The sequence below is a fragment of the Eutrigla gurnardus genome, assembly GCF_963514095.1.
Source record: "Eutrigla gurnardus genome assembly, chromosome: 11".
In the NCBI taxonomy this organism is placed as follows: domain Eukaryota; kingdom Metazoa; phylum Chordata; class Actinopteri; order Perciformes; family Triglidae; genus Eutrigla; species Eutrigla gurnardus.
This window is the reverse complement of record NC_139925.1, coordinates 13,474,802-13,583,803: the sequence shown is the minus strand read 5'-3', so window position 1 is coordinate 13,583,803 and position 109,002 is coordinate 13,474,802. Positions and strand designations below refer to the sequence as shown.

General features: G+C 42.8%; 2 protein-coding genes across 3 annotated transcripts; both read right to left on the bottom strand.

Moving 5' to 3' along the window:
* Positions 1-2,767: 2,767 nt before the first annotated feature.
* On the bottom strand, positions 2,768-15,058 carry LOC311020944 (coiled-coil domain-containing protein 6-like). Its single transcript, XM_084021226.1, is given in 10 exon segments — positions 2,768-4,048; positions 4,050-4,150; positions 5,760-5,881; positions 7,460-7,560; positions 8,551-8,707; positions 10,421-10,581; positions 10,960-11,063; positions 11,641-11,769; positions 13,487-13,636; positions 14,767-15,058. Coding segments are annotated over 10 exon segments (1,374 nt in total). The 5' UTR covers positions 15,022-15,058; the 3' UTR covers positions 2,768-3,954.
* A 697-nt stretch (positions 15,059-15,755) lies between these two features.
* Positions 15,756-104,596, bottom strand: LOC311020546 (ankyrin-3-like). Of its 2 annotated transcripts, XM_084020634.1 has the most exons (51): positions 104,112-104,590; positions 74,264-74,365; positions 73,875-73,973; positions 71,870-71,968; positions 71,126-71,224; positions 69,489-69,674; positions 68,947-68,970; positions 67,196-67,294; positions 65,721-65,819; positions 65,167-65,265; positions 64,413-64,610; positions 63,885-63,983; positions 63,647-63,745; positions 63,437-63,535; positions 63,129-63,326; positions 61,505-61,603; positions 59,318-59,416; positions 57,647-57,844; positions 57,351-57,449; positions 56,516-56,614; positions 56,260-56,358; positions 56,030-56,125; positions 54,570-54,642; positions 54,310-54,366; positions 50,066-50,189; positions 48,611-48,622; positions 46,356-46,443; positions 45,490-45,540; positions 44,794-44,903; positions 43,902-43,934; positions 42,764-42,988; positions 42,386-42,540; positions 42,085-42,296; positions 41,687-41,894; positions 41,215-41,311; positions 39,773-40,001; positions 39,520-39,645; positions 39,060-39,182; positions 38,501-38,527; positions 36,470-36,551; positions 28,008-35,261; positions 27,027-27,101; positions 26,686-26,817; positions 26,134-26,277; positions 22,339-23,779; positions 21,995-22,157; positions 21,615-21,692; positions 21,178-21,261; positions 20,934-21,047; positions 19,503-19,591; positions 15,756-17,778 (listed from the first exon to the last, which is right to left on the bottom strand). In XM_084020634.1, exons 1-50 carry the CDS (start codon positions 104,232-104,234, stop codon positions 19,520-19,522), a joined length of 14,100 nt encoding a protein of 4,699 aa, XP_083876760.1. In that variant the 5' UTR covers positions 104,235-104,590; the 3' UTR covers positions 15,756-17,778; positions 19,503-19,519. The 2 variants fall into 2 exon arrangements, with proteins under 2 accessions (XP_083876760.1, XP_083876761.1); XM_084020635.1 differs by lacking the exons at positions 15,756-17,778; positions 19,503-19,591; positions 20,934-21,047; ... (3 more) ...; positions 22,339-23,779; positions 48,611-48,622 and adding an exon at positions 23,843-25,215 and having other exon boundaries at positions 29,448-35,261; positions 46,356-46,458; positions 104,112-104,596.
* Positions 104,597-109,002: the final 4,406 nt, after the last annotated feature.

Below are 109,002 nucleotides of genomic sequence, written 5' to 3'. Positions count from 1 at the left end.
CAGATCAGAGGTCAGACTGCTTTTCACACTGAATGCAACTAGAATTCTTTGGGAACTTTGATGCTTTTTCCCATAGCTGAAGTCTGCTGCCAGGAAGGGTCTTACAGAAAAGATTTAGGCTCCATAATCCCCTTCTGCCTGAAACATTAAGTGGAAAAAGAACAAATGAGGCACAGTCAATTGTACTCCACACTAGCATTACATTGACACGTTGTCCCAGACCAGTTCCAACCAGATATAGTGCATGTGGGGGACAGTGTGTCGGAATCTGAGGGAGGGTGGGGAGTGGATTACAGAGCGCTGATGGTACACTGCTAACACAATCAATGATGGTGCTGCACACACACACACACACACACACACACACACACACACACACACACACACACACACACACACACACACACACACACACACACACACACACACACACACAGACATCTCATCTACATTTATTGACCGGCACACAAACAAAATCAAATCAATTCACCATCTCCAGACTGAGATGGTAGAGAGCGAGTACAGGCCTAAAGACTCATAATTTGGATCCGCGCCCTCTTTGTCATAGTCATCCTGATATTACAACATCGAGCAAGGGTGAGAGACACTGGTGACCTAAATCATTATTGGCCAATATCTAAGCTGGCTAAAATCCAAGACTTAAGAGTAAACTCGCAACTTTATTCCTTCCTGGAGGTCAATAATGTTCTCCTTTCAACTTCAAGACCCAGAAAGAATAAAGTTGCTTGTTAATAAATTAAACTTTTATTTATTGTAAGTCAATCAGATTTGTCAATATTGATCCATCCATCATCACCCGCTTGGCCTGTATGGGGGGGGGGGGGGGGGGATTCCGGGTTCACCCTAGACGGGTCGCTGGACGTTGGGGATTTTGGTACCCTAAGAAGATAACCTTTTTTGCACATTTTTCTCTCCTGTTACTGGAAAGTACTATTTTTTCTACCAAAATGTAAGTGATTCGTGTTTCCAATAAGAATGTTAGATTACTACCTGAATTAGAAATAGTGTTTCTTTTGATATAAATATGAGTTTTAGCATGCTGGCAAACATGCAGCATCACTATAGTACCTGGTTTACGGTTACGGCTGCACCAGAACAATGTGTCTAATATCAAATGCCCGCAGCACACCGCAGGTTAGAGATATGGACAACATGACAACACAGATTAAGGGTAAATTCCATTATATTTTAATTTGACGTTTAAAAATGTCTGTCATATGACTCATCTGCGGCCCATTGATAAACCCATAAACACACATTTCCCACCACTTTCATATAAGCTGACCTGATATTCTTTTCTCTTTCTCCAGCACTTTTCTGACACCTGAGAAGCAGCAGCCTGCTGTTCTGTTCCGTAAGAGGCTTGGCAGCTGTAATAATACAGAGCAACCCTGCAGTCTGGATAAATGTTGGTTTCGGCCGCCCAGCTCCATAGAGCTGCAGAGGTCAGAGGTCACCTTAGCACCCAGCAAGGCCTCCCTGAGCCTCCAGTGCAGATTCCTGCTTGGATTAGTTCGGGTTGCCGAATTCAGCAGCAAGAGAGAGCACCTCAACATGGTAGAAAAACACAAAATACACTGAAGTTGTATCAGAGCGCTCAGCAAGTCTTTGGACAAAGATTCATGTGACACTGATGACGGGGTGTATATTATGATTCTGGCGAGTTTGAACCGACCGTATGTGTGAATGAGCTACAGTTACCTGCAGAGACATAATGGAAGCCTAATGCGTTGCGTGTTGCTGTCATCTTTGCCCCGTTCTCCTCCCACCACAGGTTATTGCACCCACATCACAAAAGGTTTACCTTGTTAAATGATCCTGGAATGATTGATACGGAAAACACTCCTCTGGTCTTCGGCCAGTTAGATCTGGTTAAAGCTCACTAGGAAAGGGAAGTTACTTACTGGCAGTGAGTGGAGCAGCTGTGTCTCATCACATGATGCCGCGGTGCAGAAAATCAACACCAGGAGAGAACCGATGCCGTTTCAGTTGTGTTTTTCAGAGTGTCTGTCTTGATCAGCCCAGACTGAAATAAAGGATTGCTTTACATGAACTAGCACAGATGACAGGCAGGTTTTTGTTCAGCATGTCCAGTGAATTATATATTTCATTTGAATGTTGCATTGTCGTTGCAGCATCCTGAAAAGCACCGTCACTGTGCCCAGCATGGTGGTGGTGTAGAATCCAATTATAAAACATGTTGCTAACCAGATATTTACTCAAAGTGCTTCTTTGAGCTAAATGCTGATGATTAGAAGGTATAAAGTTGATTATTTAATCATTTTATTTTTAAGAATTAGCATCAAGAAACATTAACTGATGGGAATGTAATTAGCCAATGTGTTTTTTTATACAGTTCATCCTCCTGGGACCATTTAATAACTTTCAAACATGTCATTTCAATGAAGCAGTCATTCAATGTCAACCTGAGGGTGGCACGAGGATAAAACGTCAGGGGTGACTAAGGTAATGGTAGTTTATTCTCACGGGGCCTTGAAAATTGTTAACAGATTTTATGGCAATCTATAATTTCAGTCTGAAAATGAGGTCAAAAAAAGATGACAAAACTAAAATCTGACCAGTGTTTAGGCCGTTACAATCTGCCAAATGCAGTGTGTGCATCAAACGGCAGTTTCCCGTCAGGGTGAAAAAATCATGATTAAGAACAGACCGCTTGTTATTTGCTCTCAGTTCTCACATTACAATTGAGAAGCAAATACTAGCGATAAAACGGACAATGAAAAACAGGTCGTCATCTCAAGAGCTTTAATCATACATAGAAATTTAGTTCAACAGTACCATTCCCTTTAGAATGTTTTAGCAGTATGTATATTTAGTGTAAAGAGCATTGTTTTTTTTTCCTTTTTCTGATGAGGAATATCCACACAGATGATAGAAGCTTTCAGAAATACACCAGAGAGAGAGAGAGAGAGAGAGAGAGAGAGAGGGGGGAGAGAGAGAGAGAGAGAGAGAGAGAGAGAGAGAGAGAGAGAGAGAGGGAGAAAGAGAGAGAGGGAGAGAGAGAGAGAGAGAAAGAGAAAGAGAGAGAGACTGAGTACATGACTAAGTGGTAACACCTCAGACTACATTTTTAAACACCTCATAAGGCGACATTTATCTGTGGTTTATGTACCAGTGTCCTTCCTCCTTGATGCTTTTTTTTCCTTTTCATTTTAACCAAAGAGCAGCAAAGCCTTGAATGCTTCCAGAAACTAAAATAACTGTGGCACAAGCTCGGTTTGATCAATGCCCTATAATGGAGAATGTCCAAGCAGTCTTCTATGACACCTCTCGCTGACCTAATCGAAGCTGCGTTAAGCTTGGGGTCGGGGTGACTCGTTCACACTGCTGCAGAGACAAAGGGGGTGGGGTGAGCCGAGTGGAGTACATTACTGCAATCAAGTGTCATATTATAGGCATGATAAGAATCGACCACATCCACCTATCAGTTCGTCCATTTCTCTAGCCATACATCCCTCCATTGATCCAAACATCCAACCTATCGGAAAACACACCACCATGAAACATACTTTATGTGCTGTTTGTGCTATCTCAGAAGCGCCACAACATCAAATTCCAACCAGCTAAAGTCCCAAGCAAAGAAGAAAAAAAAAAAAAAATACATGTACAAGACAGAATGTGGAACAGATAATAGGCCTACAAATCCCAGAAGTGATTATTTTTCAGTCCTTCCATTCCTTTTAAGAGTAGTTAAGTAACGCCACGTGTTGATTTGGCAGGCGGTGAGCTTCACTGAGCCGCCGTCTTGTTTCTTTTTCCCTCTAAGACTTTTGAAGCTGCTTCTTTTGTGGAGTTGGTAAGGAGTTAGAAACTTGACTTCCAGAGCTGGTAATGATGGAAGCTGCTTGTTGCGGTAGCGTCGTGGCATTCAGTGGGCGCGCTCACGCATGAAGACAGAGACTGCGTGTTGCGTTAAGGCTGGGAAGGAGGCGGCTGTGCGGCGTGCTGCGACATAGCTGCCGGGGAGGACATGGACTGGACCATGGGCTGAGCTGGTGGGGGGTAGCGGAGGCTGAGCCTGCAGGGCCCCTGAGTGCGTGTTGGGGGAGGGTGGGGGTGTTGGACGTTTGAATTTGTCAGGGCTGTTGCTTCTTCGCGGAGAGGGCCTCTGTTTAAGAGATGGAGAGAAAGGAAATAATACATAAATAAGCCTCATCTTGTAATGCAACAACACTGCAGAATTAAGAAGCAAGTTTAGCAATTTGTGGGAAAAACCGTGGTGTTTTGAGGAAGTCAGTCCAACCATTCATGTGAACATATTTTTCAATCAACGTTTTTATTTCATTTTCGGAAGATACAGCAAGAAGGTATGCTTGAATAACGGAGTATAAAAAAAGAGTTAGTTGTAGCAGTTATTTTTGTTCAACATTGTTTCCAGGGCTACAAACCACTAAAACTGAGCTTATGAGTGGCCACTTGTCTCAGTCATGGTTCCCACACTGAGCTATTGGTCTATTGGTCATGACCAGACAGTTGCAATACCAGAGAAATTAAGGGGGGGGGGGGGGGGGGGGTCCGAGGTTCTGATCTCCCACGGACTCCTGCCTCCTGGGTGGGCTAAGTGGTGATGGGAAAGATGTGGTGTGTACCATCCACATAGATCAAGACAAGGAAAAGATGCAAAATAGCAAAGCAGAAGAAAACAAGAGTTGGCGTAACACTGCATGGGACAATGGTAAGGTATGGTAAGGTATGGAAGGAATAGACTGCAAATGAAAGGGATTAAAGCATATAACATAATTATTTAATCATTAAATACATTCTTTCAGCAGCCTGCATATGAATATCACCATCGGTAACATTATGAATGCTGCTACTGACCTGACCAGCACTTAATTGTAAGGTTTAATTGCAGCTTTTAAGTGGTCGAAACCAACAACTCTCAGACTAACGGCAGCTAACTCCTTTAAGTTTTATTTTACTGATAACTGAATCAAAACACCTTATCTCATATATTTGTTCATTCACATATCTTTTATATTTTTATTACGATTTTAACCCGGGGTTATCGTCCATTAACCCAATGTGACACAGTTGATGTGTCAGTCATAACTGAAAATGAAAACGTTGGCCATGAACAAAGACTAGAACAGACAATAACCCCAGTATATAAGCTTAATAAAAATATAAAAGATATGTGAATGAAGAGATACATGAGATAAGGTGTGTTTATTCAGTTATCACGGTGCTATTGAAAAGATAATTGCATAACCGACTGGACCTTGGGACAGGTATGCTCTACTAGTATCAATGTAAGGGGGCTATTTTGTGTGACATAACATCTGTGTCCGAGTTAACTGACATACATAAAAAGGACAACAATAGGAACAGGGTCCATCTGATGTGAATGTAAACACATTTGTATTACAGCTAAAAGACAATTAACAGTTAATCTCATGGCAAATGACTTCAAATCCAATGTGTGGTGATAAAACACACATTTAATCTGGGAAAAAGGAGAAGTCAGTGCGTGTGCTCTGTTTGATGTTCCCAATTACTGTGAGATCATTGTGTCCCAAGTTTAAGGTTATTTTATCAAACATAACAAACCAAAAGTCTCACTTGGATCACATGTCAGTTTAGAGCAAAGATTACATTATTATGTAACATATGAATGTGATTTTATGTATGTATTGTTGTTGATAATTTACCTGTATTTTAACATTTAAAATGAATCGACTAACATTTTGTTGGACTGGTGGCTGGATTTTACTCACCGCTACGGCGTGAGAGGAGCTTCCGTGAACGTGCAGGGCGGGGGTGTTGTAGTGGGAGATGGCAGCTCTGGACAGCGTAGCTGGAGGAGTGAAGCCAACTGTGTGGCTGCCATATGAGAGACCTGTGACGGCGACAGGAAGACAGACATGAGAGGAAAGACGCACAAAATGCATGTACTTCTGTTCCAAGTCATTGTATTTATATTACTATAAATCCGACTCTGGTTGTTGAAACTTAAGTACTATTATTCCTCTATTCTACACCAGGTATGTGGAATGAGAGATGCATGTAATTTGTATTTGGCTGGCAGAACAGCAGTGCTCTGGTCCCTGAGGTATGTCTTATCATTGTGCAAACATTTACATCGTCTGATATCCCGCTGAATCACACAAAACATTGAGCGGACCTGGAGCGGCTAGATTTTAGTCTGCACGAGGACTCTGGTATTCTCGGGCTAAGCCTAAATACTAGATCCAACAGTGTGTCCCTGCTGGACCTAAGCATTAATAAATGTGTTAGACAAGTAGGAAACTCCTTTAAGGTGTAACTCGTAATGTTAGCGAGTGTGCAGACTCATGAGAAACACAGAGAGACCATGTGTGTGATTGATTATGAAGGTAGCAGCAGCATTTAGCTGTGAACATAGCAGTGTGTACAGTATAGTTGATTTGTCGGTATAAAAGACTCAAGCCAAGTTCTCCTGTCCTGCTTGCCACCTGCTGTTTCATGTGAAATGAATTAGTCACAAAGGTAGCAACAACAAGGTGGACTGACCTTTAAATGGGACGGGGATATCCATTTAAGTGGCTGCTGTGTTTACGCTATATTTATAATATTTTCACTGTTTTATCTTGCTATCAGACGGCCCTTTCTGACAGGAACTGAATTGAAAGTGAAACTCATGTTTGCTATCTTCAAAAGCACCAGATTCATTTGTAAAAACAGTATAGATTTTTGGTTTCAGTTTAGTTCTCCCTTGAAAAATACATTTGAGAATAGCGTAATATCAAACTGATGAATTGTTTTTTTTGGTGGGCCTTTCCTTTAGATGACTAAGTTTTGCTGCTGCCCGTCCACATTGCTTTACTCCTGTGCTGGGTCTCCAAACTGAGGGTGTGCAGACCACCATCTACTGTACTGACTATGGACTAAGTACCTCATACAGTCCCACATCACACACCCAAAATAACCCTTTAAGGTGGACCAGCTATTCTCACTTTAGTAACACGCTGCTACTCTGAGGTTTTGTGCAACACCCGCCCTCAAAATTGCTGAATGCATACATTTTGTGCTTTTCCCTCCTTACTCACATATTTCAATATTAACCCACTTTAAAACTACAACTACTTTTGTTGCCAGCTTCACACAACTAATTAACTGCAGTGACAAACATCACAGCAGTACACATGTTCCTCTGGTATTTAAAGTATCAAATATCTGATCAACCCTGATAAGAAACGCAAACATGACATCTGATGGGCCTCTTAAATCCTGGCCTTTAAAGTGTGTTTGACAAATTTCAATGGTAAGCTTTTTTTTCTTTTTTTTTACAAAGATAATGCTTGTTTTCTGGCAACAGGTCATATCAGTAAATATCAAATGTGCCTTTTATTGTTGTGTTAGCTTCTCTCTCTGACGCAATATAACTTGTTGTCTGCTGTATTTCCTGGACAGTGGCCATGTCAGCCAGTAGACCTACCAGGAGATATGGGTCTGCTGGAGCTCGGGGAGGGAGTGTAGGGGATGGGGCTGGACACAGTCCTTGCTCGCAAGCCCTGCGCAGACATCTCGTTGAAGTACCTGAGGATAACATGACCAAAGTTCCATTTCAGTGTGCATCAATCAGAATAGTTATTGATGATAACCCCTTAATATGGCCATTTGGCCATGGGAAGGGGGGAGGATATTTTTGATGACAGCTGAGACTGATCAAAGTAGAATACTGTATGTGCAGATATGCGTTTAAAGAGATTTGGTCCTTTTCTTAAATATTAACATTTTTTGTTCAAGGACCATACCTGTGGTTTTGCATATTTTACTCATGCCATGGTTGAGAAAGTTGTAAGTTGATTTTAGCCTTTATCAGAATGAAAAAAGAATTCTATATTTCTTTAAATGATTCTGTGTAAATATGGTTACAATAAAAACAACCTAAGCAGGTGGTTGTTTTATACATTATAATATGCAGTATAGCACTTTTAAAAGCTAAATGACATCTTGAAAAAGCCATAGACTGACTGAGAACACTGACATAACAGGCAATAAAACCAGTGCAATAGCCAATATAAAAAGATAGCAATGAGATGAATTGCGAGATGATCTCATACTAAGGGGGAAGGAGCATTGTTAAAGTGTTTTTGTGTCGATCCTTAGAGCCATCACCACAAACACATAGTCCTGTCAAAATGTCACTGTGTACTGTGGAATGGGGTAATGGCTGCCAGTAGGAATGAGGATCGCACATGAGTCATAAAATGTTGTTCACTCATAGAAAGAAGACAGTCTTTGGTTTAGCTGCTATTCAGTTAAAGCAAACACAGATCTGACGAAATCAAACTAATTTACTGCTTATTATTTTGATATCTGCCCATATCAATATTTGTGCCTGAAGCCACCTTGGCAGCTACAGCCTGAATAAAAACTACAAGGCAGTACTTAGCATTCAATATTTCAAAGAAGTCTCTCTCAACCACCACACTGGATTTGCTGACGCATGTGATTTTGCACCCCCGTGTTAAGTTATTGCAACCTTTTTGAAAAACCTTTCCAAACATGCGTTCCATCCTCTACCTCTCATCGTCCATCTCCAAACTGGATTCGCTCTCCGACAGTTGTCTGCACAGGGCCTCCCTGCGCTCCATTTCTCTCTGAAGCTTTCTCTGCAGCCGGATGTTCTCCTCCCTCATGTGTCGCTCCTCCTCTATGTACTGGGCACGCTTCTCCGTGTCTGGACGGGGACACACAGAACAAATGACTGAGGACATATTGTCACAAACATCCAACTGTTCATATAAGGCAGGCAATGACATGATGACTTTTGGGAGCATTACTTTGTTGATATATGAAAGGTTGGACCGACAGCACCCTCTAGTGGCAAAACTAAAGCATAGACAAAATAATGCTGAGACGCACTCCTGGTATGTGTTCAGACCAATCTGTTTATCAAGCTAAATGATCGAGCCGAATCAACACTTCTGGTTGTCTGAACAACAAATACATGTTACTAACTGAACAGAAAAGCTTTTGCTGCTGGGTTGTTGTGCTGCAAGATGCTTCTGCCATTTTGTCCACGCCCCATGTGCTTCCGTAGAACCCATAAAGAAATTCAATGTGCAAACACAGTTGGTACAGGGACGCTAAATTAGGTAAGGGCGGGAGTTTACAAAAGCGGGGGCGACTGATAAGTGACTTATTCAGGAAGAGAGATCCTGACAGGAGATAGTGCGACACTATCGTGCGTGTGTGTGCACGCCCAAATTAAGACATACAACAAAAACAACCTGCACTTTGTGTTCAAAGTGTTCAGCAAAAAGAAAAAAACTGGGTGAATTTTTCACTGTAAAAATTAGTTAGAGGTGCTGGTGATTTAAAAATAACAAAATGTTTACTATATAATTTCAATGCAATGTCTAAAGCAACAATATAGGGAATTGGAAAGTGACACCGATTCTTTGTTACTTCTAAATCACTGGATCATTTTGTGACCCATTTCTGATCAGAGTTTAAGCTGGTCAATAGAGGTTCACTGATGCTCCCTAAAATCACAAGCCAGGTCATAAGGTCACCAGAAGACAAGTCATTTTTATGCCATTCAATCATTTCCCCTGCACCTCTGTTATCTTATTACCATCAGAAGGTTTTATGGCCTCAAAGAACACAGCTTAAACAATCTATATTTATAGATTAACTTCTTAACTTCCTGTCTGATTCCAAGTATATATATTATCAGCAAGCTAAAATACAGTTATGACATTTTCCAAAAATCCATTCTGGTTCATTAGTTTTCAAAACAAACTAGTATCGAAGGGTTGAGTCTCTATTTTATTAAATGGCTACACTGCCAGAAATGTTACAAAGTATAAGTTTTTGTCTCACAAAACATTATGAATATGGTTGTTTAGTAACTTTAAAAGTAGCTTTTCTAAAAGTCTTCAGATGTCTCTGATTTCTAGGTCACTACTTGCTAACTGGGGTTCTCTAGCTTGCTATGTTACTAACAGTCCATCCTCATGTTGATTAAAAAAAAACAAAAAACACCCTATAACCCATCCGAGATGCTCAGTGTATTGGGCAGCCCTTTCAAGAGAAATAAAGGGGGAATTATAGCTTTAGAACAACAGTTACTTTCTTAGAGGCTTGTTTTCGACCACTTCCACTTCCACTTCCTCATATAGCCTCACATATCACCAGGTGTAATGCGACCAGTGAATAACAAGGAGGAAACGAAGATGTAAGCGATGTAGGGCAAGGACAGAAAGTATCCTGTTCTTTCTAGTCGCTGGAAAAACACCCATGACTCGGTGTAGAGTTAATCTGCCCCTCATAGCCCATCAGAGGACCAGTTCTACCAATCACATCCTTTATCAAGGGATGCGAGGGCATGTACCCCTTCAGAGCCCACACCCCCTTGGATCATGTGACAAGTTGAGAGTCCACTTACGCTGCAGCTCAGTGGTGCGCAAGCTTTTCTTAAGCCTCTCCACCTCATTCTTCAGGAAACGGATATGCCGCATCATGTTCTCTGGCGAGTCTATCTCCATGGAAACATCTCTTGGGGAGGGAGGAGCTGATACGGGCTGGTCCAACTTCTCTTGAAGGATTCTAGTTCAGAAAACATATTTATTATACTTTTAGAATTCATTAACAGAAATGATGGGCAGGATGACAAGCTTTTAATAAAATTAAATCCATCTGAGTTTCCCTCTTCTTTTGGCTGAATATAAGACAATTTCACCTAATTCTCAAAAATTACAAATATTTCCTCATTTGATGCATCTTCAGATTGAAAATATCTCCATTACTCAAGTAAAAACATAACCCTGTAAAAGTGTAGCCAAAAGAAACCTACTAAATTATTTTACACATAAGGGTTATCATTGTCCACAAGATGCTGCTGAAAACAAGCTTTGAATCCAGGCCTGCAGGAGTCAGATTCTAACATGTCCATCGTGCTGGAGACGTATCAGGATTTCCCCCCACCTTTTCTCAGCCTCCAGTTTGTCCATCCGTTTCCACAGTCTGTTGACCAGGGCTTCTTGTTCCTGCTCTAATGTGTTCTCAAGGTCGATCTTCTCCCGCCTCAACTGGAGAATAAAAAGGAAGAGAGAAGAGCGTCGTTCACAGATACCTTGGCATTGAGAACAATTCACTCGACTGCACACAAATGCACTGTGCTGCAAACCCAAGGTTTCTGTCCAGATTAGCTTCTCTTTCACAGAGCTACAGTCTCTATGCCGGCTTCTGATGGAGCCACTGTGGCAGAAAAACAACACTGCTATAAAGATTTATTAATTTATTAACCTCAAGCTATGAGTGTATTTGTGATTGAGTTGGTCACATTTGTGGCTAAAATCAAACTCATCCTTTTGTCTGGGCTAAATGCACAGTGGCAATAAGCATCACTCTGACATATAAATGTATTAGTGAGCAGCAACAATGATTGCATGCACGTCTCCAGAACATTCCTGTCATCAGAGCATGGAAACATTATAGACTGACTTCAACACACACACAGACCAAAATGTTTTTCCAGTAAACAATCAGTGGGATAAATTAAATATGATGAACTTTGGCATCTAACACAACAGGACATACACGCCCAGGGATATGTTGTTCCACACTGGATACTGAAATATTCTCTCTCTAGCACAAGAAGCATACCTGTTCCAGGGTTAGCTGTTTAGAGATGGTTTCATTCTCCATCTTTTTGATCTTTTTCATGAGCTTGTTAACCTGGAACTCCTGCTCCTGCTCCAAGTGCTGCTCCAACTCTGCCTTCTCATGCTGGAGCTGGGATAGAAAAGGGGGGGAAGACAGGGGGAAAAGAAGAGGAGATGGGCGAAATGCGAGAGATGAGAAAAAGAAAGGAGAGGGGAAAGAGCACAAGAAGAGGCTCACGGTGAGTCACATAAAAACTATTCGATGACCACAGTGAACAAACACACTGGTGGTCAGATCATCACATTTTGCTTACAATTTGAGAGTTTAACAAAACAGGAAGCCGCCATTACAATTCTACCAGATTCATGGTTAAACTCGGGAGGAATAAACAGCATAAAATAATGATTTGGCAACAAAAGCAACCACCTTTGGCAGCTCACCAATACAAAGCAAGGGTGCGGCTCGGCCCAGACTCAAATGGGATGGCTATGTGATGAATTATATAAGCCATTACTCATTACAGGGAAAAAGGATGTAAATTAATTCATAGGAAAGTAGTACTGGAGAGTGAAAAATAACCATTTCCATTATGCTACCGTAACACCTCAAAAAAGGGCAGTTTGTTTTAACTTACGAGTTGAGTGCTTATAGTATCCTGGCTGGAAGAACAAGCCACCAAGTTTTGCCACACCCAGTGCAGCCATTTTCTTCCAATTTACACACTAACAATTTGGGGAATTGTTTTGATAATGTGACTCACTTTAGCTAAAACAACTGCCGGCTATATCAGGCCTCCACCCCACTGTTTTGTGGGATATTTTATCCCACTTTGGTTCTTCTGTCCTTGTAGAGGCTGTTTGTACGCATCACATGAACAGTGGCATCATTATGGCATCTGTCAGTTTATAAGCTTCCTCTCTTAAAAGACAAATCTATATTTACACATTAGACAACTTAAGAAAGGGGGCTGCAATTCATTGAATTGTTTATCAACAGTGTAAAGCTCAAAGAGTTCTGAAAGGGGGGCACTGATTCAAATACCTGTGGATGGACATTTGGCTACCACGTTTAGATGACTAAAATAAAAGGTTCATCATCAAAAATAATGGTGGAGAAAAAACAGGTCAGACAAAATGGTTTGCAACAGTGCTTCTGCAAAGGAGCAAATACACACTCAGTAAAATAAATTAGCACATTTGCTCAATTCTCCCTCCATCATCACAAGAATATAACACACACACGCACGCCATTTGTCAGCACCAGGCCTATGGGCAGAGAAACACAGGTCTGTTTCATGTCAAGTGAAAAGGCAAGATAACAAAAGCCCAAACATGTCCATCTACATGACTTTAAACAGGGGCTGCTGAGGCATGTGCATGTATCCCTTCCAGACTACCACTTCTTTACACATCAACAAACCATTAGTTAGCCTGCAGCTAGCTATTGAAAGTGTGAGAGCATGAGTGCACTGCGCTCTGCAGTTGGGAAAATAAGATGTGGAAAACAGTCAACCAAAGAACTGACGAACGGGAGGAGAGTAATGTGAGAGTCGTTTAGAGTAGCTAGCAGCCGCAGTGAGGTCATCGTGAGCCTTTCCAGGCTTCAGGCAAGTACCATACAGCTGTGTACATGGTAGCCATCCACCCGACAAGCTGAATGCAATTACAATGCAGCAGCCAACAACTTTGAATAATTCAGCATTATCTGTGCATCCCCAGACCACAGTGATTTTTGTATGGCAGGTGAAGTCAAACCGAAGTCAGGCTTTCCACGTGGTGCCTGGCATAAACAACTCCAAGCAGTGTGGTTAAAATGGCAATTTGCCTATCCTGTTCCCATCACTCACATGCATGAGTTTCCTTGACAGTTCGTTGGTGAGAAATTCCTCCTCTTTCTCATAGTTGACCGCCAAGGTCTCCTTCTCCTTCTGAAGGGCCTGGATCTTCTTGAACAAGGTGTTGCTGATAAATTCTTCCTCCTGCTCCGCTCTCGCTTGCTGCAGGACAAAAAAAAACAGATGAGAGGCGGTGTTAGGGGCAACGTCAGTGTAGTAGACTCTGAGATCTGGCACATCACATTTGATCATGATAAAATTCAACAAAACCAAACGTGCATTTATAAGAGTACAGCAAACAAACGCACCAATAAACCAATGCTGCAGTGAAGTCTACCAGCCAAAGAGGAAGCAGCATTTTCCCTAATGACTCAAGATATGTTGCAGTAACGGGTGACTAACAGCGAGGGCCAGAGTGAAACAGAGTGAGGCACTAAGGAAATGTGTTGGGACATCCACGGCTATCAATACAGTGGGATGATACGTCTGTCCTTGTTAGCAACAGTCTCATATTCTCGTTCTTCACTGACCTAGGAGCTAAATTCTGTTTTGCGAGCTGGCAGATTTGTCAGTTGTTTAAGAACAATGAGGGGGGGCTACTAGAAACCAAACAGCTAGGTGAGCCTCACACATTTAGAGAGGATGCACCGTGGCTGACTTGCCATCATATGAGCCTGGCAGTTTGGCTAGCTCGCTTAAGTTTGGCCTACATACTCCCCCCATCTATCCCACAGATCGGTTACACATTTTATGAAGCTGGGGCTGATTAACCGAGCACGGAGACATGACGCATCGGTCCGTGCCAATGTGCCGCTGAGGCTATTTATTTCCACACGGTTACCGTATCCTCGTTGGGCATAACGTGGTGACAACGTCTGCCAGTGAGTTATCAGCTGGCCAAACAGCTAACACCACTGAGAAACGTGAATCGTGAGGTTCTGCAGCGTTTTAACTTGACGTTACCCGCTGAGCTAACGTTAGCCAAGATTAGCAACGCAAAACAAAACAAAGCAAACTAGCTGGCTGCTGCTGCCCAACAACCTAGCACTGGTTAGCCCACTGGCTAAATTAGCAACAAACCCAGCCAGCGTTAGCTTGTATTAGCTGAGCTACCAAAACACCAGAATGCTGTGATCTAATGGACATAACAGCCCCATGTAACACAGTACGTGCACTAACGTCGACTGTTTAACAGTAAATAGCCAACACTAGCCGTAGCCAACTTACTGACAAATACAATATAATGTGCGACTAGCATCTAGCTACCTAGTTAGCTAGCTAACGTTACTTACAATGGTGACGCTAGCTTTGCGGAGGTCCCGATTCTCCTCCTGCAGGGCTTTGCACTTGAGTTTGAACGTCTCCAGCTCAATTTTAAGAACTTTATTCTCTTGCTGCAAGGAGGCCAGGCGGTTCGTCAGTTCCTCCAAACGAAACTGTGAGATGACTATGCTCGGTTTGCCCGAATTCGAGGCGGAGGACGACATCGGGGTGGCCGAGCTGCTCCCCGCTCCGTCCGTGTCGCTCTCGCTCGCGCTGTCGGCCATGGCTGTGCGACGGTGTGGAGTGTAGGGGAAGACGACGGCAGCTGCGGCGTTTGAGGAGCGTACACAGCACAACGGTACACCGTGTGACCTTGCTCGCGCGTGTCGGCATAGCGCCATCGTCAGGATGCCTCCAGTACCGCCCGATGCATCCTCGACACATGAGACGCCAAGGCCACATAAGGAGGGTGTGGGAAGATTTGCTATGTGTAATAAATAATCAGTAGGTGGCAGAGCATTTTCTGTACTAAGAACAGTATTCATATTTTAGTAGTACCATAGTAACAACAGATCATAGTCACGATCTGCATAAAATGTCCATCTCAAGTGGGCTATGATATGTAAACACAAACATAAGGCAAGACTGGGTGGGACTGCTTTGAAATGTGTTCACTTGATAATATATTATAGGGGGCGAGTGTGGCTCAGAAGGGTTTATCCTTGATTCAAGGTTGGTGGTTCAATACCAGACTCCTCTCAATATGTGAAAGCATCCTTGGGCCTTCTATTATTAATCAGCACACATGAACTATTATCCTCATATAGTTTCCTGGCCCCGCCAGGTGGTTCAAACATAGAAGCCACCCTGGAGATTGTTTTGCCACTTTGATGGAGCACATAATTCGTAGTTGAAGGCAGGTGCCTCTCATGACATCACTTTACTTACATAATAGAAGTGTTCAAGGACACAAAGACAAGAACAAAAACAATTGTATTGCAAAATCAATGCATTTTTATTTATTTTTTTGTATTTTTAGGTAGATTTTTTTTAAAGACATCTGAAACATTTCTGGTGGCATCATTGCTGCTATAGCCTCTAAAAGACCTTGAATAACCAAAGTGCTAGAATAGTTACATTTCAATGGCTTCACTCTGTTAGTAAGAATTGTACATCAAAAATCTGCTCAGGTGAAAACATATCAAACAAAATTGACAAAATTGATAGTTCAACCATATCAAAGGATCCTCTACCCCCTGATTGACACAGTAGTATAAGGGGATGTGGTACCGCACCCCGCCCTCCCCCCCAAAAAAGTTACATAGTTTTCATGTCCACAGCATAGACATCAGCATACTGAGCCATCGCACCAGTAGAACACCACACTTGAACTACATGGGCATCTAATGAAAACCAATACAAAGAGAATTCCTAATGTAATGTAAAGTAAAATCTTCGACACTGCATACAGACTCTCAAGCCTAAAAAGATCACACAGTTTCAGAGTTTAACACAATTTATTTAATGCTTAAATAATTGTTTTTGACCATCCAGTGTTTTGTCATACAATATGCTATTTGGAGCTACAATCAAATAATGTCTTTATGTGTCCTTAATGTGAGTAGGTTTTAAATTAAGGAAAAACTTCACGAAAAAAAAGAAAAAAAAAAAAAAAATCAAAAAATGAAATGCCCCAGTTTTCCTTTAATGCCACAGCAGCCAATAGAAAACCAAATTGACACACTGCTAAAATGAGTACAAACAGTCTAACAGTGTACAGAGAGACTCCTACACCTTATAGCCAATACGCACAATACAGTTATAATTTTACAGCGAGCCAGCTTACAAGCATTACATTCAGATAATTTCCTTCTTTTAGCAGAAGCTGCCCTCCGTTTTTACAGACAGACAAGACATCACACCCTCAAGAAGCTATCAAACTTTTTTCATCCTCATCCCAACATGATAAATGTTTTTAATGGTGTCCTTTTTCAATGTAAAATATAAAATCGGTGACAAATGTTAGGGCTATATGTGTACACAGATAAAGGGTTTTATTTGTCATTTGAATACAGTGTTTTGCAAACTTGTAAAAATTGTACATAAAATAATGTGAACAGCATGCATGAAAATATGAGTACTCTGAAAGGCTGCTTTTTCGTAGGATTAGATCCATTCCCACTTTGGGAATTAGTGAAATTTGATTTTCTGGAAATTTCTTCTGTTAAAATCAAACCAGCTTTTTTTTTTGTTTCATGTACAAACATTATACCTGCTCTAATAATTAATTATACAAGAACCTGTGAAGTTGCAATCTTTAAAAGTGGAACCGTTTCAAATAGTTTGAAAGCACTTGAAAAAGTTACTCCTCTAAGTGCGTTCTCCACAACTAGCTTACCCCTTTATTAAGAATTTTACACATTGTAATTTTATATACAGAAAAAAGCTTTTGTTAGTTTAAGTTTTAAAAAGGAAGAAACCCCCCCCAAAAAAACAATGTACATCCCGACAACAATGGGTTCAAGAAAAAACTATAAGGCGAGTGTTGAAGTTGGATCAGAAGTGTTCCATTAGATTTTTTCTTTTTTGTGTTATTGTGTCTACTTCATTCTTTCCACCCACCATGTGGATTGAGCTCTTGTGCCATCTTTGGTCACAGTTGCACCTGTGTGGTCGTCAGTAATGGAGTCCTTTGTCGTTTTCACAGCAAACGATGCTCCTCAAAAAAAAAAAAAAAAAAAAAGAAAGCTCTCACAACACCAATGAACCGATGGCACGTATTGTTTCACACACCACAGGAAGCAGAATCATTGTCCACGGGTCCACCACAGTCAAGAGGTGAGAACCTCCCGCTCCTTTCGTTGACAGGAAGTGAGTTTCTCATGCTCATGCGAAAGTCAGAAGGGGTTTGACTCCTCTCACGAGAAAACCGTTTGTTTGAAGCAGATATTTGCAGACTGGACCCTGAAGTCCTCATACTGGAGATCTCTAGCCCTCTGAACACCTATTCTCAGGAAACATCCAACTTGGTTCCTGTGCATCTGGAAGACACAGATTTCAGCACATTTAATGTAATACATTTATTGATTACAGTTGCCAGGAATAATACTGAATGCCATACATTTTTTACATAATTTTTAAAGGATATCATGGAAGACTATTTTCTACACACAAAAACACTTAAAAAAACACTAAAGAACAAAAAACATCACAATCTTCTATTCCTTCGACTAAATAAATGACAATATTTCAACAAGACCTGGTGGTCCTTGGGTTGTTATGGGGACCTCTGTTACCATAGAAACTCTTTTCCAGGCTTCACAGTAGTGCCATGTTATTTGTAATTCAGTTTTTGTACAGATGGAATGATTCACCGCAAACACAACACATGGGTGAACAGCAGTGGGGATTAACAGTCTGGCCAGTGGGATAACAAAGTCTTTCTGGATGCTACAATGCTGTTGTGAGTCGGGGATTTAGTGAACAAAAACAGGCACGGAGGGTATCAGTGGGCCAATATAATGCTGAGGTGCGTACTGCCCGTCGACCCTGTTCACACACACTCAGTGAACACAGAGGGCAGAAACTTTGCCAGGGGATAACGAGGCTCAGACATCGGTCAGCCAACGCCGAGTCTGTGAAACAGTGAGCTTTTCTCAGCTCGAGGACATTTTACAAATATAATACATGGATCAAAAACTCCTTATAGAAGTCATAATTTACCTTGTTGCCAGTTTAAGATGTCCTGCCAACAGTCTTACAGATGTTTACTTTATAATAGAGTAGTGCAGGGATGAAGGCCAAGGATTTTGAAGGCCCACCCTAGAAGTTAGCATCACACTGGTTCCCTCAACAAAAAAGCCAATTGGATTTTTCCACTGGATTTTAGATGATTACACAAAATAAGCTCTGTCATATTTTATGATTTGCATAAAGAAAGGATAACTTTAGGCTATAAATGAACTAATCCACGGTTACATAAGCACGAGTATACACAACGGGGTTGTGAAGGCGGACTAGTCAACGTGATGACGGCCATCTAAAAAAAAAAAAACTCATTGACTTTTGACACAAGGTAACTGGAAGGGCAAAATACTAACTAATTTCCAGGTTTTAGGATTAATTCCAGCTGCACTCTACGGTGCAGGGAAAATGCTTTTTGGGCAGCAACGGTCCATTTACGTTGCAATACCAGAAGTGGCCACTGGGCAAAATTGGAGGCAAAGCTGACCAGCGGACCAGTTGTTATTATACATCCATGGTACAAACGCAAACAAAGGAATTCCTTTTCACAGTTTTAGGTGAAGTTTCACGCTGTAACAATGTTTTGACAAACACCAGTTTATCCACTGGTTGCCTGGCAACCTCACTGTGTGTGACGTCATGTCTCCGGGTAGCGACTGTGCACGGCTGTTGTTAATCAAGGAATGGTTACAGCATGTAACTCCCTTGAAAACCGCAAAATGTTGTTTTTGTCACGACAGTTTGTTTTTCAGACAAAACTTGTTAATTAGCAGTAATGGTAGGCGTATTTTTTAAATAGAGGAAGAGAGATTTGCCAAAATGTTGAATCATTCATTTTAACGAACACATGACTACAGAGTGAGTGAGAGCCGTAAACCAAAGTGAGTAGAAATTTAACATAATAGAACCTGAGTATAATTGTCCCAATCTGGAGCTAATAAGAGATAAAGAGGACAACAATGTACAGATACATACATACAATACCGATTGTGTTCCAGTGAATGACAGTAAGCTACTGTACCTGGACCACTACCTCCCCTATGAGTGGAGCTTTTTATCCCCTGATCTTCTGTCATCTTTTCGCCGGCTATTCCTTGAACCTTCTCCTTGCTGGAAAACACAAACACACACAAGCAATAATGTTGAGACGTGGTATTATCTTCTAATTGGATAATCCATCACACAAACCTGAAACACAAAACTGAGACGAACAAAAAAGCAAAAAATCTGTAATCTGAAACTGGCAAATGTTAGTGGAAGCCCAATTGTTAGGAGTGTTATTAGGAGCCAAACCACACAGCAGCCAGACACCTGGAGGAAGAGAAGTTATTTTATTATTTAAAGAGTTAGGAACACAAGAGGCAGATTGTCACCACAGCAATCATCATGCCTCGTTCAGCCTACACAACCTTAGCCCTGATTTTCTGCCAACAGATCGTTTTTGGAGCTTCCCGACAAAATCCCCAGATCAGAGGCAAATCCACGTTGGCTTGGCACTCGCACATGGTTGCTTGAGCACCATGTGCGAACTGTCCAAAGTCGCAGACGCATTCGATATCTAGCATGCTAAATATCTGCGTCTGTTGGAGAGCCTGTCAGGGAGCTACAGCCAATGAGACTGAAAGACGTGGGTTGAAGGGAAGCCTGGGCGACTTCAACACTCCCGATTACAAGACAGCAGGTTGTGTAGTGAACAGTATCGCCATCTGACGACTCGTAAAGTGTGAACCTTCGTCACACTGTTGACTAATGGGTTAAATACTTTAAAAGACCGTTAAAACCACACAGTCAGGAGCACAGTCAGCATCCCCTTTGTTATTGAAACACAATAGACACCACACAAAACACAACATGCAAGAATGCACTTCAAATGGCTGCATTTACATTATTTGAGTTAATCGCGAACCAGTTAAACGCGTGTTAATCAAGAATTCACCTGCACTGCTGGAGGAAAATGCAAATCTAGCTGGTCCCATTTTGACTTCATGTTTTGACTTAAAGCTGCACTCAAACAGCGGTTTAGATGTAAAAAAGTGAGGTGCAGAGAAATCACATGTGGTATCAATAAACTATGGTGTTTCAGAGACAGTATTTCTTTCTCAACCTCTCTAACCCCGATTTCCCCTTTAACATTCCTCCCAAAAAAGCCTTAAAGTTAGGAGAAGTATCTTAATCACATGCATGCCAATGTCATATCGTATATGTATTCTGTATCTATTTGTAACAAACATATTTAGTATTTGTTGTATTCATTTCTCTGTAATTCCTCATATATTGCTCATTCTTTGTGATTCGTTAAGATCACACCTTCAAGTCCAGTGCTGCTTTAAGCCCATTTTTTGATGATCTGTTAATCTGTTAATCTAATGTTTCCTTAACTACTGATCCCTGTCTCCCATCCAGATTAGACGTTGAACCCAGGAACAGAGTTAAAGGGTATCTTCATGCCAACCTCTGACCCGTCTTCCTGTAGACCGGGACTGTGTTGAAGGTCTCGGTGCCACCTGTCACTTCCTTGATTTTCTGGTGTGGGAGAAGACACGCGCCGAATAACCTTCCTGATTACCTGCCCGGGTAGAAGGATATCGACAAAGGAAGAAAAGATCTGATGGTGTCTGCTTTCAGAAAAAAAACAACTCTCCGTGGGAAAGGTACAGGATAGTTGAATGAGTTGTGGAAATTAAGTAATACGTTACTTTTCTACTGACGAGGTTACCATCGTGGTCCATATAGTGTTCCTCGGTCACAGACTCGCCCGGTATATTCTTTGCTTGTTCTCCCTGCAAGTGTTTGTGGTTAGCACATGAACAAAAGCTCATACATGTCCGATTCAAATGTGGTAAAACAATCCTTCACCATCACCGCACCAAAGCAACACCTCTTAAGAGAATCGCAATGTCAGAAAGAGGCGGAGCACTGGGGTTAGTTTTCAACCAGCCAATGTAAACACCACAACAGTGACAGGTTGATTAGTCATGTACGCACACATGACTATCAAAACATCTATGAACACACAAAACAGTACAGCTGTCAGTACACCAAGCAGTTCCACTACAATGCACACCAGACCGCCTGGGCCAAACCAAACCAAACAAAGGCTCGGCTCAGCTGCTGCTCCAGGCTTTCGGGGTACCTTTAAAATGAGACGGCGTCTGAAGATTCTGGTGGTTACAGTCTGTTCTTCCTCTGAACCGGAATCTACACTAACCTGCTGCCGAGGAAGGTATAATCAGGGAGTTACATTAATCCAGGAATGGTGTCAGGAGGAGAAAGCAACACATGTATAGGCAAGGAAATGTGTTATTTGAGACATTTTGTTGATGTCCATTATCAACTCCATGGTTGGCTGTATTAAAAAAAATAGTGAGGCCTGGAATAAAACACTGAAGTTTATGTTATGTTCACAATTCTTCTGCAATAACAACATCAGAAACAGAAAATAAAGGGGATTTTACTCTACAGTGTACACAGTATTCGGATTTGATTAATTATTGTAAAATCTTGTAACATTACCTGGACTTTTTTCTCCGAGACTAGTGCTCCCTCTTCCTTTCTGCCATTCGATGATTCCGATGAGCGGTCCTGAGGTGAGTGCTTTGAGTTGCTGCCGTTCTGTCGCGACTTCCCTGATTCGCCCCGAGACGAGGAGGTGATGGAGTCACTAGAGTTCTCTTGGCTGTCGGGTAGGAAACACAGAATTAGGATTGCAGCAGGATAACTAAAGAAAAAAAAAAGCATTCGAGGGAAGATTTCTGAAAACATGCACCAGGAAAAGCAGATTTCAAATTCAGGTTGACAAGATTTTTTCCGCAGTTCTGTGAGGGATAACGTTTGAAGCGGTTGTATAATGCGTTTACCTTTCCCGCCTGTCGAGCAGGTCGGAGCTGACACTGCGGCCTGGCGTTGGTGGTTCCACATTGACGCTGGATGAATCACTGTGCCAACCTGAAAGTGAACACACTTCTTTTTCTGCCTGTTCAACCTGATCAAGAATCTCCTGAAAACTGGCCTCGGTGATCTCTTTGTCCTCCTCCTTCTCCTCTGAGCCTTCTTCTTTCACCGCCTCTTCCAACAGAGATGCCTCTTCTCGAATTTCTTTCTCTCCCTCCTCTTCTTCCTCATTGGATTCAGACTCACTGGGCTGAAGTTCCCCCAGTGCCTCAACCCAGGCCTGAGGGGAGAGGGGAAGTACGACTTGATCCTCGGCTGCCTGTTCCCCATCTGATGTCCCAGCAATATCTCTTTGACTGCCAGACAAACCTTCTTCATCTTTAAACTGCCGTTGTCCATCTGTGTCATCCACTCTGTCCCCCTGGTAGACCCTTTCCTCACTGCCCCCATCTACAGTTTGAATCTCAGCTGTTTCATCAGTACCCTCTGCTTCCATTATGGGACAACCCTTTTCCACTCTATGCCCACTTTCTATCAGATTCTGCTGTTCTTCTGATGGATTCTGCACATCTCTCACCTCCTCCACCTCGCAGGCCGCCCCCTCATCATTTATCACAACTTTCTCTTCCTCTGCAGACACCCCCTCCCATTCCACAGTGTTATTCTCCTCTGCCAGTGGAGACCTATCTTTTGTTACCATCTCACATTTCCTTTCCACATTTTTGATCAAGTCCTGCTCCACCCACTTTTCCACAAATCCATTTCCCTCTGCTAACTCTGCTGCAACCATCTCGACAACCTTCTCTATTTCCTCTGTCACTTCCTTTTCACCTCCTTTCAAACACATGTCTTCCTGTGTCCCGTCGGGAGAACCCATCTGCACTCCTCCGTCGCTCATCTGTGCTCTGTCAGGTGATGAAGGGGTTATTGATGATACTGATGAGAGTGAAGGGGAAGATGTGGAGTAAGCCATGTCAATGTCTAACTCACACATCACAGGGTGAGCTTGTGACTTGGGCCTGTGGCTCAGCTCCATTTCTTGACAAGACCTGTCCTCCTCCTCGCTCAAAAGCAGCTGGTCGTTCAGAGCGATGTGGGGCTTTCTGACCTTGGGAGGAACAGGATCAGGCAGTACAAAGACTGGGACGGACAGGGTGAGCTCACAGGGTCTGGGGGGGCTCCTAGGGGGGCTGTCGGGCTCTCCACTACCTGGCTCTATCTCCGGGCTCCAGGGCAGGGGCTGAGGCTGGGAGTCAGCTGGCAAAGGGGTATCTGGTTCTGGGTAATGGTGGTGCTGGTGGTGGGCAAGGGAAGGGTTGGGGGTGACGGGGATTTCGGGGTCCAAGAAGTGGGGGTCGGAGTGCAGTGCGGCTGGGGACTGCAGCTCCGTTAGAATGCTCTGATAATCTGTAGGTGACAGGATGACAAATGTAGAGACATACACACACCGAAGCATGCCACAAAGGAATATAACACACCGAAAAACACCCACCAACCCACACACACACACACACACACACACACCGTAACACATACACCATGGACAATGGCACAGAGGCTGAAGTGTAAAGCATGTATCCAGACAACCACTAACTGAGATGTAGTATGACAAACTAATATCCAATGTAATAAATATATACAATACATTGAAATGTATGTTTGAAAATAATCCACCAAATAAATATAATATTTAATATATATAAAGAGGTAGATTCAAATTGACAGTAAACATAAAAGCCATATCATGTTTATCAATAGTTGTTTGATTTTCAGTTATCGTGAGGTAAGACATTGAAAGTGGGACACATTAGTGACGTAAGGCCATATCAATCATGTAGTGTGGGATGTGTAAAATATTAATATTTGCCAGGATGTTCTGTTACATGCTCACATGACATAGTTGACAGATGAGAGATGTGAGAAGGGACGAGGGAGAAGAGGGAACAAGATAAAGGATAGAGCATGCTAAATTAATATTTCCATTGTGGAAGGGTCATTGGGGGTTGGAGGTGGAAGTGGGGGGATGGAGGGTAAACAAGCACCCTGGCAAGCAGGACAGGGGGACAGGGAGCGCAGGGGAGGGGAAGAAGGACTGGGGCTAGGACAACGGGACCCAGAGGGAGAGATGGAATGTAGAGTAGACAAGGAGAGAGGGGAGACCGGGCGAGAGGAGGAGGCTAGCTGGTTCATGAAAGATTCCTTGCTTGGAGACACGGCGACGGATGGTGAGGCCATGCCTGAGGGGGAGGAGATGGGAGGAACCGGTGCGGTGTGGGGTTCAGATAAGTTAGGGATGATTGAGGAGGGCACGAGGGTTAGGTTAGCGGGTGTGGTATTACAGGATAGGTCAGATCCGGTTAACGTGGGAGAGGAGGTGTTTGGTTCAGCTTGTGAACAGTTTGGAGCGTTGAGTGCGAGAGGAGTTGGGAAAGACGTGGGAGAGCCCGGGAAAGACGGAAGTGAAGAAGCAGTGGGTGACGGGGAAATACCAGGTGAGGGAGGTAAAGGTGAGGTGATGAGGGGGATTGGAGAAGACGGGTGGGGCGAGAAAGGGAAGGCAGGGGATTGACGAGGGTCAGCAAGGGGGAGGTATAAGGGAGGAGGTGGCAGGAAGTTGGATTGTGGCAGTTTGAATAAAGCTGGTGGTGCCAAGTCTTTGAGTGAAATGGAGGACTCATAACTCGGAGACCGGCGGAACGAAAAGTGGTGGCAGTTAAGTGCTGCATTGGGTGTAAGGGGAGTGGGTGGGGGGGTTGGGGTCGGTGTTGGAAAGAAGGGGCTGGTTGTATGCAGGATGAAAGCAGCTTGATTGCTTCTGGGAGTTAAGGGGATAATCACACAAACTATGGGAAAGGAATGAGACAAGATGTATGCAGAAGAGAAAAGAGAGAAAAAAAAGTGACTTGGCGGAAGAGGGGAAAAGAAAACATAAAAGATTGATAAAACATGCTTGCACAAGAAAACAATAAATGATGTTATTTGAGGATGAAGAGGCATTTGAGGGATGGATGAGGACGGGGCAACACATGAGTCTTAATTTGTTAAGAGCCGTCATGTGCTGTTATCAGCAGGAGATGTTGCTGTGGGGAGGTGATGGGAGGCAGGAGGAAGAGGAGGAGGCAGCAGTCTGGTTTCACAGAGGAAGAGATTCTCTCATCTATCCAAGGAAGGCTCAGAGGAACTGGAGGAGAACTAGGAGAACTAAACTAAACCAATAGAGAAAAGCAGATTCTACAGGGTTATAACATTTCTACGTCAGACATAACTAAAGAAAACAAAATAAAAGTACATAGTATGCAGCATGCACTCAGAATGGGATTTTAATAGTGGATATTGCTCATTTGTGACAACTGGATACACAATTGTGATTTGTAGAGTAGTATTCACCTGAGCAAGACCTGATTTCAATAAAACTAGATAGTGGATAATTAAACAGAAGCCAATTCAAGCCAATTAAATTGTTGAAGCGCCATTAAAAGTATGGCTATAACTTAGTGAATTAAATTAATTGAAGAGCAAGAAGGATTGAAATTTAAAGTAGGACATCGTAATCATTTTAACTTATCTGTAAAGCGTGGAAATTAGGAATGCATTTGGACAACATTAGGAGCCAGTTGTACAGAACAAAATCCAAATCTGGCTGTAAATCAACTTCTCTAGAGATTTGTACCAGGACTCTACATACATAATCCATGCACTGGCACAACAAATAAAGGTAGCAGGGAGAGGTAAGAGGTCAGCTAGACAGAGCTAAACTTTACCATCAGCCTGATCCCGGAATACAGCGTTATCATCGGCAAAACATCTCGTGCCTGAAATGTTACCATAGTCAAATATTGGGCCCTCCAGTAAAGTCACAATATCCATCCGATTGACTTTGGTCAGCACTGAAGTTAAGGCATCCGCTGTCAGAAGAAATAAGACAAATAAAATAAATTAATTTAGTCAACTGAAAAAAGTTAAACATGGTTTGTAAAACGCGACTTATTCACATGTAGCAGTAAGCCTGTTCCTAAATGTAAGCATCTTACTGGGATTGGTGCTTGAGGATGTCTGAACTGATGACAGGTTAGAGAGAAAATACAAACAGAGAGGGAGTACAGACGGAAAGACAGACATGGGAGGTACTCTGACTAGGCTGGACTACACAAGACGCTTTAGAAAAAAAACATTCTGATTAATGAACTAGCATTAGAAGTTTGTGTTCTCAAGGTGATGAACTTTTAAGCCATAAATTAAGAGACTGAAACTAACGTGAAAGAGATACAAAGAGAGGAAAAATGGAGACAGAAAAGTATAAAAACAAGTCTTACTTGTGGCATTTTTTCCTTCCCGACTGACCCATTTCTTAAGCAGCATGAAGCTCTGGGCTGTCAGAGAGTTGGGGTTCTCTAGTCTGACGTGGTTGATCTCGTCCACTGTAAAGTTCATCTCTCGAGCCAACTCTGTGATGAGACAAAGGTAGCAACTTATATATCAATTCAAACTTTAATGTACATTTACAGTGCAAACACAGACTGCAGAAGGTAACATAAGATACCCAGCTCTTTAAGTTACTCTGTTAGCCTGAAGATGGCAGTAACTAACAGGGTTTGAAAGAAAGTTAGGTAGGAGAGAACTAAGAAAAAGAGAGGCCATAGAGAATGTTTCTCACCTGTCCAACTGAGTCCCAGGTGATCTGCAACGATAGCCATACGCAAGTCTGTTCGCTCACAAGGACTCTGGGGACCTGAGAAGATAGAGGACAATGACTCATCAATACCACTACATTCTGCCATCCCTATAACCTAATGTAAGAGAGAAATAAACGTGTACATCATTTTCCTTTTCTGGCCACTCATTCATCAGAATTAACAACATCAATCAAGATTGTGTTGAAAAATATTTATATCAAAATGGTCAGCATATTAGTGTAATATAGCTGTAACATGGGTACACTTATTTCCCCAGGATGGCAAGAAAAGGATATTTCACACTAGAGACATAATGAGCAACTTAAATATGTTCATAGAGTAAGTGGTGCTCTGTGACTGTTTGTGGTATGTATCCTCTAGGCAGGCAGTAACTGTCATGAGAACCACACAAAACAAAGCATAACATGACTCAACCGACTCATTGTTCTACAAATCTAGGATGGAAAAGTTCTATGTTAGGATCTAAAATGTCAACATGCGAAGACGCTTTTTGTGTGTTCTTTGTCAACACTAGTTAGTTCAAATGACAATCGATAGCATGAAAGATTCTGTAAGGACAAATGACTACAATAACTTGGTAGCCACCCCGCACAGACAGACAGACAGACAGACAGACCAGGGAGTTGTCAAAAAAGGGACTGGTTGTGCCAGTGGACCAGTCACTACTACTGGCATGCTCAATCTACTATACGGAGTTTTAAAAGGGTTGGAAGAGGGGAACAGAGAAAAGAGAATCTTGCAACAAGGACAGTACAGTACACATTACATCAATGACAAAAAAATAAATTTTAATGACAGCTACTGTTCTGAAGAGAATATGTAAACACGCCACAGGCATTCCAGTCAATCCATTAAACGATCACAACGATGTCATGCAACTAAAAAGTGAAATATATAAATATATAGATGTATTTTAAACATAGTGTGAAAGTTTTACAAACTAGGCTTGATCTCCGCGATGGGAGGCGTTCGAGACCCTGTGAGTCCCTGACTGCCCTCCTTCCCACCAGTCCGCCTACTCCTCCTGCTCCTCTCACTGCCGGAGGCCCTGTCCGTCGTCGCCACCTTTGCCCTTACGGACGCGGCCCCGGCCTCAGCCCTCGAACCTCTACCAGACCTGGATGAGCGGGAGGGCTGGGAGGGCTGGGAAGGCTGGGAGGCGTCCGACAGAGAGGTGCTCCGGGAGGTGCTGTCTTCCTCCGACTGCTCTGTCTGCGTCTTTTTCTCCTCGTCTGACAGGCGGTCCACCAACTTTAGCGTCTCCCCGCTAATGCCTTTAAAGTATTCGATGGTGCGCTTACAAACCTCACTAGGGTTTTCCTGTCTGTCCTGTCTACATGCTCCCTCAATTCTGGCATTGCTAACCTGATGCCTATCCTTCAGTGGTAGCCTTGAGGGCAATTTTATGGCTGCTCTCCCTGTGTCCAATGCCCTCGTTGGCTGTGAAGTAACCCGAACTGAAATGAGTGAGCTAGCTGTGGCAGTGGGGCTGCTCTTTTTAACACCTTTGATTGGTATTCTAGACCTGGGTTCCACTTTGGCTATGGCTGGCTCTCCTCTTTTCCTGACCTCAACCGTCACTACTTGTTTGGGCTTCTGTTTGCCTATGGCTGTTCCCTGCGTGTGAAATGACCACCCTGATGCTTTAACTGGAAGTCTCGACCTGGGCTGCTTCACTTCACTTTCTTTTGTGGTTTCACTTCTCTGCTCCTGCGCTTGACTGATGTTGTGTATTTCCACCCTCTCTTCTAAATCCCTACAGCACAGGGTTTCTATCCTGCTAGCTTTTTGAAGAGTGGGTTCAGAGGAGGACTGCAAATTAAACACCACGCTACCACATTGAATGTAGTTGGCCTGCACGCTGGAGGACTCAAGGTTATTGTTGTTGTTGCAGTTTTCAGAAGGGAAATCACTTCTCTCTAACGTGGGCTCACTGTGTCTGCTAGACTGGCTCTCTGCACACTGACCCTCTATACTGATGTATTCAGGCACCATCTGACCCTCTGACATCTCAGCTTTACAATCGGTGAGATCTCCTGAGTCTTTTTTCACAGTTATGGAGGCAGCTATGCCCATCTTAATAGGAGTGCGTAATTTGGGATCAACCTTAGAGGCTGTGATTGTGCATGAGGAGGCGGTCTCAGCTATGGCTTCACAGGTCGGGGCATCAGTACCGGTATAGCCAGTGTCACTGCCAGGCTGTGCAGTGCTGCATTTTGCTGTTGTTGCTGCTGGTGTTGTTGGTGTTGTGCTGCTGTCTGTGGTAGTATCTATAACCTTACCATCTACTGTGGCCCTCTCCCCTGACTGAGAGGAAATTACCCCCAGGTTCTTGCCCCCTCTCCCCTTTTCCCCTGTTTTAGGGTCAGAGGAATGCTCACCAATCTGGAAAAACTGAAGTCTCTCTTCAACAAAGTCCCGCTTGCTCATGTCAATAGCACCACTGCGGGTCATCTCAAACATCTTCCCTTCGTGGAAAGGGAAGGGGTTAGGCTCACTAGTCGGTGTGCTCTCATCAGTCGGTGTTCGAGCAGGGGTAGTGTCAGGTGTTGTAGCCTGTGATTTGTCCTCCACCGATAAACCAAAGGGCTTGGGGTCCTCATCTTTTGTTTTGGACTCAAAAATGCCATCATTATCACCCCCTTTGGTTGACCAGGGGTCAAAGTCCAGGCCTTTGGTGGCAACAGTTTTAAAGGTTGAATTCAGTTCCTCTTCAAGTTGGTAGCCAAAGTAGTTTTCTGCAAGGCTCTGCCTATCTGGATGCCTTCCTTCAAGGGTATAATCTTTTTCATCTTCTCCACTGGCTGAGGATGTATTGGTTTTAGTCTTCCCATTATCCCCCCCTTCCTCACATTTCTCTTCCTCTATCACTTCAAGCTTGGACTGACTAAATGAACGGTCAGCTGGTTTTCCATCATTGGACAGACTAGATGTTCTAGGGTCCTCGCTCAGTCCGTCATCCTCATCCTGAAGGTCGTACCCATCTAAAGAGTCAACTTCAGTAGCATCTGTGTCATGGGAGAACTCAGCAGTGGATGCTATGGAGCAGTCAGTGACTGACTGGTCATTGCCATTTTGGTCAAAGTCAGCATCCTCCTCCTTTACAATACCATTGATCTCAGACTCAGTGATATTTCTGTTTTTCTCTAAATTGTTTAGTTTCAAGTGTTTCTCTCCCTCCTCTTTTATTTTGAAGGTGTACTTTTTGACAGGGATGGGATGGAAGACAGACTCATCATCACTGGAGTCACTGTTATCTGCGCCAGGGGGAATAGGGGATGGAGGCTGGACCCTGATGATCGGCTCGGCTAAAAGGTGCCTATCATGCTCCTCTTGGAGGTTCACCTCGATCATTTCTGTCTCGGCCTCAGAAGAAGCACATGAGCCCCTTTTCTCAGGGTCGGACTGCTCCGCCTCTAAAGGAGGAGGAGGTGGAAACTCTATATAAGCCACTCTTTTCTCCTTTGTCTTCTGTCTCTCTGCCTCCCGTTTTCTACCCTGATTCTCCGAGGAAGCTGGCTTAGATTTTTCCTTTGAGGGCTCCTTGTAGATGAAGGTCTTCGCTTCTTCCTCCTCAGAGTCCTCTGGGATAGGACTTGGCATTCCAGGCATGAATCCTGTCACAGCATCTGGTGTTCTTGAGGCCAGACTCACTTCCTCCGAGCTGGGGGCCTCAGGGATAACAGGACTTTTCCCAGAGCTGTCCATGAAAGTCACTTGTTCTAGAGTTTCATCTTCTGGATCTCCTTGAGGAGATGGAGACTGCGTTTGCTTGACGGTGTAAAATGCACCCCTAGTCTCATGCACTGTCCTACTCTCATGGCTTACTATCTTTTTGTAGGTTCCCAGCTGCCCTGAGGCCGTTTCTTTCTCATACTGTTTTCCTACTTGGATGCTAACGTACACGGGTAAGGGTTTAATATCTTTGAAACCTTCTGTGACAACTACAGGAGTTACTTCATCCAAATAATCTGCTTGGTCACTATCAACACCGTTGCACACTACATTAGAGAGGCTACCGTCTGATGAGTCTGTGGATTTTCCTAGCGATGATCCATGTGTAGACTTGTTGGAGTCAGAGCTACTGGTTAACCAATTTCTAGCTAAAGTAGGTATATGAGACCCTGCCCTCTCGTGTTGTTCAACAGACGCATCTAATTTTAAAGTAGTGGATTTGTGATTTTCAGAAAAATTAGATAGCTTTCTTACAGGAATTTGTGATTCCGAGTTTTTTTTTAGGCTGTCATTGCTATTTGGACTTTCTCGGACAACAAATTCAGTGTAGATTATTTTCTTGGTGGTGTCTTGTCTTTGTGATTCACTGTTATTGCCATCTTTTATAGAATCATGGATTAAAGATTGAGATAGTTTGGGAGATTGTGGTTTATAACTCCCATAGTCTTGGCTCTCCCACGTTTTGAATAGCTTTTTCTCTTCCTGATCTCTTCCACTTGTCTCATGCTTGGGTGAGAACTTATTTGATTCACTATCTAGACATTTCCTCTGGTTTCCCGGACTGTCTGGGGTTTTAGGAATGTTTGGACCAGCGAACACCTGATACACAGGTAGCTTACTTTCCTGGAGTTTCCTGATAGGAGGATTTGAATTTTGGCCACCCTGAGGACTCCTATCCTGCCTTTGAGCTTCTTGCTCAAACTTCAGCCTCACTGCACTGACTTTGGAGGAAGATATTTGAAAAGGCTTAGGGCTTTCACCTGTGCTCCCCTGTGATTTAGCGTCTCCTTGTTTTTTTGGGTCTGAATCGCTGTACTGCAGTAATACTCTCCTCTCTGGACTGCTGGGCAAGCTGGCACATTTCCTGTCACTGGAGCTGAACCTGTCTCTAAGCCTCTCTCTGCTCCACTCTTCTCCACTACCCCCATTCCTATAAGCTGACCTTTCTGGACTGCTGTGAGTAGAACTGGGCCCTGATCGTGATTCTCTGAAGTCTGGTCTTCGAGATTTCTTCTCTGGAGATGAGAGCTCATCATTGAGCTGTTCCGTTTTATCACGAAAGAATTGAGACACCTCACTGAGTTTTTCCTCGGCCTCTTTGACAGTCCTGTCGACTCTGTCCTCATACATAAGCTGTTCTCTTTCCTTACTCTGTGTGTCATCTGACACACGCATCCAAACTGATTGTTTAGGGCTACCAGGCTCAGACGAATACTGCAAAAGGGTCAGTTTGTCGAAGTTATCGTCAACATTGGCCATCCTTCCAGATTTGTCAAACACATTTCTTGACGACCTAAAGACATACTCTGTCCTCGGCCCAGCTGATCTCCCCTCACTGTGACTGCTTCTGTCTGGCGAGTGGAAGCGAGACCTATCTCTCAGATATTCCTCTGTGTCAGAATGAGACTGATCAAATTTCTCAGATAGAAGCATTTTCTCTGCAAAATTATAAGACTCTCCCCTAAGCTCTGATGAATCATCCTCATTGTACTCCACAGATTGCTGGCTAAGTAGCTTTAGTGTTTTGTAAGAGTCATCTGTCATGAGCTGGGCTGAACTAGGACGACTGTCTTCCTCTTGGGACATGGGTGTGTTCACTCTGGGGGAGTCAAGGTACACTGGAAGTGACTCCTCAGGCTCCTCCTCTTCCTGTCTATTCCCTGGGTAGTAATACATTTCCTTCTCCGCATGGTTTTTTGTCTCTCTGATGATGACCTCTGTTGGTTCTGCTTTATTGCCTTTTTCAATATGAACCTCAATTATTCTTTCAACCTTGGGTTTGGAGTTGATGTCCTCGAGGACTCTTTGTGATGTTTCTTCATTGCCAGACTTGTGTTCAAACAAGCCAGCCAGCTCTCTAGAAGGATCCTTGCCTGACTGAAAAGCCTTCATTATGTCATGCACCGACATAGTCTCCTCACACCTTTCTGATGCTGCTTCTTTGCCAGGTGGTTTGTGGTACACCATCCTGGTGGTGGTAGTGATGTGAGTCTCCTCCTTCACCCTCATCCCTTTTCCCATTGGATCCTCATCAGGGCTGACTTTTATTGAATAGCATTTATTCTGATCTGGAGTTGATGTAGCTTGGTGCCCTTTATAATCTGAATCAATATATCTGACAGGATGTGCATCCTCCATTGCAGGTTGTTTGTTATCCTCTGGGGGTTCATAGCTCCTGATGACATGAACAACCTCAGTCCTAGTCTCAGTGATCACTGGGGGAACTGGGATATCCTGAAAAAGGGCCTTTGGGCCCATGCCCTCAGCACTCTGAGGAGCGGATGGTGTCCTTTCACTCCGGGTCTCAAAGCCACTGTCTGAGAGGGGGCTTTTATCCTGTTCATGCGAGATATCATCAGGGGAGTCTAGCACAGTGTCTGCTCCAAAAAGTGCATCTGCTACTTTACTGATTTCTTTGTCTGAAGCTGAAGAGCGCATGTTTGTTGGAGGCATTTTGAGTTTGTGCTCCTGAACTGCTATCGTGGGTTTTAGGACACGTTTCTGCTTCTCCTTGACCTCTCCTTCTCTCCTGCCCTCATCTCCTTTATGTTTTGTGTCATGCATTTTGGAGAGAGAGCTGCTCCCAACATCATTGGCAAGGTAGTCAACAACTTTGGAAAGATTGAAATCTCTATCTGGTATTGTTTTTGATTTGGCCTGAGGAACCACAGTCTCATATCTTGGCGGGTAGCTCCAGTTGCTTGGTGGTTGTTCAACTTGTACTTTAGAAAAATGTATGTCATCCAAAGAACCTCTCGCGAGGGAAACCCTACCATCCTTCACTGCATCTTTAGTTAGGATTTCGCTCACTTTTACCAAATCTTGCTTTACTTTCTCCACAATTCTATATGGCTCCTCGTCCTCTATCTTAGCCTCTTTTGATGAATCAGACTGAAATCCTTTATTGGCTGTGGAATTTGGGTCTGTCTGCAAAATGGCTGACATTCGTATCAAGTCCTCTTTCATTTCGGCTACATCCTTCAGAATCTCTTGGCTGGATGACAGCGGTGATGTGGTGTTTGATTTCAGGGTAGCAGAAAAATGAGGCGATTTGATTGGGGAGAGAGTTCTGGCAAAGGAAGACTGCATCTGAGCATTCACCTCCACGGGCACAATCTTCCGCGGTGACAGAAGGGCAGCTGCTGACTTGGACACCTCGGGTAACTTTTTAAACTGGGGCTCTGGCAGCACATTAATAACAGAGTACACCGGGACAGTCATTGTACTGGATGTTACAGCAGTGGTGGTGTTAGGAGGGGGTCTTAGAGAGGCGTAAAGTGAATTAGAAGCTGATGATCTAATGGACTGAAAGGAGGAGGATGGAGAAGAGGACAAGGACTTCAAGGTGCCATAGCCTGCAGAACAAGAATTAAATGTTTTTTCCACCTCATCAAAGGCTGCATTGACACTTGTCGTTGCAGCATTGGTGGTTGCTTGTATTCTCTCTTGAAGACTGCTTGCAAGAAGAGATGTCGGGGATGACGAGCGGTACTGTGAAGGCGACACAGTTCCATTGATCAGAGCTGCAGCACTTGGAGGGGCGTTGGATTTAAGTGGTGACGAGAGAGAAGAGAACAGGTTTCTCGCAGGTCCAGTGACGTCCGCGGCAAAGGAACGCACAGAGGAGAGACCAGGGACTGTCTTTATAGGCGAGGAGGAAGATGCTGTGCCACTAGAGCCCCCCATAACGGTCTTGTATGGTGAACTGAACATACTCAGTGAAGATTTGGGAGAGGTTGGCGGGGTCATGTTTATCGATGTTCTCTCAAGAAGAGGGCTCCCTCCTCCAGAGACATTTATAGGGGAGGTCCTAGCAGATAATGCTGCCAGTCCTTTCACAGACATAGGATCTGGGGCACTTTTACATGGTGAGGCCAGGGGACTGGGGCTGACCTGGACTTGGTACTGGGATTGCTGGACTACAGTTTTTATAGGAGAAGAGATGGTTCTGTATGATCGGATGGGAGAGGCCATGTCACTAACTGACTTAACAGAAGAGGCAGGTGATCCTGGGATGTTGGTCTTGATGGGGGAGGCAGAGTTGATGGACCAGACAGACTTTAATGGAGAGGCAGAAGGCGTGTTGGATGACGAACTGGAGAGGGAGCCAAACCCAGACTTGGCTTGGCCAGGGACGGCGACAGGAACAGGCGACCACGCCTGATAAGATCTCGTTGAAAAGACAGGTTTGTGAGGGTAGCTAGAAGGCTGTGTTCTCGGCGAGCTTCGATCAGTTGTTTCTTCAACAATAATTTAAATGAAAACAATAAGGAAGTAAACGGAAAATATAACGGAAATAATTTGAAATAAAACATAAAAACCAGAAAGAGAAATTTGAGTCAGTCAGAAACAGCATTATTCACAGAAGCAAGACAACATTTTTACACATGTAATTAAGAAAGGCCCCTATTTAAAAACACAAAAAAACAGGATGATATGGCAAATGATGGTCTAAAAACAGTGACTAATGACAAAATACACCTGATAAAGAACATAGCATGTACTGGAACAAAATGCCTGACATGGTAGACTTGACAAAAAAATGACATGACAAAAATACAATTCCATTGACTTTCGATGTGCTTAAAGTATTTGCTACCTAGCAACAGTGCCGTGTTTGATTGACATGTGTTCATTTGGTTCATTTTCAATGCCAGAGTTGACCCCACAAGTGTGTACCAAAAAAATGGATCACATTACTCGTTTAGTAAAAAATATGAGGTTGCACTTCACAAAAAAGTAACAATAAATCAGCCATTCATGCCAGCCCTGCAATTTAAGTCATATTTGAATTATCTCTGTTTTGAGTTCAGCAACATTACTCAAGATATACCTATGGATATAGTTTAAATCGTATCTTATTGTTAACAGAGAAGACGCAGATGGACAAGGTTCCGTTATGAAAGCTGCCCCTTAAAATACTTAATCTAACATTGTCTCAATGAGGGGATTCAAGTTAATGTAAAGTGCAACCTGTTACCAGATTAATACACAGCCAAACACAATCATAAAGCCAATAAGAATGAAATGGCCACTAAAAGAATGAGAACAATTCAAAAGAATATTTTTATTCAACATGAATCAAAACATTTTTTGTCCAAATGATGAATGAACAGACAGACATAGATTCCCAGTGTTTCCACAAATGTAAAATAACAGGACAATTGAAACAGGGAGACATTTTGTCAACATGGAGTGGGTAAGCAAAGCGTAACACACAGTAAACCATGCAAATGTCTGATGAGTGACAGATGATCAAAGAGTATGTGTGAAATGAATAAAATAAATGATTGATGAACAAGTTTCGTTGGTAGATCTCGTTCTATACTATGGCTACATGAAAGATGTGCACTGTATAAAAGGGACCTTTAGACACTACGGCTGATCAAAAATCACAAATATCTGAAATCAATCAAAAATTTCATGTAAGTAAAAGTGGGACACTCACTCGCTGCTGGGTCGGTCAAATAGCTGTAGCGCTTACGCAAAGCTAAGGAGGCAAAGGTATGACGTCGTTCTGGCTTTTCAGTCTGAAACAAACAAAAAAGAACAAAAGATGCTTTAACATAAAAAATATGGTGAAATGTGATTCTGAATTAAGTCTAAATAATAAGGTTAAGGTGTTAACTTAAGACACTGCACTGCAGTGCTGTCCTGTTTTAAGTGAATCAGCACATGCTGTTAGTACTGGCACGAGGAGGCACTGCATGTGTGCTGTAGTAGAGAGGAATGGACTCTTTCTCTGCATCGCTTCACTCACTGCATTTCTCAATGTCATAGCTACAGAAAATATGTGCTTTGCTTGTATGGCCCAGTTAGCTTTGGTATGGTAAACAAAAGTTTTCTTATCACGAAGACGACCAGATCATCAAATGTGGTGACACGGTAGACTTTCTTAGGAATTGTGACAATTACGATATTAGGACAGCGGTACATATTTAGCCTGCTCTCCACAAATCATAATCATAATCATATTGGACAATTCTGCATTACATGGTTTAAAGTTACATTTGGTGCCAATGCAATAGTGTGGCGGTATATTTCATGTGCTCCTCTCAGACAATCAAATGCTATTTTTCAAAATTATGATTTTTTCCAAATCTTAACCTCAATCGGTTACCTTAACCCTTAATATACATTTCGTCAAGGGTGTGAGGTTGTTTGTTTCTGAACTTTGGAAATGAAACCTTAATTCCCATAATAAGTCTATAATAAACTGTCTAAACCAAAAAACCCAAAACAGACACTCAGACTCTAAAGGTCAAAAATACTCCCATTGAAATACATTTAAACGGTCAGTACAGTGTAAAATGTGCATACCATTATATCAGGCTTTTTGTCGTTTAAAAAAATATATTTTCCACCAGATTGAATGATTTTCTCATGTTTTTCCAACTGTAGTGTTTGATGCAATGCATCATAATCAGTGTTGCTGCTATTTATTGACGTATCCTAGTCTGTGAAAAAAAGAAAATTCTTATAGTATTTAGTACACAGAAAATAATTATTTTAGTTTTTTTTCCATAATAAACAACAAGGTAGCATTGTGTATTAATGTACTGAATTAATTCTGTTAATAAATTCATATTTGGTAGTTATGATCAGGACTTATATTGACTAAAAGATAACTCTAAAGTGAAAATATGAACATACAGTATAATTAATAGCATTTCTTTGTCCTTTGAGGACATCAGAGCAACTTTTAAAAGGGAAGGAACAAAAGCATAATCATACTGTAGTTGTAATGTGTGGTTAATGTTGGAATATTGTTTTTATGCTGGCACTAAACATTAAAAAATGCTGATACTGGAGATAATTTGGGTTGTATAATCTTCTTAATTGTCCAATATCAACATTCTGCCTGGAGAGTGGGCTGATTTATTTAAGTAGGAGGAATGTGGTCATGGTCACTAGAATATAAAAACTAAAATGTAAAAACAGCCGTATCTCCCTTTGGTTCGAGTCTCCTATACATGTGTTGGCATGCAGCTGAGAGTTAGTTTTCTCTGTTGCACACAGGACAAGGGTGAAGAAGGGATTAAATAGACAAATAATAGGGGTTAGGGTTTCATCTTTCGCTGACAAAAGGTACCATAGTCATGTGTGAAACTTCCTATGAGTTAATAGTAAGGATGGAGACGTGGTGATTTCCTGTTGGACATGTATGGAAAGGAAGATAGAGATGAAAAACAAGCCAAGGACAGCACAGCAATTGGCTCCACTGCACTTTGGGATGAAGACAACAATAAATTAATCCTTGCCGATTAAAACAACTGCCATTTCCACTCATGCGTTACATGGGGGTCACTGCAGCGATGACATAGCTGTGTGCCGTCAGAAGCATCTTTCATACCAAGGTACTGTGCAGAGACAAAAATATCTGCAACAAGCATATTTTACTACAGCATCTGCAGTAAAGCCAACAGAAAGGACGACAAAGAAGAAGCAGTTCCATGTGATGATGAAGAATCTGTTTTACCTCATCATCAGGATCAGACTCCATATCCTGTGGTATTCCAAGATGCATTGCAGGAGAGGAGAGAGATGACACAATGGAGAGCAGGGACGTTATAATGAGCGGGGAGGTGGAAACAAAATTCAGGGGATGAAAATGGAGCAGCAAAAACAACAAAAGGCATCAGAAAAAATCTATGGGATTAATACGAAACAAAACGGCAAAATAACAAAAGCAAAAGCAAAATCATTTCAGTTTCTTGTGATCAATCAATACCACAACAAACAAATGAGAGTCGACAGTTGATAGCATAATTCTCATGTACCCACAGTAAGCCAAGCAATAGAACAAAGCACAATGTGCATGTGCGGCTGCATGTGTACGTTGTGGGGTCTTACGACTGGCACAGGCTTTAACACTAATAAAAGACACAAGCAGCAGGCAGTCATTTTATAGACCAAATGAACTTCGATGGCTCCTCTTGATGTCAGGGCAACATCGCTTTCTGTATTTCAATTTCATTTACATGAAGATGATATGACATGGCCTCAAAGAATGGGCTATTCAGACGTGGTGATCCTACCTTCCTGTGGGTTGGCAGTGTGATATTCAAATTGCATATGGCAGCCTGTGGAACGCCTTTACTTGATTTTGGCTCTCGCAGGAAGGAGAGGCGGCCACATGCTTCCTGGCCCAAATCTCTGACCTGTGGGACAGCAAAAAGGTTGCATCATCCATCAGTTGATCATCACAAATACACTTAAGAACCCTGCACCCCCCCCCCATAACTCAACCTTTTGTATGTTCCTACATTTGGAAGTTATCACACAATATATACTGTAAACGCAAGGATGAAACAAGCAGGAACATTCATCATTTATCATCATCCATGTAAAGACTAGGACAACAATTGAGTTGGTGTGTAGCTCTGATCTGTGAGAATCACAACATCCGATATCAGCCAATCAGTGCAGGATAATCAGACATTTCTGGCAATATATAACCTGCAAAGATGATAGTGATAGTTGGGATACATTTTATACCTTGACATTGAAAGGAAGCCTGTTTTCCTTGAAGGAGTAGAAGTTAAAAACCAGCTGTTGCCCACTTTTGCTGAGAGGAGACAGGTTGCCATAGCAATCCACGTGAATAGGCTTTCCCTCGAGAACCTACGGGAGTTCACAGACCAAAAAATGTTGTAACACAGCTTAAACACATTCCGGAGATACAGTCGATGAATTTGATTCAATTTCATTTGTCAATTTGTCCCTTATCCACATGAACACACGACCCCACCTCGATATCTTTGCTCCGGGCCACTTCCTCAAAGTTCTCCTGCTGCTCGAGGGTCTTGTCCACCTTGTCGTCTGTCATGCAGAAGCAGCGCAGCCGAGCCTCAATGGCGTCGTTCATCTTGGCGAACACCACAAACTTGGCCAGGTACGGCACGCAGATCAGCTCCCGGTATAACTGAGACGCTAGACTCACCGTCTCAGGAATCTGGTGACAGTCTGCAAGCCAGAACCTGTGAAGGAGAGATCGGAGGAAAGGGTAGAGGAGAGGAGAGGAGAGGAGAGGAAAACACACAAAAGAAAACGATAAAATATGTTGGTCAGTCAAGTCAACAATTAGTATTACAATTACTAATAACATGATGATGATTCAAAGCAGCTTAAAGTTTGAAACTGTGCTCAGCGTCAAGTGTTTCAGCGTGATATGAAATGTATCACACTGAAACACTGTAGTGTAAGTGGCCATCTTAAGCAATGAATCAAACAAGCTGGGTTATATGTGAGAAGGCTGAACACATGACATGAGTAGTAATCTAATCACAGCGCACCAGAGGGTACTTAGTTAATATCAGGCTGCACACCCACCACATGATCCCAATCTAGTTAGGAAGAGAGTTCATGACTTTACATACGATCACCAAGAAGTTCAAGAAGGAAAACCTCAACATGTATGTTCAACGTGACTTTGTACCATTCAGTGAAATGTGCAAAGAAGTGTTACTATGTCAGTATAGGGAAAACAGAGAAAACTGTCTGTTTAAATACTAAAGAGAGCATTGGGCGGAGACATAAACCTCAAAATCAAGTCACTTAATTTATTAAATTAAAAGCAGATAATAACATCTAGAGTTACACAAGGGGAACTCTTCTTATGTGTGTAGTGAGAGGGTCGGGAACAGAATTAGATGATGTGGTAAGGAAAAATAAGAATGGCTGTTTCAAGTCGATTTGCCAACTTATAGTAATCAGTTGGAAATAGTAAATCGTATTTCTCTTCTAACAGATTTTGGGATTTAGGGCCAACTTCTCATTTTGCACGCTTTCCACTTTGCAGGCCAACTGAGACGTCTCCTGGAAGTGATTTTAAAATATCGATTGATTTGTCAATCATTTTCTTTATGAATCATTTAGTCTGTTAAAATGTCGGAAAACAGTGACTCTTTAAACCTGGAGCCATTAAATATTTGACAGTGTGCTTGAAAAACGACTTTGTTTTCTTTTGTTCGCCTAAACGTTACTTTCTACAAGCAGAATAAGAGATAAAGACTTCACATTATGTCACTTTTATGAGGATATAACAGTGACACATCATTTTTGAAATACTATTCTATATTTTACGACAACTGCAAAAATTAAAATGGTTGTTTTATAGTGATCTAATACATGGCAAACTAAACAATTAGCGTTGTATACTATGTGTACAATATGAGTGTGCATGTGTCTCACCTGGCCGACACATTTGTGGTGAAGGAGACGCAATCAGTTACAAAGGACAGTGGTGTGGTCCCTGTGATGTCCTCCCACTGGGCAGGGGACGTCCCTCCTGTACGAAACAAAGGCCAAAAGATGAATTCACTGCCTTTCCAACCTTGAGAGGACAGAGTTTTATCTTTGGTGATCCTCATCCTTTTATCTTCTCAACTCTTCATCTTCCCTCTATCGACCTGTGGCTTTTGACATCAAAGTAGGCCTGATGTTCCCACAGCGAATCAATTCACAGCGACTCTAATTTACTAACTCTGTTTTATTTCAAATAAATGGATGAACTGTGGTGTCACAAATATCATCTGGCATCAAGTGATACAAGGACTGTCAAACTACTTTTATTAATTAACTTAATGGTAGGCCTTCAGAAGCGTTTAGGATAGAGGTAAAGCTACAGCGCTGTCATGCTCTAGTTGTCTACAGGTCTACTTGCCGGTGATGCTGCAGAGCAGACGTAGGCAGGGTGCAGCATCGCCTCGGTGGCCGCTGGGATGTCCTTCTGCCGATCGAGGTGGGACAGGGATCGTCATCGTGATCGGCTTGTGGAACTTCCTCCTCCTGGGCTCTACGGTGACGATGGGGCTGAAGGTGGCTCTGTTCCCGAGGATTGCCCTTGCCATGTCATCTGGCACAGGCTGGGCCTAAACGGAAACAGGAAAAGTTGAAGAAATGTTTGGTCAAACTTCTCCTCCAGGCATGTGAGCTGGAATCAAATATTCAACCAAATAGGTCAGGTATAAATAAGTAATAGGTCAGTGGAGGGTATTTGCGACAAAAAAAAAGCTGAGTCATGAAAGAGAATTTGAGCTGATCCAAGGAGTCTTGCTGTACCTGCAGGCCGACACGGATCCTCTTGGTGAGCGCCCCTTGTGGGAACGAGGCCTGAACCATGGGCACAGTGCTGCTGGACAGCAAGCCTCCGTCTGGACCCATGTGGTTAGACTCCTGCTTGATCCGCGACACCACGGCAAAATACTGAGGAAAGTCGCTGGTGACGATGCGGCAAATTCGCTTCTTCTCCAGTTCGGCAGGACTGTCCAGCTCTATGACAGGAAACAGACAGTTACTTTCATACATTTTAAACAACACTTAGTGGTCACATTCAAAGGATGTCACTAAACCTTTCCTTTACCTTCATCCATTCCAGTAAGCAGCTCAATGAGGTCTTCTGGTCTGGCGTCAGACTGGTGCTCCTTCCACGTGTCACCATTGTCACTCCGCAACACAATCAGCTCCCTCTCTTTGCCCCGCATGGATCCAAAATGAGGGATCTCCACGATCACAGGTCTGAAAGAGAATGAAGAACTCAATAAGAATCTGAGGAATTGAGTGAAAGAAATGACAAAGCTTTGAAGTTTTAATGATAATTCTGGTTAATTAGCTGACTGGCAATCGATAAACATTCTATGTGTCATGATATTTTAAGAAGATATTAGAAGAATATCATCTCTGGCCTGCTGAAAACCGCAACTTGTCAACACGAGGAACAAGAAAATCCCAAGCGTCCTACCCGAGGAACTGAGCCCCAGCTGGTCCGACCTCCACCAGCCGGCTGACCAGCCCCTCTCCCTCCACCATGGGTGGGGGGTAGGCCAGCTTGTGCCTTTTGGCCAGGCGACAGGTGATCCGCGTGGGCGCCGTGCACTTCCTGGGTGGGATGATGATTTGCATGCCATTGTGGCGGCTGCCTCTCATTGAACCACCGCGGGCATCCACCATGAAGCTGACCAAGAATCTGCAAGGTGAAAAAGAACGTTAGAGGAGGAAAAGACGTGGACACAGAGAAAGATGGACAGGAGCTATACCATGGACACAAGTGAGGAGGACGATTCCCATGCTGTGATCACCGTACACCCAAACAAAGTAAAAAAAAAGAGAAGAACAAAAATAGAAAGGGCAAGAGACAGAACAATAAGAAGAAGAAGAAAAAAAGATGCTTTGAGATCTGAAAGTTGGCAGTTCTCACCATCACCTGCCTCAATTTAGAACATTAAACACCATCTGAAACTAAACTGGGTGCGAATGAAGTGCAGAAAAGTTTAGTTTCCACTCTTGAAGCTGGAGGTGAGACTGTTGCCACATCTCAGTTCCTCTAAAGCAGCATTCAGTGATCAAGCATTAAAATACCAGCACAGATGTTTAACCAAGATAGGGCTAATGTGATTAATATGTGATGTTTCTTCAAATTAAAAGCATTTTCCCATGTGGGACAACTGTACTTAGTATACAGAAACTGTACTGTAACTGTACTTTTTATGAGCACTGCAGTACTTACAGCCAAACATGGCTCTTCTTTTCACAAATGTTGCATTATCTCATATATGGTTGCTTTTTATGTGCTGTATGCTGGAACTAGTAGAATCCCTGTACAGTTCTGAGGAAGATTTATTGTCAATGTGCGCTGTGAGAGAAAGAGAGGCGGCACATCACTGAGAAGACTCCCCAAACACGTTGACTACACATTTCTAATATCTAGGCAGTGCAAATGAAACACCAGACCACACGGATGAGACGAGCACAGAGTGGAGGAGCAGAGGAGGCTGAGAGGGGGAGAGAGTGTGACGAGGCGAGAGGGAGACAGAAAATTGGAAAAGTGAGATTGACGTCACTGCGGCATCATGAGTGAAAGCAGCAAACGCAGTCATCACCTGGAGTCATACTGAGGGAGCGGGGAGGAGAGGCTGCAAAATAAACACAATGGAGGCAATGCAGGAGGCAAAACCCCAGAACCTAGTTTTAGTATCAAGGTTTCACAGTCACTCTTGGGTTCCTTAATAACTAGAAGACCGAAGAAAGATTAAAAACTACAGGGGTGGAAAATCAAGGGGGAAAATGAAACACAGGACATTTACGAAATAATATTTAAATAGACGGACAAACGAAACTGGAAATGAAATATCCCAGTATCTAAGTCCTGTACAAAGACAGCACCATTCATCTACGGCAGACCTAAACATTTTACGACATCATATATTCAAAGCATGTGAACGATGAGAGCCAAATCTTATCCAAATGAAACACACGAGCCGCTGTGCCATGAGCTCACACAGAGTCTGCTCTTTGTTTCCGCGACAACAGAAATAGGGCTGATGTCAGTGAACGAGAGGGTGATGTCTGGACCGTGGTGATGTCTGGACCGTGTCTCCAGACTTGTGGTATGACACGAGAGCTTTTAGAGGATAGACTGTGTTTTTCGTTGCAGTAATGTGATGTGTACAGTAGCAGCACTGCGGAGATCCCACAGCCCTGCATCATGTCTGCATCAGTGCTGCAGGCTTTGCTGAATATTGACTCTTTTTTTACTTCACGTTTTTTTTCACCCTGGTTTAAAAAAAAAGTGTGTTTACAGGCACCAAAAACTCCAGATCTATGTGGATGGTCGGCCCAAACGTGCAAGACTTCTGCGTTTACATACACAAACCATTTCCAGCCAAATAGTAACTTATGCAATAGGTATGTGGATGTTTCTGTTTATTTTGTGTGTGCATGCTGGTAAACGCATTGTGATAGATGGGATGAGCTGCTGCGGCTGATTCTTACCCAGAGTGAATGGGGCTGGACACGGTGTTGTGGCTGTGGTCCACGGTGTCCGGAGTCCAGCTGTAGCGCCGCATACAGTCAGAGCTGTAGTCTCTTGTCACAGCCAGGTGCTGGGAGAAGAGGATCCAAAGACAGAGGTCAACAGAGGAGGAAGAAGAGAGAAGATGGAGGAGGAAAATAGAGGAAGGTGGAAGAAACGGAAGAAAATGTGGACGGAAGGAAAGAGGTTACTAAGAAGACAAAACAGAGCTAATAATTAATCATTGCATGAGGATGTAACAGATGACAGAGATGACCCTTGATTTGTGCATGGTATGGAGCAATGAGCTGATGACATTTATGGCTTCTTATCTCATATTTATATGAAATTTGTCACCATTATCTCCAGTCGATCAGAACAAAAACACTGTGAAAGTACTACAGTGAAATGTGCAAAAATGATGTGCAGGAATTATGAAAAATGGGAAACCAGCTTCAATAAATAATGTATGAGAACATAGATCCATGAGAAAGCACGTAGACTGAAAGTCGGATGAAGAACGAACATTCACTAAACACACACGCATACTAATGCTATGAGAATGACATGGACCCAAAGGAAATATACAAAACTCAAAGGACAATGGGAGTTGAACCACAGTGAGTGAAAAATAACAGAACTGACGAATGAGTCAGACATCCACAAAGTCTTTATACCTTATTGAGTGGATCAACCAAGTAGGAAATGTCTTTACAGACACTCTGAAGCTTAGGGGAGAATAGACACAGTTCAGAAGTCACACTGTGTGGTCCAGACACATGAGTTTATGGTGCTTTGTTTCACTAAAGGAATCAGTTTACAGCAAAACAAACATGATCCTATCTCCGTAAAGATCAGACGGCCCTATTTCATCTATCATATGTAGCAGATTACAGTACGATGGCACCGAAATGGACCACCAAGGAGGAATAAAAAAAAGTATTTGACCTCATGTATATTTTTAGTTAGAAATAATACCAATTAATTATAGGGAAGCTATTTGGAAGTCCAAAATATTTGTTGATTTTGTAAAGGAAGAGAGTTAAGTGCATATTTGTTGCCAGTAGTATAGTCTTGAGATCGTGGGTTATGTTTTCATTGAACTTCCTAATAATATTTAAGATCAAAAGGTTACAGTTCCTGGTTTTTGCTCCTGCGTTGGAAAGGCTCGACGTGGTCTGCAGAGCCCTGCGTTTTTTCCATGAGAAAGCAAAGAGGAGCCTCCCAAAGCCCTTAGGTTTGAATAAGCTCTTCGTCAAGGTGCTTTACACTCTCCCTCAGCATTTTGGCAAAAGAAAGTATGGCATCAACACTGCTTCTGTTATGACCTTTGTGCAAGACAAGTAAAGCTACCCTGCACCCGGCTCTAATTCTACCCAGCCTGTGTTTTTATCACCGGGCCACTGACAGAAACAGTCACAGTGTAAAGGGAAAAATAAGAGATGCTGCAGAGAACTTGAAGAAGAAGGGACATTAAGGATTGAAAAACAGACAGAGAGAAGGAGAAGAGGGCATCAAAAGAAAGACAAGAAATGGATCTTACCGTGTCCTTTGTGGGCGCCAGAATCTCTTCAATCATCATGCTGTCCCGTGCGAAGGAGCTCCGGTTGAGTGTGTTGGACCTATCCGAACTGAAGGAGCGGAGGCTACATGTTACCACGCAACCCGGCGCCGTGGGCAACAACAAGTGACGGGCAGGGGAACACGACATAAAACAAAAAGCAAGGAATCCATTACTACATGCAACCTCCAGGGAAACAGTTCTTTTTGTTTTACTTTGTGGATGGAGAGAGTCCAAAAGTGGAAAATAGAGAGAGAGAGGCTGAAGAGCCCAGCAGTTGAACAAACACAAGATACTGCAGCAGGTTATTCAGAGATGGAAATATGAGTGAGGTCAGTTTGCATTAAGAGATAGAGGGAAAGAGGAACAGACTGAAAGAGAACGCGTGCGGCGGCTACGAGGTGTGGTCAGTGCGCATCATGAACACGGATGTAACTAAGTGTGTCTAAGAGATGAAATGTGACAGATTTGAGAACAGTATGCACACGCACCTGGCTGACACGCTTCCGTTCCAAAAGGTTTCAAATGGTTAAGACTCGAGCTCCGAGACTGACATTTAGTCTAAGATTAGCAGGTGACCTGGACCTGTTTCTGAGTGGCAAAAAAAAAATAATCCAAAAGGGAAGCTGGCCTTTTCCATCTGTCTCGCTGCAGCCTGCTTCGTGGCTGCGTGTGTGTGGTGTCGTGTGCCTATTTTCTTTGCAGCCTCTCAGGCTCAAAGTGGTGCTGTATTCCCGATTCCTTTCAGGATGTTTTTTTTTTTTTTTTTAGTTCTGTGCTATTTTTTCCACAGATTTGATGAGAGCAGTAGACAGAAGAGACGATGCACCCATCAGGATACAAATAACCCACGTAATATGAGTGTGATACGGAAAGATACAATCGCAGCAACAAAAGCTGTGCCTTATTTTGTATATTGTATGTGTGTGGTGATGTGTCCTGTGTGAGTGTGGGGAGGGAGATGGGTACGCGAGGGGGGGGGGGAGTAGAAAATGCAGAGCTCAGCGTGTTTGAGTGGGCACACTATTCAGCACAGAGAGAAGCCCTTTATTCGCACAGCCTGCCTGCCCCACCATCGAAGTTACCAAGCAACTCTGTACGGCCTGAATGGACTCAATGGCATGGCAGCAACCCCCCCGCTCTCAGCGGTACTCAATTTGTTCTTTACAGCTTCCTCCTTTCTCATTCTATCCATCCTCCTATCCTCCCTCAACATCCAAGCCTTTTCCATTTCCTCTTGTTTCCTCACTTCTTGCTCATTATCTCGGATGTCTTCTTTACCATCGGTCATCTATTTTCTGCATGTCATGCCACCGGCCAGCACTCTTCTTGATGATGCTCGCAGCAAGCAATTCATTCAATAGAAGATCTGTTTCACTTTTTCTCTACGTTGCCGCTTTCTTCCAACTCCATGCGTCTCTTCTTCCTTCCACACCACTCCTGTCTTTTTACTGTTAATCAATCTGCCTCGCTGTACACTACACAACTTGTTTTTTTCTGCTTGCCGTCTCCATCTATATAACAACAGTTCTGTGGGAATCAACTGTTTGAATCTTTGCACATGCATGTGAGTGTTTGCGCGCAAATGCATCTGTTTACGCTTAACGAAGTGTCTGTCCTCGATGATTTATAAATGCCGGACCTCACTGCCAGAGAAATCTCAGGCTGCGAAGTTTCAATCTCTGCAAACCATGATTTAACATCCAGAATAATCCTGTATTATCTCCAATTACTCATGTGGGAACAGAGTGGATAAAAGGGATGGAATATAAACAAACTGGTGTGTTTGATCCCTGGAAGTTACACTCAGTAGCTCAACAAAAATATAGATAACGTGCCATTTAAAAACAAGCCACATCAGAATAAGTTGACACGTTTCAAAAAAATAAAAAATAAAACACACATTTCCAACATCAATGCCCCTTTTCCGCACCTGCATCAAAAAATGAATACATTTTAATTTTGCAGGTAAGATTTTTTTTTCGACACACATGAGAAAATATGGTCAATGGTGACCGGCTCAAATGGAGAGAACCTCAAAATACAACACGTAGCCACAACAAAGTGACAAACGTTACCACAAACAGAATAACAGCAACACTGACCCCAATGTACAATGGATGACTCATGGTTTGATTATAGCGGTTTTTATGGGTTTAGGGTTGAACAGGGTTAAACAGTAGTTCGGGGGTCACGGGGGGGTTGTACTACTACTACAACTACTACTCTGTTCTTACCTGAGTCTAGGGCTAGAATGTGAGACACGGTGCAGGAAAACAAGGAAAAGAACAAAATAGAAGAGTGAAAAGCAAAGCATTTTGAAGACATTCAAGCATGATGTGACTTTCATTCGCCCCATATGACATCGATGCTGTGCTGTTGCAACATGGTATGCTATGATAAGTTATTATTGAGTGTGTGTGTGTGTGTGTGTGGCCCAGTCAAACAGCAAACCATGCAATGTTGATGTCATAAACAGAAAGCCTCGGAGAAGAAAGGAACTAGCTCAGCATCATTCATTTGTTGATCAATAAATTACAGGATTTCACAGTATTATATACACAAGGAGACAATTGTCAATTATTTTAAAATAATCATATTTTAGCTTATAAACCGTTCCTCTACTTCATTTGACAAAAAAAGCAGCAGTATCAAGCACTTGTAGCTGTAATTTATAGCAGATTGAGACGTTATTTTATTTAAAAATAACAACTTTCTCTGTAGTACCCTTAAATACCAAAAAACTATTAACAATGGTATACAAACAGCAGCATGCAGCAGTTTGAGAACACAACAAATGTGGTCAATAACCTTTTATTCATCTATTTTAATATTTTTTTACTCTGAACAACCTTTCACACTCAGATCTCTTTCCAATAAATGGCCCATGGGTCTCATCAAAGCAGCTTGTTTACATGGAACATCTCCATTTAATTTGATGTTTCCCTTGCTCGCTGTGACCCGCTGATGTAAGCAACTTCCTGTCACAATCGGTGTAGTTGTTTTTACCAATCCAACCATCACAGCACATCTGCCATCTGTCAATGTGGCTACAATGCACTCCGGGCCTGCACAACACTTGTCCCGTGTGCTGCCGATGTGTTTTCACTGGAGCCTGACAGTGAGTGTTTTCCACTACATACTCCGTCCACAATTTGAAACTGTACTTGGGCCTGTATCGAATCCCCATCTGCAGCCGTTTCCCAGAGAGAATCAAAGGCATCACAGCTCACAGAAACAGCTTCTATCTCTTGTGTTACATTACGGGCCATTTGTAATCGTTGCCTGGGTTTGAATGAGGCCACACAAAACGCTGAATCACGTTGCCAGGTTGAGTGATTGCAGGGCAACTTTCCAGCTGCTTTCTCTTGCTATTTCCATTATTCTGTGTGTGTGTGTGTGTGTGTGTGTGTGTGTGTGTGTGTGTGTGTGTGTGTGTGTGTGTGTGTGTGTGTGTGTATTGGAGGGGCTGTACATTATATGATCTGTTTCTGTCCAACAACAACAATATCTATCTATGATGTGGCATCATAAATCTGTGTGCATCGCCTGAACAACCACAGCATCCATAGCAAATATACACATAAACATAACCTGGACACAATATTCTCAGGACAAGTTGGGCCAAATAGTTGCCAGCACTGCACCAGACTACATCAGTGGTTTTCATAATAGAAATGACAGGATCTTACCTGGCGGAGCGGGCTCCTATACTGAAACCCATGTACCCCTCCTGAGGGAGGGAGTCGTCCCCCAGCTCTTTTAGGTCCTGAGGCCGCAGGTATTTGTCTGTGTCACCGGTCATCGCATCCTCACCTGGTTGAGGGGATGAAATCAAATAAAAATCCTCTTGTTAACTTCAACAGCCAATCCGGGCAAAGAGAGGTGATGCGGCATCTCAGGAAGAAAAACAGGCCCTGACCACCGACATCAGTCTCTCATTCATTAGATGAGGATACTTAGAAGAGGCCTTGAAACATTAATCAGTAGCATCTCTGTCGTTTAACCCAACATAGCTCACTGCAACTGCATAGCCCACTGCAACTTTGTCTATTGACTGGACTGACAACATCAACAACACCACCAACATGAAGCTGGAACACTGAGCAGCGCTGATGCATGGCTGTTTTAGAGGCTAGACACTCATCATTTTACAGGAAAAAATGCCTTCAGAGGCAGGAGCAAAGCCACTTTGCGGTATCTCTGGGGCTCTCCTGTAAAACCAAACGCAGCTCCTTTCACAGCACTCAAAAAAAACTGAGCGCAGCGGAGAGAGGGGAAAAAAGAGATTTAGCAGAGTGAAGAACCGCAACGCACCTCGATCAGCGGACCGGTGAACGATGACACGCCGGTCAATGAAGCCGGCGGAGCGGCTACTGCGTTTCCCCTTCTCCCTCATGTCCGACTCTGTCCTGCCTGCAACACTGAGCTCCTTCACCGCAGCCCCTCCCCCTGCCTTCGATACTGCCGCACTCCGATCAGACACCGGCACCCGCGTTGAGTTAAGACACTAAAAGTACGCGTTTCCGGTGTCAGATTTCAAAATAAAACCGATGGTGAAGGGTTTGTTACCCTCACCTAAAACAGTTAAAATAAAACCTAGGTACAAACCACGTTAAACATTAAGGCTAACCAAATATTTACGTAACCCTTTATATTAGGGAAATATCGTTGCAACCTACGAAAGAAATCCCTTCCTATACAAAAGTAATATCCAGTGTCTATGTGCGGTCATTGAAACAAATCTATATTATTTTATCATTATGTTCAATGCAATCCAGAATTATTATCAAGCAGTACGGACAATAATTTGCCGTCTTTATTTCCGAGTCCAAAATTACTCAACTGATCTGAAGACAATGCTGTAATTACAATATACTAAATTAAGAGACAAACTGCTAAATGTTGAGTCTGGAGCTTTACACTCACATTTATTCTAAAGCACTGACACATAAACTCCTACACTATGTATTACCACATTTGCCAAACAAGACTTTAAATATACACCCAAGAAGAAGAAATAAACCCAACATTAGCGGGATTCAAGACAGGCTGCAGATCTACAACTCGTTTTAATGCTTTTAATCTGATTGTGAATTTGATGACCACACTTCCTGTGTTTTTCTAGCCGTTTCTGACTGACTTGACACAAATGACACAACAATTGGTTCCCCGCTGCTGTAATGTATCACCGTCCCATTCAAGCTCAAATACCCCACCACATGCGCGCGCACGCACGCACACACGCACACACTCATGTTGTAGGCTTATCGTCTGGTTACAAAGTGGCCGCTTCAAACTCTCCCTATCTCTCATTCTCTAACAGCAAGAGTAAAAAACAAACAAAATACTCAAAATAAAGAGGTCAAGTGAAATTCCACCAATATCTAGCATCTAATAACACAGAAAAAAAAAAGATAATCGGCTGACATTATATCACTACTTTCTGTCCGTCGATCAGTCCTCTGTATGTTGTTTTTTTTTGTTTAGTAGCATTCAAAAAGGCAAAAACCGGTCGTTAAAACTTCCTCTGGTGCTTTCACGACTTACCTTTGTTAAACGCAGCCATATTGATCTGAACTCGTATGTCTGTTTTCTCTAAAGCTTGATGAACGTCCCCAGCAACGAAAAGTAAATCCAGTGAGAGGTGAAGAAGACTGTCAAGCAGTCCATCCAGTGTTTCTGGCGCTGGTGGAAAATGTTGCCCTCTCTTCACCCCACGCACTTAACTCCACTCAGACCGACTTGCGCGTTTGTTGCCGGTGCGCACATCTGTGCCACCCCTCTCTGCGCGAACAAAAATGCAACGCAAACTCGTCCTATAGCTTCGCGTCTCCTCGCTGCACAACAGTGCACATCGCTGGTCACTCGTGTAGAAGTCAAAGCCGTCTGCGGCAACACCGGGGTTAATTCTCCTGTAGGCGGCTCAACCAAAAAAAAAAAGCTCATCTCATGGGATTTAAAGAGAGAAAGTCGCGGTGCGCCCTTTGGCTCAACAGCATGCACTACAAACTCCGTCTGAAGCGAGTCAACAGGGGCCGCATTGAAAGTGTTTACCGCTCTGCAGAGAGCACAGTCAGCTGACAGGTCGTTGGAGCAGCAAATGCTTGGGAAACCTCAGTAGAGGAGACAGAGAAGAAGAAAACTCCCCCTGAACGCTCCTCCTGTCTTTTCTTCCTCGTTGGTGGAAGTATGGCTGCACGTCAAACTGGGAGTGGGGCTCAAATAATGATGAAATAACCATCATTTGCCATATTTCTTATTTTTAGATTCTTGAGCAACATTTCTCTTCCTTCTACGTGTTGCACACACACGACTAAAACTTGCACAAGAACAAGTTCATTTGGAACAATGATGCAAGAGGTGTTTGGCAGTTAAAGACCTCTAGCAGGTCTTTACATACGGTAACATTATAATAAAGGCCAGTACAGGGATTATGGAGATACGCTGCACTGTGATGGCAGACGACAGAGCACTACAAGGAGTTAAGTGGCTCTCTAAATATGGTACTAATTAGCTATAGTAGTCTATAGAAAGCATGAAACGATCATGTGATTACACGCACACACACACACACACACACACACACACACACACACACACACACACACACACACACACACACACACACACACACACACACACACTGCCAGAGACCAGGAGTGTCCCTCACACCTGCAGCTTAATAGGATTGGCTTTAGGATTAAACAGAGATGTGGAAACTCTTTACTCCCTAACTCCTTCCTTCTCACACACACACACACACACACACACAGCTAACTGAAGCTGGCCTGGTGCTGCTTTCCACTGGACAAAGTGAATATCAAGGCCGCACTACAACGCCGATGAATTATGCACACTGTATAAACAGTTTATGTGGAGTACATGAGGCCATGGATACGCTTATTTATAATTCCTCCATGGTAGCGATAACACACTGAAGCACAGATATGCCAATGAGGCTCTTCATCACACAGTAACAGTGAAAACTCATCCTTTATCACCTGATATGTGTGTGTACCTAACTTGTCTGGTCTAGCTGTATCACCTGACATAGAAACTCCACACCGCGGCTGTCCCCTAAGCAACAGCCCATGAACAAGCTCATCTATTTTACAGGCCTGTGGTCCAAAACAAAGGGCAGGAGACTGAAGACGGCAGCCTGAAACAATGCGACTTGTTCCATAAACCTGACTGTGGTACATGGCCTTGTTCTGTCCTGATATTATCAATGTTATTGAATTTATTGAGGTTTACAGTAAGACTTTATGCAGGTAAAACCCTGAATACAAATATAAAGTGAGTCACAGTTTATTTTTTCTCCTTTAAAGACATTGCAGCTGATGACAGTTCACAAAGTGTCTTTGATGAGGAGAATCACTCAGTAAAAGATTTATGATGTGCAAGTAGTTAAAAATAACAAATGCGTTTTCAAGTTGTCGTAAAAATAACATCAACAGTGTAGGCTGAATGGAAACAGGACACTGAAACCTGAAGCCAAGACCAGATACAAGGCCAGAAAAAAAAAAAAAAAATGATTTCTTGCACAAACTGAAACAGTGTGAACTTAATTCTTTGTCTGGTGATGGAAGGCTGAGAATTATAGTAAATAAAACAAAAAATGGGAATATCTGTTATGTCTGAACCTCTTATTGGCTCATGGGATGAGAATTATTTTCCATCAACAGTATTCAGTGCCTCATACTGCACAGTAACTAAGTGCATGACAACAGAATTCGGTGTGTGTCTGCGTACTCCGGCTGTTGATCGGGCATATTGTGATTTTGCCTGGAGACTTTCTTATGAAAGCTGAGTAGTAGTACAGCGAAGGCTTGACGGTTAGTTCTTCAACAAGACAGGTGAGTTCTGCTGCAGTGTTATGTTGAAGGGATACAAACGAGCAACAGAACGGCCGAGGCAAACTGGGGACAAATACCTTCATCAACATCTGAAAAAGATTCCTCAGTGAGAATTTCTGGCACTTTGGCCCGGACTGCGTGATTTGGACACACATAAGAGTGAAACATGCACATGTTAAAGGGAAATTACATCACATAGCATACAGTCACAAGGGTATGGGAATCATGCAGTGACTGGTTTACTTTACTTGTAATAAAAATCCAAGAGACAGCAATCCTTTGCAAGTATCAGTGAATTGATGAATGAGGAGAATAAAGCAAACAATTCGTCACATACCTTCATCGTCGGACATGTCGAGGAACTCGTTCATGGTCTCTGGGACATTGATTTTGTGTTTTTCAGATGAACTCTGTAAATATAAAAAAGAATATATATATGTGTATATATACATATTTTTGTTTTTGCAAAAACAAATCTATATTCTGGACAAACCCCTGAAAATGTGTACCAGTTCCAATTAGGAAATATGATGTACAATGCTGTATGCACAAATTTTATACCACCTGAATCCCACAAAGGTACGGGGAAACAACCTTGATCTTCGTGTTACTTCACTATACAAAGCCACAGTTATGATTAATAAACTTTGCTGCTGATTGTGCAGGATCTTCAGTGACCTCTCTCTTCTCTTACCCCCCCTCGTCCCCGTCACCTCTCCATCATCCTCTGTTCCTTCCCCACTTTTGCCCTCCCTCTTCCTCCAGCACACGTGTGTGGATCAGATCGCTGTTAGTGTCCTGAGCTATTTGAGGAGAAACTTTAAGCTCCGATCTAAGCCCCCCCTCTCTCCCTCCCTCCTCCTCTCTCTCTCTCCCTCCCTCTCTCCCTCCCTCTCTCTCTCTCCCTCCCTCTCTCCCTCCCTCCCTCTCTCTCTCTCCCTCCCTCACTCCCTCCCTCTCTCTCTCCCTCCCTCCCTCTCTCTCTCTGTGTTTTAATCAGGACAACTTCACACATGTGACACAGTGTGATTTACTGACTTAGTTGCTAGCTGATTTACAACTTTCACACATTGACTCCACTCACAGAATGCTCCCCAGCCTGACTGGACAAGTTTTCATTTGGGAGAGGAGTCAGTCACACAATTTCAAATGAAAACAGCTGCTCATTACAGAACACCATCGTGGTTTTACATGTTTTAGTCTAACAGGGACAAATACTTCAGACCAGTTTCTAGTGCATATCTGGAGTTTATAGCAAATAGCAAACCTCTCAATGCAACAAACATCTAAAATTATACTATTTATCTCACTATGTCCAAGTTTTTCCATCTCTTGTCTTGTAGCTCCTGATCACTGAGATTGCTAACCTTTCTAAAGATAGTTTCAATTTGATCTTCATGCAGTTGAATAAATAAAACTGAATAGCTGCCTAGAAAGTTGCAATTAAACATTTTAACTACTTTGATAGTTTTTCAGGATTTATACAATGTATGAGACTCATAAATGTACTACATGTTAAACTGAGGATGCTGAATTCTCACTTTTAAAATGTTTTTTTACACTGTTTTTTACACGGTTATAAAAAAAAAATACCCTCAAAAGGATGAAATACAACTTTTCAATGATAAGCATTCTGATTCCTCATTGTCACATGCTGTTATTGTATTGGCCTGGTACTTGTTTTCAACCTGTTTCCAAATATTCATAAGCCTTAAGCTTGAAATTGAATGGTGATGTCATAGAAATCGTTTGCATTGAGCCGTGTGAGGTGCGGTTGACAGGTAGACAGTGTCTCACCATGGTGGTCAGGTTCTCATCCGTCATGGGCCTCAGAGTGTCCACCACAGAGATGTATCCAAGACGACGGGCGATGGATAGAGCAGTGTTCCCATTCTGAACCGTGACAGAGCAACAGAAAGTTATACACAGGAGGGGCACGGTAAACACAAAAGAGCATTCAGTATTTCATCCCGCTTCAGCTCTCGTGGTGTGAATGCATGCGTGTGCCAGTGTGTTTGTGCACTGACCACAGTGAGCTCATTGGCCAGGGCCCCGTGCTGAAGCAGCAGGTTGATGATGTGGGTGTGGCCCTGCTGAGCAGCTTGGTGAAGAGGAGAGTATCCGTTCTAGACAGAGACACACAAACACATTCGGGAAAAGAGAGGAAATATTAAAATCTCATCATCTACACAAAAACAGTATAATTTCCCAGTCTGGCATTAATAAAGTTAATATAAGACTGTGCATGCGAGCGTGTGGGTGGGAGAACATGTGTTTTTCTACCTTGGTTTTGCCATTGACTCTGGCGTGGTTCTGCAGTAGGAAGTTTGCCATCTTTGCGTTGCCATAGTGACAAGCCACGTGCAACGGAGTGTAACCCATCTATACAAGTAAGAGACACAGACATGAAAGAGTGAGGAGATGAAAGGAGGAGGGAAATATAGTTACATATGCTGACTGCCGGCCTCTTACATCACAGTTACTGAAAGAGCTGGCTGTCATTTTAAAGGGAATCCAGAACACTTTTTAAGAATTTAGATTAACATACGGAAAAAAAAACATTATGTTGGGATCAATTACCTCTACTTATAGGGTTATATAACTTCACATTTCATGTCCTTGTTGAATTATGAGTACGGTGCATAATGCTAATGGAGGGGATCAGTGAGTGAATAACCTATTTGCTGTAAACAACTGTCCTGTCAGCATAAATACAGACATGCACACACACACACACACACACACACACACACACACACACACACACACACACACACACAGACACTACATAACCTTGTGTTAGTCCAACCTTCAGCTGCTGCAGGTTGGTCTCAGTGAACGTGAGCAAACTGTTATGGGGCCCGTGTGTGTATGCGTGTGTGTATGTGTGTGTGAGTGTGTGTAGGTGAATGTATGTCAGAGTGTGACGGAGTATTAGAGCATTTAGGTGATGATGTGCATGTGTGCGTTTGCTGCAGTATGTAGGTGCATCCATCCAAGACACGAACACCTTGCTCTCAGGTGTCAATCCTTTATTTATGTAGCACCTGAGATGATTGCCGACGTGCGTGCGTGTGTGTGTGTGTGTGTGTGTGTATACTACATGAGAGAGATTTACCTTTGTTTGTGGGCTGACATCAGCCCCGTGGTTGAGAAGGACTTCTGCAACATTGACCTTATCCTCCTGTGCTGCTAAGTGGAGCGGTGTAAGCCCACTCTGTATATGAGGAAAGGACACACACACAAACCCATTTGAAATGGCCGGAGATCTACAAGACTGAAACAAGTAAACGACGAGGGTTTGACAGCGTCTTTATCTACATTCCAGTGATGTAGATTAAGATGATAGCAATGATTGCAGGCTAGTTACTTGTTTGGTCACTGAGCATATTTCATCTCCGTCACTGATTTCACCTTATTGCACATGTTGACGTTAGCATTCTTGGTCAGCAGCAGCGACACCAGGTCCACGCTGCCCTCCTGCGCCGCCAGGTGAATGGGGCTGATGCCTTGTCGCGTCACCGCATTGGTGTCAGCGCCGTACTCCAGCAGTGTGGTCCCAATGTCCATTTGGTTCTTTTTGGCAGCGATGTGAAGTGGCGTGTAGCCATTCTGAAGTCAAAGAGATGCAAGGGTTAGCAGGCCGGGTTAGAGCTCTTCTTCTGCTTTGGTGTATTATTTTATCTATTTTATTGTACTAACAATGAGGTAATTATGCTTAGTGTTTGGTAAAACAGGGACCATCTCCATATCTTGTTCTATACTTTATTACATGAAGACATGAAGCAAAAATGATGAATGTAGTTCACTAAAACAACATTAATTTAACCAGTTAAAGGGGCATGACCTGTGAGACATCATTGAAATGAAGTCAGCGTTGAAACTGCCTTGTAAAGAACCACACTGGCTCACTATTGTGAGCTGCATGAGGGCTTTATTCAACTCCAGCCTTGAAGCTCCACAGTGGGGTGGAGTGATTTTAGCTTAATGAGAGTGAATAAAGGGACGAGATGAGTGAGTGCATTGAATAGTTAGACTTTTTTTTATAGAGAAACTTATGTCACGAGTCAAAATCACACTTTGAGATCCTCCTGTCTTTGGTACAGTGATATGACACGTTTTCTGCTACAGCTGTGTGATCATACACTCCTCATGTTTTTGTGTTGAAAAGCTTGGAGAGATTCCCTTGTGAACACAGTGTAATCCCTTTCCAACAGCCCTCAAAAATTAGACCAAGTACGGCAACTTTAGCACCCAGCCAAATCAAACACAAATCAAACTGAAAGAAAGGGATGAATGACTAAGACTGTGGGAGGAAGGGGTGAATAAATAGAGACAGGTACAGATTATGGAAGTGTTATCAGGCAGGAAAGGGAAGACAGAGCAAGGATGAATTAGCTTTAGCCAACAAGATGTTGTTTCTTCTTGCATGAGGCATTCGATGTCTTGAATGTCAGTTGCCAGTCCAAACCAAAAACAGGCATTTCCTGACATATTTTGGTTGGCAGTACTGCCATCCTACTCATACTTGGTCTGAGGTTTTGACACAGTACCAAAGCCCAGCAGGAAACTAGCCACAACTTGACCATATGTCAGCGAACATGTGTGTTTGTGTCTGTCAGACATTTCAACAAGCGCAGTAACTTTTCTTTGGCTTTTTTACTGGGAACACATAAAATTTACAACTCTGGATCCAACTTCACAAAAGGGCGGTTTCAAGTTTGACAAACGGTGAACAAGTTTACGGCATGTATAACACAGCGCCAGTCCATTCACACATGCTCTCAGTATTGTTTTATGGGAAATATGAATATATAGCATGCAGTAAACTGCGGAACCCAATAGGCTGACAGAATGAGCAGAATTTTGGGCTGGTTGGGTGATTTCAAACACTGCTGAGCTCAAATGAAACACGACACATTCCCTCACAATATCAGTCTAGACAACGTGGAATGGGAGAAACTGGGCAAGTATTAAATGTTCATAAATGACGGACAGCACACTGTAAATGAAGATGAATCTGAGAACACAACCCGTGTGAATTGACTGCAGTATGTGTGTTTATGTATGTTTGTGTGTGGATACCTTGGCGGCAGCATGCGGGGAAGCTCCCTGATCCAGCAGCAGCAGTGCCACTCTCTGATTATCGTAGTGAGCGGCTACATGCAGTGGTGTTAGCCCACTCTAAAACACCCACACACACACACACACACACACACACACACACACACACACACACACACACAACGCCAGGTTAGAAGATCACTCAACGAGCACAAACATACTGAAAAGTAACACGAAGGAACCAAACAGAGAGTTAAGACATGAAAGGAGATGGACATCATACTGATGACAGACAGTTAGTGCAGCTTAGAACACATCTAGAAGAAGTAGTTCGGAGGAGCAGCCAATGAAGTGTATCTCCAAAATGTCACCTTTGTGTCAATTGTTCTTTTTTAATTTTATTTTAAATAGGAGGATTTGTTTTAACACACAGAGGAACACAAAGCAGTACTCCAGCGATGTAGCATTAACAAATAAATGATTTAAATGGATGCAGCAGAACTGGAGATATCATGCTTTTTTATTCACTTCTTTCTAACTCTACAATCCCAGATTTCACTTGAAGCGATTTATCAGACTAAATAGCTCATAAAAGGCTTTATACAACATCTTTCACACATGCAGTTGCACTCCCCAAGACCTCTAAACAGCATTGTGTGTGTAAAATCACTGGAGTTCCCCTTTTATCCTTCATTTCACCTGGAAAAATGTTACTGCACCAACATTGGAGATAGATAATCTTCATTGGACAGCGATGATGGGACAACAAATTATTAATATTTTTAGCGGTAAGCTTGAAGGAGAAGCAGTATTAGATTGTTAGCAGCAGCCGTAACAGTATGTTGTTGTTATTGTTTTAGTTGGATGATCATGTTTTAAAACACTACAATACGATACTCCCAAAGTATTCCCTGTGTACTGTAAACGACTCCCAGGATGCACTCTGAGTCACTGAAAAGTCCAACGTATTTAACAAACGCTTGGATTTACTCACAAAAAGTGAGCAGAAAACATCCTGATAATCTCACGAGCAGTTGTGATGTGTTGTTTCAACTGTCCTGCAGACGCGTGAGACTTACGTCACATGTTGGGTCAAAAAGTGGGAAAAACCAGAATGATTTATTGACTTTCTTCTCATCTCTGAAGAAAATGAGTGTAATATAACTGCAATGAAGGCCTGACTTTTCTTTGAGTTTAGACTCTGTATTACAATGGGACTGATTTTTCGCACGACACCACCAAGCAGTGTGGAAGCTTCATTATCATACCTGACTGCCATTATGTTAAACGCTCTCAGATGGTGGCACAGACACACACACACACACACACACACACACACACACACACACACACACAAATAACTAACAATATAATCAGTGCCAGTAGGCCTGTGCTAAATAAATGACTACATATGTGTGTGTGCGTGTGTATACAAACGCGTTTGTACGAGGGTGCATGTGAAGGTGGAATGAGTGCATCATCGGGGGAATAAAAGCAAATCTACCCAGAAGGTTTTTGCAACAGGACAAGCATCTGTTGGATGTGTTGATCGGTCCTGAACTTGCCACTCCTCCGCTCAACCCCCCCCCCCCCCCCCCCACCAGCCCCCCTTATCCCACCGCAGCCTGGAAAACACAACTCCAAAATGGCTCTGTTCATTGTCTTGGACACAGGTTGGATAACGGCAGGCGACAGAAAGAGTTGCAGGATGATAAATGGTCACAGTATCTAAACGCCCTTCCGTTTAATCTACAGAGTCAACTACACATCAGGATAAGACTCAGGATAACTGAACAACTGCATATGTATACTTTCTTTCTTAATGGGTTGTTCTTTGCTACGTGAAGCGTATCTTTTACAAGCAGCTTCTAATTCAAAGGCCTTTTTCTATTATGTTCACAGGAATTTTTAATGATTATTTGAAAGCTATGACCGTGATCCTAAAGCACCTTGCTATCAGTTGGTTGTAACAATAATGTAGAGTGTACACTCCCATTATCTCCCCTTTCTCTGCTATGTGTAGCAGTGTCATCTCCTGCCTAATGTGCACTCAGGCCCCTCCCTCTCCAGACAGCTCATTTTTTCCAGCAGCAAAACATCTTTAAACACACCCTTAAAAGTTGTTGTCAAGATTAGCACCGACTCCCTGAAGTGTGTTGTGCTCCAGCTCTCTTCTCCTTAAAACAAAAGACCAAAAAAACATCTCACCTTTCCAGCTGCATCAGGCTCAGCTCTCTTCTGCAGGAGGAGACTGGCCACCTCCATCTTGCCATACTTTGCTGCCACATGCAGGGGGCTGAACCCTTTCTGTTGAACATAAAATTAACGAAATGAAAGACAGTAAAAAGTTATAAGATAGAGAGGATAAAAGAGGAAGAGAAGAGATGGGTATTTAAACAGGAAGTGAATATTTACATTGTTTTAGGTCAAACCTTGCTGGCTTGGGGGTCCGGCTCTTCTTCATAACAACATAGTTTCTCACATAGTTATAAATAACTTAGTTCATTAGACGTTTTTACTTAAAAACTTAATGCACAACTGAAACATGAACAATAGTTATTTTATTCAACCTGACAAAATTTGGCATTTAATAACCAATCCAAGGTTCAAAAACATTTTCATTCTACTTTTTTTTGCATGAATGTTTCTTTTGATTTTTGACACCTGAGATTATCATTGAAAGGAATTGTCACACAAAAATATAAAAGTAAACCTAGAAGAAGTTCAACATTTTAATATTTTTTTAAGAATTATTTTGAATTATAGATTTTTGACTATTTTAAATTAACTTAATCAACAACATTAACGCTTGGGATGACCTATAAATAAGCATTATTTGTGCATTAGTATTTCATTATAACAACAAGGTATGTGATACCCTGAGAAACTAAGCCAAAGGCCCTTATTTCCTCATGTATTCCAGATCTATAAACGGCCGTTGTATAATGTGATCATGTTAATCTTGGCTTCGTTCCTTTGTGTATGTGAAGATATTTAAAGACATTAGGTCATATTTCCCTGAGAAATGTGGGACTCCCACAGATTCCCATTCCACGCTCTGAAACACATGGCCTCATTTTTTGTGATTGGTTAGTATTCATACAGTTTATACAGTCATTATAGAGAGGACCTAGTTTTATCTGGTTTTAAATACGGGCAATACATTTGTTTCATAAACATCACAAACGGTATAATCACACAACTCGCACTCACACATGTTCGTGTGACATTATTTCGTTGAACAGCTGACTCAAGTGATGTCCCATAAGATGCTCTATGTGTGCCTGTGCAAGAACACCGTTCATTAATCTGTCCCACTGACAGCGGTCACCTTCAAAGACAGCCCTCGGCTACATACAATCACACACGTGCACACACCAATTCCATCAAGTCTACTCTAAATCTATTTTTGACCTTGATCTGTGCAATTAGTCATACGTGAAACACCCAAAAACTGACATCATCCGTCCGTGGTGGGCTGCCCTGATAGAAGAAAAAGAAACCATCCTGAGGTAAAAAATAAATGTTTTAAATTACTGGGCCAACACTAATGCTACCACTGACCTGGATGTGAACACTACAATCCATGTGACTCCTGATTGAGCCTTGAAGGCTGGTTATAGGCAGGCTATTGGACCACATGAATGCTTTTGTTGTGACATATTGTAGTAGCAACAAACTAAAACTAAAAAGGCTATTGGAAACTGGTGCCCACTAGTGGAGACATATGGCACTGAAGTAATGAAGACGCTCATCTCCATGACTTCATGCACTGAAATAATGAAGGCGCTCATCTTTGTGACACGGAAACAAGATCCTCCATCGGACCCACCTTAGTCGAGGAGGAGAGTGACGCTCCGTTCTCCAACAGCATGCCGGCAACATCTTGATGTCCTTCGCGGGCCGCTAGGTGAAGGGGGGTGTAGCCTGAGGTGGTGGCGGCGTTGGCAGAGGCGCCGCACTGCAGCAGCTGTTGGACAATGTCGACTTTCCCCAGCCGACTGGAGATGTGCAACGCTGTCTGGTCATCCTGCGGAGAGGGAGGAAGTGACTTTTGGCCCAGTATTTCATCACTGTTTTGTTTTTTTCTTGTTTTTATCTGTTGATTGATAATGAGTTCTATAAGAGAAGTGTTCTAACCTTGGACTTGGTCTCCACCTTGGCTCCGTTCTTGAGCAGGTATCGGACTACGTCTGCCTGGCCTGCCCTGGCTGCCATGTGGAGGGATGTCTCTCCTCGCTGGAAGGCACACAGGAACGGTATTCAGCGGGAGCTTTTCATTTGCAATGATGTGAACACTGAACAGATGATGGTGATGTTGAAACAGTACATTAAAAATGATACACTCACTACATTGGTCGTGTTGGGTGATGCTCCGTGGTGTGTAAGTGCATGGACAATGTTCTCATGTCCCATAAAGGCTGCCACGTGGATAGGCGTCAGGCCAGACTGTAACAAAACAAACAAGGTCCTATTTAAGAAAGTTGCAATGTATAAAATGGTACATCTCAGGATAGTTCATAGTTAGTACAGTTTAAAGAAACCACTTTGGTGCCAAGTAGTCAAAGCAGAAAGTAGTGCTCAGGACCTCAGTGACAGCCTGGATAGATGCTCCATGTTTTAGCAGCAGCTCCATCACTTTGACTCTGTTCTTCTTGCAGGCAATGTGAAGCGGCGTGAAACCATTCTGCACACAGAAAGAAAGAACATGAAACCCTTTAGTATTATCTTCACCATAAGTGATGTTCTCCTCACAGTGACAAGACATCTGCCACTGCTTTTATTTGACTGATAAGCAAATGATCTGCACTGTACAGGAAATGTCACTGGCAAATCAAAAGGTGACTAAAAAACTTCCCTCAGCTAATTATTCAGTTTCATCATTCTCATTCTGTTATTCTCATCTTCTTGATTCATGAATACATTCTTTTGGAAAACACTTAGTATCTCATCTGCTATATTTTAATGTTGTATATGCTGCTTCTGTCTTTCATGAAGGCACCTCACCTAGTCAAATAAAGTTATATATTATATGTTGATTCACTGGATGCTTTTGTCCAATATGTTCCATTTTAACTTTCAACGCCCTCCCAGCCTGTTCACCCTTTATCCCTACCAGAGCCTTGGCGTTCGGGTTGGCCTTCTTGTCCACGATGAGCTTGGCCACCTTGTAGTGACCACAGTGGGCAGCGACGTGCAGCGCCGTCAGGTAGTCGTTGGTGACGTCGTCCACCGGCACGTCGTGCTGGAGCAGGAGCTGCACACAGTTCAGGTGGTCCCCCTGAGTGGCCATGTGGAGCGGTGACAGCCCGTTCTATAGTGGGGGCGAGGGGGAGAGAGGGATAGACAGCGAACGAGACAAAGAGAGAGAGAGACAGAGACGGAGAGACAAACACACACGCAGACGGACAGATAGACAAATGGACACACAGACACGGTAAGTTAGAGCGTGGCCAATCGCTGCACAGAAAGACTGTGAAGGAAGTTGTTGTGAAGAAGGTTACAGGAGCATTGTTATAACGAGGCCATTACAACAATGTCTAGTTTGTTACACTGGTGGTCCTGCGCGGTCAAACTGTAGGGCTACGCAGCGGAGACGGGCTGTTCTGGAGAGGTCGCACAGACGTTATGGACACAATGCGGCAACACTTCAGCAAAAACAACAGACCTGCTACCTGATTGGTTAGCACATGTCAAATATTGCACTGTGTGCTTGTGTATTACAATGTCATTAGCGATGTGTACCCTGTTTCGTTTGAAATGTGATCTATTATATTATATTTTATAACAGCCAATGCAAACATATGTATTTGTTCCCTTTCCTATTCTGATCTAAGCAGCATCTCGGAATTGATTGTCCCAGTAGCTACCTTGGTCTTGGACAGGAAAGGAGCTCCTCGGTCCAGTAGGATTTCTACCACCTGCTCGTGCCCGCTCCTCGCCCCACAGTGAAGAGGTGTCAGACCATCCTGCAACACAAGAACGACAGCGAAGGTGTTGATGAATAACAGGAAATTAAAAAAAACAAACCTTATCCTGAATATACATTTGACATGGTTTATGAAACTTTTCATTTGATGATTTGTTCCATAGTGGAAATTAAGTTTGGTTCCGCAATCTGTAAGTCATTAAAATCCAAATCATTTTTTATAACTCTACAATGTTGAGACGGACAAACATCACACTGAAAAGATGAAAAAGGTCAATAGGTCATTAGCACACACATGCATACCGAGGAATAGGCACCATTTTAACGTACTGTATGTGTTGACAATGTAAAAGTGTAAATTTGAGCTGATTACAAACAAAATCCAACGCAACCAGTGTGAAATAATTTTAGGTTTATTGGCCTCCAGCAAACCATTTATTTCAGCCTCATGTGCTTCTGAATGTCTTACAGTTTTAGGAATATCCACAGTCTCACCTTGGTCTTTGCATCGATTTTGGAACCTCTGTCCAGCAACAACTTGACCATGTTGCTGTTACCCCGTTTTGAAGCCACGTGAAGCGGTGTGATGTCATTCTGGACAAAAGAAAAGGAAACTGGTGTTATGATTCAGCCTTCAACTGAGATTTTTAGTAATAGTTTATTATTTTACAATTCAGTTTAATGAATTAATTAGATATATAACATGTCATTTTGTAGGCTGTAAACAGACAGTAATGTTTTATTCCCAGTTCTAATATAAACCCTATACTCTCCTTATTAAGGCTGTAAAGTCTTATATAATCAAGCCAACAGCTGTAAAACAGCTGCATTGTTTAATCTCATCTATCTCCACTAATGTCGGCTTATTGGACCAGAACCTGTAATCAGTGTCAAAAGCAGCGTACACACTCCTTCACACTAGTTGATATACTGTAATCATGGGCCACTGTTGACTCTGGTTAGCTAATGTCTAATGATGTGGAAAGGAAAACATTTTAATAGCACCCACTTTTGCAATACAATGTAAAACCACAGTAAATAAATAGGAATCTTACTCTGCTTATTAAATCAAAACATTTCATTAAGTAAGAGGTCAGTCGTTATTTAAAAGACACGGTAAGGGATTCCCAGTGCAATCTAAAAATAAATAATAACGATGCCTTTTGCTAGTTGACACTGTTTACAGCGTGAGAATGCAGGAACAGCGAGGAGCAGACCAAGGCAAGAGCTTCAAGTTCATCATAAATAAAACACGTTGCACATACTGTCATATTATATTCATTAGACTGTTTCAGCTATTTTGCCTTCATCAGGGGGATGTCTGACGGTTACACACGGTCTATTAATCAATCATGTGACTTGTAGATCACCATAGATACTAAGTAAACAAAACAGTGTCACCATCATCTCCATTTTCTTATACAAAGCAGCAAATTCTATATTCTATACATCTTTCATTATACCCACATGTCTTCCATGCCCATATATTATATTTGAATAACCTGAACATATTTCAAAGTCAATCTGTAGTTGATTTGACACATCCAGCCTTTAACAAATGTTACTATATCATCCAGAATTCAGATATATTCAGTGCACTGTTCTTCCTGGACTTACTTAATTATTCCTACCAGGTTAAATTGCAAGTAAGTAAAGTAAAGACAGCTTCGCTCTCATGGAGCAATGTCTCTAATTCTTCCCCTGTATTTGACTGATATGCCTCAATTCCCATATATTCAATGAAAGAGAGTGGGTTATTAATTTATATGCAGCGTGCTGCGACTGGCCTATACACCTCTGAGGATTGTGGGGCTGCTCAAAATTAAGCAATGGAAATTAAACCAAGCCACTGTTTCACAGCTGTGTGTGGTCATTGTGTTCAGCAGCATTATACTATCTCCACTACGTTCTTGTTTACCTTGAATGCTATCAATATCCTTCTCCAACAGCAGAGGGCAGAATAAACTCACCCGAGCCATGAAGTCCACAGCAGCTCCTCTGTTCAGCAGCAGCGTGGCCACGTTAATGTTGCCATAGTGAGCCGCGATGTGCAGGGGGGTGAAACCACTCTGAGGATTGGAGAAAGGCGTACAACACACATGCAGACAAACACACACACACACACACAGTTACATTACAAACTGCAAAACACGCCACACATGTATAGTACAGACCTGGAGCTTCACAGCAGCCTACGCAGGCCTTCTGGTTAACGTACAGACGAGGACACACTTTACTATACACTGTTACACCTGACTTTCCTCACAGTGGCAGAGAAAGTCCTTTTATCGAAGCATCAAACATGGGGCCAATGGTATGCAGACAGCTACAGGGATTTTAGATTCAGCATATGGGCTTCTATGTTCTTCACAATACTGATATACAACTCATTGCACTATCACACTGCAAAGTTAAACGATATAAGCTTGAGTATTAATATACATATCCAGTTTGACAGATGTTATTTACTGGTAATCTCTATAATCTCATTCAAACACCCTGGTACTTTTAGTGTGTGAAAACTGTCCTGCAAATTAACCTAATGTTCATGTGTTAACATCTTAAATGAAAGTCATTTCCTGGCAAAACCCCTGGCTTAGTGAGCAACAGCTGTCAAAGCAACAAAAGGACACTGGGAACAAACTGTCCAATGAGTGAATGAATCTAGCATTAAGTTATCTAATCATTGGCATCCCAATTTCAAATAACCAACAATCCAGCCGAGAGCAGGTGGCTCAGACACGAGGATCCACTCTGCTGCTATCCGATGTCTCAAAGATGTCAACCAAAAGCACTACGACTATACATAATCACCAAAATAGATTTCTACACTTAAAATCAAGTCAGATAACCCAAAATTGAAATGAATCACAAAAACATGTCTTTTCATAGTAAATCCGTGTGTAATGTCTTTCTCCCATCTTCCATCAGAGTACTATGTAAAATCTGTTAACCACGATGCAGGAGCCTCAGATCACACAGCCACTTTTGGATGAATCATACCAGATAACTGTCCAGCCTGCGCAAAGCCAGAAACAATGCCAACCAAAACAGGAACACACAAGAGGTGACCACCTGACTTTGGTGTGACGAAGGGGCCCTTGTTACCATAGAAGCAGTGTTGAGGTAGCTTGTTGCTTTGGTCCCATGCAAAATGCTTAAGGTGCAAGGGTTGAGGATTAGAAGAACTAATATCAACACAGGGTCATACACTAATAAGGATAACTGTCTGTAGCTAGAAGGCTGGGTTCCTTTATAGCTTAATGGGGATTTGGCTGCCATGCAGGTTATGGACAAACCACAGCTTTTCATTGAATGATAACCACTTTTCATGCTAACACTGGTTATCATGTTAATCGGTTTCATGGAGGACAGGACAACATTTTGTCAACAGTGACAATGAATTTGGCAAAAAATCAAAGCCATAGGTTGGGACACCATGAAACCATTAGAATCGGCTTGATACCCAAGCCTCCAGCCTCAGGATTAACAAAATCAGTATTAGTGAAACATGCGCTTTTACTTTGAGTTTTTATGACTAGCGCTATCCACTACATGAATGAAGAGATGGAGAGGAAGATGAGTCTGAGTGCAGTGACGAAGGGCTGCAGAAACACTACTGCGTCAAGTCAGGGGCACTGAAGTGTTTGTTTGTTTGGTTTCCCAGAGTTTTTATGAGCTGCGATGGAGAGACTTGGTAATGTACAGAGTAGAGGTGTACCTCTGTTGTTCTATTCACCATCATCTACAGAGTCAGCCAAGAGAGGAGAGAGTGGGCAGTTAGTGAGCAAAAAACAGAAAAGGGCCCTCCACTGACATGACGTGGAGGAGCAGAGAGAGGGGAGAATGAGATCAGTACAAAAACCTCTATGGTTGTAATCTTTAGGATTTAGGATTTTACATTTGAGAAGGACATTCTCAAGCTAAAATCCACTTCCAGCATGGTTATACATTATATTCCCAAAATCTTGTGTCTTTCATCTGAATTTTTAACAGTCTGGTCCAATAATGTGAGTAAATCTATACAAACAAAAATGTACTTCTGCTTTTTTCCCCTTTCTGCCAAAAAGAACATCAAACGCAAATTCAACCAAGATAGAAGAAGAGAAAAAGGTAGCAAGAAAAAAACAACTTAGTAAACCAAAGGCATCAATAATCAAAGAAACGATTAAACAATCAAATAATTAAAGTGATAAAAACACAACAAAGCAACCAACTTGAGATCCACCACCTGAAACTGGCTGCATCATTGTTGTCACCCACCTTGGACTCAACATCTGCGTTGTGGTCGTTCTGCAGGAGCAGGGCCGCGGCCTTGGTGTCATCCTTGCGGGCAGCGATGTGCAGGGCAGGTAGGCGTACCTTGCCCTTTGTATCGTTCTCCAGCAGCAGGGAGACCACCTGGTCATGGCCCTGCTGGAGAGCCACCGCCAGAGGAGTGAAGCCATCCTGCATACGAGGAGAGAGAGAGGAGTCACTGGGGCTGGACGGGCGCCGTGATGCATTACTGGTGACGGAGCTGATATTAGACGGTAGGTGTGATTGAATGGATGAAATGAGCAGGTTGGGAGCAGGGTCATAGAGATATGGTCCTCCAATATTACATTAAGCTGAATTATTATTTTTGCTTCAGGCAGAGAGGAAAGCAATGCAACATCCCAAATTCATATAGAAGTTTAAAAAAAAGTTTATAAATGGTCCAATGATTACAGCCTTCTCATTTATATGCCAACTTTTAACTTGATTTGATTTGATTTTTGAGTGAATTTATGTTTGTACCTGGAGGTTGCATGTTTTTATTTTTATGCTGCTACAATGAAATCTCTTGTGTCAGTTTCTCATTGTTCTTTTGGGAGCTCTGATGAAAATGAAACTTCAAATAGATAACCGTCGGACAGTATGGCCTGCTTGGAGCATTTTGGATAGTAAATTATAACTTAATAAGCCCATGTGCCAAACAGATGTGGAGATGACTGTACACTCTCGGTATATTTGCAAGCCTCCTCACTATATAGGACATTAATGTAAGTTACAAAATAAGATGACAGGGTGGAAAAGGCTCCTCTATCTCCTACACACATTACCCCCTATGCTGCATAATTCAATTGTGTTTCTGCACACTTGTGTATATGTGTGTATGCAGTATTTGTGTCATGTCAGTGTGTGCAGATTGGTGCGTGTGTGTGCACATGCTCAAACGTAGTCTATGCACACGTGTTTTTAAGTCCTGAAGGGCATCCCCTGTTCAACCATGTAGCCCATAGGCATAAGCCAGTGGACTGTGGAGGGTCTTGGCTATTTCATTAGCCCCATCAGCTATTTATTTCCGCACCTGCTTATGTGCGCGTGTACGTGTGGTGATTGGCAAGTGCATGTGTGTATGGGTTCCACAGGCTGAGCAACGTAAATCAGAGCAGTGACAGCAGCAGCAGCCGTGGAGGAGAGGCAGCGAGCGGAGCGGATCTCATCAGTGACCCACTCAAGGTCACTCTGCCTCCACCACCATACACTACCAATCAATGAAGCTCTGCCTAGTCCCTCACGAGGAGATGAGGAGAGAGGGAGGAGGGGGGGGAGGAGAAGGGGCAGGCAAAGGAGGATGGTAATAAGACAGAGAGGTAGACGGAGTGGAGAATGTGAGACAGAAAGGACACGGAGATAGGGGAGTAAGGAGTGAGAGAGAGATATGAAGGATTATACGGAGACACAGGCAGATGCAGAGTGAGTGGGGTGGGGATGATAAAAGGAGGAGGGGGAAGGAACAGAGGAGATGAAGTTGGTTAGTACAACAGATGTAAAGACCACACATGACCGAGGCAGAGAAAATACATGGAGACGTACTGTAACGGTGAAGAGGTGGACACAGGACTTGCACACATAAACACACACGCATCCAGTACCTCAGTGGCCATACTCTGGCTGGCGCTGTGCTCCAGAAGGAACCGTACCACCTCCAGGTGATTCTCCTGGGCGGCCATGTACAGAGGAGTGAAGCCATTCTGCACACAACATGGAAACCAAAACACATGTGCACATTAACAGGCTTTGATGTAACTTCAGTGCCACTTATGCTACACCTGCATTGCTGTTTCCTTGTTGTCAGTTTCATTTTTTGGAGCAGAGCATTTTCAGAGCATTTTCCTCTATTTTGCATCATAAAATGTCCCAAAATCCTTTATATGACGACACAAAATGAAATATATAAATGGAAGTCAAAATCTTGGAGTTGACAGATACTGAGACAAAAATATCTCATTGGCAAAACAAAAGTTTCAGTTAACGTCTGTAAGCTTTGTTTCCTTGCTGTAACCTCTCTAGACGAGAGAGACCAGGAAGAAAGACAGTGTTTTTTCTCACCTTGATATGATAAGAGTCAAATGTAAAATGCAAGGACATCTATTTTCTGGCAGAGGCATAGTTGGCGAGGTGCCAGATTCTGTGAGCGAGAATCTTTCTCTCCACTGACTGATTCCCCCTCAGTGTCCGTGACATCATGATACAGTATCACCCAAACAAATGTGTGCATCACAGCAGTGTTATTGTATTTAAGCTGTTTCGGGCCCTAAATGCAGCTTAGGAGGACTGTACTATTATTTTGGCCCCGTTGCCGTGTCTGTGTGCGTGCATGTCGAGTATATCCCCACCTGAGATTGTGCGTTGACATTGGCTCCATTCGTGACCAGCTCTTTGACGACTTCCGTTTGGCCAGCCAGCGAGGCTATGTGCAGAGCAGTGTTTCCTTTCTGGATAACATGGAAGAGCCAAAGGGAATGCGTGTTAAGCTCTAGCCCACCTGTCCCATGGTACTGTGACTATAGTCTGTTTATATCCATGTTAGTATCCATGTGCAGCAGTGAATCCCCTCACGCCAACCACACTTTTGTCCTGCTGGCATTCCAGCTCTGGCATCCTCCTGCCTGCAATGCCAACAACGTGTCACTTCCGATGCTCCCAGTTCCACACATTAATGAGCTCCCACTGAGCCTCAGCCATAAATATAACTACAGGAGGCGTTTTATGAACTGGTACAGGTCCTTGTGAAGTCGAGCCCCAGCCTTTCTCCAGGCGCATGATACTGGGTTCTGTTATTCGAAGACTGCTGTTACCCAATAGTTATAATCTGTCACATGTACTGTAAACTGTAGCAAGGAAACTGGATAGCGAGGCAGATTAATAAAGCCAGAACATATTGGTTGGTGTACAATGTAGCTGAAGACAAGAGCTTGTGTGCTATACTGAGTCTCAAGGCTTTTCTCAACTAAAAAACAACAAAAGCAATCATACTATTAGTTTATAATCTGAACAATACATTTAAATATGGTTACTATAGTATGTTTGACAGGCCAGTCAGTGATTATGTTTTGTTTTTATTTGTTTTATTTCTCCCCAGGGCATCTGTACTGAAGTGAGTTTCCTTTGGGAAATGGTACTTATCCGAGCTTTTTATTGCAAATATGATGATGGAATGTAAACGCCTCTACATGGCACACAATGGCATCGGTTTGGTCAGGGATTCAGGTGTGTCATACTAGTAGCGGATAGTGTAGCCTCGAGCCATTAGCCTCAAGCAGAGCTGAGTAGCGGGCTACAGATGTCTAGTAAATTCACTTATTTCTGACCTCACACTTCCACATTTTGCTCATTTTCTAGTAGTAGTCTCAAGCCTCAAGTGACAGCAATTATACGATTTACAGTCCAGTAAAACAAAACAAATGACAGCCTGAGAAATTGTAAAAAAAAGTGATTTCAGCATCTCTCTGACTCAACATTGTAAGCGTCTCAAGAGTAGCATTTACTATCGAGCTGCCAAGGGGGTAATGAACCAAGGACACAGTCTCTTGTTTAACTCTTGTAAACAAGAGCAGTACAACATTAGAGGGGCGGCTATACAATTAACTTTAACACCCACACAGCCTAAATGAAACATTCCGTGTTACTAAATCTAGGTAGCCTGGATAGCGCTGCCTCCCTGATAGTTTCTATCAGCTGTATAAAACAGAATCCGATAGGCGTTAGGGTGCAGATGGATGATTCCCAAGATCTCAAACTAATCCCCCCGCATCCTCAGGGTCACAACAGAAAGAGGCTTTAATTGGGGAGATTTTCTCCTTGATCTTGAATATTTCATTGTGTCCTCTGTTTATGTCAGCACTAGGCATGTGGCCTGTGGCAGAGAGGCTGAACGTGAGGACTAAATGGCAATGAAAGCCTTCTGGGCTCAAATCTGAATAATGCTTTTATTGGCTCCACCTCCCAACTCCCTTTTAGCATCAGAAGAAATATGCTTCAAAGGAGGAGACGCTCCCCTCATGAATAATACTATATTACAGTACATAAAATATAACACATCTGCTGCTTTTTTGCTACTTTGTCCTTCATTTCTAATACATTCTACTGTTGAAATGATACTGAACTCCCTTTGCTTCATTCTGACACACATTTGATTTTTGTTCTTGCTTGCTCCTTACTTTTCCTAGCAGCATTCCCCAAAGGGATCATTAAATATTGATCCAATATTAAACCCTAAACAAAGTCTGCACACTTTCAGTAGAGGCACTGGAACAAATGCAGCCATGTTTTTGTGCTGGGTCCAAATATAGGCCTCCACAACATCAGCTGAGCGGTGATGGGTGTTGGGGTCGGCCTTACCTTTGTGGCTGCATCCACGGCGGCTTCAAGCTTCAGCAGCTCAGCAACAACCTCTACATGCCCCTCCTTGGAGGCTAGATGGAGAGCGTTCAGTCCATTCTGAGAAAGAAACACATGGAGTCTGTGCATGCACTAGGAGATATGATGAGGTCATGTTTATTTGTACTTAAAGGATTAGTTAAAAATCGTACAATATTTCATCCACAGGGTGATCCTGCTTGTTCAGTTGAGCCCTTGAGCCCTCACTTTGAATTCCGGCTGATGCAGCAATATGGTGATAGCATGTTTACGTGTGTAGAAACGAATAACTATATTGTTTTTAAACCCCACAGAGGACAGGCACCTGCAAGAACATTTTAGTTTCCTAATAAGAGTCTCAGAAAACATACCTGATTGCAAATGTTGATCTCAACCCCAGACTTGAGGTAGTCGAGGACCTTTTCTAGGTTCCCTGCCCGGGCGGCTCGCAGGTAACTGGCATTGCTGTCAGACTGGAGAGGAGACAACAAAGAGAGAGAGAGGGAAAGAGAGAGAGATGGTGAGTATTTTCAATTCAGACTTTGGCCACATGCGTATCTGCATCAAGCTGTTAATTATAAGCCATACAGGAGCAAGAACACATACAAATGCCAAAAATATTACTGTACCAGGTATAACTCTGTCATCATTTCTTAGATATCCACAAAACATCTTAACAGGGGAAAGAACAAGGCTAATATCCACACACACAGTAGGTCCATAGTCCATTAAAATCAACAATGTAACGTCCACCGGCATCTCAAATCACGCTCGAATGCAAACATCTCAAAAAGTAAAAAATCCGTGAGAAAGCCAACAGAGTCAGAGCACATCATCCCTACAATTCACATCCTCCTCCCGCCATCCATCAGATCCCACCAGGCTGTTATTTCAGCTCTGTTAAATCCAAATGTCTCTGATTCCCAGAGGTAGGAAGTTCAGCGACCGGGTGGTCCCTACAGCTGTGACAGAGTCCTCTTCCCTTCCACAGAGATCTCCTCTGAATCCACCAGTAAAGACTTGTGTGTGTGCATGTCGCTGTGCTACCACGAGCAGAGCGTACTCTATTCTGCTTGGCTGTCCTTTATTTCACTACAGAAATAGGGCTTTGCACACCAAAATAAAATGATGAGGCAAGCATATCTTTGCCCCTACAACAAATGTGGCGTGCATGTGCGTGCGTGTGCATGAGAGTGGAGGAGGAGAAAGGGAGGGCGAGCATGAGAGTCGACAAAGAGGTGGAGAAAGCTAAAACAAGAGAAGAAGAAGAAGAAGAAGAAGAAGAAGAAGAGAGAGAGAGAGAGACAGAGAGAGACAGAGAGAGAGAGAGAGAGAGAGAGGGTCGTGTTTCTTTTCTGTACTCATGTTAGCTCCGAGGACATTTGGTTTGACATAACGTGACACACAGCAAACACTGCACATTTTGTCTCCCTTCTTCGCAGCAGCCTTGCAAAGAGCATTTTTGTAAAACTCAGCACTTGAGCTGCTGCGAGCAGGAGGGAGAGAAGTTGTGATGCGCTGCTTCATGACGGGGGCTCAAAAACCAAATTCCCCTGAATTATCAAAAGCCCCTGACCTGCTAAATTTAGCCTCGCATCCAGTGACACTTAGGATAAACTCAGCAGGGACACGCGGTATGAGCGGTTATCCAACATTGTACTCTCAGCCTCCCCTGCCCTGCCGCCGTGCTTTTCTAGAAATAACTCTGACAAACACAGAGGGATCTGACCCAAAGCCAGCATGTGAGTGAACAACATATCCAGCATCAGATTGTCCCGCTGATAAGCTTCAAGAGCAAAATATGTGTCTGTGTGTTCATGCACAAACAAAATAGTGGAAGATGAAGGAGTGTTGTCTGCAAACCAAGTCATTTCCTGATTACAAGAAACCATTAAGCTAAAGCTTCCACGTCTACTTTTTTTCCATAGCTCCAACACCCCAGAGAACTGTTTAATAGCACTGACCACTAATGATATTTCTGTTCTTGTGACCTTGATATAGTCATGATACAACAGACTGTGTCACTGGCACAGAGCCTGAACCATCGTGATCACCAGATTGTGTTGTGCTTCCTTTATTCTGGATGTCAACTACAAGGAAAGACTAACATTTCGACACTGATGAAAACAGCTTACAATCCTGCATCTAAATATGATTTAATCCTATATCATAATTCCACAGAGCAAAAACAAAGGCCGCTCTACTCCACTACTCGTCGGCCATGGACACCAGGAATCAGCGTCCTTCATGATGACCTGTTACAAACACTTTGGCTCCTATCCAGTCTAAACACGGCCAACAGCAGGTACACTGTCATCAGAGCAGTCCCACAGTCTCAACACTCACACTTAAGTAAACTCCCTGCTCTTATTCTACAATACCTCTGCCTTATGTAAACATATCATATGGGGTCGACATGACTCATTGTGACGATTGTTTAAAAGCGGTGCGTTGCAGGAATGAAGGCAACGCCTCTGTGATGAGAAAACATGCTCGCAAGCAGGGCTGAGCTTTCTTCTTCATCTTCTTCTTTGGGAGTTTTACTAAAACTATTTGCTGCTTTTAAAAAGTTTCAAAAGGCAACAATCTGGGTCCACACATTATCATTCTGGTATAGGAGGGAAATACACTCCGGGTTGTAACTATTTCTTTAAACCAATCACAATCGTCTTGGCAATTGCTAACAGAGGTGTCAAAAGTACAGACATTCTTTCCTTAAGTAGAAGTACAGATACTTGTGTTCAAAAAGATAGCAAGAAAAAAGGGTAAAAGTGGAAAAGGTACAGGCACTTTGAAGGACAAAAATGTACTCAAAAATGGTTTTTTTGCAAGGCTAACTGAATCTCACGTCATATTAATAAGAAAATAATCATCGATAATTCTCTTCATATGCATTAAAACTAAAGTAAAAAGCCTGTTTTGAAAATGTAAGGAATATAAAGTACAGATGTTTGTTTTAAAAAGTTTTTGTACTTCATTACTTCCCAACTGATCGCTAAGCACAGGATACAGCGAGGAGAGTGTCATACCCACATTCTCCAGCCGATGAGTGATGCTAGTTTATGCCCAACTTGAACTCTTAATATCTCACCTATATCACCGCCAGTCTTAGCTTCATCGTCACTTATTCAAGTCAAAGTCTCTCCACGTGATACAACATGTGTGTGTCTGCGTGCACGTATGCTGTATCCACCCCACAGTCACCATGTTCCTTACATAACCAGCATGCTGCCATGCCTGTGTGACCTATGACTCTCAGGCTTTGTTGGGTGTCACCAAATGGTTGGCTGCTAAGACCTCTGACATGGAAATCCACAGGTCACACTGCTGTTGACAGGCAGCATGCAGGACAACTCAGTCAAACATTACGTAAGTCAATGGACCAGACTGCAAACATACCTGCTCTCACTTTAGAAATACAATTAATCTCCAAACATATGGAGGTGTAAGAGCATTTTTCACGTTCATATGGTTTTTCATAGGTTACCACTTTGTCTTTTAAATGTGACGCAGTGATCTTTGCTTCTCATTCAGCATCTGCCCAGTGCCCAAGCTTAAGTGCCAACAGATTAAGTGGACTTCATCCATGAGTCTCTATTCAGTGCTCTCGTCAGTTTATCCCGAATGCCTGCAGTGAAGACCAGTGACCAACATGTCCAACCTTCCATCCACATCCCAGCTATGTCCAATAAAAGGGATCTTGAAGTCTTTGTGATTGACGCATTACACAGGACGGGGTTAGAGATTAGTCAAAGAAATACCATTACGCTTCCACAGATCAGAGGTTCAAAGAAAATGGGTCCATTAAAGACTAGGTTAAGCCTAAAGGAAAGCATTAATCTAATGTTGGATAGAAGGGAGAGGATGAGAGCGAGAGAGAGAGATGGGTGGGGGGGGGGGGCTAAATATGACACGCAAGTGATAACTGGAAAAGCCGAGAATTAAGCATTCCCAATTAAAGTCTTTCAAAGTCCAAAATGCAGCTAATTTCCATGTGAGTCCCTGTTAAAATCATCCATCTCAGTTCTAATTAAAAATGCCCTCTGGCTGACTGGTATCACATGCACTTTTAAAGGGAGAGGAACACTACATAGCAGTGACACCTTAGGATTGCCAGTCGGCCGTGTGGCCGTGATATGTGTATATCTAGGGTTCGATCAGATTTCTGCACGCCGTTGTTAAAGGTTTTATACGCAGCCACATTGCCTGGTTGCTGTTTGTAAACACAGCCTTCAAATTGGCCCCTCCTCTCATGCTCGACCAGCGAGCAAGTGAGGGAGCGAGGTCCTAAAGCAGAAATCCACACCTCCTCACAAACCTGCAGGAAGGTACCAGACTTAATGCTCTCTGTGTCTGTCTGTGTCAAGAATGGGCTGCACTCCCTGCCTATTGGATGGGGGTCACACCGCCACGTGGGGATCCAAACGTTCTTTGCTGACACCCAGAAATATCCCGAAGACAGCAAAAATACAGGCAGAGGGTCTCTGCAGATACCGCCACACCCTTCTTCTAGTTTTTTTCTGAAATTGTTGCATATTATACCTTTAAGAGTCAATGAATGAATGATAAAATTAATAATTTATCTGCTTTGTCATTTGTCAAGCCACAGTTTGATATCCAAAATTGTACGTAGTGTATCATTTCCTTTATTATTCACTTATTTACTCGCAAAATACAATAAATACATAGTATGTAGAATGGAACTGTGAAGTTTGGCCGTCAGGTTTTCGGGTGAATCCCATCTTTCGAGGCTGCAGAGCATTTGTATTTTTTGGTGGTAAATCTGTACTTGGCACTTCTTCTCCTCATGACATCAACACAGTCACAGTCTAGCAGGATAGAGGATATTTCGATGTATAATGACTGATATCCCCGTGCCGCCAGACTGGGATGATGTCAGTTTGGCACTCAAACATATAACAAAACAAAGACCTGTGCAGCATTTTGCACTGCACACACATGGGAATGGATGCACTAACACATGTATGTCTGCACACATTATTGGACAGTGCGCATTTAAAACACATGCGAGCAAAAATATGTACACACAAATACAGACAACACAGGGCGTGTTGATGTCATTGCTGTAGGCTCAGGGTGCGCTTAGAAGAGGAGATCCAGACTAGCAGCAGCTGTATTGTTTCACTTTATCCCCTTCTCTCCTGACAGCACAAAACACAGAGCTCCACATTTCTACTAGCACAAAGCCAGGGGCATCCTGTGGCTGGTCACAACACCTACCCGTGCCAAAGGACCTCACCACATCAACCTCCACATGTATTCTCTCATCTATTAACTGTCAAACTACTCAAATCTCCATCCTGCATCCTGATTTCTCTCAAGGCTAAATATAGCAACGCTATTGATGAATTAATGCCCCCATCTCTGTGTGACCAGAAAATGACTATTACGGTTTTAAGAGGTATGGATGCAAAGCATGTTATTGGCCAAACACTGAATGGTAATCTATAACCAGAGTCTTTAGATCTTAGAGCTTCCTGTGATTCAAAATGTACAAGTTGTTCTATGTATGGTGCATCAACCTCTGCCTCGCGGCTCTCATGACTGTAAATATCATATTCCGTCACTCTAAAACAGCAGTGTTGCTGATGGAAAGCACCACACATTTCAGCAGCACTGCAAAGAGGAGACAAGTGGTTCAATGTGTCACGCCCCCTAATGGCCACGATGAGAAATGAGTGAGTGAATGAATGAAGCTGCTTTCAAATACAGGTTGAGGGACTTTCCTTAAGGCACTACGAACAAGGATGGCATACCACTCCACATGCTTTTATTCCATCTTAAAAGGAATATATTTGGGAATACATTTTGCTGTCTTGCTGAGAGTTAAATGAGAATATTGATACCAGTCTCATGTTTGTATGTTATAATAGAAGCTGGACCCAGGAGACGACTAGTTTTGCTTAGTTTAGCATGAAGACTGGAAACGGGGGGAACATCATGCATGTCTAAAAGAAGAATTATAACATTATCTGAGTAAACAAATACACCCTAAGATGTTAAAACTATTCTTTTGAAAGAAAAGGTATCCAAGTTGCTCAATCATTTACACAGACCTCTATATGCCATCCTGCAGACAAACTAACAATTTACATCTAACCGAAGCAGATCAGCCTCCCATGCTCACACACACCCAAACCAGTAATCCATACAGTAATGATATGCCAGTCTAGTGGTTTGCTGCACAACTATATTCACAACAACAACTTCTGAGACAGTCAGCAACCTCTTGTACAATTGTTTCAATATACAATTATGCAAGTATAAGCTTTCGGAATTTATATATATATACTGTATATATATATATATATATATTAAATACAAATATTAGCACTACTCACTTGTGTTAGGAAGACAACACCTTCTTCAACAGCCATGCTCACTTTCTCACCCTCTTTCTATCACTGCAACCTGAGCTCAGAGTGGCCAAGCAGCCAAGCATCTATCGAGTCAGTCAGTTAGCTCTGTCCTTATCTTAACCTCGTGGGCATCCATCCCACTCAGAGGAAAGATCAAGGTGCCTCAGCTGAAAAAAAAAAGAGGTAGTGGATACAACAGTTCCTTCCGCTGTCTGGTCGATGCCCTGTGCATCAGAAAGTGGGATGGTGGGAGGAAAAAGGAGGAGATGGGGTCTACCGAACTCTTCAGTGGTGAGTATACAAAGCACTGAGCGTCTTCCAGTCTTTCACGCTGCAGAAAGGACACACAACAAAGCCCATCTGCTGCCTCTCTCCCTCCCTGTACTCTTCCGATCTTTCTATTTTTTACAAAATATGTCAACAAGGGTAAATCCCTGCTGCCTCGCAGAAGCTGGCCCCTGCCCCAGAAAGCATCTTGGGGTGGGGAGGGTGCGGGAGGAGCACCCTGACTTACCATTATAGCTGAAGCTTCTCCCGCCCTCTCTGCCTCCTTGCGTTTCTTCCTCACCTTCATTTACTCTAAAGGAGGAGTGTGATCCTGATATCCAAGGTTGGGAATGCGAGGAGGGAGAGGGGCCAAACTGAAAATAGCAGCTGAAACAAATACTTTTGCGAAAATGACTCGACTGTGATATGTCAACACCCCCCCCCCCCCCTTTCCCTCTTGTTATCCCACCCACTCTCCCTCTTTCCCTCCCACTCATTCTCTTTAGTTCACTATCCCTTCCTCCCTCAGTCTCTACCAGCAGGTCTTTATTGTCATCCTGCTTATCAGCTTTTTTCCGCATAACAAAGACCAGCATGACTGAGTGTGTCTGTTTTAAGTGTTTATGTCCACTTCTTGTACACCGTTGCATGACATCAGCGATGCCAATGCATGGGAGCTGGAAGTAGTGATTCCATGTCTACGAGAGGGGGGTTACCGATCCACTAACAACCGAGAACAACAACAATAACACCAGACGCTATTTTAATGTCCCCCCCACCCCCCACCGAACAGTCAATGGGGACACTTTAACAGGGGATTAGGGGCTTTTCCCTTGGTATTAGGGACACCCTCTGTCCTCCCACCTCTCACCCCTCAGCAGCCTCACAAATCCGGCTCCGACATGGGAAGATGGCAGCCATGTAGACTCGCTAGTGAGCAGCAGGAAAATATAAAGAGCTTAGATCTGATGGTTATCTATGGTTAGGCGTAACATTCAGCATAACAACCATGTCCATGTTATATGTTTGATCCTGGATTATTACACCTGTGGGGGTGGGTAAGTGATCTGATTATGTGATGTCGGAAAACCACACGCAGCTGTATAGGGTTCTTCAACTTTACTTTACTTCCATTACATTTAGGGAAGCAAAACTGTTTGATTACGAGACTGATTACCAGTCAGGTCACAAGATAAATCTGAGAGGTCATGAGATAATTAATTGCTTAGCAAAGAATCAAAGAACATATTCTGCTACACAAAGATATGTTTATGTTTCAGACTTTTCCATATATTGACAGTTTTACCCTATAAATTGTTCGGAATTGCTCAAATTAAACCATTCGAGAAGGGCAAATCACTCAAATATTAAAGGATTAATTTGACATTAAGTACCTTTCTTGCCTCGAGTTAAGATGAGAAGATTGATACCACACATGACTGACATTCATACAAAAGCCGACCTAGAAAAACAAGTTTTGTCAGGTAAATGGTGGAATCTTCCAGAAATTGCACCTGGCTAAGAAATAATCTGGCACATAACTGCCTAAATTTTTTTTTTCTCATCACTTGTTATTGTATTGATTGAAAACATGCCATGTAACTTGGCCAGGCTAGCTGTTTCCCCCAGTTTCTAGTCTTTATGCTATGCTAAGCTAAGCTAACCACCAGTGGCTGTATAAACAATACAGACATAAGAGCGATGATTAACCGTTTCATCTAACTCCATGCAAAACAAGTGAATAAATGTCTGTCTACTTGGCAATAAATGGGCATAGATAGGCAATAAACTGTGGTTAAGATATGGTTATGGATGGTTAGGTGACTCAAACACTCATTAACATTGAAAATCCCTGGGACACAACGCGACCCATGTGGTCCCTTTCCCTTCTGCCTACAGTATTTTGATAATAAATGATCATTAGTAACACATGATCCATGAGTGTTATTTATAGCAGGAATGCTGTTGTTCTGGCAGCACTGCCTGTACTATCACACACACACACACACACACACACACACACACACACACACACACACACAGGGAGTTATCCCTCCCTCAGCCACTGCCTTCACATTCTGTCACTATTCCAGAGGAAATGCACCACTGCATTATGGGTATTTTCCAGTGCTATCGACTTTCAGACGAGAGATGAAGCTCGAAACAGTCAGCGAGGAGAGAGAGGCAGAGAGTGGTGTACGTGAGAGCTGACAGAGGGAGTGACAGATGCTCTGGACCAGAAGAGGCGAGTTGAACATGTGATTGGTGGATCACAGGCCCCTTCACGCTTACACCGCCGTAAACAGCCCTCCTTGGAAACGACTGGGTTACCATGGCTACTGGGGGAGGTTACAACAGAAGAGGAAGGGAGTCAAGCCAACTTCTGGAAAATTATCTCTTTTGACACAGTTGTGCTTACACACACACACACACACATACACACACACACACACACACACGCACACACACACACACACACACACACGCACACACACACACACACACACACACACACACACACACACACACACACACACACACACAATTGGGAAACTCAATAAATGTAATTCCGTAACCATACTGTAGTATTTTTTTTAAACAAAAATTGCCAATCATCACTGGTGGTTGTTGATGACTAAATAGAACAACATTAAGATCTTTATATTCTAATGACTAAATCCAAGCCCACATTAGATTTTATGTCACCATATAATGATTTATTGTCCATCAAGAACTTCTCAGTGCTGACTATTCCTTGCCAACTTGACTAAATATCATTAAGCCTATCTACTACTACAAAAAACAAAAAACAAAAGCAGAGCAATATTTCTTGGAAGTAGTGCTTTGATCCTGCTTTATTATGCTCTATTATGCTTATGGCAACCAACCCTAAAAATATGTGAATATATTCAATGGGAATAGAAATGGCTCTTGGTGAATCCAATTGTCTGCCGGCTGGTTTCTCAAATATACTCGGCGAGCTCAGGCATCACAGAGGAGCTGTAAAATATCACACCATCCTCGTTCTGAGGAGTATCCTCAATATTTGTGGAGAACATATACAACACACAGCAGATATTTACTGCTCCTGCTGCACGGAGCTCGCTCAAGGGCACAGCTTTCCTCTGTCACCTGGGACATGATATCGTCTGGGGTCGGGGGTGGGGGAGGGAGCTGAGGAGGCAGAGAGGAAGGATAGAAAGGGGAGGAAGAGAGGGAGGGAAACTAACCATTCAACTGGAGCACAGAGTGAATCCTCATGCACAACTTATACAGGTTCAGATTCATTATCAAGGTATTACTTCACTAGAAATGACATATGTGAGTAAAATATGTATTGAATACATCATCACAACCCCCTTGGAAATGAGATTCAATATTTAAATCTGGTTTAATGAAGGTTCAAATAAAAAATTGTGTTTGCTTTTTGAGGCATGAAGGTGACATACAACTGTAAAAGATTAATTATTTACAGCCTTATTATCATATTGTATGTAGTCCCACAGTTTTACTACCGCTGCACACATGAGGTCTCATGTCTTTCTACCGTCTAGGACCGGGAACAATAATGCTGACACGGACGTGGGGAAGACTTGAATGTCGCATTGGATTTCATCCAACTGACTCGTCAGCTGTACGGATGAAATCTACACACTAGTGCACCATGCTTAATCAATAGCTGTCCTGACAAAAAGTCACCCTAAAACCAATTCCAGAAACGCAAAGGTGAGACGATTAGATGCATATAGAGGAGGGGGAGGGGGGGAGAGAAAGACAGCTGGCGACAGAGGGATGAGTAAGAAAAGAGAAGGATGGGGTTCAGGACCAAACAGTGACAAGGGACTATGGAAAATTAAACAACATACCAGAGTTTAGTTAAATCAAACAAAGTCCTCCTCCTCCTCCCTCTGCTCTTCCTCCGCTAGCCTCAGATTGACCCGCAGCAGCCTCCGTTGAACAGTCGAACACTGGACTCTGGTGGACAGTCTCCTGCATGACAATTGCATGAACCATCACAGGAGACTGTAGACCAGAGTCCAGTATTTGACTGTTGAACACTGGACTCTGGTGGACAGCGTCCCGCATGACAACTGCATGAAACATCACAGGTCTCTCTGTGACATTTTCTTTAACTGTCCACAGCTGGTGTAGGGATAACTCATTCAAAACAGAGCTTTTCAATGTGTTGCTGTACTCAAATGGAATAAATAGCAATGGGAAAGGTAGTTGGATAACTCATTTAGCCAAGAATTGAGTCCATAATTAACATGCAATGCTTAGATCTGAGTGAAGTGTAGCGCTTTAAGTTTAACTTTGACTTCATCCCATACTTTTGTGTTCACAAATCCCTGACATATTTTAGTATATATGACGAACTTCAGTTGCCTATTTAGATATTCAGCACACACAGAAAAAAACATTATTATTCATTTGGAGTCGTACCTCTGACCAACCTTCATGAATGTAAATCTATTATTCTCTCTCCTTTTAGCTCTGTTTTTGTCTAGACCAACTCATCAGGGAAATATCTGGCTCTTTAGCTGCTAAATGCTACACTATCTTCAAAAGTTGGTCACTAAATGTGCCTGTGTCTGCTGTTTGGTGGTAAGTAGGTAGAGTGCAGTGGGTCTAATGAGATTTTTCTCTGGGCTATATAAAAAAAACAAAACCCCAATTTAGGTAAAAGACGCTCAAAAGTCCAGCAGTGCTGAGGGGAACAGCAGAGTTGAGTGGATAATACTCATGGTTCATCCCTAAGCGATCGTTCGAAACATTCTTAGTTTAAAAAATGATTATAGCTGGTCTATAACTTAATGAATGAATGAACATGAGTTCCCAAACACTAAATCAGGGAGTTATTAAAACAATTGAAATGTGTCTTTTACTCAACAGGCCTTCAGGTGACGACTAGCTTTTGCGTGATTTCCATTATCCATATTCATATTGCTGAAAAGTGAAACCATTTCAAAGTAATGACTACAGACAAGTCCATAAACCATCTTAAAACACCTTTTGTGTCAAAAAGAAAGGCAGTTCTCTGTACCGACATTTTCTTATGTGTGACTTTCCACTCTTTGTGATACAGTAATGGGACATAAAAATGCAAATGAGCAGCCAGTATATGGACTGAAATGACTATTCCCAATAATAAGAGTCAATCTTGTGTGAACAGCGGGTCGCAAGCGTGAGCTGTGGGAGCTGGAATTGAGAGAGAGAGAGAGAGAGAGAGAGAGAGAGAGAGAGAGAGAGAGAGAGAGGCCCATGTGACACATACATTGATGAATTTCAATGAATGTGATGGAAAAATGTGACAAAGAAAAGAGGTCAGTCTATAGCAGAAACATCAGAAAAAAAGGAAAATGGCTTACGGTTGATATCACCAGGTTTACTAACCACAAACCTCTACAACTATTGTAGTCACCCAGAGACAGGGACTTGAGTCCCATGAAGGTGGCTAGTGGCTCTGGCTGTGATCCTATCTCATGTACCATGCTGGTGGGATTGTATTTTGTTGCCGGGTCACCATTCATATCTATTTAACCATTTAATTGAATTGTTTGGGCACAAAGTGCTTCATAGTATAACATTTCTGTATTGTGATGACACTAATGCTGTATGCTAATAGATAAATAAATGTGAGATTTGCATGGCTGGATTCTTGTGATCACGTGTGAATCGTAGGATGACTTGCAAGCATCTCTGCAGTCCCCTACTTTCCGCATCTTCCACTTTGATGGAGGTGTGATAGCTCAAAATAGTCCAAGAAAATGAAGTATCACTGACTCAACATTACAGTCATATGCTTCCCTCGGTGCTCGGCATACAAGGATTGATGCTGTCATTTAGATACAATCACCAATGATCGGTATTGGAATTCCTTTTATGCAGACAAGCACAAGCTCAGGCACGCAAAAATACATGGATCAATTCGGTTCTTCTGTTTCTCATGGTCGTTTAAACTTGAGCAGCCGGAACTGATACGACATGATTAATCTAATCACAAGATTTACTTTTTCCTCCAAGTCAGTTTGTAAGGAGACCGTGCCAGTTTGAGCTGGGTATCCGTTACGAGGATGTTAGATCTGCCACTGATCCAGAGAAAGAAGAACATGAGATCCAGCTTCTTCCACTACCTGCCCGTAACTCAACAAGAGAAATGGCTCCCGAAGTCTTTTTTCAAAACAGTATGCAAAGGTTCATGATTAAACCACTGCATCAACTGCAGACATATATTGCTCCCCTAAACTTGTTCAAATTGATTTCTGGTGGAAAAAAGTCGCCAATGGAGGGATGGATGTGATCAAGCTTAGAGAATTCCCTTCTTTTCCTTCTTTCCTCCTCACTCTTTCAGGTTTGAGGAGCAGTCCATTATTTCCTGATAATAAAGGGCATCATGCCACACCACGGTCTCATGCCAAAGAGCTAAAAAAAAAAAGTAAGACCATTATTTTATATTTTCATGCCTTTTGCAACCAAAATCTTAAGTTCTCACAAGCCGTTCACATGTTTCCCTGCTAAACCTGCAGGTTTCTAGTACCTGGAACAATTATTACCGGAGACATTTGTCCTCTTAGCTCATAAAACACCTTTGGCTCAGCCGGCCAAAGTCAATAACATTGCATGAACAGTTAACAAACAGTAAATATCATTTGGCAGTATGTTTACCACAAGAACAGCTAGCTATCCAGCCATATAATTTCCCCAAATCAATATGAAGGCTTTGATTCACAAATGAGAGGCCATGTGTGGTTTATGTGTGTCAGGAAGTTCAGAGGGGCAGTAACTTACTTCCAGCAGCTTGTGTGTTACAGTTGTCACCATGTGTTGTTCAGAGGATGAGGCACAGAAGCACTATACATATTGTTAAGATGTATTAAGATATACACGTTTATTTTATGTAGCCAGTGCATTAATGTGGAACGGTGAACAGCCGAGTGAGAATCAAGTGCTAGCCCTGACCATGATGAAAGCGTTGTTATTTGACCAGTTGGGAGTGAGAGCGGATTGGTATTCGTGGCTGACCTGATTTTTTTTGAGTGTCTGCATGTGTGTAACAGACAGGGTTGGACTGTGCTATGCTATGAAAAGTGTTAAACTACCCAACACCAACAACTTACTGTAGCCTATTCTAGCCTTCGACCTATCTGTTCCACTGGGTCAGCACCACAGCTGGGCTACAGGAAGTGAAAGCACTTTGGACAGTGAGAGACTGAATGTCCATCTGGCTCCCACATTCAGCAGGCCAAATGGTTAAATTCAAATCAAGATTAATTTCAGACTAATGAAATCTTTTGTGATGTAATAGCAGTCTGTCCATTTATCTTTCTAATGCTATGTTTGCTGTCAACCTCTGTCAGATACACTGCACTACAGTATTAGGTGCTCAAGTGTTTGCAACTGTGTGCAGTGTGTGTGTGTGTGTGTGTGTGTGTGTGTGTGTGTGTGTGTGTGTGTGTGTGTGTGTGTGTGTGTGTGTGTGTGTGTGTGTGTGTTGTGGGTCTGTGGTGGTGATAGTTATCTCTCTTCTGAGACCCCTACAGCAGACAGCGATGCTCTTCTCCAGACTTTATAGTGAGGAAGAAGCCAAGTCTAAAAGCTTCTTGACTGCATTATCACTTCTCACAAAACCACCACGACAGGGAAATACGTTTAGCTCAGTGCTCTCACATCCAGCAAAACACCTACAGTATCGGTGTGTGTGTGTGAGACTTTGACTTCTTCAGTGGCAAGGAGAAAAAAAGTCTTGTTTACATTACCTTGCTTAAACATCTTTAGTCTTCCAAATTTTAAATTTTAAAATGGAAACAAGAGAAACTAGAAAATACTGACAGTGTTTCATGTTCCGCGTGCAAAGAAATTCCCTTGAAAAATAACTGAAGTCAAGTCAAGTCAAGTTTGGAAGATAAACATGTGCCTCCCCGCCCATCACAAACCACCAAGTTCCCACAGCACAGAGTCATTCATTGTCAAATAAAGCTCTTCAGCGAAACAAAACAATATCTGCAATAAATGTCAATTTTCCGTAGCCTCCACCGTAACATTTTGATAGCTCATAAAGCCATCTATAAAACAGAAAGAGGTTTGTTAGTTTGGCCTGTCGAGCAGTGCTGAATGAAGCGGAGGGCGCTGTAACTGTTTTCGCCTGATCTTTGGCAGGCAGCGAGCACCAGACGACAGCAGACCACGAGCCATCTGCCCCCCCTGAACCCCCCCTCAGTCTTCGCACGACACACGCACACACACACACACACACACACACACACACACACACACACACACACACGCAGACAGACACAAAGGTGTGTGGACCTAAACTAAACATACGCATGCACACGGATGGCTCAGTAAACATGTTAAAATTAGGTGACAGTATTCTAATCCTCCGTGATCATCATTTGACACAAGGCCAAGAGGACCAAATGCTCCACCCAGACAGGGAGAGAGATGGAGGAGAAAGAGGAAGAATGCGAGTGGAAGGGGATTTACATTCGACGATGAAATTGCTGAACTTTCATTTCTACTAAATCTGTGTACCCTCCTCCACAAACACAAAGGTTATTACACATTACAGCTTCCCTACTGGAGTAATGGTCTCTCTGATCCGGGCGTTTCTGCTTGGCAAACAGAAGGCTATTAGAAGCTGGAACAGCCAGCTGGCCCTCAGGGAACACAAAGTAACAGGCTGTTGAATGGGGAGGTCCAAATCCATAATAGCAGCACACCCCAAATGTGGCAACAAGACAATTGGCAATTGGGTGTTTTGAGATTAAAGAAATACACCTGTGTTGTGTTGCTACGAAATGGTCAATATAACTGAAGGCAAAAACACTACAACAGCAGGATTTCTTTAGAAGCAAAAACTGCATTCGGAAATATATTTCAGATTTTTAAGTCTAAAGAAATCTCATTCAGCTTTCTTTACTCGGCTGTTGAAAAGCAACAAAAAACCCTCACCGCAATAATGACAACCTGAGTAAGCCACGACATCAATCCATGAGGTCACAAGAGTTCAAGCGGTCAACTGGGTCAAGCCTGGCCTGAAGAAGGGTTTCAATATATTTAATGGGACAGAGCAGGTGAATGGCCATTCAGTCTGTCTGCTTTGAGCAACTCATCTAGATTAATAACACCAGCAGATGTCAGTGCAAGAATCCTAGTCCCTACAGTAGACAGAAAACCAGCGGCGACCGGAGCCTTTGCTATCGGAATGATTTGCCGGATGCTAACAGGCAAGCCACATAAATAAAATGTTATTTTAAAATCACACTTTTTAATACACCTTTACTTACTTAATTCCTTGCTGTGTATGTCTATTTAATTTTATTGGATTTTTTCAAGCATTTTGTAATTATGTTTTAAAAGGTGCTGTACACATTTACTGTATACTCCTACTACTACTAATAACAACAGTTATTATTACACTGAAAGTCATAATGTCACTTTCCACAAGAAAAAAAGGGAAACCGGAAAATAGAAGCCTCTCTCTCTCTCTCTTTCTAGTGCAGGCTACAGCAGTGTCTCTCTACCAATTGTGCTGTGTTTAGCACAGGACATGAGACACGGAAATCGATAGAGGGAGGGGGTACAGGACGATCCAGAATGTCTCCCTTTTCTCCACTCCGGGTTAATTTTGGGGCCGCTGTCTTCTTTCTACTGAACGCTGCAATATGAATCTGATCCACTGATATGAAGTAAACCAAACGTATACGCTGCTGGGCTCGGGATGCAAGTCAGCTCGCTTACATCACACAACACAAGGATGGGTATTTAGCAAAACGGCTTGAGCATGATGCAAGTCCACAATTCCACAATTAGACCTGACACTGGCTGTAAACACAGCAGTTTATGTAGTGGATGCAAGCAGTCAGAACCAACTAACGGTGCAGCTGAGGGTTGTTCCAACCAGTTTACTTTGATGCTGTACATTTCACAAAGCATAGTGTACAAATTACAACTAAAAGTAGGCAGTATTTCCTTCAGAATGTGATTGAATATCTAATGACACTGGTCGAGAAAAAATCAGAAAGAGCAGTTTGACAATCAACAAACAAGAAAAAACTGAAGCAATGTGTATTTTCATAACTCGTGTACACCTACAAAATCAGATCAAATGTTTGGTTCAGAGCTTCCACCATAATATTGGTGAATTATGCCAGACAAAAACCAAATCCAGCTGCACAATATCCATTGAAAAACAGCCTTGAAAATGACAAGCTACTACACTGCTCTAACCTTGGTCTCTCTAAACTAATAGTAAATCAGATATGGAAGATGATACGCTATGATTATATTCTGGCTGAGAGTTAGATGAGAAGATTGAGACCCTTCTCAGTGTTTGTGTTTCATTAGTATGAATCTATCACTCGCAGCTGGTTAGCTTACCACAAAGACTGGCTTCAGAGGGAAAACGCTAGCCTGGCTCTGAAAGTAAACGTAACAATATCCACCATTATATCCCATTTATTCATTTATTTACTCTGCAGAAAAATTAAGGATTAAAACATTGCATTGTGATTTTTAGGGTGGCCGATGTGCAATGATATGTTTTCTGGGCTGAGCATGGGCAACCAGTGGAGACTTGGTATACCTTGAATAAATCACATGTACAATAAGTCCAATGTCTGGGTGAGAACTTGACCATACACTGCAGTGCGGTTTACATATTACTGTGTAACTGTCAGAGTAGTTAAAATGCAAACACCAGTAGATGACTGGTGGCAGGTGGGCTTATTGTCCTGCACAGCAGACAAATTTAAATTGTAGGTGGCAGCACTTTTACTTTTGACCACTGTGAGTCCTGTAGCACTAAAATCTGTGACTGACATCCTTTTGAGCCCCCCTCTTCCCATGTTCATCCATCCATCACACAGCCAGAACTGACTGATCATCAAGGCTGCAGCCACGTGTGCACACACAAAGTCATTTTGCCTACTATGGTACATACACATGATCAAGCAGGTAGCGTCAAGGTCGCAGCTGAGCAGAGAGACTAATGACCTATAAGAAGACACAACCTTGACTGATGGGTGCAGTCCGTTAGCCTGTGTGTAGCAGTCAACAAAGCAGCATGCACACACACACACACACACACACACACACACACTCACACACACTCAGCTCTGTGTGTGCTCTCTTCATTGAAAATGGATTCTGATCTGCCAAACTTTTAATTTCACCTCATCTTTTGTGTATAGCTGCGAATCCAAACACATACATAGGTAGAATACACACATACTATATATTTACAGACAAACATAAGCATATTTATATAAAGAAACACACACACACACACACACCTCCCCCCTCACCCTCACATTCAATGATCCATTTGCACTATAGCCACTCACTACACCAGTAGTAAAATGCCCTGTGGTGGACTCATATCATTACCGGCGTCATGGTGACATTGAATCTCAATTTTGCAGACACATCATAATATGATATGAAAAACTCTTTGCAGCCATTTATCCAGTTGACTGCCACCAAACAGACTAATCATCAAGATCTCAAAGGTATTTGAGTCCATTCTAAATCAATATTTCTGTCCATAGATATTTATATATATCCTAAAAGCCTTGACACACAAACATGAAAATGCATAATAATCGTCTGCCAATATTATATGTCTAGGGCTTTTATTGTGAAAGGTAACAACTGTAGATCTAGCATGCACTGCCTGCTTGTTGAGGTTGAAAGCAGTGAACTTTGCTGTCTTGGTGGAGACAACAGGAGTCATACTGACCTTGTGAGAGGAATAACAAGCACAGCCTTTTTTTCTGTTATTGTCTAGTCTGTGTCATTTCTGCTTAGTTCCAACACTCTTCTAATTGGTCACTTCAGCAACTTGTGTGTGTCCAATGGTTTTTTTCCTCTCGGTTGGAGAGGCCGTTTGGCTGTCAGGAGGGAAGGTCCCAGAAAACTTAAAAGTGCACTGTGGGTGTCAAGATGGCTGACACATAGACTGCTGACAACATCCCAGTCAGCAACACACACACACACACACACACACACGCACACACACTCACACACACACACACACACACACACACACACACACACACACACACACACACACACACGCACACACACACTCACACACACACGCACACACACTCACACACACACACACACACACACACACACACACACACACACACACACACACACACACACACACACACACGCACACACACACTCACACACACACTCACACACACACACACACTCACACACTCACACACTCACACGCACACACACACACACACTCACACACACACACACACACACACACACACACACACACACACGCACACACCCACACGCACACACACACACACACACACACACACACACTCACTCACACATTCACACACATAAAAATACACGTTCACACACACACACACACACACACACACACACACACACACACACACACACACACACACACACACACACACACACACACACACACACACACACACAGGGTGACAGCAACCTAGTCAGCATCAACACTAACAACAACCTGACTCATGTTGCTGCGTCTCGGTGCATCAGATCAAGCCTTCATGCTGACAGTTAGAAGAAGAGTGCAATTAGACAGAACGTCATGTCAACAGAGAGGGCGACTTAGTGTCTACTTTTTCATAACGTTCATGCCATTTCTTATGGTAACCTGTGGGATTGAATCCTTTGAGACAGCGCTTAAACTAATGATATCTCATTGCTGACTCATCTGTCATTTATTTTGTTGATCAAATCAACAAATTGTTTAGCCTATAAAAGGCCCGAAAATAGGGATGCACCACCTCATCACACCAATTCACATATCTTAAGTGAAGGTATCTATCTAGGTGTCTGAATAGCAATCCAATCAAATGGCTCTATTTTACCCAGATTTGAACCAGGGATAGCTGTGACAATAAAAGCTGTGACCTTGATGAATGCAACTTATCGCAAACTCAGAGAAACGTATAACATTGAAATAAAAAATGTAATTTAATGTTGATCATTAACATCTGGCCAATACCTGACCTGTGTAATAAGTTTGGTGAGTTTTAATCATCAATTAATGCATTAGCACAACTACAATACCAGCATGATGATAAAGAGTTAAAGTATACTTTACAACAGGTGCCAATAATCTTATGTTTAAATACTTCCAGCCCATTTTTGGACTAAAATAGTGACAAAGTGACAACAAACAGCTCTTATTACTCACTTCCTTCCAGGTAGGAAAATGACTGGGTGGGATCATACTACTGCTATAGATTTACGATAAAACACAGATCACAGATAGAAGGCAGGCTGTCTTTGAGTTCAGCTGAACAAAAATATCCAGAGTGAGATCGTAAAACGGCGATACACGTAATCAAGGGAGCTGGCTGGAAGCTGCTGTCAAGCACCAGAAGAGGAACAACATACTTTAGATGCCATCTGTCCGTTCAGTGATGGTGTAGAATAATTATTAATCACATGGGAAATGTGTTTGGTATCGAAACAGCACAGGTCATCAGTACAATGAAACTCCTCATCCCGGCTTTAGGTTTAACATTATCAGCGTTTCAGTGGTGACACATCCTCTAGTAACAGGAAATGCAGGACACAGGAGAAGTTTCCATTTCAGATCGTGTGATTATTTTCATCATCCATAAAATGAATTGATGGAAGAAATCCTGAGATATTCAGTTCATAATGATATTAAGCAGCAAAACCTGAAACTAAGTTTGCTTGCCATTTAACTTGAAAAATGACGTGAACTAATTGATTAACGAAATAGTTTTATAATCGATTAATGTATTAATCTAATAGAATAATCCTTTTCTCCGAGCATTCGTATTCCTGCTTTTCTCTTTTAATCCAGCACATCTTATCTGGAGCGTAACCTTACTTTTTAACTCTTACTTTTTAACATTTACTTTACTAGTTGTTTCCCCTCTCCTCTCCTCTCCTCTCCTCTCCTCTCCTCTCCACCCCTCCCCCACTTCATACTCTCTCCTCCTCTCCTCCTGTGGTTTTGCCCTTGCGGTACAGTATTAGTGATGGATTCCTGGCCGGAGCAGTGGGCTCCGAGGGCACCTAGAGCCAGAGCACAGCATCAATCCTGAATACCTGTTCTGCCCTGGAGGTAAACTCAAATCACAACATGTACAGACAATGGCCCTCGTAGCACCCATCCTTTACTGTAATAAGATGACATTCAGGCCGTCATGTCATACCAATCTGTGAAGCCAGTTTAATTAAACATTCTATACAGAACAACAGCAGAAAATTGATCTGACAAAGAAAATAAGCCGACAGTAATGTAGTCTACCTAATGAGCAACCTCACCTTAAATGGAAACCCACACTGATAAGTGCAGTTTAAACTAACATACACCGTAACCTTTCTAAATAAAACTTACATCAACAGACTGGGGTCAAATATAAGTCCATAAGACAGGAATAGCATATGAACAAGCATCTCTTTTAAAGTCAAAGGTCACGTAAAATAAGATTTACTGCATATTACTGGCCTAATGAAAATGACAATACGATGACAGGATGAAAGAGAAACAGTTCTTTGCTAACAACTCACAACTTAGGAACCTCCTAGGAACAACCAGGAAGAGGGCAAGAGGGGAGGACCAACAAGAAATAAAACTCAGCAGAATGGGGGTTTGAAATTGAGGACATTTGAGGGGAACACAAATATAGGCATGATATAAATCACCACTTTGCTCTGTTGCCAGTTCCATCCTTGAACTTCACACATCGTACCATTAAATAGGAATCCTCTCTGACCTTTGTAAATCCACCGTGCAGCAAGTCTATATAGACCAGGTCGTGCCGGCTCTGTCAAGTCTGAGTCTGGATGATCAAATACACTTCCAATCCCACAATATGCTGTGAGTGTTTAAAGATAACAGAGTCAAAAAATGTTAAGTAGACAGGAATTTTCTATTCTGGTGGTCCACACAACTGTTAGGAAAAACACAAGACATGCAGCCAGAGACCTCTCTGGTGTGTGTGGTGTGTGTGTTCCTGTGTATAATGTTCTACTCTCTAAAGGTCTATTTTTCCAGTGATCTGACACATAACAAGCTGAGTGAAAGAATACCAATCCCACCTTGGAGCTACAATCAACCTTTCTCCATCAGCCAGCATTATACTGGATTACTGCATTCTGCACAGCCTTGCTTGAAAGACATACAGGCAGTGGATGACAAGAGCGATCATTTCACTCTGTGTTTTACCTCCCACTATACTGCACAGTACACCCAAGGCCACCCACACACACACACACACACACACACTGAATATATAGAATTTCCATGCTAAGATTACATCGCACTAAAGACTGCAACCTTTTCACACTAAATTACCTCCTTTAAGGTACAATGGAGTCTTTCCCTCAGGGCCAAAAGCAAAAATACAGTCTATGTTGTGACAAAGTGATGTTAAGAGCCAGTCTTGTAGCTAGCCTATTAACTGGACATTGTAGGAGGTTTATTGGGCTTCAGAGGGTAATAATACACATTTCCGAAAAGAAGAAATGAAGCACGCCAACCATAACAGCTTAATGCTTTATAAAAAATAAATAAAAAAGCAATAGGATAGAAGACAGGAGGTTGCATCCATGTTTGGGAGTTGGGTAGATGGGATAGCAGGGCTGGGGTGGGGTAGTATTTTTTTTCTTTAATCACAAATCTAGGTGTTTTTCTGTTCCCAGGGGAGCCCTGTGCTTACACTCCCCCCCCCACACACACACATACACGCACACACACACTATTTTGCTCTCCCCCTCTCCGTCCTTCCCTCTCCCTTCCCCCATGCGAGAGAGCTAACTGTGAAGAGGTGTGATTACCATTGATCTGTCCCAACACAGCCCATTTCCTCAGCTCCAGAGCTTCTGAGATCCAGCCTGCGTGGCAGGGGCCGCCACAAGGCCGGGGCCACACGCTATATTGCCATTGCCCAGGTACAGAAGGGTTTTTTCTCTGGGAGAAAATGGGAAGACTGGGCGACGGATTCAGAGCTGCTGATGGAGACAGACGTTACGCAAATATTGCCCTCTAATAAATTAATTCTGTCGAAAAAAATTTGGGAGGGGGAGTTGAACTAAGTCCAGCCAGACAACTAAAAATTGATGACCGCACAATTCTTGTTATCGCTGCACGTGATGGTGGAGTGGCAGGTGGTTAAGTGGAGGACAGGGAGACAGCGTTGTGGTGGAGGTGGGGGCGAGCAAAAGAAAGTAATTATCAAGCCGTACAGGCGTGAGTCCCAAGGGTCAACAGAGTAATGTGTGTGTGTGTGTGTGAGAGAGAGAGAGAGAGCATGACAGCACCATTTCAATAGGATAAGCTTTATCTGTGAGTGTATGAGAAGCACCTGCCATATATGCATAAATGTATGTGCACACACACACACACACACGGCTGTGACACACAATTTGGCGCGTTTAAGAGCCTGATGGACGAGGTCTGGCAGTGATGCACAGTAGGGGATTAATGAGTGTGATGTTGTAGGAGTGGGGGCGTCTCTCTCTCTCTCTCTCTCTCTCACACACACACACACACACACACACACACACACACACACACACACACACACACACAGAGACACACACACACTCTGCTGCTAATGCTTCAGTCAACAGTGAATGGTGAATGACCCCCAAGACAGACTTGTGCATCAAATGACTAGGAAGAAAGAAAGAAGCTGAAGGTAGCATTAGGCTTTTAAAGTTCAAGCAGGCATTATATTGACAGCAGGTGAAAGATTGGGGCAGCTTATCGTTCACCGTCAGATTGTGGGTGTACATGTTTGAGTGCAGAGTAAGCATCTTTCAAACAGTGATTCTGGCATTGGCTGACTCCCAGTCTTCCATTCTGGTCTCTTGTTTCTTATTCCCAGCTTTCACAAAGTCACCTTTTCCCCTCTCTCCTTTCTGTATCTACTCCACACCTGCACCCCCCCTCCCCTCCTCCCTCCTCTTGACCTCTCCGTCTCTCCCGCCGTCCTTGCTTCATCAAGTCCCTGCTCCTTTATCTCCTCCTCTTTCCAACTCCTCTGCCCACGCTCCTCTATCCTCCCCCCGACATACCATTCAGCTTTGTAATCACATCATTAAGCAGCATTACTGTATCTGTTACTGTGTGCGAATAATCTCACGGTGAACTGCAATCACCGAACTCCCTTTCTGTCTCACCCTTGAGCATCAGAGGTGAATCGGTCCTCTTTAAATGAGATGAGTGATGGCGATGAGTCCGTGGCACACTTGTCGGGAGAGGAAAGTCCTACAGTTTGGTGTAACTTGATGCAGAAAGGGAGAGGCTACTTTCCAACATCCACTCTATGCTGTCCTCTCACTTGGCTGCTGCATGCCTTGGCACCAAACTTGAACTATAATCTTTATACAACATTGGATGGTACCAGTTTATATTTCCAGCAAGTTAAACTGTGTCCCATATCCCACTGACAAGATCTTTCACCCTATTACTGCATGGATTGGAGAATCAGGCCTCTGATACCAATAGAATGAATGAAACACATGAATTGTGTTGTGTTAAGATACAGCTCATTTGTACAGCAGTAAAATTACACAACAAAAACTGGTTTATGCATTTCCATGCCAATTATTTTCCTCAATTAAGCACTTGATCCATAAAAAATTAGAGAAAGAAAATGCCAATTTCAATTTCTTAATCCCAAACATATGCCATCATATTGCTTGTTTTGTCAATCTAACATTCAAAAACCTATTCAGTTTACTGTCATATAAGATGTAGAAAAGCAGCAGAGCCTCACAAATGACAACCTTAGGGAAAGTTTTATATTATAAAAAAATATATAATTGCAGAGTATTTTTCTGTTTTGCTTCAGCTCTTTATGCAGCTATTCTGTCAATGCATCTCCAAAAGCATATGCCAATTAATTCCATCAAATTTGAGCTCACCTGTAGAACAAGCCATTCCATATGGGAATGACATTATATGGGCAATTGTGATGCCTATACACATGCAAACGATAAAACATGAAAACAACAATTTCACATGCTAATAATTCACCTATAGACATTTTTTACATGAAAAATGTCATAGTCTATCATATAACATGAATTTCATCTCATTCCTGTCCAGTGTATTTCATATATTCTAGATTTACAGATTGATTTAATAATTAAATTGTCCTTTATGGGTTGAGAAATTCTCCTACGTATTAGTCGCAATTACCCTCCAAAACCCTATTGAATGAGCTTCATGTTTTAGATTTACGGTAGTGAAATACTTTGCATGTATGGTATTCTCCTATTTAAAAACAGCCAGCAATGAGCACTGAAAATATTAGAAATGTTATTATGTAGAATGTGAAATCACATTCAGTAGTTCCACACTGGACACCGCATCAGAGACAGTGGGAGAGATGAAGGGTGCACATGAATTTGAAGAGCAGCAAGAAAGACGCCACTCACCTTCAAATGACCTTTAGGCTTACGATCGTGCTCTCTCCGCTCTCTCTCCCTGCCTCCCTACAGTAATTCTCTCCATTTCTTCTTATCTCCCGCTCTCTCCTCTCTTTCACATTCATGCTCACTCTATCTCCATCTATTCGCCCTTATGTCGTCCTCTTTCTTTCTACTTCTACCTCGTCCTCTCGCCGCTTTATTCCCTCTGACTCTCTTATGCACACATACATTTTATCCAGCGCCCAAGGATGTAAAAAAATTGAGTGTTTGGTAAAACCATCTGATGCACAAAAAAAGACTGTCAGATAAACCAGACAAGGAACCTCAACTAGACGATGTGGGTTTTTTTTCCCTAGTGGCAGGACAAACAAATCCCCACATGCACAGGTTTCCAGTTACAAAGGCTCCCTAAGAAATCCCTTCACACACACACACACACACACACACACACACACACACACACACACACACACACACACACACTCACACACACACCATCCCCCAGCAATAGCGCTCAGTGAGGACCCTTGAAGTGGTGGATCAATAATTAGAACAATCCTTATTACACGCTCTCATTTCCCCTTAGAGACTGAAGCTAATGTAGAACAATAGCAGCTGCATACAGTGAGGACGCTGTGTCGCCCATAAGAGGATCCTGCACGTTTCAGGCCATGATTGACTGAAATGGAATGATGAACTTCGAGTATGAGAATGCATGGACAAGATGAAACATCGACATAAGGCTGGACGATATGGCCTGCAAATAATATCGCAATGTTTTTTATATCGCGATACACAATATATATTGCGTTATTTGCAGATCTCTTCTAAAGCACTTCAAAGTCGTATGAAAAAGAAATGTCCTTGCTCTCCCAGCGAAGAGGCAAGCTGATGTAACATAAACAGATGGCTCATTTAAAGTTACAGCCGATTTAGTTTAAAATGCCCTCCATGTACAGGCTGTGTGAGTGAGTTTTGCACTAAATGGGAGATAAAAGCTGGATTTGAGCATCATATTACTGTAACTTTAGATAAATGTATCATTCAGAGAAGGCAGCAGAAAGGAATCACTACAGGAATCCGTACACCTCAAAGTGTTACTACGAACTGGACAACAGCTTCTCAGTTGATGAACCTTCTGAACCAAATCCCATGCATCGTATTTCCACTGAGGAAATCCGAATGCCATATACGCTACATCAATTGTCATCATTTCCACAAACGGAAGCTTGGCAGCCTCCTCAAAGTCACGCTCTCTGGTTGTCCAGCCGGTGGCCATCTTGATGGTGAAAACATTTTGTGATACTGGATGGAGTTCCCAATGCCAATGCAATTAGCTGAGGCATGCATGAGTGCCGAATTCATTAACCTCCATCTTTTATGGGCTGCTGGGGAGGGGGGAAGGAGTGGGTGGGGGGGGGAGGAGGAGGAGCGAACCGACACGCGTGCCGGCTTTGTTTCAACCAAACCAGAAAGTGAGCGGTGACAAATTAGGGAATGTAATGATACAGAAAGAAAATAAATATAGGTGAGGAATCCATTAAATATATATCATGTTTCCTCTCTTGCTGCCTACAGCCTGATGGCTCTTTCCCCCCCACAGTTTACTTTTCCTACTCTTGCCATCCCACTGTTGCCATGGGCTTGCTCTCACGGCAGTCTGGGGCTAAAATCCAATTTCAACGCTGCCATTTGCCTCCCAGCAGTCATCTCAGAGTGTTAAGTTAGATTTACTACCGTGATCCAGATTCAGACCTGATCATTGCCCACTGATCTTCGAATTTACAAATCAACGTTTACAGTTTTCAAGCATGCAATTAAAAAAAAAAAGACTTAGCTTAAAAAAGCTGGGAACTACAGAATTTCCTTTTATGATGAAACACCATCAGATTTGACGTGAATATAAGCGAGCAGATGACCCATATAAGCCCTTGAGAGAAACAATAGGTACTGTACCAAAGCATGCGCTGTGTACCGGAACAGTGTGTAAAACTGGGACCTGGCAGTAGAAAATCTATGCTTTACTTAGCTCTCTCTCTCCCTCTCTCTCTCAGGGAATCCATGGGGGGCTCCTGGCTCTAGATAATGTCATTTGAAGTAAAGCAGCTTGGAGAATTAATGTAACAGTGTAATGGGGATTTCCCGTTCAGATGACCACTGCGGACTCTCAGAAACTCTCATACGACCCATGAAAATTAATTCCAGAAGTCATACAAACATACACCCTCATGTTTTCTCTCTCTCGGTCTCTCCCTCTCTCGGGGGCTAATGGTGGGGACTTTATCTCCCTTTGTGCTGCTTCCTCAACAATACACACTATAAATATGCACACTACACCAAGTTGTTAAGCGTCTGTAGCAGGGATCCTTCTCAAGACACCCTGGACTCCATTAGGCCTAAACGAAACACAGTGGCGTCTGATAAAGGCAGCAGGCGTCATGCCCAACTATCACATGCACTTTGTTGAACTATTTCTACATTTTGATAATCAGTCACTATGACTGTGACTGTGTAAGCCTCCACCATTTTATTTTAGAGTGTCTGAATTCTGAATTACTTACCTAGTGCCCTCAAAGATTCACACAGTGCAGCAAAAAAAAGGTCTTTCTGTGTCACGTTTTTCAGATGCACAAACACATGATTAATTAGATTAGAGGCCACTTACTGCTCACTAAAACAGAGTGCAGTTAGGGTGGAGTGAATGAGTGAGCGATGTCTTGATCATTAATGGTCATACAGTAACTGAGCATTTTAGATATGTATTCACTTTAAATTACCTGATTCCAACTGCTTGGTAAGTAATGGAAAAAATGTACAAATAGGAAGAAGCAGCACTCTGCCTTTACAAGTGTTGTCTGTACCTGTTCCACCTATTTATCTAAATATAGTGTTTGTAAAGCTGTGAAAGGAGTGAGTCAAAGAACATGTTTGATGTACAATGTGCACCGACATGACTGTATCGGTTTTGCTCCGAGACAGAAATAAAACCATGTAACCTGTGACTGTAATGCCTCTTTCTCCATGTGTCACTCTGTCATCACATGTCTCTATGACACATCTCGGGTCATGGGAATATCAACGGGGGTAACGGTGCACAAGCGAGGGCAGCCACGGAATAAAATCAGTGCCTGCGAGTGGGAGCGAGAGAGAGAGAGTGACTGACAGCGACGGCCTAAAGTTCACGTCCCTCAAGTGAACAACTGCACAAACAAATCAAACTTTAGTGTTTGACTTTGTTTTGTGACAACATTTCATTTTGAGGTAGCAGCATGAGCTGAACAACGGCGCTAATAATAGAAATAGTTAAAGGGAGATATGTGAATGGACAGAGAGAGAGAGGGAGAGCAAGCTAAAGGTGAGAGACAAAATGAGTCGGGAGGGAATGCGGGACAGAAGAAGGACGCGGGGCATGTAGGCCGAGAGAGAAGGGAAAGTTTATTGTCATCATGGTTGGCGTGTGCAAAATCCAATCAATACAACTCTCTCCTCTCCTCATCATCTCTGTCTCCTGTTCTCCTCTATGAAACATGACCCTTCATGAGGACTATAAACCTCCTATACAGATCAGCATCTCAGACACATATCATTTAAACACACAAAAGGAGAATGCAATGTGCACTTCCAGGCATGTACACAGGTTTAAAACTTGAAAAGAAAGACCCATAAATTCACTTGACCTTATGAAAGTTTTCTCTCTTTATTTTGGTTTAGAAAAGATTAGGCCATCATAGCCTGCTTCTTGTTTGTGCTGAGGTCAAATAACATTGCCAGCAGCATAATTCAAAACCAGACACCCATGGGCGAAAAGTTCAGTAAATGTCACTGTTATTGAATAGTTCTCTCACGGTCAAATCTCCCCACATTCAATACGCAGAATGCAATGAATGCGTTCTCTAAACACCAGAATAATCCAGACAGTAGAGTTTATTTTAGTACACAACTTTTGTCAGGCGACGAGAAAAGATTTGTTTTTATTTGTCTTTCCCATCAGTAGTATTAAATACCTAGTTTTTTTTGTGCTCAAGTTTCTCCCACTGCTCTGTCCAAAGTAAAGGGCTGACATTGAAACAGGGTTCTCTGTGAGTTTACATGTAAGAGACGAGGAAAAGCAGGGAGACCCACATGCATTTCAGTTCCCTCTCCATCATATGAAAAGCTTTGTCATCAATTAATCACTCGTATATGCATTATACATGGCTGTCTGTGCATCCGAGCACACACAAACACACACACACACACACACGCACACACACACACACACACACACACACACACACACACACACACACACACACAAGTACGAGCAAGAACCCACTAAAAGCACTCACACATTTCCAAAACCATGATGGAGTGAAAAGAGAGTGAGTTTGTTCCATCTTGTCCTGTGTTTTGTCCCATTTTCTCACATGTTCTTATTCGTCACTTTAGAAAACAAACGCGCTTCGCAACTCACGGCGTTCATCTTATCTTGGTGCCCACAATAAGGTTCAATTATGCCAATGATTGTTACGACTGACCACCTGCATTCTCATTAAAACAAGGAAGGATGTGCAGATATTTAAGGAAGACCTGTGTGACGTACTTTTACTAAACGGACGGGCAACATCAGGAAAGAAACGGAGGCAGGGAAACAAAAAACGCTCCATGTGTCCATACAGCATTCACCTCCTCATCCAGATACAGGGAGCTGTAAGAACAGCACGCACTAACAGGTGAAATTATTTTTGACTTTGAGCTATTACTGTGTCGGAAGACGCGAACAGTATGCCTTGTATACCTCACAAGCATACCTACAATAAACGCACATGAAGAAATATAGGAACACCATCTCACACACACACACACACACACACACACACACACACACACACACAAGGTCAAATATACTCTCGAGTAGTGTAAAAAAACTCCACGTGTCTTGATTAATGCGCAGATTTAAACATGAATGCATGCACGTGCGACGAGGCAACCTACAAGCCCAGTTGATCTAGATAGTCACGCTGAGGAAGACGTAGCGCGCACACACACACACACACACACACACACAGAGAGTCACGCTCCAACGATGTTAGCGGAGAGGAGCAGATGAAGCCACCAGCCAGGCAACCAGCCCCTCGTCTGTTACCTTTCTCTTTTGTTCCCGGGATGCTGCTCTCCTGCTCTTCCTCCGCTTCTCCTTCTCGTCCTCTATTGCATTCACATCCACTTCCCCCCGATTCTTCTTCAATTGGGAGGCCGCGTGAGCCATGATAGGCAATAAAAAAAATGTTGAAGCACCACACACTACACACGCGTGCCTCACCTGAAATCCCAGAGAAGTTCAGAGGCTGTAATTGACAAAACCGGGATCTCAGAGGAAAAAATCGGGGTAGAAAAGGAAAGGGGGGGAAAGGGAAGAAAAATGCCCTCCTTGAAAAGGAGAATGGAGAAGAGTAGGGTATCTTTCACATTTGTATGTATATCCTGTGTGTCCTTTCTTTTGGTTGTTGCTTTGGTCTGATCTGCTCTCTCTCTCTCTCTCTCTCTCTCTCTCTCTTTTAAAGTGATGGGGAAACGGGAGAGAAGAGACAGCAGGTTCTCCTCATCTCCTCCTTCTCCTCCTCCTCCTCGTGTGTCATCCGCTGGCAGTGTGAGAGGAGCGCGTCCAGGAGAGGTGAGGACAAACCGGATGGAGAGAAAAGAGACACGAGCATCACCAGCACAGAGGTGGAGGGAGGGACGAGAGAGAGAGAGAAAGAATGGAGGTGGAGGGAGGAAGGCAGGGAGGGAGGGGAGTGGTTACTACGGCAACCACGCTCTGTTTCAGTTCGTCCTCTTAAATGTTTCTCTCTCTCTGCTCTGGTCCCTGCTGCTGTACCTCGCCTGGTGCTCCACCATGCAGATGTGTGTGTATGTGTGTGTGTGTGTGTGTGTGTGTGTGTGTGTGTGTGTGTGTGTGTGTGTGTGTGTGTGAGTGTGATACAGTCTAAGAGAAAGAGATAAATTGTGTGTGTGAGAGAGGGAGTGTGAGTGCATGAATGAAGCAAAGGCACTGGTTAGGAAAGCAAAAGGAAATGGTTACGGGGATTAACAGCAGAACAGGCAACTGTGCATGCGTGTGTGTGTTTGTACACCCCCCACCTATCTACTATCACACACACGGAGGTGGCCAAGTGATGGGATGGGGAGAACATGCAAAGGACATGGGTGAAGGGGGAGAGGGAAGGAGAGGGAAGGAGAGGGAGGGATTGATGGGGGAGGGAGGGAGGGAGAAGGTACTATAGATGATCCTGATGGTAATAGTGCATAAATATCACAGATACCAGACGTATTGTTGTAACTTCGACCATATGCTTATTTTATGCTTTGTATGCTCACACCTGAAAATGAATGTATGAATAACTCAATGGCAAACCAAACCAAAATTCAACCTAGGGAATGAACAGCCAGACAACCTATGATAAATCTAAATTTAAGAAATAAATGCAGATTTGCTTGAATTTCTGAGCTGCAGTGCTGTGCTTCTCTTGACTCAGTGTGGTCATCCCACCATCTGGGTTCATTGACATCGTGATGGAGAGGTCAAACGGGACCAGGGGAGCTTTGTTTCACTAAATCACTCGGGTCTTTGTTGAAAACAGAGGGAAAAGAGGAGGAGGAGGCAGAGACAGGAGAGAAGATCTACACAGGGAGAGGGAGAGACAACAAAAGATCCTGCTGAGGAGGGGAGAAAAGAAAAACACGACACGTCCTATTTAGGATGTCCTTCACATCAGCCGTGCTCACGTCAGATACGGCAGCGTGGCGACAGACGGGGCACGCAGCAGCCATCTTTATATTTCTCCCCCCCGCCTGCCTGCATGTCAGAGGCACCTATGAGCTTGGCTGGGTCCTGTTGATACAGAGAGGCTGCCTCATCACATGCCTGTCCGATTTCCACAAAATCTACTGTGCCTCTAACACTATATATGGACTAGATGGGAACCATATGGGAAAAGCTGAGAATGAGAGCAGATGATCGGTGGCTGCTGCTCGAGGAATATAACCCTCTAGGGACAGATGACAGGTTTAGTCAGTGGACACCAGTCATTTAACAATGTGAGCATGAAATTCCCTATTCCCTCCTCAAATGTATTCACCCTCCCAGTGTCATTTTTCTTTCTTTTCAACCCAAAACACCAGCGACCGGCACAAGGGGGGTTTGAAGCCGACTTACAGCCCCCATCATGCATCAGGGGGTGTCACATTATGCCAAATTATCATGCGGTTGCTAGGTGAGGGCCAATGGCGTGGCTTCAGGGAGGACAGGATGGATGGATAAGTAGCGTGGAGAGGTAAGAGGAGGGATTGGGAAGGGAGGGAGCAGGGGGTTGGTGCATGTGTGCAAGTGTATGTAGCTGCATGGCACATGATAAACAAACCGCTATTCTGAAAAGAAAAGGAAAATATATTGTCCGAGGAGAGATATGCATCATGATGAATAAACAGGATATTAAAATCCTCACATAAATTCTCTGCAACTCAATAAAAAATGCTGGGAAGAATCAGCACAACAGAAAAAACTATCCAATTGTGTAAAACAAAAACCCATTTACTATAGCTGCCACTTCGACCGCCTTTTTAAAAGAAAATTCATTGATAAAACCGCACTGAGCCAAAGAAGACTTGGATGCCCCCGTAGCCAATAGCCATACTCGTAGTAAACCCACAGCCAAGGTGTCCTATATTTCATACACCAGCATTTTGCAGGCAAAGGAAAAGCACTTCTACTACAATAGAGCAGATTTGGCTGGTGGCCGGTGAACTCTAGAAGTGGACGTTTATTGGATATTTTCCACAGTTTTCCAGGCAGTATGCCATACACATAAAGACAGAATAAAACAACCAATACCATGAGGATAAATCACACATCAAATAAAGAATAGGTAGTATATGTAGTGCATTATTAGGATGGTTATTTAAATTTGTTAGTGGTTGTACTATTATTTTTTAAATGAATACTTAATACATTTTTCAGACATTTTATAGCTCAAACAATTAAGCATCTGATTAATCAACAGTAAATACATTAATTGTTAGTTGCAAATAAATAGGACAATATTATAATTATTATTATTATGCATATTTTGACTCGCCTTTCCACCATTATGGCGGAATCGTCTGTGTAAAAGGGGCTTATGGTAACAGCACTCATACAGGATATTTAAATGTAAACATTGTATAATACCCATACTGATTAAACAAGTAAAGTCAACTTTCTATGTATGTCTTTAGACCCCAGACGCCCCTATAACATGCTGCCTGGGTCAGTGTCTTTTCTATGGTGAGTTAGTGTATCTCACTGCTGCAACTCCCACGGGTGCAACCAGACCAATCACTGCATCAATCTCATTGAGCTTTTTGACCTTCACAGCCACAACAAGGTGTCCCATAACACACTTAACCAAAACAGGCAAAGCCAAGACTGCAGGGCTTGAGCTGAACAACTCACAGTTACCGAATAGTCAACACACAGGGACTTACACAGAAACGCTTATTGAGCGGTCACAGGAGGTATGGATGGAAACAGTTTTCTGAATGGAGCTGCAAGAAGACAAGTGATGTTTTTCTTGTCCCACACATGCCAGGCACATGTTCTTGTGACATAAATTAACCTAATATCACTTCCCTGCGATCTTTTCAAGTCATCGTCTGTATTATTAATTTACATGCACAAAGAGCAGGAATTGTAGTGCATGAGCTGCGGTTTGTGAATGGACAAGGTGCAGTGCATGTGCTGCTGTGTACAACATCTGTTTTGAGGTTTGAAAGGGGGGGATGAAAGTGCTCTGTGGTCCGGCTGGACTGCACTCATTAGTTGTACTCTGCTGCCCTCTGGTGCTCAACAGCATCAACAGTCCAGAAAATGTCCTGAGAGTGCAAAGTTGGCCTAATAAAAAAACAGTTGTTGTCATTAGAAACACAATCAACATAAATGTTGAAATTAGTTCAAACTAAAAATATTTCACCTCCAAATCCATATCTTTGAATGGATTTGAAAGAAAAATCTGTCTGCTCGACTGGAAACGCCTCCAGGTATAAGAAAAAGGTGGTAAAGGAAGGAGAATATGAAAGGTCAAATGGCAAGTAGTTTAAGACTGACGGGAAAATAGATCCCACACACACACACACACAAACCACCTACACTCTTCCGGGAGGCAACTACATCAAAATGGAGGGGGGGATGTGGAGAGAGGTGGGGGTTGGATACTATATCATACAAGCACAGTATACAAAGAAAGAAATTAATCAGAGAAGAGAGGTGAGAGCGAGCAACACATGATAGGAAAGATGAAATACAAGAGCAGCAATGTAGACAATTAAAACTCCATTTGGGGAAAACAGATTAAAACAAATTAATCATCAGGCGTCAATTTATATTAATTGTATCCAATTGCAGCCTGGACAATAAGGCCACAGCTCAAGGCAGAATACTGTTGTTGTTTTTGGTGAGTTCTTTTTAAACTCTCAATTATTTCTACGTCCACTCTGACTCACTCAACCACACACAAAACTGGGTCTCACACTCACACACACACGTACACATACACACACACACACACACACACACACACACACACACACACACACACACACACACACACACACACAATCTCCCCCCCACATCTTCTATTTTCTTGTCCCCCCCTCGTTCCCCTCCCCCTCCCCCAAATTACACTAATGTCTCCCCTCCGGATAAACAAACTGTACCACGAGATGTGCGCTTTAACCCAGTTAGCTAATAGCTACCAATAACCTCCCTAATATGTGTCACGACCAAGCGGTCCCCTTCAAACCAGACCAAAATGTCTTTCCATGGTTTCCCCACTGAGGGGCAGACAGACATTCGCAGTGGAGGGGATAATCACACTGACACATATACACAGTCACACAGGCAGGCAGAGTGCACACTTTAAGAGGTAGAAAGAGAAAGACAACAGGGAGTTGCACACTTTTTACCCTCACAAATACATTTTAATGTGGGACACATTCAAGCC

Excerpts from the sequence above, each read along its gene's own strand:
- LOC311020546 (XM_084020634.1), bottom strand. The coding sequence starts at position 104,234 with ATGGCTCACGCGGCCTCCCAATTGAAGAAGAATCGGGGGGAAGTGGAT. Across the intron at positions 63,327-63,436 it reads AGGTGGAGACCAAGTCCAAG|GATGACCAGACAGCGTTGCA; the intron begins GTTAGAACACTT and ends CCCTCTCCGCAG. Across the intron at positions 41,895-42,084 it reads GGATCCGTGTCGGCCTGCAG|GCCCAGCCTGTGCCAGATGA; the intron begins GTACAGCAAGAC and ends GTTTCCGTTTAG.